General features: G+C 46.2%; 3 protein-coding genes, 1 long non-coding RNA gene and 1 other non-coding gene across 17 annotated transcripts; 3 read left to right on the top strand and 2 right to left on the bottom strand.

The window, feature by feature from the left end:
* Positions 1-15909: 15909 nt before the first annotated feature.
* On the top strand, positions 15910-39515 carry NAA60 (N-alpha-acetyltransferase 60, NatF catalytic subunit). Of its 10 annotated transcripts, XM_071211423.1 has the most exons (8): positions 16500-16636; positions 17642-17728; positions 27431-27546; positions 28662-28791; positions 33789-33885; positions 34280-34514; positions 35607-35881; positions 36681-39515. In XM_071211423.1, the coding sequence occupies exons 3-7, from the start codon at positions 27437-27439 to the stop codon at positions 35761-35763; spliced, it is 729 nt and encodes a 242-aa protein (XP_071067524.1). In that variant the 5' UTR covers positions 16500-16636; positions 17642-17728; positions 27431-27436; the 3' UTR covers positions 35764-35881; positions 36681-39515. The 10 variants fall into 10 exon arrangements, with proteins under 10 accessions (XP_071067523.1, XP_012373405.1, XP_004474401.1 ...); XM_071211422.1 differs by lacking the exons at positions 16500-16636; positions 17642-17728 and adding an exon at positions 15910-16182; XM_004474344.5 differs by lacking the exon at positions 17642-17728 and having other exon boundaries at positions 16442-16636.
* A 2391-nt stretch (positions 39516-41906) lies between these two features.
* On the bottom strand, positions 41907-43380 carry C23H16orf90 (chromosome 23 C16orf90 homolog). The gene is made up of 3 exons (XM_004474343.3): positions 43321-43380; positions 42598-42951; positions 41907-42142 (listed from the first exon to the last, which is right to left on the bottom strand). Exons 1-3 carry the CDS (start codon positions 43364-43366, stop codon positions 41985-41987), a joined length of 558 nt encoding a protein of 185 aa, XP_004474400.1. The 5' UTR covers positions 43367-43380; the 3' UTR covers positions 41907-41984.
* Positions 43381-50537: 7157 nt separating this feature from the next.
* On the bottom strand, positions 50538-52841 carry LOC131275633 (uncharacterized). Its single transcript, XR_009183098.1, has 2 exons — positions 52635-52841; positions 50538-51399 (listed from the first exon to the last, which is right to left on the bottom strand). It is a non-coding gene; the product is annotated as an uncharacterized lncRNA (long non-coding RNA).
* Positions 52842-53002: 161 nt separating this feature from the next.
* On the top strand, positions 53003-100495 carry CLUAP1 (clusterin associated protein 1). Of its 4 annotated transcripts, XM_071211418.1 has the most exons (14): positions 53003-53166; positions 55722-55833; positions 56772-56856; positions 57745-57924; positions 59602-59697; positions 62745-62828; positions 66524-66657; positions 68419-68560; positions 71079-71151; positions 81664-81771; positions 84679-84734; positions 85019-85075; positions 88803-88998; positions 90769-100495. In XM_071211418.1, exons 1-13 carry the CDS (start codon positions 53145-53147, stop codon positions 88950-88952), a joined length of 1299 nt encoding a protein of 432 aa, XP_071067519.1. In that variant the 5' UTR covers positions 53003-53144; the 3' UTR covers positions 88953-88998; positions 90769-100495. The 4 variants fall into 4 exon arrangements, with proteins under 4 accessions (XP_071067519.1, XP_004474397.1, XP_071067520.1 ...); XM_004474340.4 differs by lacking the exon at positions 90769-100495 and having other exon boundaries at positions 88803-89145; XM_071211419.1 differs by lacking the exon at positions 85019-85075 and having other exon boundaries at positions 53006-53166.
* Positions 54145-54276, top strand: LOC111759394 (small nucleolar RNA SNORA42/SNORA80 family). Its single transcript, XR_002793388.1, has one exon. It is a non-coding gene; the product is annotated as a small nucleolar RNA SNORA42/SNORA80 family (small nucleolar RNA).
* Positions 100496-103057: the final 2562 nt, after the last annotated feature.

Genomic DNA, 103057 nt, shown 5'->3' with positions numbered 1-103057 from the left:
CAAGGAGTGCGCCCTGTAAGGAGAGCCGCCCAGCGCAAAAGAAAGTGCAGCCTGCCCAGGAATGGCACTGCACACACGGAGAGCTGACACAGAAAGATGACGCAGCAAAAAAAGAAACACAGATTCCTGTGCCGCTGACAACAGAAGCGGACAAAGAAGACGCAGCAAATAAGACACAGAGAACAGACAACCGGGGTGGGGGGGGAGGGGAGATAAATAACTTTTTTAAAAAGTTTGTTTTAAAAAGAGTGAGAAAACAAAAGGATAGCTTAGTACATCTTCTTAGTCCAATGTTAAGCATGTGCCTAAACCTACCTAAATGGTTTGCTCAAAGGATGGTTGTGTGATTGTTAAAACAATATCATCATAGTTGACAAAGTAGAGGAAATTGATGGAATATCAGATAATGATAGTTTCAAGTGCAAGTATCAGAAAACTCAACAAAAACATGTTCAAAGGTAGGGTAGCTACAGGTTGGCTAATTCAGTGGCTTAGTGACACCGTCAAGAATCCATTGCTTCCATATTTCTCCTCTGTCATTCTTGGCATGTTGCTGAAGGTGACAGTGCATCCATATAATTCATGTAGACATGATGCTGTCAAGCTAAGAAGAGGAGTATTTACTTCTAAGTTTGTCTTTATTAGGGAGAAAAACCTTTCCCTAGGCCATCAATGAGACATCCCTCATTCATTATCAAGAGTAAAAACACTGCTATGACTGGTTTGGGCCCATCATGATCCACTCCCTGGCACTGGGGGAAGGACCCAGCCTCCTCTGACCATCTACCTACACAAAATAAGGGCTCTGTTGGAAAGGAAAGATAGGGAAGTAGACTAGATAGCAACTAGGTAGCTGAAAGAATTTGCCACAAGTGATATCTTTTGGCAGCTAGCTAACAACAAGGCCTTGTGGGAATGGATCAGAAAGAGGTATTTAGGAAACGGGGGTCCCATAAGGAAATAGTTGCTGAAAGGACAGAATATCCGGATAAGGACAAACTTCCCTACAGTCGAGGCAATTCAAAGCATATGTATTGAAGCAGAGCTCCCAGTCTGCTACGTGGAAACCTGTGTTCATCACAGAGTCACAGTCCTGCTCAAGTGGTCATCTTCCCTTCTTCCTTCTTCTTATAGTCCTCTTGCTGATATTTAATGATGTTCTTATTTCAGGGATATCTCATTTTTGGCTCAGAGTCTCCTGGTCTGGATTTTACAAGGCCCTTTCCTTTGAACCCTGTTCCCATTATTTCAAAGAAATACAGTTTCCAATGACTAGATATGCAGCTTGTGGTAAGAACACAATGGACAGCCAGGGAGGGTTATCCCTGAAATAGGAAACAAAATCTTCCCATGATCTTCTAGGAGCTAACTACCAAAACTAAACAAGTGTACCAGGAAAGAATAATTGAAAGCTTGAAATCTTGCTAAAAATAAATGAGATACAAAGCCCAAGATAGACCAAGATTGAAAGAATAAGAATTAATTATATGACTAACTCAATTTTTTTTAACTAGAGCTACTTGACTATATACCTGTTATATGTTCAAGTGACAGATTTTAATCATCAGAACTTAAAAATCCTTCTGCCACAACCTTTTGCCAAATTTCTCCATTTCAACCTTTAATAGGATGATAATGATAATAATCTGTATGTATTGAAATTCTTCCTTTGGCCAAATATATGCTTGCTCTCAATGATCACATCATCTTTCTAAAGAGTTAAAAATAACTTTTTTTATTATTACAAAGAAGTATATGTGCATTTTAGAAAGTTAGAGAATACAGATTTAAAATAAAAAGCACCATATTCCTGATCACTTAGAAATCATCACTATTAACTCAAGTGTGTATGTTTCCCTTGGTGATTTTTAACATGATTTCCAGACTGTACTGCTAACTAGGTTTGGTGTTTTACCCAGAAGGTACTGCTTTTTAGGCACTAAATTTTTTTTAACAGAATTTTAAGATTCTACCCCACATTTAATTATTTCAGGAATATCTTATTCTCTATTTGGTACTAATTTTTTAACAGAATTTAGAATTCCACCGCACATTTAATTATTTCAGGAATATCTTATTCTCTATTTGGTACTTTTTTTTAACAGAATTTTAAGATTGGCACTGCTTTTTAGGCCCATTGCTTATAAATAAGTATGTCTCTGGTCCTTATGGCCTTTAGTGAATCCTTCACAAGATGTCATTGCTAATTGGTAATTGTCAGGGCTTTCTCACGGTGTACCAAAGGGGTCTAGATACACAGGATTGTCTTTCTCCCCAACCTCAGCAGTTTTTCTCACAAATGTCCAGAATACCTGGGTTGAGTAGTATCCAATCTCTTATCAAAGGGAAAATGACTGCAACTCCTACCAGCCAACTTTACATTACCACTAACAAGAGGCTCTCTTGATTTTGAAGCTAGGGTCATCTTGAGCTGGACAGGAAACCCTCTGTCACAAAGAGGCTCTGGGCTCTAATTGTATCTCCAACATGTTAATCCCCTTACCAGAAAGTGACATGGCTCTAGGTCAACTCCAGAAGATTTCTTTTTCAGTGACTGAGGCCCCAGAGATGCTTCCAATGAAAGATTCTGGACCTACTGGTGCTGACTGATTCTGGTGAAAAGAGAGGGTAATGAGATCCACAGAGAGCCCAGGTTAGACATGATGAGAATGGAGAAGAAATTATGGGTTCAATCATAGCTCAGAGGACATCCCTTTCCCTCCCCCTCTTCCCCCCACACCCCCCTCCAGCCAAAGCATCCAGCAGATTGAGAGTTCTGAGATCAGGTGTTTAATTGTCTGACATGCACTGGCCTAAGAGTAACAGAGATGAGGTGGCCAGGAGCAAAGTGAAGGCCTCGCCTCCTTCTCCCCTGCAGTATACAGAAAGGCTGTACCTGGAGAAACAAGACTCTGAGTCAGCCTAAGTGGGAAGAAGAGTTCTGGGGAGTGAGTCAAAGCCTTCTGTTTCCTACTGTGCATGATGTTCTCGGAGGCAGAGGAAACCTACTTAGAAGAAATGCCATTTTTTACCTCTCAACCAGTAATTTTTAAAAATTAACACTATATGATGGAGGGGGTTTGGTGAAATAAGTGCTTTCACTTTGCTGGTAAGATAAATAAGTATATTCTTTTGCAATTTGTTCCTACTGTATTCGTCAGGAGATTTGAAACTCTTCATGTCATTTGACCCTGGAAATCCAATTCTAAAATTCCACCTGTATTTATTAAGCATCTAATTTCATTAGTTCTACAAGGTAACATTGGCTTAAACAAATAGAAATCTGTTTCTTTCTGACATGTAACGCAAGCTGGTATGACAGCTTTGCTCCAGCCAGTTGTTAGGAGCCCAGGTTCCCTCTGCTTTGTGCTCCATAACCTGTAGGATATTTCCCATCACCACTGTGGGCTGATATGACTCACCACAACATCTGTGTTGCAGCCAGCAGAAGTCCCCTTCCTTTTAAGACAGAACCTGGAGGTTGCACCTGTCACTTCTGTTCACATTCCATTAGCTAGAACCGAATGACGTTATCTCACAACCACACATGTAGCTCAAGGGAGATTAGGACAGCACAGTATTTTTTTCTGGGTGGTCCAAAGCATTAAAAAAAATGTAGAATTTATTACAATGAGGAAAAAAAGGAGAAAGTGGACACTGGGCATAACTGTCAGTCAGTGCCTCATTATCCTAAGGAAATATACTGAAAAATGAAGAGCTTTATATATGAAGATGTTCATTGTAGAATTGTTTATAATAGAGAATAATTGGAAATGACCTAATGTATACATATTTTTCCTCCCCCCCAGGATGAAACTTTATTGTATCCATTTAAGATGATATTTGAGAGTTTTTAGTAAGATGGGGAAAAGTTTACATTATAAGTTAAAAATGGAATACAGAACTGTATATAAAATACCATGAAACTATTAAAAATGTATCGAAAAGAGCAGGTAGGAAACATACTAATGTTGAGTGAGTGACTATCTTTGGGTGATTTGTTTTCCTCTTTTACTTTTCTGTATTTTTCTTATTTGTTACAGTGAGTGTGTTAATTACTTTCACAATTAGCAGAGTAAATAAGACAGGGCTCTGGGGTTAGATTGAAACTGCTCCTAACAGTTTAATAGCTATGACACCTTATATTAATTATTTAACCTCTCTAAGACTCAATTTCCTTATCTGCAAAATAGGAATCCCCTCATGTGGTTGTTGGGATGACTAAATGAGATACTATATATCAACTGCTTCTCAGCACAAAAGAAGTGCTCAGAAAGTGTTAGCTTTTCAAGTGAAGAAATTTTTAAGTAAAAGGATTATATATCAGTGTTTCAGCGATCAGATACATCTAGGTTGCTATGATGTGGTGTTTCCCAAAGACTTAAAAGAAATAAGACTGTCTTTTGAGAATTAAACTAGGAAAATGGGGGGAAATAAAATTTCTGTGGAAAGGCAAAGAAATCTTAAAGGTAGCATGTGTTATCAGTGGGACTAAGAAAGGCAGGGCCTGGAAAGGCTAGTGAAGGCACAACTCATGGAAGAGAACTAGTCTGCATGGAGCCAAGACAAACAAGAATCGGCAAGAGCTGGCGGTTCTTCTAGTGCTGCTCAGAAGCAAGGAATACTGGTCTCACAGGACAAGCATTTCTGACAAAGAAGTAGTGTGACTTGTGGGAGAATCTCCCTAAAGGTTCTCCACATTCCTTCCTCTGATATCTGCTGACCAAGAACTTTCTGTTAACAAGATGGCTTCCCAGGGGCTCTGGTGAGAGGAAGGAGGTGTGGCACAGTGGTAAGAGAATTGCAGCCACTGGAAGGATAAGCAGGCACAGGAGCACTTGGTTTGAAGCACCAGTCCCTTGTGGTCAGATTGGCAAGCCCAGTCTCAGGGAACACTGGTGGAGAACCAGACCCTCTCAGTGAGACCACACTACGTAGCCACACAGGCATCCTCTGCCCCTTCTGTCTTGGTTCTCGTTGCAGAAGCAATATCATCCTCGGTGACCCAAATGATACATTTGCCTCATTTTGCCCCACAGAGGAATTTCTGTGAAAAAAATATTTCCTGGTTGTGTTGGCTTTGATTCATGCAGCTATGAATAAACCCTCAGAAGAGCAAATCGGAATAACCCACTTCCCCTACAGAGGATTTCTGCTCTCCTGGGAATGCTCCAGAGTGCTCCGCAGATCTCCCGGGCAAAGCCGCTGACTGTCCCGTGGGGCTTGCTCGCGAGCTGTTTCTGGGACCCTGTGAAAAATGTTTTCTGGTTCTGCCTTCAAGAAGCTCAGTTGTCCTGGGTTAAGTCAGAAAATTTGTGATCTAAGGGAAGGCATCTTGGCTTCTAATGCTGAACCAATCTGTTTGATCCTTACCGTCACCTTTTGTTGGGGGGGGAGGGGGGCAGCGCGTAGGGCCACTGGGGGCAGGGAAGCTTCACTCCCCATGATAGAAAGGCCCTGAGGGGGGTGTGCTATTGTTTAAAAAAAAAAAAATGGGACAGCAATACCTATCTTTGGGGTCACTAAGAAAGCAATCGAGAACACATGGGAGGCACTCCAGCAGTGTACGGTGCCTAACAGATACTTAGCAAATATTAGTTCCAGAAATTCCTTTGCCCTTGTTGGTGACTCTGTTGCAACCCTTATCAGACTATCTGGTGATCACATGGCTCCCCAAAGGCAGTGACTGTGGTGGTCATTTGTACCCCCAGCTCCTGGCACAGGGCCTGGCTCTCTCTAAGTCAGGGAAGGAGGAAGGAAAGAGAATCTAACATCCAAGCTCAGCCACCCTCTCACTCGCACCCTTGTTAAGCTTGCTTCTTAAAGTATTTTGCGGCCTCTCCAGACCTCTCCTCTGGGCTCTGCCATCTCTTCCCCTTCCCAGCCCATGGCAGCCCCACCACCTTGCTCCCCTTGGCTTTTTGGGATCCCGGTTTATTGGCCCTATATAGGGTCCCAGATGCCCTTCGCTTGGCCCTGCAGCATGGAGGTAAGGGTCCAGACTTTGGTCTTGGGTGACAGTGGCCAGGATGGCTTCTGTGCTCATCTCAGAGGCCGAGAAGGGAGGTTGTGGAGACCTCCTGGGGCTAATTGGGAATCAGCAGAGTCCCCGAAACTGAGCGATCAAGTGGAGGTCAGGCAAGAAGACTCTGAGAGTGGATGGCTGTGAAGAGCAGCCTTTCTCTCACTGTTGGGTGGCTGAGGTTCTCCCAGCCCGTGGTGAGCCCCGGGCCGGGGTGGCCGGCCATGGTGGAGAATGGGCATATGGTGGGCCACGGGGAGGTCTGTGTGGTGGGCCATGAAGGGGGGAGTGTGTGATAGGCCATGGGGGGTGGTACCCTGTGAGGCGGGCCATGGCCTGTAGGACCTCATCTACAGCACATGGAAAGGGCACAATCTGTGCCTGGAAGACGTCTCTGTAAAGCTGGGATATTGGGGTCGGGGGATTGGTTCCAAAATCACCCAAAAGATGGTGGAAGCCACTGCTCCGAGTTCTGCCTGTCAACCCTAGATTGGAACCAAAAGGCCACCGACTTATACAAGGGCCTGGGAGCCCAAGATCTGACTGAAACTCCTGCTTTGAAGGAGAAGCAATGAGGGGGTGGCAGGAAGGTGGCACCATCCCTTGGGGATTTCTCTCTACTTGAGTTTCTCCTTTCCATCAGTTCAGCCGACCTTGGAGACCTTCTTCACAGTCGGGGGCCCTTCTGGAGAAAGGGCCCTGGGTCATGAATACTCCTGAAGTGCTGAGAGACCAGAATTGAGGGAGACGGTTTCCCACCTCCTTGAAGAGGATGAAAAATAAATGCTTGGGTGGCGGACTTGGCCCAGTGGTTAGGGCGTCCGTCTACCACATGGGAGGTCAGTGGTTCAAACCCCGGGCCTCCTTGACCCATGTGCAGCTGGCCCATGCGCAGCTCTGATGTGTGCAAGGAGTGCCATGCCACACAGGGGTGTCCCCCGCATAGGGGAGCCCCACACGCAAGGAGTGCGCCCTGTAAGGAGAGCCGCCCAGCGCGAAAGAAAGTGCAGCCTGCCCAGGAATGGCGCCGCCCACACAGAGAGCTGACACGACAAGATGATGCAACAAAAAGAAACAGATTCCCATGCCACTGACAACAACAGAAGTGGACAAAGTAGACGCAGCAAATAGACACAGAAAACAGACAACTGGAGGGGAGGGGAGAGAAATAAATTTAAAAATAATAAATAATAAAATAAATAAATAAATGCTAATGTTGCTTGTCGGGTAAATACTATCAGTAAGAGGATACCAGGAAACTGGTGCTCAGAGTAAGAGAAGCTTCCTTTCCGTTGTATGTAACTTTGGTTCTGCTTAAAAATTTTGCATGCTTAAAAAATTGGGGGCATGCTTTACTTCTAAAAAAGTCTTAAATGTCAGAACCCAAGTTAAACCAAAATATCACGTTTGATACATCTGTAAAGATCACTTCATAAGTGGTATGAAAGACCCCCTTGGCAAGTGCAGCTTGAGCTTCAGAAGTGTTGTGTTCTCACCCACTGCCCAGATGAGGATTTAGGTCATGTCCAGTCTCATACTCTCAAAGAGAAAGGATCTCCCCTCTGGACCATTGAGGATGAGGCCTCTGCAAGAAGGAAATCTTCTTCTGGAAGAAAATAAGGCTCACCTGATTGTGGAAAAGAAAAGAATTTATTCTCAATCTTGCAAGAGAGGGCACAACCAGAAAACCAAAAACTACTAAGCCTAGCACACAAGCCCTTCCTCTATTTCTCCATGGATTGGCTACTTCAGAGGGTACAGCCTATCCCAGAAGTCTGACTTTCCCGTGCAAGTCTTCTAGTTGAAGATTAACAGTCCCTCCCTCCCCACCCCCCCCCACCCCCCCCCCATCACATTCCAACCGTTTGGGCTTTTACCTGCTGCTTTTGCCACGTAAGGAGGGGAATCTAGTGCTGAATTGGTATTGACTTAGCTCTTTCCTGTGCATCTTTTTTTTTTTTTTCTGGCTATAGGACTGGCTTAAGCTGGTTTCTTTTGTTCCTTCTTAACCTGGGAGTGGGAGACTGAGGCAATAGGCTGCCAGGTGACATTAATTAATATTTTCTTCCTCTGTGCTTTATATTGTCTTTATGCGAAAGCTAAACTGATCCCTGTCTCTTACAACTTCACATAAGCCCCCTATTAAACACTTTGTTCACCGAAAAAAAAAAAGATCACTACATAAGGAAGAAATAGAAGTGTTCAACAAAAAAAGAAAAATATTCAAACTTACTAGGAAATGCAAATTAAAGCGAGATCGTTTAGGGTGCAGAGCAGTAAAGAATGCCCATACATACCCTCTGTTGGTGAGGGTGTGGGGAAAGGGAGTCTTCTCCCTCTTGGTGTGAGAATGAATTGGGAAGACCTTTCTGGCAGGCAACCGGGGGTTTTGTTTCCAAGTTTAAAACCTGTATAATTTCAGCCCACAGTCTAGGAATTTTCCCTAGGGAAGTGAGCAGCTCGTGCGCAGCTGTGCCCGTGGCTGTCAGTTGCCATATTGTTCAGTGTGAATGGTTGGGGGTTGGTGGGGAAATGTGGTCACCAGGCCCTGCTCTCCTCCTTCTCCAACCCCAGTCCATCTACCGACAGCTATCCCTGAGGCCATAGGCGGGTAGGATCCAGAGAGGATAGGCACTGGGGATCGGCCAGAGTTGGGGATAAGAGAAGACCATGACTTTGTGCCTCTATGGGCCAGAGAAGAGCCTGGAGACCAGGGAAGATGAAAATGCCTTAATGTTTGGGAAGATCTTGGTCTCGGACATTCAGGGGACCCCGGAGAGGAAGGGCAGAGCCCGCCGCTGCCTAAGGTAGCTTGCTGCTCTGCCTGGATCTCAGGAGCCTGATTCCCTCCAACCCTGGGGGGGTTGGGGTGGGGCGGGTTGGAATTTGCAGCTGAAGGAGTGGAAAATGCAGGGCTTTCCTTCCGGGCCTCCAGGGAAGCCTCCCTTGCCAGACAGCTTGGGGTGTGGCGGGACTCAGGGAGTAGAGCCCGCAGGCTCTCCTCCACTTGTAGGGCCTCTAAAGGAAAAAGCCACGAGTGGGCAAAAGAGAGATAATATACCCAAGGCAGAACCTGCAGGATAGGTGGCTCCTGATGAATTGGAACTCTGGAAGGAGACGGAGGATGGCTTTGCCCAAGTTTGTCGGTGGGAGCAGATTCAGTTACAGTACTGCCTTGGCGGTGGTGGTTGTCATTTGTTACCATAGCATCCTTAACCTGTCCTGACCAATGTCATGGCTAATGTGCTTATCCTTGTGGTAGAAAACATTATTAGGCAAGAAAGAAAATCCACAACCATAAAGCCAAAAGAAGTTATATAACACTATACACAAATGTTAACTTTTGTATGGTAAAGGACACTATAAAGGGAAATAAATGGGAAAACATATGCAACATGTACACAGAAAAAGGGTTAACAGTAGCTATGTTCTGTTGAAAATAAACTTAATGAAAGGGGGTGCAGAGAAGTTTATTGAGCTAAAGTTGCATTAATGCAGGAACAGCACCAAAAGAGGTTTCTGCTCAAAAGTTTGAGTTGGCCGATGAGTGGATAAACTATAGTATATTTACACAATGGAATATTATGCAGCTGTAAGAATAAATGACCTTATAAAGCATATAACAACATGGATGAACCTGGAGGACATTATGTTAAGTGAGGCAAACCAGACACAAAAGGAAATATACTGTATGATTGTGCTACATCAACTAAATATATTGTGTAACATTATATGATGCCATTTATATAAAATGTAAATATACATCAATTTATAACGATGAAATTAGATTAGTGGTTGTGTAGGGCTGGGGATAGTACACTAAGGATGTGCAGTATTTCTTTTTGGAGTAATGAAATTGTTCTAAAATTTTTTGTGGTGATGAATGCCACTTTGATAGAGTGTCTGGTATGTGAATATATCTCAATAAAACTACTTAATAAATAATTGCGCAAGAATAGCCAGAAACAGCAGCTATGTACAGAAGGGGAAACAGATTGAGAAGTGATGAATTTTCTTGTTTGTTCATTTGTTTATTATTATTATTAAATAATGAAGATGTTCTAATAATGATTGAAGTGATGAATGCACAACTATGGGATTATACCAAATACATACACTTTGGATGAATTATGCTTTATTCATATGTATAAATAAAATTGATTTGTTTTAAAATGAAGAAGATGGCAAAAAAAAAAAGTGGGAGCTGGTTATATGACTCTGAGCAAAGGGAAGGTGTGTGAGGGGAATGGGGAGGGATAAAGGGACACAATTTATGCTTTGTATGTGTATTGCATGCACGCCGTGCCCTCCATGTACTACTAGGCTACAGGACTGTTTGAGCAGGGTGTCCTTGAGGCCCAGTTGGTTAATAAGCAAGCAGGATGTTGGTGTAAGGTTGTGCTTATCTGGTGAAGATCAGCAGACTTTGCTGGTGTCAGCCAGTACGCTTTGTTACAGTTCTTCCTCCCAGGGTGGGGCAGGGAGTTTTATTGGCACCGCAAAATTGGTATGTCAGTCTGTTTCAGTTAACCTCCATTTCTTCTTTATAATTCCCTTTATGAAATGGAAACTCAAGCAAATCAGGATGGCTAATAAAATCATTTATCATTCCAATTTCACAGCTACATACACAGGCCATCAATAAATCAATAATAAAAAAGGTGGGGAGAACCCACTGAGAACAATGGGCAAAAGTATAGGAGGAAGTTGTGAGGGACATTTGTTTGCATCTCCAAAAGAATTTGTTTTCTCTAATTTAAAACTTCAGTACCAAAACTGAAGGAGAGGAGGGTCATGATCAAGCTAGTGGCCTGTTAAATCAAGTGAAAGAAATCTCTTAAAACATGGGGGAGTCAGGTATGGAAGAGGACAGAGAAAGAAATCAGAAAGGCAAAGAGTTGGAGGACCAGTGAGTACCGAGCTCCGCGTGCTGCTTAGACCATTCCCCAAACCATCTGCCATCAGGAAATGCACCGCAAGGACTTGCTTGGGCCTAGGTTATCTGAACCAATCAACTAGCCAAGGGAAGTGGGAGGACCTTAACCGGTTAGGCCAACTAGGGACCATTTTGGAGCAAGGGGTGGAGTCAATGACACCCACACAGTGGGAGAGGTTTTTAGGGAGACAAGTGCCTGGAATGTCCTGTGTAGTGACACAAGAGACCTCACTGAAGGAATTGCTGGGCGGTCAGTGGGATCCCATGTAAAATGCTTAACATGATGCCTGGCACATAGTAAGTCCTGGGAAAATAGCTGCCGTTATTATTTTTTCATTTGTGTTTCAAAGCAGGGCTGGTTAAAGTTTGAATGGCTATATATGCCCTTCTTGGTTTTCCCAGTTCCTCTTACGGTGGTGCTGTCCATAGAAGCCTGGGAACAGAGTCCTGGCCCTCTCCCGTCACCAAGGGCGTGGTCTCAGACTTCAGTGTGCGTGGCAATCACCTGGAGGTCTTATTGAATGCAGATTCTGATTCAGTCCATCTGGGGTGAGGCCTGCATTTCTGCATTTTGAACAAGCTCCCTCGTGGCTGCTGTGGCTGCTGCTGGACCACAGACCACGCTCTGAGGAGGAAGACCTGGGTGGGATTTCAACTCCACTGAGCAACTAGACGGGTTTATCCCGGCGACTGTGTCCCAGCCAGCAGGAAAGGGGAAAGGGGGCATATGGAGGGTAAATTCCCCTTTGTACCCTGTTGTAGTTTGCTAAGAGCTGCCAGAAGCAATATCCCAGAAATGGGTTGGCTTGCAATGGGGATTTATTAGGCTGCAGGCTTACAGTTCTGAGGCCGTGGAATGTCCAAGCCAAGGCCTCATCGGGTGATGCTTTCTCCCCAGACTGGCACATGGAGGATCTGTTGGTCTCTCCCTTCTCTTCGGGGTTTCGTTGCTTCAGCTTCAGGCTTCTTCTCTCCCGTTTTCTGCTGATTTCAGCCTCTTGCTCTCATGGCTTTCTCTTTCTGCTCCTGAGGTTTTTTCTGTCTCTCTCAGTATTTGTCCTGTTTATAAAGGACTCCAGTAAGAGGATTAAACCTACCTTGGGTCATGCCCCACTGCAGTAATCTAGTCAAAAGAAGTTCCCACCCACAGCAATGGGTTGGCCCTAAGGAAATGATTGCCTGGGATCCAAAAAGCCTCAGACTACCACATACTCCATCTTTTTAATTTGAAAATGTCAAGCCTACTGAATATTTGAAAGGATAGTGTAGTAAACACCTTTATATGCCTGTATTAGTCAGCCAAAGGGGTGCTGATGCAAAGTATCAGGAATCGGTTGGCTTTAATAAAGAGAATTTATTTGGGGTAGAAACTTACAGTTGCAAGGCCCTAAAGAGACCAACTCAAGGTACTATAAGAGGTACTTTCTCTCCGAAAGTCTGCTGCCACGTGTTGATGCAAGATGACGGTGACATCTGCAAGGGTTCAGCCTTCCTCTTCCCTCTTAAGGCTTCATGGGTCCAGCTTCTTCCGATCTCAGCTGTAAGCTGGCATAAGACTCGCCTCTCTTCCTAGGACTTGTTTCTTTCTGGGCTCAGCTGCTCTGATCTCTTCACAAGGTCAGTTGTAAACTATCAGGTGAATGGCTCAACTCTCCCTGGGGCTCCAGAGTCAAAACCAAGTTCTCTTCTCTGTTGTGTCTTTTTCTGTATATCTACTTCTGTATGAGAGTCTGTTTTATCAGTCCACCAAGGGAGTGGGAACTCAACCCTGCATGATGTGATTGAATCAAAGCCCTAATCTTAACATAATTGAATCAAAGACATCTCAGCTGAATCTAATACAGTCAAAGGGTAGCACTCCCAGAGGAACAGATCCGTTTACAAACATAATCAAATATCTGTTTTGAAATTCATAAGTAATATCAAACTGCTACAATGCCCTTCACCCACAGTCACCAATTATTAATAATTAAGCAATTTCCTTTGCAGGACCTCACCCAGAAGGTGCCAACATCACTCCCACTCTTGTCTGCTGGTAAAAGCTTTGGCATATAACGGCTGAGAAATATTACCTAGTGTAACAGCCATTTGCCCCACTGAAAGGAGAGGGGTTTCTAGTACTACAAGAAAGTGCGATACGGGAAGTGGATTTCGCTCAACAGATAGAGCATCCGCCTACCACATGGGAGGTCCAGATAGAGCATCCGCCTACCACATGGGAGGTCCAGGGTTCAAACCCAGGGCTTCCTGACCCATGTGATGAGCTGGCCCACGCGCAGTGCTGATGTGTGCAAGGAGTGCCATGCCACTCAGGGGTGTCCCCCGTGTAGGGAGCCCCATGTGCAAGGAGTGCACCCCATAAGGAGAGCCACCCAGCGCGAAAATATGCAGCCTGCCCAGGAATGGCGCCGCACATATGGAGAGCCGATGCAGCAAGATTACACAACAAAAAGAGACACAGATTCCTGGTGCCGCTGACAAGAATACAAGCGGACACAGAAGAACACACAGCAAATGGACAAAGAGAAGAGACAACTGGGGGGGTGGGGAAGGGGAGAGAAATAAAAAATAAATCTTAAAAAAAAGTATGATAAAGTAGTTATTTAAAAAGAAAAAAAAAAAAGAAGATATGTGGGAATGGATACTGGGAGACAATGAACCATCTCTAGCACACTGAAGAACTGTAAGGAGCTCTTCCTATCTTCAGGTTGGATCCTGGTAAGCCTGGAGCAAATCTCCCAAATTTAGGCCTAGAAGGTGTGTAGGATTTCATGGTATGCAATTTACACACCCATCTCACTTGACTTTCCTACCTTCTTTCCTCATCCACTCATTTCTTTCCCATAATTGTATGAGTCTTTCTAATCAATCTTAAATCTTTTTTGGAACAAATTTAATTATTAATTAAATAACGGCATACTGCATATAACTGTGCAGAGTGCTCAAAATGTTTCTGAACTGACTTAAACACAGTTTACCGTGTCATCTTTGATTACAACAGAATGTTTGCGTTACTTAAACTTGTATGTGGTAGTAATATGGCTTGTGCATGTATTCAAACTTAGGTAATTCTGTATCCAAGTTTGCCTAGTTTCTGGAAAGCCAAATGAGTGATATAGACTCTATAGGCGCTGTATATTCAGGAAGGGTGCAGACTGAATGTGTATTCGAGCTTATATCCAGACGGAATGTGGGCCATATGTTAACTCAGGCTTACCTGGTATTCAGACAAACCCCTAAGCCCTAAGAAACTACCAAAGAAAGTCCTTTCCGCACCCAAAGCACGCCTTGACCCCCACTCCTAAAACCTCTGTATAAAAAGGACCTGGAAATCTTGCTCGAGGTTTGGTTTTTTTTTTGGACAGAAGTCCATTGATCCTGGCCAGTTGTAATAAACCTTCCTTCTCAGAAGAGTCTTGCGTCCTGGCCCTCAATACCTCCATCACAGCCTTCTCTCTGCTGCTACAACAAAAGGGGACAGCCAGAGCGTGGCCTGACGCCTTTCCCTGGGAAATGGAACACATCCTGTGCTCCGGACCAGGTGTGTCCACCTGGCAGGTTAAAACACAGTCCCTCCTAGATACGGGGACCCCTGCTCATTCCCGCCCCTCTCAACCCAAGCCTGTGTAAACATTCACTAGACACGCTGTGACTCCGGTGGGCTCGTTTTACGACAGCAGCTCACACCCCGTGGGCATGTTTTACGACAGCCAGTTCACACCCAGGTGGCATGTTTTAGGAAGGCAGCTCTGGCGGGGAGGTGGCCAGGGAGGGATCGAGGTTCCTCCACTTCCGCAGCAATGTGCACACAAGAGGTTTGTGGCGCTGAGAACATCTCCCTTCCACTTGGGATTGAGACCCCCTGGCCACGGGGAACTGACGCCCCCTGCTGAAGGTGACCTCACTCTGGGCCCTCTGTGTGAGCGAAACGTCTTTCCACCAGAGCATGCTTTTGCTGGCAACTCTGACACCCGCCCTGGAGTGGGCTACCGTCTTTTTAGGGGTCTCTCTTGACACTGCTTAAGTGTACAGAGTTGTAAATAGTATGTCATTGATCTTTATTTTGTCCAAGCGATTTCCAGCCCTTTTTTTTTTTGAAAAAAAAGGAACTTACAGAAACTATTCCAAAAAGGAAATAGAAATACAGGCTGTTTTACATAAATCAGGATTCCATCAGCCACTATACTTCATATTATGTGGAACACTATAATCTAGTGAAGCAGAAAAAGTAGAGTATACAGAAACTGGGCCCATTCCTGCAATCTGAAAGCAGGACATACATCTGGACTCCGCCCCCCCAAAACACCCTAACCCCCTATAGCTCTGCTAACTGCCAATGCTCCGTTTCTGTAACTTGCTTGCTTGCTCAGCATTAGAAAGCAAAAATTAACCAGTAAAATTCCTTCTAAGCGTGTGAAAACTACCCCTCCCCTCTGTATAGACCCCTATAAAACCCAAATTCCCCTGAGTTCGGGGCCCCCTTATCTACTTATGGTGGAGGGTGCCAGGCCATAAATAAAGGTTCTCTAAATTTATACCTCCTAGGTGTTTGTCTGATTTATGAAGTGATCCCACTTCACTAGTCCTAGTTATTTTATATTAGCCTGTATACTACTCTTGCTGTATACATGATACCAATTAATTACCTTTAATTCTTCTAATCTTTAAAAAAAAATTTCCCTTGTAAAATGTTAAAAGGATACGCTTTTACTATTTCTAAGCTCGTGCTGTTTCATGTGGGTATAGAAGTGTTTTAATCTATGATAAGGCATATTAGTCTTGGATATGAATTAAATCTTTTTAGGGTTAATCATTTTAGCCTTCAGCTGTAAGTAGATCCTTTTCAGGCCTTTGGTTATGTGGATCACTGTAATTATTTGAAAGCAAAGAATAAATCCCTGCTTTAAAGTTAGCAGTGGATTTTGCTCGACATAGGTTCCCCAGTAACACGTGGGCTAGCCCCTGCGGCGTGGGCCTCCGGGCCGCTGGCTGACAAGTCTTCCCTGCGGGAACCAGGTGCGGAGCCAGCCCCGCCGCGGTGGACTGACGCCGGCGCTCGCGTAGGGCGGGGCTGCGCGCCGCCGATTGTTCCGCCGCAAGCGCACCCTGAGCATTTTCATTCAATCACGCCTACCACGTGTCGACACCCTGCCGTACGCTGGGGATGTGTAAATCCAAGTCCAAATTCCAAACGAAGGAAATGTGAACCGATAAGCCGAAAACTGTGAGTAATTCTCGTCTTGGGGAGCCTCACGGGGTCTGCGCCCAAAACGCTTGGCAGAGGCCAGAGAACCCCGACTCCAGGGGCCCGGGCTCGGCGGGCTCGGCCCACGCCCCCGGGCCCGCGGGGCCAGAAGGGGACTGACACCCAGAGCACCAGCGCACCCCCCAACTGCGGCCAGGCGGCGCGCTTGGCCCGCCCGCTTCCAAGATGGCCGCGGCGGCCTAGGGGAGGGCGGTGTCACGTGGGGGCCGCCGGCCAATGGGCGCCCGGCCTGCGCCGCCGGGCCGGCGCGGTCGGCGGAAGTGCCGGGGGCCGCCGCCTCCGTCCCGGTTGCGGCCCCTGCCGGTTACATAACCCGTTGCGGGCTCCGTGCGGCCCCACTTCGCGGCTGCCTGCGACCGGGGGATGCGCTGAGCCCCACGACGCCGTCAGCTGCCGCCGGCTCCCGCCCAAGGTGAGGCGGGGGGCCCGGGCCGGCGGGGGTGGGGGGACCGTGGCGGGAGGGGGGCATCAGGCGGGATGCGGGGCAGGGGGCCGGCTGGGACGGGCCGGAGCCTTTCTTCGCTTTGGGGTGTGTGTGTGTGTGGGGGGGTGCCGGGGGCGTCGAGTGTGCTCCCGGGGTCCCGGGGGGGCGGGTGTCGGGGGCCTCTGCGCCGCCCCACGCGCGTCGCGCCCGCACCCCCGGGACCCGGGTCCCGCCGGCCGGAGGTGGTGAGGAGGAGGGGGCTGCGGGGTTCCACCCCGTGGCCCGAGGGAAGCTGCCGGGCCCGGCCCGAGCCGAGTTTTTGAGTTCAGAGACTAAAGGGGCAGCCTGCGCGCCGCTCCCGGGGGCCCCTCGAGGCTGAGGGCCCGGCCTGACCCCGCGGTGAAGCGTCTCGCCCTGCAGGCCCGCACCTCCCTTCCGGCACTTGTTGCACCGACTCGGAAGTTCTGAAAGCCCAGAAAGCTCCCGCGTCCTGCACCCTCAGCCCTACCTCTGGGTGTGAGGACAAATCAGTTCCTCACCTTCCTGGTAATTTACAGCCTGGCCCTGCAGACCGCGCATTGACGCGGGCCTCCTGCTTCTCTCCTCCCCCGGGGCCCCTTTGCTCTTCAGATGTGCGCACTCCCCAGGGAGCAGAGGGCATCTGGAGCTTCTGTGGTTTGTCCCGCCGGAAAAAAAAAAAAAAAAGTTTGGGAAGGCTGCGGGCCTTCACGGGGCCAGCCATTATCAACATCACATAGCTATGCCTGTCGGTGCCGGGGCCCGGGGTCGGCGCAGATACAGCTACAGTAAAGGCGGCCCCTGGCCGCTTGGTCCATCAGTTTTCACGCTCCTTAGTCCTCGAGCAATACCAGCCATGAAGGAAAAGGTTAACAGCACAGCAGACCAGCTCCCTGTGCTGTCTGGAGTCATAGTTAATCCGAGCCCCAGGACTGGAGGGGGCATTGCCAATTTCAGGTATTTTCCTTTTAGTAGAACTCTGAAGTCGCAAACCGATGGAACAGGCAAACTGATGTAACTCCTGAGGTCATCTGTAGAAGAAATACTGTTTTTGATGTAGAGGTAAATGATAGAAGTTCTTTGGCTTGAGAGGACATCTTTGAATTCATTTGCTCCAAATCGCTTTTAAAGTGGATATGTATTTTTTTGTATATTACATATTTGTCATTTACATGTGTATTTCATATGTAGCTACATATGCCTGTGAAATTCCCTGAATTGCTTAAAGCTCAGAGAAGGTGGAATTAAAGATTAGAGGAAGGGGAAGGGGCATGACTCAGTGGTTGAGCACCTGCTTCCCATGTATGAGGTCCTGGGTTCAATTCCTGGTACCTCTTAAAATAAAGTGAACACAGGTCTTCACTTCCCCTTTTCTCAGACTTCACACCCACCTGAATTCATGAGCAAATTGGCCCTTTGAGAAGGGGCTTCTCATCAGGTTGTGGTTTGCTGGAACCTCATTTCCCGGAGCTTCCAGACCTGTTGGGTTTCTGTGAAGACAGTTAAAACCCGTAAGTAACAAAGTCACGCTTTGGACTGGTATCAATATGCCAGAATAAAAATACAGAGACAATTTTAATAAAGGTCGATGTGTATCCTATCTTTAGCCTCTCCCAGTTGTAACTTGAAGTGACTTTGTCACTGTGTTTATTTTAACCACACCCACTCCCAGCCAGTGTGGAGAGTATTTTTTGATGTGATTTGTAGAAGTTGCTTAGCAACAGCATGTAGTAGCTTCTGACTGGCATGGAAGAAAATTCCTGGAAATGAGATTGCAGCTAAGAGCTTTACACCTGAGACAGGATTTGGGTGGCCCAGGAAGGGTGCTGCGCCATGCCTCAGTGTCCCGCTGGCAGCACTTTGGCTTCCGGTGGCTGGAGGTGTGCTTAGGCCAGGTGGACACGCTGTTGTCACACTTGCGGCAGCCACAGGAGATGGGACCTTTCTGAGCTCTCTGAGTTGAGCTCAGCGCCTGTGTCTTTGCTGGCATAGCCCAGAGGTCCCCGTTGTGTCGCTGACAATTCCCCCATCTTGATAGAAAACTGGCAGCTTATCAGGCACTGTCTGTTCTTTAATGGTGGCGCCTTCATATCGACATCTTCCTTCCATCAGCTGCCATCGACATCTCTTTCTGGAGGGAACCTACAAAGCCTTCGTGGTTTTCACCTCGATTTCTCATTTGCAGAAAGCAGAGGTGGGGTGTGGAACTCTGAATCCAAGCTAGTTCTGCTTAGGTCTGTGTGTGTGAAATGCTTCCAAGTAAAATGCTGATTTGCAAAACGATGCTGGAGGTTTTGGGTCTCCTGGCTGATTGCAAATGCCGAATTTGATTCAGCAAATATTTCTAAATGCCCCTGATAAGTCCAGGGTCAGGCCACCTTCCCTAAATATTCTTTTTAACTTTACCCTCTGCTAGGAGCTGGCTGGCAGCCAGTGCAGGGTTGTCTGAGCTGGGTTTCATACACTACTGATTAAAGGAAGAAAGACCTATATGTCTGATTCTAAGTTGAGTTATTACCCTTTTTGACCAATTTTTAAGCCCCATATATTTTGACTAGCATGACATTTTGTGCATAGATGACAGAAACAAATGTTCCAAAGGAAGATTCAAAGTTGTAATGAAGCAAAGAGGAGGTGGTGGTGGAAAGAAACACGGAACAAATATTGAGAAAGCCTTTATTTCTTTTGCTTCCAGAGGGAGACAGAAGAAAGGTACTTTGTCATCTTTAACAGATCATGTTAAAAAAAATCTTCCTACACCATTTCTTGTTGTATAGTTATTACTGAAAATCAGATTGTATTCTTTTGGTTCCTGCATTCCTGAAATAGGATCTGTTTGGGCAGCAAGGGGTTAGTATTTGAGCCCATCTTGAAAAATAACTATTAGAGGAAAACCTTTTCATTTTTTAAGAGTGGGTGGGTGATTTTCACTTCTTACCTGGAAACTCTGAATCCAACAATATTCTATCATTCCTCTAGCATTCGTGGGTGTTACTGTTGGATACTTTTTTTCAAACTTGTTTCTTTTTGAAAATTGGTTTGTTCTGACTCCAATTGGAAACTACTCAGATATTATTCTTTTCATAGTCTTTATTACATTCACAATGTCTTGTTTGTCAGAAATGTGCTGCTTTTCTCTGTCTACCTTTGGACCCAGATGACTACTCTGTCCTCTGGCTTCCAGTTTTTAGGCTTTTTCTTGAAATATACAAGCAGCAAAGTGCGCTTGCTGCTTGATGAACTGCCATGGCCGTGATGCTAGCACACTGGAACAGCCTCAACCAGCAGACTCTCGTGCCCTTTTCCAGGCAGGCGCCCTCCTGTTTAAAAAAAGATTTTTTTCTTGTAGGAAACCCAAATAACTATTAGGAGGAGTTATATTGGGGATGGGGTGAGAAGTAGGGGAGTCTTAATTTTTGCCTTATATTTCCTGTGAATTTTTACTTCACAATGAGCATGCATTTTACAACTAGAAAAAAAAAGAGATTTAAAAAGAGCATTTCCCCCCCACCCCCCCAAGAAAAGTAAGCAATGGTTATCTTGAAGTGTCTAAAGACTTTTAAATATTGAATTTTATATAGCCACTGAAATTGCTTTTTAATAGTACACAGGAACCCGTTAAAAGATTGTGCTGCACTCTGTCCTTGTCCACAACCACCTCCTCTTTGCTTCATTACAACTTCAAATCTGTGTTTAGAACATTTATTTCCAGCATCAGTGCACAGAATGCTGTGCTCTTCCAAGGGTGTGGGGTTTAAAAGTCGGTGCTTAGAGTCTATTTAGGGGCAAAATGAGTAATAATTCTACTTATAATGTGAAGAAATACTGTAAAATTTCCAAGTTCTCACTAATTGAAAACAACCCACAAAATTATTTGAATATTAAAATGGATTTGTAATTTTCACATACCACCTACAAGACTTTATTATTTTCTTATAAAAATAGTGCTGGCTGATTGTAATAAAAGCGCAGATTAGATGGAAAAGAGTGATGAAGAATGCAAGCATCTGCCTCAGTTCCAGAGGCAAACGTTGACAGGACTTCAAAATACTTTGAAACAATTATTTAGTTATAAAATTAAACCTAGCAATCAAGTGGTCATTTCCACCAAGTTTGGCCCATGTTTCATATTTAACATTTACCTGATTCTGAAGGATCTTAAATGCAAATCCAGAAAAGCAGAGGTTAAAAAAACAAACAGCAAAGCCCAAGAAAGCCAGTGGGAAGAGGGAAGAAGGGCGGCCTGGGTGGCTGCCTGCGGCTCTAAGAGGAAACCCGAGTCCCTTTAAACTGAGTAGCTACAGTTTCCATTTCACCCACTCAGCCCTCAACAGAACTGAGGGTTCCTTGTAGCCTTGGTGAACCTCCCCGCTCTGAGGGGGTCCCTTGATGTTCAGCAAGAGTGCTGATTAAATCAAAACAGTTTCCATTCCTTATCTCTCCATCCCCCAAGGAGAGGCTGCTCTTTACTGGTGTTTTGTTGGTGTGACGTTGTTTGTTTTTGAACCAGGCTAGTTGACTCACTGGCTCAGTCTTAGTTAGGAATGTTCTGGGAGCCACCCGGGATCCCGGCTTTAACAGCCCCTTTGTCTGTCAGCGTGAAGGCCCGAGTGCTGCAAGCGAGGTCCTCCCCTCTGCCACCCCCATTTTATATTCCCGGGAAATGGGACTCCGGACGGGGTGGCCCAGTGGTCTGGGCTTGGCGGCGCGTCTTCTGGCCCCCAGCTCAGCGTGAGATCTTTTCTCCCAGGTCACATCCTTGGCTCTGTTTTTCCTCTTTGTCCAAGTCCCACCCCAAACCCAGTCTGTTCTCCAGTCCTGACGCCGCCAGAAGGGGCCACAGAGGGTGGGCAGTGCTGGGCGTCCCCCACCACCCAGCCGTTGTCCCTTGCCGAAACTCACAGCCCTGAGCCGCGCTGATGTGGATCCTTAGTCTGGGGGTGCCTCGCGGACTGCGACCAAGCCTGGCCCCAGCGCTGCGGGAGGAGCCCTGCACCTGGGTGGGGTGGGGGGGTGTCTGTGCACTGCAGCCTCCGTACACACCCCCCACACCTGACCACAGCAGACATGAGATGAGGTAAAGCAACAAAACAGGAAAATAAAGTTTAAACCAGAACACGGTGTAACTCATCTCGGGACCTTCCGCAGAGCTGCAGAGCATGGCTGCAGCATGTCCAGCCCCCTTCCCTGATCTGCGTGGTCCTTGGCCTTGCCTTTTCACCCTCAAGAATCTGAAAGGGGCTGGCGTTTCAAGCGCAAGCACACCCCAAGTTCCCCAGAGAAGGCTGTGGTTGTAGAGGGCTTTGTCTTACCAGCCTGATCCAGGCATTTTGCAAACAGCATTTGCTTCACGCCTCACACTCATCAAAGGATGTACACTTGATCCCCACTTTGTAACCCTCTCTGCCTGCCAGGATGTCACAAGCCCTCGGGCTCCAGAAATGAAACTGCTCGGGGGGTTCAGCAGGGGTCTCGACCTGTCCCACCAGATTGAGGGAGGGCCCAGCCCCACTGGTGGCTTTCTCACTAGCTCAGGGTGGCCTACTGTAGCCAGTCCCCAACCCCAAATGCCCCAGGCCTCATAAACTCTGCAGGGCTCCCTCCCCTCTCCTTGGACCTGCTCGGTCCATGCTCAGGTGGGGACAGTGGGGTCAGGTGTCATGGGGGCAGCACGAGGAGGGGCAAGCCTCCAGCCCCCACCTGCAGATGGTCTCCAGCTCTGCATGGCCAGCCCAAGACCCCTGGGCCCTGCAGGGAGGCCATGGGGGCCATGGCCCTCACCTCCTGCCACCCCCAGTAGAGACCAGCCACCTCCAACGCTGGCCACCAGCAACACCTTCATCTCTGAACTGACCCGCTTTGACACCTTCCTTCCTTGCATAGCACGCAGGCTCCAGCCTTCCCTTTGCCTTCCTAGCTGCCCTCAGTGGGGGCAGGGACAGGCGGGCCACTGTCCTACGCTGCTGCCCTGGCCCCTCACCTGAACGCCATGTGTGTGTTTTTAAGTCGAAGCATCTTAAGAACGGGCCTTTGGAAATATGGAAGTACTTTTAGTAGCAATGCAAGAATCCACAAGTAGCTTTGTTTTTTGGGGTCTGGAATATTTCCTGAAAGTTGAAAGGGAAGCAGATCCTGCCCCTTTTTAGTCAAGACCCTTGCCCCAGGGACCCTGGCAAAAAATGAAAAACCCTAGCACTCAGAAGACAATGACTTATTACGGAGCACTCCCTTTACCACCCAGCCTCAATGTACAAATTTTTAAAGATCTTTTAAAACCAGTTTTATTGAAATACACCTACAATAAAATGGGCCCATTGAAGTGTAGTGTTTAATGAGTTTTGACAAATGTTTGTATACCTGCTGCTACCACCACAATCAGGACCATACCAAGCATTTCTGTCATCCCAGAAAGCCCCCTGGTCTCTCTGCAGTCAGTCCCCTGCCCCAGGCCCCCGTGGAGACTCAAGGCAGGGCTTCCTAGCACTCTCTCCGCGTGTGGGCCTGCTCCAGGCCCCAGCTCTGCCCGCTGGCTCGGCGAGCCTTCTCCCGCCCTTGTGCCCACAGTTCTTGGTCAGCATTGGCAGGCCCCGGGTGTGGGCTCTGCCTCGTGGAGGCAGCTCATGACAGCCCCGTGGTCATGATCCAGAATATTCTGGGGCTCAGCTGACGAGACATCGGGGCGCTGGCAAGAGGGAGGCCGGCCATCAGTCACGTCTCCCTTGTGCTGGTGCTGACTCCAACCCGTACTCCAACCGCTGGGCGCGTTGAAACGAAGCCCCAGGCGCTCCACCTGGAGCCGTCTTCCTGCCGAGGGGCCCGTGTGTGCTTTCTGGCACAGGTCGGGTGTTCGAGATGAAAGTTGATTTGGAGGTTTATCCAGTGATTGGTGGTTTGCATTGATTTTGCCAGCCCAGGGGAGTCTGAGCTGACCGCTTTCCTTCCTCAAAAGCATGTCCCGTGACCCCTTTCAGAAAGAATCCATCCTAGCTACTTGCTGGCCAAAGAGTCAGCCACTCTAAGGAGTAAGGTGGTTGTTTTGTTTTATTTTGTTTTGTTTTGTGTTGTTGTGGGTTTTTTTTAGATTTTATTATTTATTTATTTCTCTCCCTTTCCCCCCCACCCCAGTTGTCTGTTCTCTGTCTATTTGCTTTGTCTTCTTTGTCCGCTTCTGTTGTTGTCAGCGGCACGGGAATCTGCGTTTCTTTCTGTTGCATCATCTTGTGTGTCAGCTCTCTGTGTGGGCGACACCATTCCTGGGCAGGCTACACTTTTTTTCACACTGGGCGTCTCCTTACGGGCGCACTCCTTGTGCGTGGGGCTCCGCTACGCGGGGGACACCCCTGCATGGCAGGGCACTCCTTGCGCACATCAGCACTGTGCATGGGCCAGCTGCACACGGGTCAAGGAGGCCCGGGGCTTGAACCGCAGACCTCCCATGTGGTAGACGGACGCCCTAACCACTGGGCCAAGTCCGCTGCCCTTGTTTTGTTTTTAACAGCTTAAATGAGATATAATTCTCATTCCATACAGTTGGCCCATCTAAAGTGTACAATTCATTGGTTTTTAGTATTTTCACAGAGTTGTGTGTGCATCCATTGCCACGATCAGTTTTACAACATTTTATCACCCCAAAAAAGAAACTCTATATCTTTAACCCTCTATCTTCAAATCTTCCCAAACCCCCTCAGCCTAGGTGGCCACTAACCTACGTTCTGTCTTTATGAGTTTGCCTGTTCTGGGTCTTTCTCATAAATGGAGTTGAATAATATTTGCCCTCTTGTGCTGGCTTCTTACAGCGAGCATTGTGCTTCCAGGGTTCCTCCGCATTGTAGCTAAGATCAGAGCTTCACTCCTTTTTATGACTGAATAGTAAACTGCTCTCTGGATGGACCACGCTTTGTTTACCCTTCTTCTGTTGATGGGCATCCTGCTTCAGGGGTGTGTGTTGGCAAGCTTATGGGCTCCCGTCTTTAAAAGTGGGGGTATAGGAGCAGGATTTTTGCAGACTGTCCCGTGTGGCCCCTGGGATGGGGCAGGTGAGGGTGAACTGGGGCCTGCCCACCAGGATTTTCCCTCCCGGTTAGTGCAGCAGGGCAGGGAGGGCCGTCTGCTTTGGCTTTGTCGCAGGAGCCATCTCTGAAAAGTCTGAATGGAGGAAGATGGCTTAGCCTTGGATGAGTGGATTGTTGGCTCTGTCCCAAAGGCCCAAGGCTTTGACAGGGCCTTCCTGGGTTCCCCAATCGTCTTGGCCCTGGGCGGCGGGGAGGGGGTGTCCGCAGGAGCTGGCCCCTGGTCCAACACTCAGCATTTGAGGCAGATTCCTCGGGCTCTGCGGTTCCCGGGCACACCTCCTAGAAACACAGTTTGCCTGGGTTCTCAAGCTCCGTGGCGGGTGTCCTGTCGCTGTTTTCCTCCTCAGGGGCTCTGAGAGGGCTGGTCCCCTCCCCGATAGACTCCCTGAACCAGGAGCTTAGCCCCAGCTGGCAGCACCATGGACTTTCCAGAGGCCACCGTGGTCACTGCAGGACGCGGTGCAAATGCCAAGGCAGTCAAATCCAGTCACCTGGAAAACGCACCAGCCGTATCTGAAACTGAATCTCTGTGGAGATTAGAAATCATTATTTTTTCATAATTTAATTAGGAACATTTTCAAGCGTCCACTAAAGTAGAACAGCATACCTCCACGTCTCCATCATCTAGATTCAACAATTATTAACATTTACCCCTTGTGTTCCAATTACATTACACTAAATTCCAGAACATTCTATCCTTTTGCCCTTCCATTTCCAGTGTGCATCTGTGAGGAATCCCACACCACTCTTCTCAAACCTGACAAGAGTCATGACAGCTTCAGGTGTAACTTGTGAGAAGATTGTCTTCTTTTGTGTGTGCCCTTTACCAGAGAACCCTTTTTCCAAGTGTCTGAGGTAAACAGCACATGGCTCCAGAGCCCTGGGAGCTGAGGGGGCCAGGGCAACGTCCACAGAGAAGAGGGGCCTGGACTAGCCAGGCACCCCCGAAGCTGACTAGGAACTGAGAGCGACGTAATTTAGGGGTTGGAGCAGAGCCCCCCAGAATGTCAGCGCTGGCCCTGGGAAGGCCAGAGTACGCCCCTGAGAAGTCATCGGCTGGGGGCCTACACAGCTCACGGTGGCGGCAGCTTCCCCTGCACCCAGCCCTGCCACGAGCACCAGTGTCAGAGCAACCCCTTTACCGAGGAGGCTCGTTGTCCCCTTTGTTGGGGACAGGAGGGTCACCCTGTGTGCCGATGGCTGTGCCGGACCCTTGAGAGTGGCATTTTTAGGGTGACCATGAGGACTGGCTCCTGAGAGCACAGTCCTGGGAGAGCGGCTGGGGCCTCACCCAGGACAGCAAGGGAGGGAGCCAAGTCCTCGCCGCGGAGGCTCCTTTTAGACAGGGGTGACTTGAAAAGCTCATGGCACATCTTTTGACTGACCGACCCATTTTCCCAAGAGCTGGCTAACCAGGTGAGAGGCACTTCCACAGCCCGTCGGGCCGTGAGCAGCTCAAGGGCACAGTTGTCAAAGCGTCCTGGGCCGTGGACCCATCCCGGGCACCACCCACGAGTGGAGGTGGCAGGGTCCAGCAGCCAGGGGAGGGGTGCCGAGCAGTGACTGGCCCCACTGTGTAGGAACTCAGTATTCTAACCCCTTAGGAAAAGTCTGAGGGCTTTTTTGTCATTTGCTTGGGTTTTGGGTTTGGAGTTTGCGTTTCTAACAAACCTGCCCAGCTGGTGGCAGCAGCCCATCCCAGAGGCTGCTCATGTCAGCTTCATGGTCTTCCAAAAACTAAGACATCAGCGGCTACCCTGGCCCTGACCGGGAGACAGACTTGTGTTCCAGATCAGCTTAGCTCTTGAGCTTCTGGAAGCCAGCTCTGGTTCCTGCTCCTCTCCCCTCCTGCATTCCTGGTCTTTTCTAGAAGAGAGCCTGTAGGGCAGGTGATATGTCAGCTGCTCCCTGACCAGAACAGTCTGGGTCCCCCAGTCTTCAGATAGCACCCCAGTTTTGTGCCTCAGGTGTAGGCAAGTGTATTTTTTTTCCTAGACCACTTAAAATTCCTTGTAGACGTCGTCACCCCAGAACATTTCAGCATCCCTCTCCTGAGAAGGACTTTCTCCTACCTGACCGCTACCCCCTGTCTCTGGGAATGCGAAGATCAGTTCCACTTCTACTGTCTAGTCCTTGTCTAAATTTCTCCAAAATGTTGTCTCTTTTTGTTTTCCATTAAGAGGGAACCAAATGTTACACTACGCTTCCCCACTGTGGCCCAGCTGTCGGGCCACTCTGGACGGATGGGGTCTGCCTGCCTACTGGCAGCCCCTGGGCCTGGTGTTGGGAAAGGGCTGGACTGCCTGGGGTGGCTGCAGTGGGGAGACGGCTTGAGCCAGGAGACCAGCTCGGGAGAAGCCAGGGCTGTCGGGGAGCTCCCAGGGCTGCTCAGGGGGAGGGAGATGAGAGGAGAGACCTGCAGAGGCCAGGCCTCCCTCCGCACAGGAGGTGGGGCGTGCGGGGGGCCCACGTCCTCCCTGAGCCCCAGTTTCCTCACCTGCAAAGTGGGGCAGCGGGACACCTGGTGCACGAGGTCCTGGGGAAGGACAGCAGTCTGCATGGCCATGGGGGAGGCCTCCACAGCTGGGGCTGGCCTGGCTCTTCCCGTGTCCCTGCCCCACGAGAGGGAGGAGGCGGTCGGCCCACGAGGGGGGTGCCGGCTGCCGCTCTGCAGTTGCCGCCCCTCCCACAGGTGTGAATGACAGAGGTGGTGCCGTCCAGCGCGCTCAGCGAGGTCAGCCTGCGCCTCCTCAGCCACGATGACATAGACACTGTGAAGCAGCTCTGCGGCGACTGGTTCCCCATCGAGTAAGCGGGAGCGGGGGGTCCTGGGAGAGGGGTGCGAATCGAGTGCTGAAGCCGGAAGAGGCCCCCCTGCCCTGGGGCCACACTGCCCTGTGTGAAGGCGAAGATGGCCCAGAGTTATGGGCTGGCCGGTGCCCCTCCCCGGGCCCCCACCCTGTCTGCAGCCAGGCTTCCCCTGCCCTGTGCACCTTATGTGCAGATCACCCCAAAACAGGCTTGGCTGAGCAACTTCAGCTGCAGAGATGTTCAGTGCAGTAGTATTTATAATTCTGAAAATTCAGAAGCACCCCAAGGATCTTAACAGAAAGGAATTGATTACGTACCTTAGGATATGTGCCTGCAGTGCAATATATTATTCAGCCAGGGGGAAAAATCTGTTGTAGATGCATATTTGTTAACAGAGAAAAAGTAATTTTTTTAAGAGATATTAAGTGAGAAAAGCAGACTACAAAACCTTACGTGTCATAATCCCATTTTTATTTAAACACACAAACAAAAATTTACCAGGCTACATACCACATAGCAAAGTGTTTGAGGTGGCTTGGGTGGGTGGTCTGAGAAAGAAAGCCCACTCCTTACACCCGAGTGCCCCCGCCTCTCTCTGGCTGTGGTTAAACTCCTTTCGGTGCTGGGTCCTTGGGGCTGCACGAAGGTTCTCTCTCCTTCCCTCCGAGGGCCTTCGCCTTTGGGCTCGGCCTCATACCTATCCAGAGAGGTCCTGTGAACTCAGGTCCTCTCAGCTGTGGACTCGGCTCCCCCCAGACCACTTCTCCCGGTCTTCAGGGTGAAAACAGTTTCACAAGATTAAGGGTCTATGCATCCATGGGCTGCCAACATTCCTCAACCCTGACCTCGCACAGCCGAGGGACATGCTGCAGGTCACTGCCCCCAGACCCTGTTCTCATCAAGACATGTCACTGGAGGTCCCCACCTCTCATAATGATGTCTTGTCAGATTGGTTTTCCTATCAGAAATTCCCAGCCCTGGCAGCCAGGTGGAGGCTGAGTAGTGGACGAGCTCCTGTTGCCTTGGAGTCCCCTGGGTTCTGATGCCCGGAGCACCGGCAGAAGTCACGTTGACCTCTGGCCAGGTTCCCCTGAGTTTTTTCTCTTCCTCAGGTACCCAGACTCATGGTATCGTGATATCACGTCCAACAGCAAATTCTTCTCCCTCGCTGCAACTTACAGAGGCGCCATCGTGGGAATGATAGTAGCTGAAATAAAAAGTAGGACCAAGATACATAAGGAGGTACGTGAGATGGGGGGCTCAGGAAGGCCTGCCGCGGGATCATGCTTCCCGCTCTGCCCACTCTTTGGCCCTTGGCTTAGATGCCTTGTGGGCGGAATCCAAACTTTTTAGCTGTTGATTTTGAAATAATCTCAGACTTATAGAACAGATGCAAAAGTATACAAACCCCTTACAGAGAACTCCAACACACCCCCAGCTTCCTGTCCAGACACCCAGATCCACCAATTTTAACTTTTTGCCACCTTTGCCATGTCATTCTGTGTATCTACTGTCTGTCTTGTGAACATTTGTGAGCAGGTTGCACACATCATACTCCATGAACACATATTTCCATGTACATTTCATACAAACAAGATACATATGTGATCACTTTAAATGGGTTATCAAGTTCAAGAAATTTAACATTGATATAAAGCTTACAGTCTATATTCTAATTTTTTCTTAATCCCCAGTAATGTCCTTTTCAGCCTTTTCTCTGCCATTCTTTGATCCCATCTAGTATCATGTGTTGAATTATTCATTATCTCTTTAGTTTCCCTCCTCCCTCCCTTCATAAATACAACCTAAATCTTCCCATCCCAACCCTTACTCAGTGGGATTAATCACATTTGCAGTGTTGTAGGACCCTCACCACTGTCCATTAAGAGAACTTTCCCTTCACCCCAAATAGAAACTCTCTGCTCATTTTGCACTAACTGCCCATTGCTGCTGCCACCCACCCCTGGTAACCTGTCCTCTGCTTTCTGTCTCCAAGTTTGCATATTCTCTGTTTTTTTGTGTGTGTTTGATCACTGTAGGCCTTAAACATCCTACATCTGTACAATTTTGTTTGCTTGGTATCAGCTTAACTTCAATAGCATATATAAGCTATGTTTCTATACCCTTCCATCCCCCCACCGTTATACAGTTCTTGTCACAAATTACATGTTTATCCTTTATGAGACCAAAATAATTGATTTACCCTTTCATTTTATGCATTTACCTTTTAGGTCCTTGTATTAGTTTTCTCATTGCTAAAGCAAATACCAAGCAGTGACTTGGCCTACATGTGGGTATCTATTGTCTCATGGTTTAAGGCCAGGCAAAGTCCAAAAGTGAGGCATCAGTAAGGCAGTGCTTTTTTCTGAAGACTGGCATCCTGGAGCTGGCTGCCGGTGATCCTTGGTTTTTGGCTCTTCCATCAAATGACAGTGCACGGGGCTGCATCTTCTCCTTTCTCTTCCAGGTCCCATTGACTCTTGCTTCCCACAGCTTTTTCTCTGTCTGAATTTCATTCTGTTTATAAAGAACTACAATAATAGGACTAAGACCCATCCTCATTGAGTTGGGTCACACCTTAACTGAAGGAACCTCATTAAATTCCTGCTTGCAATGGGTTCACACCCACAGGAATGGATTAAGTTTATGTTTTTCTGGGGCACATAGTCCCAAACTGCCAAAATCCTGTAGGACATAGAATAGTACTGGAATTTATATTTAGCCATGTCATTTATATTTGGCCATGTCACTATCTTATTGGTGATCTTTATCTCTTCATTTGGCTTCAGTCAGTTGTCTAGTGTCCTTTCAACCTGCAGAACTGCCTTTATCTTTTCTTATAGGGCTAACCAAGTAGTGATGAAGTCCCTTAACTTTGGTTTAACTGAAATTTATCTTAATCACTTTTTTGGAAGAAGTGTTTGTCAGATATGGATTTCTTAGTTGGCAATTTTTTGCCTTCAGCACTTTAAACATCTTCGCACTGCCCTTTTGCCTCCATCGTTTCCAAAGAGAAATCAGCATTTAATCTTACTGAGGCTCCCTTGTGTGTGACTCTTTGATTCTTTTGTGGTTTTCAGAATTCTCTTTCACTTTGACATTCATCAGTTCAATTGTAACATGGCACAGAGTGAGTGTATTTGGGTTTCTCCTGTTGGAGTTTGTTGAGCATCTTGAATGTGTATATTCATGTCTTCAGTTAAATTTGGGAAGTTGTCAGCCATTATTTTTTTGAATTTTATCTCTGCCCCTTTCTTCTCCTGTGACTCCCACAAGGGGTATATTGGTACACTTGATTGTGCCCCCCGGGTTCCTGAGGCTCTGTCCACTCTTCATTCTTTCTTCCTTCTCAGACTGGATGATTTCAGTTATCTTGTCTTCAGGTTCACTGATTCGATCTGCTGTTGAACCCCTCTGGGTAATTTTTAATTTCTGTTACTGTGGTCCTTACCTTTTCATAATTTCCATCTCTTTTGATATTCTGGGCTCATCTGTCATTTTCCTGTTTTCCTTTAGCTCTTTGGCATATTTAAAATCTTTGGAGGATGTGAATGTGGCTCAAGCAATTGGGCTCCCATCTGGCATCATGGCTTTGGGTTCAATTCCCAGGACCTCCTGGTGAAGGCAGGCTGGCCCTCGCCACAGAGAGCTGACAGCCCATGCCGCAGAGAGCTGGTGCAGCAAGATGTTGCAACAAAAGGAGACACAGAAGAGAGACAGACAGCAGACCAGGGAGCTGAGGTGGCTTAAGCAATTGACTGCCTCTCTCCCATGTTGGAGGTCCCAGGATCGATTCCTGATTCCTCTTAAAAGAGAAGACAGGTAGAGACAAAAGAATGTACAGCAAATGGACACAGAGAGCAGACAGCAAGCACAGACGGAGAGAATAAATAAGAATAAATCTTAAAAAAAGTCCTTGGTAGTCCCAGGTCTGGTCCTCGTCATTGGTAATTTCTATTTCTTTAATCTTCTTTGCCTGGGCCATCGCTTCCTGTTACTTTGTGTGTTTGGTAATCTTTTGAAACATGGATATTTTGATATTTAAATGTGTTATCACTGGAATTTAGACTCTTAAGGCATCTGTTCCTTAAGCTTGTATGTAGCAAATGTTATGACAGCTTTCTTTGAATGCCAGGAACTAACAAAAAAAAAGAAGAAGAAGAAAGAAAAGAAAACACCTTTCCTAGTCTCCAGTCTTTGCAAATTGACCTGCAGGAATGCTTGCCTTCAGAACTCATCCATACAAGGAGTCAGAGAAGAGCTCCAGGCCAAAGCATACTGGCTTCCCTCATCCTTTCTGCTGCGTGGTCTTGTCTTGGGCATGTGCCTGTGGCCCTGGAAAGTCCTGTTTTTATGGTTCCAACTATCCCCTCTTCCCCAGGGAGCAGTTTCTTCTTACCGGGGCACTGCACTGGGGGCACTGCATTGTGTCCTGCAGCTGTCCCTTGCCCCAGGCAGCCCCCTGACTGCCTCCTGGAGGCCTGTAGGAGGGGAGCCCTATGGGCCACCTTCTACAGGCAGGGCAGGTTCTGGGCCTTGAGCAAGTCCCCCACGCCACCCCCAGACTGGACCAGACATGCATGTTCCCCCTGAAACCGAGCCAGCCAGGGCACCACAGGGTCCTCCTGTTTTGTTGTTTTTTTAAGGCCAATAAAAATAATTTATTGGGAAATGGGGGTAAGGAACAGAGCTTTCTGAGAAACGGAAGAGAAGAACAGCAGTATGCACCAAGATTTGGTGTAGGCTCCTCTCGGCAGAGTGGCCTCTGGCTCGTGTGGTCACCTTTTAAGCTATTAATTATGCCTCCCCTTGCTAATGCTAAGGCGAGGGCCTCAACTCTTACTGGTTACCCCACCAATAGTGGGGCCAGTGGTGAGACCTTTGTTTGGGGTTATCCAGGGCCTCCCCTCAACCTGGAAAGATTCCACCAGGACCTCAAGGTCACGGCCCCAGAGGGGCATTGCAGCCACGTTGTGGCTCTTTTCCTCATTTCCCTGTCCTAATCCTCCTCCTCTTAAGTGACCTTTCCCTTGTTTCTGTGCTCGCCCTGTCGCTGCGCTCCTCCAGCTGTCTTCTACTGAGCTTTGAGAAAGACGTTTCTGCCAGTTCTTGGTGGTGGTTCAAAGCTTCCGTGAGGGGACAAAGCCCTGAACCTTCTTACTCGCCATCTTGATCAGGGCAGAGTGTCACCGCTGTCCTTTTGCTCTTTTCTCCTGACCCCTCCCTTCTGCGACTCGTTCCCCAAAGCCCCCTCTGTGCAGCCTGCCCCCGTATGTCCAACCCTCACGGGCATGGTGATAGACCCATCGCCTGTTGAACTTGTTGTGTTTCCCTCGAGGCCCTTTTGCTTCTGCTCCCAAGGCTCAGGAGGGGGAGCCTTTGCCCCGGGCACTCTCAGACCTTCAGAGGCTGGATGGGTTCAGCGCGGGCGAGGCTCTCACCTCCCGTCTGGACTCTCCTCAGGGACTTTGAACAAGGCTGCTCATCCCTGAGACTGCGGGAGCTCGGCCTCTGGCCGGCATCGTTGTGGCCGGTGGGACCTGAGTGGGGGGAGCAGGGACACCCACAGCTGTGTCTGGCTCACGGGAGCCACTCGGGGCATCAGGCAGAGATCAGAAAGGCTGAGTCGCCTGGTGTCCTTTCAGGGAAATCCCCATGCCACGCCAGACCTTTCTTGGCCTTTCTGGGTTGGAAGAACTACGTGCCCCACCATGGCCAGATTTGTCCTCTGAGACTAAGGACACTATGTGCTGTAGGGTGGGCAGGTGGAGGGCAGTGGAGAGCCTGCCCAGACCTCCTGCTTCCCTCCAAGACGACCTGGGGGACAGGGTACTACCCCTAACTACACCTTCTAGAAGTTTCCCTTCATCCACCTGTCTTGCCTCTTGGGTATCAGTTTGCACACATTGAATTACCCACTCAGTATAGTTGTTTTCTCTGTATTTGCCATGCTTTACTCTCTCCTGGCATCCAGATGTCCTTCCTATTTTATGCCCATCCCCAAGGGAAGCTGCTTTTTTTTGGCGCATTCCATGTTTTTCATGGAAGAGATGAAACCATCTTATTTCCATGGGAAGTGGAGGTGACCCTCCACTGTCCTCTGCTCTGTGCCCTGCCATCCCATCTCTTTGTGCCTCCAGGTTTGTGGCCAGGGGAGTTGGCAACGGTTGCCTGTAGGATAGAGTGAGACTGAGTGCATCTTGGGTTGGCCTGACTTTATTTTTTCTACTTTTCTTTAGGATGGAGACATCTTAGCCTCCAGCTTCTCTGTCGACACCCAGGTTGCATATATCCTAAGCCTGGGAGTAGTGAAAGAATTCCGAAAGCACGGCATCGGTAAGGGCGGCAGAGCTGTGGGGTCTGACACCCTCTAGCCCCGTGTCCAGGCATTTCCTTCCTCTGATGCTTCTAGCTCGTAAATAACCCTCCAGTCTGTCCTTTGACCCCTCGTCACACCGGCTGGAATCTTATCCCCTGCCCACAGGTTCCCTGATCCCCATCCCCTTTGCTCACATTGTCACGTCTTCCTGTGGGAGCCACATTCCCACACGCGACATGATCAGATTAGCGATGGCCCAAGATGTCCGGGCAGCTGTGTCCGTTCCCAAGGGTACTTTCAACTCAGAGTCAACACGTACAGTGGGCAGAGTGACCCCTGGGAAGTTTCTGGAAAGTGTCATCCTTCCCTCTGACTGCCCCGCGGTGGTTGGCTTTCACCCCTTCTCCCCAGGTTCCCTTTTACTTGAAAGCTTGAAGGATCACATATCAACAACCGCCCAGGACCACTGCAAAGCCATTTACCTGCATGTCCTTACCACCAACAACACAGCAATAAACTTCTATGAAAACAGAGACTTTAAGCAGCATCACTACCTCCCCTACTACTACTCCATCCGCGGGGTCCTCAAAGATGGCTTCACCTATGTCCTCTACCTCAATGGCGGCCACCCACCATGGACCATCCTATATCCTTTACTTCTGGGCCTTACGGGAGTCTGGCTTCCTAGCCAGTGACTAGTGAGAGCTGTGGTCTCCTAGGTGATGTTCTGGTGGCCAAGTTTGTGAAATGCCGTGGGTTGACACATTTTTCCCAGAGTAGATTGTGTTTTGAGTGAATCTAGTGCAAATGATATGGTTGCACATAGCAGAACAGCAAGCTCTCTGTGGCCCTCAACGTGCCCTGGGTTTCTGTTTTGCGTAAGGAATGGAGTTAACATTCTTGGCCCTGGAGCCATCCTCCATCCATCCATCATCCTCCATCCGTCCTTCATCCATCATCCACCAATCCATCCCTCCATCCTTCCATCCTCCATCCATCATCCATCATCCATACATCATCCTCCATTCATCATCCATCCTCCATCATGCATCCATCTTCCATCCATCATCCACCCTACCATCCATCCAGCCTCCATCTTCCATCCATCCAACAAGTATTTATGTTCTAGGTGCTGGGGCCACAGCAGTGAACAAAAAGCTCCAATGCCCTGCACTTGTGGAGCCATGCTAGTGGGGGAGGAAACAAACATGGGATGAGAAAATGTTTTTCAGGGGTTTCCTTCCTCACTTGCCCTGCTACCTCCTCTTTAACTATCTCTTGCCCATGACAGGTAGGAGGGAGGCCAGGAGACTTCCTAATAGAGTGTGGCCCCAAAAGTTCTGTGTGTGTGTGTGTCAAGTGGGTCTAGGACTTACTTTATAGGGAAATAAGTGGGAGAGAAAAAAGTGACCCCAGCCCTGCAGGCCCCCCAGCTCGTATGAGGAAGGTCCCATGGGCGTCCTTTTTAGAGCAAGGCAGCCCTCTGTCCCTGTGCCACTCATTGAGTCCTGACTGAGCATGTGGGGTCGGACCAGGGACACTTGCCCTCCCCCCCGCCCCTCACGCCCTTAGTCAGCCCTTGCACCTGAGGCCTCCCCCAAAAGGCCCTCTTCCAGGCAGGCTCCGCCCTCGGCAACTGCGGTGGAGGCTCCTCCGGCTGATGGCCTTCCCCGCAGGGCCTCGCGGGCACACGCGCTGGCTGCGAGGGGCATCGCTGTCTTCCTTGACAGAGCTCCACGGACTACATCCAGCACCTGGGCTCGGCACTAGCCAACCTGAGCCCCTGCTCCATCCCACAGAGGATCTACCGCCAGGCCCACAGCCTGCTCTGCAGCTTCTTGCCGTGGTCGAGCATCTCCGCCAAGGGCGGCATCGAGTACAGCCGGACCATGTGAGGCCGCCCCTCCTGCCTGCACCACAGCCCCACCCCTCAGCACCCCACCGAGCCACCTTTGGCCCATTGGACCTCTGCTGCCCAAGCCGCAGGCCCAGAGCACACCTGGTGCCTCACAGGTATCCTGGGGCAGGTGGGGGGAAAGGGCCGAAATGAGGGAGCTGCATTAAGGGCCTGGCTCTTGATTAATAAAATCAGAAGGTCCCAGGTGGGCACCTGCTGAACAGGGATATTAGGGCAAGCCAAGATCATCCTGACTTCTAGAAACTTCATGAAAGAAAGCAGATGAACAGAGTTCTTAAATCAGAACTTTTTTTCACTTTCTGACTTTTTTTTAATGAAATGCATTTACTTGGTTCAAAATAATAGGAAGAGTACAGAAAGATCAAGTTCCCCTTTGCCCTGTGCCCCAGTCACTCTGCGTCCCTTCCTGGAGGCATCGGTGGCCCCCCGGTCTTGGCTGTCCTTCCGGAAGTCTTGTGTAAACCAGCTGTGGTAGCCCCCTCGTCCCACAGAGGGGCATCTACACCTGCTCTGTAGTGGGCACCAAGTCGAGGAGGTTTCTGCTCAGATGTGGCCATGAGAGCCCAGGGCAGCTGCTTTCAGACCCCAGAGAGCATCGGGGCGGGAAGGGCCCGTGTGCTTCCAGAGCGCACCCCGTGCACATGTGCGGCCCAAGCAGCTTCTCACAGCAGGGCCCGCGGCCGACTATGCTGGGAACCCAACTTTGGGAGATCTGCACTGGCCCCTGCTGGGATTGAGGGGAGCCAGGGCCACTGGGAGTGACTCTGGGCCTGGAGGGGCTCATGCTGCAGGGATGCCCTCGGCTCCCCCAAGTCCAGGGCCGCCCCAGGGTTCCTGCGGTGGGCGGGGCAGAGCATGTCCGCAGGCCTCACCCCTCTGTGTTCTTTCCCACAGGCTCTTCCAAGCCCTTCTGCTCTGGGTGCCCAGCCCTGCCTTCCATGGACAGTCACTGGCCCTGCCGGCATCGCCCGCGGCCGGCTGGGGTGTGGCTGCATTCCCGGCGCTTAGGGTCTTCTACCCTGGGCGCAAGGGGGCAAGAAGGGGCTTCACTCTTGCTGCCCTCGCCTGGCCTCTTCCCATCTCTGCCCATCCCTCCCAGCTCCTTCCAAGGCTGGAATGACCTTTCCGCTGGGAGGCAGGAGCACAAATGTTGTGGACAGACTCAGGTGTTAGGACACCATGAGTCCAAAGGACAACAGCGCCAGCCCAGGAGAAGCCTGGGGTAGGGGTGGCGGCCCCTGCTCCACGGGGGGCTGGCAGGTGGAGGCCAGCGTGCCAGGAGCTCTTCACCCCACCCAGCACAGCACTTTGGGGCTGAGCTCCCCAGCACGAACAGTCGGATCTCGGGGGCGGTTCCTTGTTCCTCCGCTGGGAAGCGCATTCCTCCAGCGGCCTCTGCCTGCTGGCCCTCTGCTGTCCAGGAGGATCCAGCTGCTCATTGGACCACGGACTGCTCCGTTCAGCTGACGCGCTGCTGGGAGCTGAGCCGAGGACAAGCATCCTACAGTTTCCCAAGGCCCACCGAGCCCTCGCCAGCCTTCCGAGTCCTTTCCTGAGCCACAGCTCTGAGTCCTGCCTAGATGCAAGGAGGGACAGTGGACTGTGACATCACGGATGCTTGGCCTTTGGGGGGGTTTCCGATCAGTGATGGGAGAGGACGCGGCTATGTCGGGACGTGTGCTTGCAGCATGCCGCGTGCAGACACCATGTGCTTGTGGCATCTTCCACCCATGCCCCTCAATGCCCCTTGCTGCCTCTGCCTTCCAGAGTGCAGGGGACAGAGTCCCCTTCGGTGTGGCCCCAGTGTCCCAGTGGTCGTCAGTGTGCTGGCGATGCCTGGAGTGGGGCAAGCTGGCCTCGGTGACTCGGGTCCTTCCCACCTGGGGCCCTCGGTGCTCCTCCCGGCTTTGCAGTGGGAAAGGGGGTCCTCGGAATGACGGCGAGCCCCGAGGCTGTGACCGAGGTGCTTCCCCACAGGCCTGGGGCTGTGTTGCACTGACCAGTCTGAGCCTCTGCGGACACTGGCCTGGTGCTGAGGCCCAGCTCTCTCCCCCCTCCAATCTGAATATACGGTGATCATGTAACTGTTATTTCTGCCCCGTGGGGTAAGGGAAGAGTCTTCCAGAGGGTTCTGCCCTGGACCTTGGTAACCAAGCTCAGATGGCTTGCCCTGCCCCTCCCTGCCCTCTAATCACGGCTGCGTCCAGCCCAGTGTTGAGCGGATTGTAGTGTTCTCTCTCATTACAAACAAACCGGAAGGCTTGAGTGGGCACGTCCTGTCTGTCCAGGGCCCCCGCCCTGTGGCTCAGCCCCCTGACCCGCCTGGCCTGGACGCTCCTCATTGACCATGCAGTCCCCAGGACCGCGTCCAGCCTGCTGGGCCTGCAACTGAGTGTCCCCAGCGTCCCAGCCCCGTGGTTCTGTGTAAATTAACTTCGCCACAGGATGCGAAGCTGGGGAAGATGTTCCAAAGAGCTGGGAAGGCACAACTGGAGGAGTTATTAAAATCCAGAGTTCCTCAGAAGCTGCCCCTTGTTGTTCAGGCCATTTCCCTGGCTTTGAACTCATGGCTTTGAGCTGGGACCAGGCCAGGTAGAGCATGGTCCTGGTTCAGGAAAGCTCTGCAGGTGGCTCAGCCGCCTGGGTGGGCTGGGATCCTGGGCCCCTGCACCCCACCACGGGAGCCTGAGGGGGACCCCGGGTCAGCACACCCCACCTGGGGCCAGGAGGCAGGTGCCAGCTTGTCGTGGCCACCCTTGGTACTCTGAGGAGTTGGTGTGGGTGGGCCCAGCATTCTCACCCCCGTTGGATGTCCCTGCTCTGTCCTGGCACTCTGAGGCCTGGGGGGAGAGCGGGAGGCCTGGCTGTGGCCCCCGCAGTCCAGAGCTGCCCGGACCTGCCGAGAAGGCTCTGAGTGAGGGCAGGCCTGGAGGCCCGGCGCGCATGAGCCCGCCTCCTGGATTGGGGGCCCCAGGGGCACCCTGCCTGCTGGCGAGTCACACCCTGGCTTGCTTAGGCAAGCACAGTTTTTTCACCCTTGCTGACGACGGGTCACCTCAGGATTAAGTGGTGACTCCTTGGGGCCCTTGGTGGGGTAATGTGATCGGGTTTCAACTTGCCCGGGGTGGTTTCCCTTGAGCCTGACCTGTAGCGGCCAGGCCGCCTCCCCGATCCACAGGCATCACGGCGGTGCTTCCCTTGCTTCCTTGGAGAGGGCAGAGCCGGGCAAGCAGGAGCGGGGCCCCGGGCATGCTACGGGATTTCTTGGGAGCAGTTCCGGGGTGAAGTGCCGGCTCACAGGCTGCCCCGGCTTACTGCAGAGACCCACCTTGAGGCGCCAGGGTGGACGGTGGGCCCACGGGCCCTCAGAGCACGCACCGCGCGGCTCCCTGCCGGGGCCTGGTCACCCCCTGCGGTGGTTTGTGTCCACTTGGCTGGGCTGCTGTTTGGGGAGTGGTCTGGTAAGGGCTGAGGGGGACACGTTGGGGAGCACAGCAGGCTCTCTGGAGTTCTGCGTCGAGGCGGCAGCAGCGGCAGTTCCTGCTGAGTTGCCAGTCTACCCTGCGTGTTTCAGACTTGGCAGCATGAGCCAATTCCGTAAAAAAATCTGATTGTATTAGTCAAATGGGTGCAGATGCAAAATGCCAGAAGTCTGTTGACTTTTATAAAAGGTATTTATTTGGGGTAGGAGCTTACAGATACTAGGCCATAAAAGCATAAATTCTTCCACCACAGTCTACTTTTGCATATTGGAGCAAGATGGCTGCTGACGTCTGCGAGGGTTCAGGCTTCCTGGGTTCCTCCCTTCCAGGGTCTTGCTTCTCTCTGGGTTCAGGGTTCCTTTCTTCCCAGGGCTTGCTTCTTCCTGGGCTCAGGGTTCCTCTCTTCCTGGGGCTCCAGCTTAAGCCTTCAGCATCAAACTCCACCAAAAACCCTCAACTCTGTCCTTTGCCATGTCTTTTATCTGAGTCCCCACCCACCAAGGGGCAGGGCCTCAACACCCTACTGATGTGGCCCAATCAAAGCCCTAATCTATCACACCCACGTACAGATTGGGTTATAAACATAATTCAATATCTATTTTGGGAATTCATAACTTTATTAAACTGCTACAATTATATATACACACACATATCTTAATCTTAAAGATCTTTCTCTGGAGAGCCCTGACTACCCCCAAAGCTTAATGGCCTAAGTGGCCACCACTGAACTTGCTCATGATTGTGTAGTTTGGACAGGTCAGCAGGGACAGCTTGTCTGCGCCACGTGTTGTCCACTAGGGTGGGCTGGCGGGTTGGAGGGGCTGCCTCTGAGGTGGGGGCCGTGCCTGGCCATGGTTCCAGGCGGTGCGGGTTCCCTCCACATGGCCTCCCCTGAGCCTTGACTGGTTTCCCACAGCAGCCATCCCAGGAGAGTCAGGCTCCTTTCATGGTGACCGACAACCCCAGACCTTAAGGACCACTGGTAAGAGCAAGACCTGAGCCAGCCCCAATTCAAGGGGCTGTGTGGTCCATCGGAGGCCACCAAAGTGGTGCTGGACCCCTGCTGGGTGCCCCAAGATCTGGGCCCTGAGACCGTCTGCTCCTAGTGTCTGATCTTCATCCCGTAGTGCATGGTTGGGCCCCCACAGTCTCCCAGGCCCCTCAGAGCAGAACCCCCCTGAGGTCGCCTGTATGGCCCGGCCCCTGGCAGCAACCTCACCCCCAGTCCACAGCTGGTGGCTGGGCCAGGGGTCCCCTGTATGCTCCTCTGGCGGCCTCCCTAATATGTCCAGAACATGGTCCCTCGGGTCCGCCAGCCTCCACCTCCTAGGTGTGAGGGTCGGGGGGTGGGGGGCACAAGGCAGCTGCTCCCCTCCCACACCTGCCCCAGGCATGGCTGTTCTTTGGTGAGTGTGCCAACTCTTGCTCTCCTGGGGGCTGCTCTCTGGCTGCTACACCCTCAGGCCCACGTGCTGGTAACAGCCTGAAACCACCAAGGACGGAAGTCTCCGGGATCTGCTCTCCCCAGGGCCTGGGAACGGCCCCAGGTGGAACAGGGACGGGGAAGGGAGGGGTCTGCCTCTGGAACCCACCTGTGACCTGCAGGATGCCAGGTTAGGGGCAGCGCTCAGCCCTGGCCTGACCCGGACTGCCGGGGAGGGAAGTGGGCCAGGGGCCAGGTCTCTGTGGCCAGCCTGGACCCCCTTCAGGGTGCGGCCCAGGACAGAGCAGCAGCTGTGGCCCCAGGGGCATTTGGCAGTGTTTAGAGATGTTTGTGGTTGTCCCAATGGGGGGAGGCGGCCGGCGACGCTGCTGCACGTCCTGCAGTGCAGGGGATGGCCCCCATGACGAAGTGTGACCTGGTCAAGGGGCAGCCAGGCCTGGGTGCCTGGGGTCTCACCCAGCTGGGGAGGAGGAGGGCTGTGCGGGTCCTGCCTGGGGGCACACAGGGTCCCCACAGAGGGTCACTTTCAGCCAAGCCCTCACAGGGGGGAGGGGCGGAGTGCGGTCCAGGCCGACCCTTCTGCCTCGGATGGGAAAGTGCTGCCCTCCCAAGCGTCCTCCCCAAAGCGACCTGCCGCCCTTTGGCCTCTGCACACACCCCCGGCCCAGTCCACGCTGCCCTGCTGCCCTGCTGCCCTGCTGCCCTGCTGCCCTGTGCAGGGCTTAGAGCCAAGCTGGGAGCTCCTCCTCCAGGAAGCCTTCGGGAGTCTCACCCTCCCGGGTGCTTCCCCAGCCCTGGCCCGTGTCCTGGGTGGTCACTCCCCACATGGTCCCCACCCCCAGCTCAGGGCAGGAGTGCTGCTGAGCCCTCCCTGGGGTACGCACAGAACCTTGTTCTCAGCAGGGGCCGAGTTCCACCTCAGGTGGCCTGACAGGACAGAGGGACAGAAGCGCAGGCTTAGGTTTTTATTGGCGCTTAGACCTGCGGGCTCCAGGCCTCTCGGGAGCCCGATTCTCTGCTCGGCCGGGCTGCCTGGGCACCAGAGGCTGAGCGGGCTGCGAGGGCACTCCAGGCCTGGGTTTCTCCTGCCCCTCCCGCGGGGCCTGCCTCCCGCCCCCGCGTCTCCCAGGCCGGGCCCGCCGTGGCGCTGGGCGGCCTCCCGGGTGGCGGTGGGAGGCCAGTGCTGGGGCCGGGGCCACCCCCGCGTCCCCGTCCTGGGTGTCCACCCCCTCCTGTCCCGGAGCTGGGAGCACCAGCCTGGCCCTTAGGTCCCTATGGCTTCTCCAGCGCCCCATCACGGGTTCTCTTGCACAAGGGACACGTGGACTCTTCCAAGGACCCCCAGGACCTCTTGGGTCTGAGCCCCAAGCCCTCAGGGGCACTGGGTGGGGAGGGGGCCCTCTTGGGTGGGTCCATGCTAGAACTGGAATCTGAAGAAAGGAGAGTGGGGGAAGTCACTGGGCGGGTCCCCCCCCTGCCGAGGTCCCCAGAGCCAGACAGCCAGCCAGGCAGAAGGGGGAGGGGGTCTTCCCAGAAGCAAACCCGCAGGCCGGGGAGAAGGAGCAGATGCTGCGAGCTGGATGGACAGGGTCCACCCTGAATCTGTCCTTTCACGGGTGGTGCCCGGCAAGGGGACACAGCTGGGACCGGGAGCCCAGGGCTCCTAGAATCCACTTGGTTTTTATGTCCTGGGGACATCCGTGGACGCAGCAGGGGTCACAGGGCCGGCCACAGAGTCCTCGGCTCTTGGCCCGAGGGGATGTGACGTCACTGTGGGCTGCCCGTCCCCAAGAGGTTGGGGGGGAGAAGGGGTCCATCCTGCATCCCCGCCCCAGCCCTCCCCCATCCGCCTCCCTGTCCCCAGTCCTGCCACGACGGCACTCACCTGTGCTTCCCAGGCTGTCCCTGGGCAGCCGGGCTTCCAGAAGGGCTGGGCGGCGGCCGTGCGCTGGGCCCAGGGTCCCCTGGGGCGGAACCAGCGCCCAGGCCGTGCGCTCGGGCCGCGGCAGGCAGCCCCCGGCCATGAGCCGGCCCAGCCAGTGGCTCTCCGGCTGACCTGCGGGCGGCACGTGGGCCGGCAGGTAGAGCGCCAGCCCCCGGAGGTGACGCAGCCGGAAGTTCTTGGGCTTGCTCCCCGGGGTGCTGGGGCACTGCTGCTGCTGGGCCCCCAGCCCCCCCTCGTAGACGTTGGGGGGCGTGTCGGGGTGGCTGGCGCGACCGCGCGCCCAGCTCACTGCATCTGTGGAAGGAGAGCGGGAGGGTGGCGGGAGCAGGCGCGGCCACCAAGGCCTGCTGGCACTGTGGCCTCCACTCCGGCCTGAGCCTCCGCTGACCTGTCTGGGTGTCTGCCGCCTGCCCGCACACCCCCCTTGACCTGGGCACTCAGATCCCGTTCAGGACTCCAAGTCCTTTCTGCCTCTGCACAGGGGGGACATCCTGGCCCCAGGATAGAAAGTGCACAGGGGGCCCAGAAGGCCCTGACCAGCCCCAGCCAGGTGGCTGCACCCCTCTCCCAAGCACGCATGTCCCTCGGGCCCCCGGGGGCTTTGGCACCATGTGGGTACAGGAGGAATCTCTCCTCCTGCCACCCTGCCCCGCGGCCCAGCACCTTCTCTTATGCGCAGCTCAGAGAAGGCACAGACCAAGGCTTCCATGGAGGGCCAGAGTGGTGCGCGAGGAGGGGCCAGGACTTCTGGGCAGCAGGCCCTGCTCTCCCGGCCTCGGGGCTGGGTCTGCAGCTCTCCCGTGGCAACCAACACTTATGACGTCACAGGGGAGACTCCCAGCCTTCCCGGACCCCCAAGTGCAGGACAGGACGGTGCCCCCGGCATGGGCAGGGTGAGAGGAGGGCAACAGCGGGAGCCGGACCCCCAGGGGGAAATCCAGGGGCCTTTTGGCTCAGGACAGACCACCCAAGACTCAGCCCTGGCATGCCGACAGCCACTCCCTGGGGTGACTTCTTGGGACTTGAGTTTCCTTTTCTGTACGTGGGAAATGAGGGAGTAGCGGTGCAGCCCTGGTGAGACCGAGTCAGGGCTTTGAGCATACTCAGAAGGCGGTTCTGGGTGCCAGGGCAGGTCACCTACCTTCTCTAACTGCCCATTTCCCTGGAAGGAAAACACAGGGTAACGAGTGGATCGAATGATGGAGTGCACAGGAAGAACTTAGCTTGGAGCCCAGGGTGTAGTGAGCGCCCCATAATTATTAACCGTTGTTTGCTATGATGCTGCTGCTGATTCTGACTCCCCTAAGGAGCAGCTCAGGCCTGGTCACTCTGGTGGGGGTTGGAAGGGGGCCCTGGGGGAGGGCAGGTGGCCTGGAATCCATGGGCGTGCCCACGTCCAGCTCGGGCTGAGAGTGGCACCATCGGAAGGGTGATTGAGCATTGAAAGGCATGCCAGGAAAACACTCTAGGTCAAGGAACATTCTGAAGACAAGCCTTGCTGAAAGCAAAACCCAGCTGCCAAAACTACGGAGAAAACCAAGAAGGGCGTCTTCAGACACTGCTAGTGCTTGCGTAAGACGGGGCAGCTGCTGTGGGAAAGTCTGGCAGAGGCTTCTTAAAAAGGTAGTGAGTTACTCAAATGTGACCCAGCAATTCCACTCCAAGGTATAAATCCAAGAGAACTGGAAAAACTTGTAAACTGATGTCTGTGGTAGTGTTATGCAAAATAGCCAAAAATTGAAAACAACCCAGATGTCCATGGTTAGATAAATAGATAAACAAAGTAAGGTATACACATAGAATGGAATATTATTTAGCCAGAAAAAGGAATCAAATCCTGATCCATGCAACAACATGGATGAACCTTGAAAACTTTATGCTGTGTGAAACAAGCCGGACACAGAAGACCACACATTGTACAATTCCATTTATATGAAATGTCCAGAATATGCAAATCCAGAGAGACAAAAAGCAGACTAGAGGTTGTCAGGGGCTGGAGGGAGGGATGGGGAGGGACACCTAATAGTTACTGGGTTTCCTTTTAGGGTGATAAAAATGTTCTGGAATTAGTAGTGATGGTTGCACATTTTGAATAAACAGCAAACCACTGATTGAGATGCTTTAGAAGTATGAATTTTATGGTATATGAATTATTTCTCAAAAAAAATAAAAAGGGAAGGACATAAATGACAAAATGGGGGAATCTATAGTTGATATCATATTTAATGGTGAAAGAATGAATACTTTCCCCGTAAGAAAGTCAGGAACAAGACAAGAATGCCTGCTCTCACCATCTCTATGTAACATTGTACTAGAGATTCTAATTTAGTTCAATCAGGCAAGGGGAAAAAGGCATATTGGAAAGGAAGAAATAAAACTGTCTTTGTTCAAGGATGACATGATTACCTATGTAGAATATCCACTGGAATCTACAAAAAAGTAAATAGAATTAATTGATTTTAGCAAGGCTACAGAATTCAAAATCAATATGTAAAAATCTATTGTCCATGCGCAGTGCTGATGCGCTCAAGGAGTGGCGTGCCACGCAGGGGTGTCCCCCGCGTAGGGGAGCCCCATGCGCAAGGAGTGCGCCCCATAAGGAGAGCCACCCAGCGCGAAAGAAAGTGCAGCCTGCCCAGGAATGGTGCCGCACACACGGAGAGCTGACAGAACAAGATGATGCAACAAAAAGAGACACAGATTCCCGTGCCGCTGACAACAGAAGCTGACAAAGAAGAACACACAGCAAATAGACACAGAGAACACACAACCGGAGTGGGGGGGAAGGGGAGAGAAATAAATAAATAAATCTTTAAAAAAAAAACTATTGTATTTGTATTTCTATATAAGAACATAATGTATTTATTTCACCATCCATAAGAAATCAAATTGAAATTTTAAAAATATATAATTTATAACAGTGTCAAAATAAATCTGACAAAAGATGTACAAGGCCTATATATGGAAAACTAAAAAAAGAAAAAGTCACTGAGAGAAAGTAAAGGAGATCTAAATAAATGGAGAGATACACTTTTTTCATTGGATAGAAGACTCAACATAGTTAAGATGTTGATTCTCCTCAAAAAGATCTATAGACAGTAGATTCCAAGCAATTCATATCAAAATTCAAGTAGGCTATTTTTCTTTTTTTTTTGGTAAAAATTGACAAGTTGATTTTTAAATTCACATGGAAATTCAAAGGACCTAGCATAGACAAAAACAAAAACAAAACTCTTTGGAAAGGAATAACAAAGCTGGAGAATAATAAACCCACCTGGTTTAAAGACTTATTATAAAGCTCAAAAATCAAGACTGTATGTTGTCTTCGCCTCAAGATAGATCAATGAAACAGAATGGAGAGTCCAGAATTACACTTCTACACAAATGGAAAACTGATTTTTTTTACAAAGGTGCAAATGAAATCTAGTGGACAAAGGTGTTTTGATCAAATGGTGCTGATGATCAAAGTTCCATATGAAAAAATAAATAACTTTGGTCCATGTCTCAAATAATATACAAAAATTAACTCAAAATGGACCAAAAAATTAAAACAAACAGAAAAACAACAAAATGGACCAAAGACCTAAATGTAAAACCTAAACCTATAAAATTTCTAGAAGAAAATGCAGGAGAAAATCTTTTTGACCTTGGGTTAGAAAAATATTACATACCAAAAGCACAATTCATAAAAGAACAAATTGATAAATTGGACTTCAGTACATAAATATCTACTCTTCAAAAGGAGAGTGAAAAAGCAAGCCACCAAATCACAGAAAATATTTACAAAGCATATATCAGACAAAGAACTAGCATCCAGAATGCATAAAGAACTCTAAAAATAAGGGGGAAAAAAAACAAACAAAAAAAGAAAACAGGCAAAAGATTTGAACAGACATTTCACCAAAGAAGACATATACACGACAGACAAGAACATGAAAAGATATTCAGCATCATTAGCCTTTAGGGAAATGCAAATTAGAACCTGAAGCCCTACCAGAATGGCTAACATTAAAGACTGAATCATAACTAAGTGTTGACAAGGATGTAGAGGAACTGGAACTCAGTGCTGGTGGCTATGTAAAATGGTGCAACCACTTTGGAAAACAGTTTGACAGTTTCTTAAAAAGAAAACGTTCACCTATTATATGATTCAGACATTTTTTCCTAGGTATTTATTCAAGAGAAAATAAAGTGTATATCCATACAAAGACTTCTACATGAACATATATCACAGCTTTATTTGTAATAGCCAAAAACTGGGCATGTCCATCAACAGGTGATGATTAAACTGCGTGATGCTGCAGGGACAGTTACCGGACATTGTATGTCCTCCCATGGCCCACTGAATGGAACAGGGAGAGTGTGAGCTATGATGTGGACCATTGACCATGAGGTGCAGCGGTGCTCTGAGATGTATTCACCAAATCCAATGAATGTCTCATGATGATGGAGGAGATTGTTGCTATGGGGGGAGGAGTGGGGTAAAGGGGGTGGGGGGGTTTATATGGGGACCTAATTTTTTTAATGTAATATTAAAATTTTTTTTAAAAAAGATCATGCAATGATGGATATAGGACATGTTAACTTACACCAAACGTGTATAAAAGTCTATAAGCTAAAATGTAAACCATAATGTAAAATATAAGGAAGCTAAAAATTTAGAAATTTGTACAGTCTAAAATAAAAACCATAATGTAAACCAAAATGAAAAAAAAAACCAAAACTGTGGTATTTCCATACAATGGATATTCTACCAGCAATAAAAAGGAATGAATTATTTTTTAAATCTTTTTAAAAAATTATCTTTTTAAAAAAAGATACATAGATCACACAAAATGTTACATTAAAATATATGAAGTTCCCATATATACCCCATTCCCCATACCCTGCACTCTTCCCACATCAACTTCTTTAATTAGTGTGGTACATTCACTGCATTTGATGAATACATTTTGAAGCACTGCTACACAGCATGGATTATAGTTTATGTTGTATCTTACACTTTCTCCCAGTCCATTCAGTGGGTTATGGCAGGATATATAATGTCCTGCATCTGTCCCTGCTATACCATTCAGGACAATTCCAAGTCCCAAAAGGCCCCCATATTACACCTCTTTTTCCCTCTCCCTGCCTTCAGCAACTCCCGTGGCCACTGTCTCCACATCAATGATATAACGTCTTCCATTGTTAGAGTCACAATACTTCTATAGTAGAATACCAGTAAGTCCACTCTAATCCATATTTTATTCCTCCATCCTGAGGACCTGGGATGGTGATGCCCACTCCACCTCTAAATTGAAAGGGGGCTTAGATCCCACATGGCTGATGGATGGGATTCTCTTGCTTGCAGCTGTAGACTCTCTTGGATCCTTGGTGTGGTGGTTGACCATCCTCACCTCCTTGTTAGCTGATCTGGGTAAGTCCAACGAACTAGAGAGTAGGTATTGCAACTCTGCTGGAGCTCAGAGCCCAGCTGGCACATGGACAGTCCAGAGATTCAAGTCTCCTGGGCATACACCAACCCCAGCACCAACCACAGGTTCAGTAAAAGTGACAGAAGAGGAATGTGTAGAGAAGTCACATCTCAATCCAACTCCATCACACTTGGAACACAAATTCCAAAGTGGGGTCCACTGGCAAGGCACTGACCTCCAGAGTTATCTGTGATGACTATAGGACCTGGGTGTCTCTGTAGCCCTTAGAGAGCATCACTCCCTGGGATAGTTTCTACTTTGGCTGTCTCTGAGTTCCTGCTGATACATGCATAAGCACAACCCCTCTGATAACCTCCTGACTCATTTTGAAGTCTCTTAGCCATATAAACTCATTTGTCTTTACCATTTCCACCTTTTACTCAAGGTCTTTTTCTAGTCGCATCACCAGCTAGTGCTTGGTTGTAATCCCTTGGTGCCAAGGAGGCTCATCCCCAGGAGTCATGTCCCGTGCTGGGGGGAAGGTAATGTGTATTTATATGCTGTGTTTGGCTTAGAGAGTAGCCACATTTGAACAACATGGAGGCTCTCAGGAGGTAACTCTTAAGCACCCTGCAGCTCTAGGCCAAGTTGAAATTTCAAGCACACAGGCTCATATGCATAGTCATCAGCATCAAGGGCCCATGACTGGCCCATCCTTCTTTGCTGGTCTTTGCCCTTGCACTTGGGGGATTGTTGCTGTTCCATTGCGGAATGCAACAGAACTCCCCAGGTTGGGAACTCAGCACTCCCTCAGTTGTAGTGTGAAACTCTACCCACTATGTTAACACCCAATGAACATCTGAACATATCTATATACTCTATATGCATGACCTGGAGAAGGAATGAATTATTGATACATGTTACAATACAGACAAATCTCTAATTATGCTGAGTGAAAGAAGCCACCAATAAAATAGTCTCTACTGTGTGAGTCTATTTAAAGGACACTCTAGAAATATTCCAATCTACAGTGACGGAAAGCAGAATAATGGCTGCCTGTGGTGGAGGTGGAGGGCAGGAAAGTACGGGAGGGATATTCTTAAGGGGGTACAAGGAAACTTTGGAGGAGATGGATACATTCGCTCTCTTGATTAGGGTGATGGTTTCAGAGATGTGCACACATGTCAAAGTTTATCAAAGTAGGGAGCAGATGTGGCTCAAGCAGTTGAGTGCCTGCTTTCCACATGGGAGGTCCCGGGTTCAGTTCCTGGTGCCTCCTTGAAAACAACAACAACAACAAGCAAACAAACAAAAAAGCCAACTTGGGAACGAATGTGGCTCAGTGACTGAGTGCTGGCTTCCCATATACAAGGTCCTGGGTTCAATTTCCAGCCTTGGAACCTCAAAAAAAAAAAAAAAGCAAAGTGTACACTTTATATATGGGTGGTTTACTGTTTGTATGTCAATCATACCTCAATAAAGCTGTTAAAAAATTAAAAACCCAAGGGAGGAGGCTTGGCTTCCCTTCTTGGTGCCCCTTTAGCACTCTGCCAACCATACTGGATCTTGAATGTGGTCTGCCCCAAACTGCCCATCCCATCTCATTTAACCCTGGCAGTAACCCTACCAAATATTATCTCTGTTTTGTTTTGTTTTTTTAAGATTTATTTAATTTATTTATTCCCACCCCCACACCCATTATGTTTGTTTTAAGAGTGAAGAATTTAAGGCACTAAGAGATTAAGTAACCTGCCCAAGGTCACACAGCTGACTGCTTCCACCAGTGCTGGGTGCTTTAGCACAGGGTGCCCCAGCTGTAGAGGGAACTGCAAGTGCAAAGACAGGAACAAGATTGGTGATTTGGAAGGAAAGCCAGGGGAAGTGGATTTGGCTCAAGGGAAGTGGTTTTGGCTCAACGGCTAGAGCAGCCGCCTACCACATGGGAGGTCCAGGGTTCAAACCCAAGGGCCTCTTGACATGTGTGATGAGCTGGCCCATGCGCAGTGCTGATGTGCGCAAGGAGTGCCATGCCACGCAGGGGTATCCCCCACGTAGGAGAGCCTCACATGCAAGGAGTGTGCCCATAAGGAGAGCCACCCAGCATGAAAAAAGTGCAGCCTGCCCAGGAGTGGGGCCGCACACGTGGAGAGCTGACACAGCAAGATAATGCAACAAAAAGAGACACAGATTCCCAGTGCCGCTGACAAGAATACAAGCGAATACAGAAGAACACCCAGTGAATGGACACAAAGAGCAGACAACTGGGGCAGGGGGAAAGGGGAGAGAAATAAATAAAAAATAAATCTTTAAAAAAAAAAAAAAAAAGGAAAGCCAGGGTGGGTGGAGGAAAGGGAGCAAGGGGGAGAGTGACCAGAGGGTTAGATGCCTCAGAGAGCCAGAGACACCTGGCTGGAGGATCTGAGTCTCATTCTAACTGCAATGGGAAGCCACTGGAGGGTTCTGAGGTTGTCTGTTTTTTTTAAGGCTTTATTTATTCAGATAACTTTACATACATGCATATTCACACCTTTTAGAGTACAGTCTATTAGGGTAGAGTTCTATGAGTTTTTTTAAGGAGGTACCAGAGATTGAACCCAGGACCTTGAACATGAGAAGCAGGCACTGAACCACTGAGCTGCATCCGCTCTCCTATGAAACCACTACCACAATCAAGATATAGGAGAGTTCCATCACTTCCCAAACTCCTTTTTGCCCCTTTGTAGTTGATGTCTTTCTGGTAACTATTAAACTTTGTTTCTATAGTTTTGCCTTTTCCAGAATGTCATATAAATGGAACCATATGGTATGTAGCCTTTTGAATCTCTCTTCTTTCATTGGCATAATTGCATCGGAGATCGATCCTTGTGGTTGTGTGTATCAGCAGTTTGTTCCTTTTTTATTGCTGAGTAGTATTCCATCACATGGGGGTGCCACGATTTGTTTATTTATTCACAAGTAGAAGGGCATTTGGATTGTTTCCCTTTTGTCACTTTTGAATAAAGCTGCTATAAACATTTGCATACATGTGTGGGTACGTTTTCATTTCTTTGTGGAAATACCTAGGAATGGGATTACTGAGTGGTATGTAAGTGTACGTTTAAATTTCTAAGAAACAGCTCATCTGTTATCCAAAGTGGCTGTACTGCTTTAAATTCTCACCAATAATGCATGAAAGTTCAAGTTGCTCCACATCCTTTCCAGCACCTGGCATTGTTAGTGTGTTGTTGTTGTTTCAGCCATTCTAAAAACAGTAAATGTAGTGGATATGACTCAAGCAGCTGAATTCCTGCCTCCCAGATGGGAGGTCCTGGGCTTGGTCTTGTGCCTCCTGATAAAACAAAAACAAGCAAAACAAACACAAAAGCCAACTCAGGGAAGCCGATATGGATCAGTGGTTGAGCAGCTACCTGGAGTTCAATCCCCAGCCTGACACCTCAAAACAACAACAAAAAAACAATATAGTGATATCTCATGGTGGTTTAACATGCATTTCCCTATGACTATTAATGTGGAACATCTTTTTGTTTGCTTATTACTTGCCATCCAGCTATCTTCTTTTATTAGGTATCTGTTCAAATTTTTTGTCTATTTTTAAATTGGATTGTTTTATTGAGTTTTGCGAGTTTTTTAAATATATTCTGGATATAAGTCTTTCATATATTTTCCAAATATTTTCTCCTCGACTGTGGCTTATATTTTCATTTTCCTAAAGTGCTTTTTAAAGAGCAGAATAAATTATAAATTATAAATTATATATTTAAAGAGCAGAATAAATTATAAATTATAATTATAAATTATAAATTTTGGTGACATCCAATTTAACATTTTTAAAAATGTACCATGCTTTTGGTATAGCTAAGAAATCGCCTAACCCAAGGTCACAGAACTTTCCCTCTAAGTATTCTTCTAGAAATTGTATAGCTCTAGGTTCTACATTTAGGTTTGCAAACCATTTTAGTTATTTTTTTTTTAATAGTGTAAAGTATGGGTCATTTATTTGCATCTGCATTTCCAATTGCTCCAAAACCATTTGTTTAAGACTCTCCTTTCCCCATTAAGTGCATTGTCACCTCTGTCGGACTGAAAGATTTAGTGTGGGTCTCCTTCGGAACCCTCTATGTTCCACTTACGCAGGAACCTGTCACTTCGTACTTCGCCAATACCACCCCCAATGGGGGCCGGGGGGTGTCAAAGCTGCTCCCCTCCAGCTCATTTCACCTCCCCGCTTCCCTGGTTCGCCCGGACCTCGCCTTTCTTTGTCGCCTGACCGCCCCCCCCCCCCTCCCCATGGTAGCCCGGCACGACGGTCTGCCGCTGAGGCCTGGCTGGCCCGGCTGACCCCGGCCAAGGGCTGGGCGCTGTCCTCCTTTCCACCCTCCAAGCTCCAGCCGGGAGAGGGACGAACACGCCGCGTGCGGGCCTCCTTAAGCGCCCAAGGAGACAGGCCTCTGTTGTCATGACAACCACCACCTGTCTCGCACTTGGGCCCGGGACTGATTCCCGGCCTGTCGTGAAGTCCAAGCTGCACGAGCGCGGGACCCCGACTGTAAGCTGGGTGTGCACCTGGTCCTGTCGCGCTCGCTCCTGGGCGACCCCGGGTGCGGGCCGCGGGGCCCTCCCTTTTACGCCGGCAGGAAAGGAAGCGTGCTGTGCACGAGAACCCGGAAAGAAAGGACCCGGGCTCAGGAGCCTATAGTAATTCTTCATGAGGCAGGTGAGGAGGACGTGAGAAGCAGTGTGTAAAGCATCTAGCAGTGTCAGGCACACAGTAGGGGCTCAGAATATACGAGCCAGTGCAGGTGCCCACGAAAGGGAAGCTGGGACTCGCAACCCCCACCCCAGGGTCCTCTCTCTCTGGCTACCTTGGGCGCTCGCCAGCGCCCCCTGCCGGCCGGCTCTTCTGCGCACGCGCGCGCGAAGCCCGGCGGTGTCTCAGGCTGGTCCTGTTTGACCCCGCCCGCGCGCCGTCCAGGGCTGCGATGGTTGTCATAGAGACCAGCGAGCACCCGGCCCGTGATCTCTGACGGGACAGAGTGGCGGCTGCGACCTGGGACTGCCGGAGACCAGAGCGCCATGTCCTTCCGCGATCTTCGCAGTAAGGCAGACCTTTTGTGCCCTGCGGATCCTCGAGCGCCTCGGGGTTCCGGCCCGGCCTGCAGAGTCCCTTTTCTGAGGCCGGGTCCAGGCCCCGCGCCGCCGGGAGCCCTTTGGGCCTGGGAAGCCGCATCCCTTCGGCCCGGTCCCCCTCGGCTGGGGGTGGTATCCCCGGCTTTGGTCCCTCCGCTGCCGGCAAATCCCTCTCGGGCCTGCGCACCTCAGAGACCGTCTCTGGCCCACCGCGGTAACTCCGACCCAGCGCACTAGCTCTGTCCAGGAGAACTTTCTGCGATGATGGAAAGTTCTGTATTTGCTACTTGCCCAAATGTGGCTAGTATGGCTGAGAAGCTAAATTTAAAAATTTTTATATAGTCAAATGTCGCTACCTCTTGGAAAGTGCACAGGCCGAATTGAGCTGGGTTAAGTTAGGGTTCAAAGACACGGGCAACAAAACCGAGGAGGGAGCTGGATAACACTAATAACTGCAGTGAACATCTTTTGAGATTTTACTGTCAGGTACCCTTCTCCGTATGTGCATCATTTCATTTGATCCTCTCCTTAGAGATGAAGAAACAGGCATGTTAAGTGGCGGGGGGTAAGAGGGCACGCTAGGATTTGAATTCAGGTCACCTGACTCCAAATCCTGCATCCTTTCCGAAGGGGCTGGTGAAGAGACCATGTCTGGGTCAAGAGAAGAGGGAAAGAAGGAAGATGGGAACACACCTGCCTCTGCTAGGAGGGTAGAGTGCTGGAGGAACAGGGATACGAGTTTTAGTTACGACTGCGAGGGTGACACTTAGAACCAGGCACTTTACGTTCAACACATTCAACATCTTATTTTAGTCCTCACTTTAAAAGATGAGGTAGGTGGTGTAATTCCTGGATGAAATAATTGGAGGCACAAAGAAGTGAAGTAACTTGGATTGGGTCACACAGCTAGAACTGGGTGGAACCAAGCACTGAAAGATAGGACCATGCATGGGTTTGGGTTTATGGCAGGCCCGTCCCCCCGAGCCTCTCATAGTGTCCCGTGCCAGAGCAAACTGTAGCCCAGAACCATTGCATGTCCTTGTCCATAGGCCTTGGCACTGAAGTGGGTCGCACAGTGTAAGAGTAAGGAAAAAATAAGTAAATAAATTAAAAAACAGAACCGTGTGACTCAAAGCCTCTTGCTTTTGTATGCCATCATTTTCTGAATCTGAAGGCTGCTTCTCCAGCTCTGTATTCAAGTTTCCCCCAAACAGTTGAGTGCCTTCAGGCCTTTCTCTTTCCTCTGCTATACACCTTCCCTTCCACTGTCTGCTGAAATGCCACCGCAAGGTGCTCGCGGAGGTCTTATGTGGGGGTCGTGTGTGAATTTCTTGGGGCCATTTTGAATATCAGGAAGAGTGAGGACAGACATCACATAGGAAGCAGCTGAATACAGATCTTGGTGCATGGTAGACTTTCAAAAAGTGTTTTTGTGTTTATCTCAAAGCCCTGCTTTCTTGAAGCAGTGTGGCTTTTCCTGACATGATAGAGCTCATTGAGCCCAGTCTACCAACAAGTATTAGTATTACTATTTCTTCCGTTTTATAATAAATCTAAATATTTCTCTATGGTTCAACCATTCTCTTTGAGATTTCTCTAAATATAAGGAAACTAATCTTGAAAATTAGTGTTAATAAGGTACTATGACCTCATTATATAAAAAAAGATAAATATCAACACTTCACCCTACCAGTTCCCCCCCCCCCATAGAAGTAACCACTGTTAACACTTTAAAATAATTTTTCTTCAAGATATTTTATAAACCAGGTATTTCTTGACTTGGAAAAAGATGTCAGAGAGAAATGAGATATCAAGGGGAGATATCAAAGAAATAAATTCGTAGTTAATCCCTAAACCTATTTTAATGTATAGCTTCTGCTTTCTCTTCTCTTTTTTTTAAGAGATATTTATTTATTTATTTATTTATTTCTCTCCCTTCCCTCCCCCCCCAGTGTCTGCTCTCTGCGTCCATTCACTGTGTTCTTCTGTGTCCACTTGTATTCTTGTCAGTGGCAGTGGCAATCTGTGTCTCTTTTTGTTGTGTCATCTTACTGCATCAGCTCTCCGTGTGTGCAGCGCCACTCCTGGGCAGGCTGCACTTTTCTAACATAGGGCGACTCTCCTTACAGGGTGCACTCCTTGAGCGTGGGGTTCCCCTATGTGGGGGACACCCCTGCGTGGCACAGCACTCCTTGTGCACATCAGCACTGCACGTCGGCCAGCTCACCACACGGGTCAGGAGGCCCTGGGTTTGAACCCTGGACTTCCTATGTGGTAGGCGGATGCTCTATCAGTTGAGCCAAATCTGCTTCCCTACTTCCTCTTCTCTTGAACTTAAATATTTTACAGGTAATAGATTAGATATTTTAAATTTTGTCTCCTCCTTTTCCTCTTAGCGAGTTGATAGTCCCTAAAACTGCCAAATGGTGGGGAATAAAAAGGAAAAGCGAAGAAAAATTTGTTAGTTAATAAGTAGCTGCTGTTTGATGAGGAACTGACTGAGTTGTATTTTGCCTTGAACAGATTTTACAGAGATGATGAGAGCCTTAGGATACCCTCGACATATTTCTATGGAAAATTTCCGCACACCAAATTTTGGACTTGTATCTGAAGTACTTCTCTGGCTTGTAAAAAGGTTAGAACTGTACTTTATTAAGGTCTAAGAGTGAATATTGAATTTTGTTCATTGGCCACCAAGAAACAGGATGCTCTTGTGAAGCAAAAGGAAAAGCGAAATGTGCTTTGAGCTTGCAGGCCCCGTTGTAATCTATTAAAAATCAGCCGTGTTTAAAGAAGGCTGAGGGAGAATGGACTAAACCAGCAGTGGCAAATGGAGAGGACTTCTCGGCAGGAAGCAGAGGGCTCTAGGGGTCTCATCTCTTGCCTGAGAGGAGCAGGGGCCTCCCCCACACTAATGAATGAGGCCCCACACTAATGAGTATGCGGATTAGAAACAATTTGGGCTTTTGTTCTTGCAAAAAATCTAATATGCTTTCAGGGTCAGCAAACCTTTTCTGTAATGGGCCAGATAAAGTAAATATTTCAGTCACTGCAACTACATAAGGTCTCTGTCACATATTCTTTGCTTTGTAGTTGTGTTTTTTACACTTTAAAAAGTTAACACCACTCCTAGCTAGCAGACTATATAAAAACAGGCTGAGAGCCTCAGTTTGCTGACCTTTGGTGGGTCATCAATAAACTGGAAGTAAGTAACTTCAGTAACTTTGTTGCTTCTCAAAGTTCACTAAATTAGCCCTAGAGTAAATCTCTGGGTCAAAGGCTCCAGCCAGAGTAATAGTTCTGACTATTTTGATGAAACTTTGAGTTCCGAAATGGATGGAATTTTGTAAAGGGAGCTCCAGATTTGGCTTTTGAAATCAGCTAAACCTGTTCTTAGGCAAGGATTTACTCCCTTATATGTTTGCAAAGTATTTTGTGTTGCCATTGAGGTTTTCCTCAGCCTTAGTGCCTTGGCTGGGGTGGGAGAGCCTCAGGCTGCAGATGTGCTGCCCTTCCTTCTCTGCTCAATGGGCTTCCTCCTCAATGAACTTGTGTCTTCTCGCTCTTCGGTAGGTATGAGCCTCAGACTGACATCCCTTCTGATGTTGAGACTGAACAGGACCGCGTGTTCTTCATTAAGGCAATTGCCCAGTTCATGGTTAGTTCCTGGTTATTTTGTAGAGATGTAAAATAAAAGAAATCAGAAAAGGATGAGTCCTGTTTAGGGCTGCTTGCAAGTTGGGTTTACTTTCCAGACCCATTTCTTTACCAGGTTTCTGTGGAACCGTTTTACTAGCAAAGTTTTTTAAATTATTATTTCATTTGTTATTGTTTATTTATTAGTTTATGTATTGTTGATAGGTAATATATTTCATGGTTCAAAGTTTTCAAAGCTTGAAAAGATATAGAGTAACATATCTCTCTACCCTGTCTGCCACTGTGCCAGTTTCATTCCCAGCAACCACTATTGTTAAATTTTTGTTCAGCATTTCTGTATGCATATATGAGCACATAAGAGCATATATTCTTATTTTTCCTTCCTTTTACCCAAAGAGCATACTACTCATTGCTGTTGGTATCTTGCTTTGCTCACTTAACAATATCTTGGAGAACTTTCCTAATCAACACATAGAGAATTGCCTTATTCTCTCTTAGATCTGAGTAGCATTGCTTGTGTATAGGTACCATAATTTAATTTTTACTGGTGAGCATTTAAGCTCTTTGAAGCAATGCTGTAATGAATAAACTGTATACCATTTTGTCTGTGTATGAGTATATCTCTAGGGTACATTCTTAGGATTAGAATTGCATCAGGTGCATTTGTAATTTTGATGGTCATTACCAAATTGCTCTCCATCAAGGTTGTACAGATTCATACTCCACTTGGAGTGTATGAGTTAAGTTGAATGTTTGACTCTTATATGATCAGATTGTATCTTTGTTTTTGGCAAAGATATTTTTAAATTACCTGCTTGAGATTTGGTCTAGATATTATGTGGAAGACTTAAACTTTTTTGTGTGTGTGGGGGTTTGGATCTGAAAATAGGCAACCAAAGCACATATAAAACTCAATACTAAGAAGCTTTATCAAGCAGATGGATATGCAGTTAAAGAACTATTGAAGATCACATCTGTCCTTTATAATGCTATGAAGACCAAAGGGATGGAGGGCTCTAAAATAGGCGAGGAAGATATCAGCAAATTCAAGTTTGATCTTGGCTCAAAGGTAAGGAAAACAAAAGGCTTACAGTGAAAGTATGGACTGTTAATTTTGGAATGAAAGTGTTTCTTGCACTGGAATATATCCCATACGGTACCACTTCTTTCTTAGTCCTTGAGTGAGGGTAATGTGTCAGTTTTGTGTTCAGCATTTGGGTAAAAGCAGAAGTCACAATAAAGTAACTATAGTAAGTCTACTATTTGCAGGCACTGTCCCAAGTGCTAGGATACAGGCATGAACAAAAAGGAAATCATCCTAGCTGTAGCTCCACCACTGTAAATGCTTTTGTATGCAAGCTTGTGTAAGTGTCACGGCAGCCTACGAAGGAAAGTGTGAAGGCAGAGAATGAGGAGTCATTGGCAGGGAGGGCTAAACAAAGGGCACCAAGATTCTGCAAGAGGAAGTGTGTCCCTCAGGTTGCCCCTTCCTTTCGTCACTCCACTGCTGTCAGAGGACCTTACTGTGACCCAGGTCACTTCAGAAATGTCCATTTTTACCCTCCTATACCTCTTTTTTTAAAAGATTTATTTATTTACTCCCCCCTGCTGTTTTTGCACTCGCTGTCTGTGCTCTATGTCCATTCACTGTGTGTTCTTCCGTGTCTGCTCTTCTTCTCTTTAGGCAGCACCAGGAGTCAATCCTGGGACCTTCTGGAGTGAAAGAGAGGTGCTCAATGTCTTGTGCTACCTCAGCAACCTGGTCTGCTGCATCTCTTATTGTCTCTCCTATGTGTCTTTTTTTGTTACGTCATCTTGCTGCGCCAGCTCTCTGCATGAGTCAGTTCTGCGCAGGCCAGCACACCGTGCAGGTCAGCACTCTACGTGGGCCAGCACTCTGGGCGGGCCAGTACTCGGGCCAGCTTGCCACATGGGCCAGCTTGCCTTTACCAGGAGGCCCCAGGAATCGAACCTCAGACCCCCTATATTGTAGACAGGAACCCAATCGCTTGAGCCACATCCGCTGCCCTCTCCTATACTTCTTTTTTTTTAAAAAAAAAAAGATTTATTTATTTATTTATTTATCTCCCCTTCCCCCTTCCCCCCCACCCCGGTTGTCTGTTCTCTGTGTCTATTTTGCTGCGTCGTCTTTGTCCCCTTCTGTTGTTGTGAGTGGCACGGGAATCTGTGTTTCTTTTGGTTCCGTCATCTTGTTGTGTCACCTCTCCGTGTGGGCGGCGCCATTCCTTTCGTGCTGGGCGGCTCTCCTTATGAGGCACGCTTCTTGGTGTGGGGCTCCCCTACGCAGGGGACACCCTTGCGTGGCACGGCACTCCTTGTGCGCATCAGCACTGTGTGTGGGCCAGCTCCACATGGGTCAAGGAGGCCCGGGGTTTGAACCGTGGACCTCCCATGTGGAAGATGGACGCCCTAACCACTGGGCCAAGTCCGCTGCCTCTCCTATACTTCTTAATGTCAAATTAAATTTGACATTTGCTTTTAGGAGTCCTAGGTGTCCTGGGATTGGTCATATTTGTACTTAGGCCTCTGTTGTCCTAACTCTTGTCCTGGGAGGACTCTTCTGTGGGATGTGAATGTATAGCTTGTGAATAAGGTATTGTATAGTCAGGTATCCCAACCGAAGGTAGGAACTGATACTAACAGACTGGTTATTTTAGTATTTCTTATCTGATCGCCTATTAAAAAATCTGTCACTGAGGTTTCTTTTTTGGATGTTTTCTTCCAGATTGCAGATCTGAAAGCAGCTAGGCAGCTTGCTTCTGAAATCACCTCTAAAGGAGCATCTCTGTATGACTTGCTGGGCAAGGAGGTAGAGCTGAGGGTGAGCAGCATTCACATAAAATAATTACTCCCTTAGCTAAGCAAATTTTCTCTCAAAAGTTTTCTTTTTTTTTTTTAAATTTATTTCTCCCCCTCCCCTATTCCCCCCTTGTCTGCTCTCTGTGTCCATTTGCTGTGTGTTCTTCTGTGTCTGCTTATATTCTCATTAGGTGGCTCCGGGAAACAATCCTGGGATCTTCCGGAGTGGGAGAGAGGTGATTACTCTCTTGTGCTACCTCAGCTCCCCTGTTCTGCTGCATCTTCTTATTTTCTCTCCTCTGTGTCGCTTGTCACATCATCTTGCTGCACCAGATCTCTATGTCGGCCAGCACCCCTGTGTGGGGTGGCTTTTCCCGAGCAAGGCAGCTTTCCCATGCAGGCTGGCTCTCCTGTGCTGGGCTGCATTCCCGCATGGATCAGCACTCCGCGTGGGCCAGCTTATCCTCACCAGGAGGCCCTGGGCATTGAACCCTGGACCTCCTATATGGTAGACAGGAGCCCAGTTGGTTGGGCCACATCTGTTTCCCCAAAGTTTTCTTTTTCAATTCTGATTTTATTAAGCACTACCTCATTAAATGAGATACAATATGGGAAAGTGGTATACAGTGTTAGCTGCTACTACTGCTTCTAGTGAGCACTGGCCTTTTTTTCTTTTTCTTTTTTTCCTACTTTCTACTTCTAGTTCAGGAATGGCAAATATGTGGCATATTGCTGAAATTTTCCTTCTTTTGCCCAGGACAGACTTTATTGATCATGGTGATTTTTCTTGGTAGAGGTCAGTCTTGGCATTCTTCTCAACAATATGCATTTCTAAGCTAGTGGTTCCCAAACCTTGCTGCACATTGGAATCTCCTGGGGATCTTTAAAAAATGCTGATGCCTGGTTCCTATTCTGATTTAATTGGTACAGAATGCACCTGGGCATTGGGATTTTTAAAAGCTTCCCAGGGATTCTGATTAAAGCAAAGTCGGGAAAATTGCTCCAGGCAGTCAGTACCAATCAATTGAAATTGATATTACCATCGAAATTCATTTACCGTCCTTGTTCAGCCAATGCCAATCAAAGAGTCTGCTTTACCCACTACATTTAATTTTTTTAAATTGTTACTTTATTTATTCCCCCACCTTGTTGTTTGCACTTGCTGTCTGCTCTCAGCTCCCTGCTGTGGTGCAGGCTAGCTTGCCTTCACCAGGAAGTGCCAGGAATTGAACCCAGGGCCTCCCATATGGTAGAGAGGAGCCCAGTCATTTGAGCCACATCTGCTTCCCTACATTTAATTTTAAGAGTGATTCCTAAACTCTGCGGATTATTAGAATCATCTGGGGAGCTTTTAAAAATCCTGACATCCAGGTCGTACCCCATACCACTGAACCAGTAACTCTGGAAATGAAAGATAAGCATCAATTTAATGGTTTTTAAAAAAATGAAGGATTATTTACTTTTAGATAAGGACTTACAACATTTTCATCATACATACTCACATACGACATTTTCAAATTAAATGAAAAGACACATCCAGAGGTGCAGCAGTCCCTCTCAGGTATGAAGTCCATGACCGCACCTTGGCTCTCACCTACTAGCCTGTGTCTGGCTTGGCTGCTACTGGGTAAGCACTTCATTTCTGCCAGGTCACCATCCCTGCTATTGATTCATTGATCAAGTGGTCGCTGCCTGGTGAAGTTTGGTGGTCAGAACAAAGCTGCCACTGATGTCTGATTTGAATAGCTGGTGAGGCCACTCCAGGCTTCCTGTGTTTAGTGTGTTTACTGTGCAGCAGGGCACATGTATACTGCTCTTAGTTCCTAACTGACCAGAGAAAGAGTGACTTGCTTGCTGATGGGCCAGCGCCACTGTGGCAGCATCATGAGACTTCACCAGGATTCCATTGGAGACCCTTTTAGCACTGTCCAGTAGAGAATGAATGAAATCAGTGGTTCTCAAGGAAGCCATGGACCCTGAATACAGTACTTCTCAAGTTCTGCTTACAGTCATGGTCTGGGGAAGATCCCCTACCCGACACTGGTTTTTCATATGTTCACCCAACAGTCACTGAGGCCCAACGCCAGCCACAGGCCAGGCCTGAGCTGTGCACTCTTGAGGAATCCCTGCCCTCAGCTCGTTTACCACCTGTAAGGAAGGAAGCACAAGGCGGAGCTTGATAAAGTGCCCTGAGACCCTTAGAACCACACCCACATTAAAGTCATGTTTCAGAAGTTTCCCATATTGATATGTCAGGCACAGATGCCTCCTGAATTGGCTAATGGCTAATGCAAGGTTGGGGCCAAGGTGACCACTGTCCTCTGTTGAAGTTGTCAGTGATAGGCAACTGAGAGGGACTTATTCATAAGGAAGATGTGGAGGATAACAGGGGCTTCAGGCAGCTCAGTTTGGGCATCGCCTGAGCAGAATGCAGGTAAAGAGGCAAATTTTTTTTTTTTTTAAGATTTATTTATTTTCTCTCCCCCCCCGACCCTGCCCGCCCCAATTGTCTGTTCTCTGTGTCTATTTGCTGCATTGTCTTCTTTGTCCGCTTCTGTTGTTGTCAGTGGCACGTGCATCTGTGTTTCTTTTTGTTGCATCATCTTGCTGCGTCAGCTCTCCGTGTGGGTGGTGCCATTCTTAGGCAGGCTGCACTTTCTTTCGCGCTGGGCGGCTCTCCTTACGGGGCGTACTCCTTGCGTGTGGGGCTCCCCTATGGGGGGGGGCACCCCTGCGTGGCAGGGCACTCCTTGTGCGCATCAGCACTGCACATGGGCCAGTAAAGAGGCAAATTTGAGAGAAATGACAACAGGTGATAATTTTGGTTTTACGTATGGTATCAGGTACACATGGGACCTTTAGCTGAAAAGAAAGGCCTTGAGCTCTGCTAGAGGTCAGGTGGGTGATATGAAGCTGGAAGACATTTATGGGAGGTGATAGTGGATGAGTTTTTGCATCAGAGAGTCAAACTCTCGCAAACCAGTCCACAAACCATATCCAGGTCTGGAATATTGGTTTTCAGAACTCCTTTTCTGGAACTATTCATAAAGGATTTATTGTTTCCCATAGGAACTGAGAACGGAAGCAATTGCCAGACCTCTGGAAATAAATGAGACTGAAAAAGTGATGAGAATTGCAGTAAAAGATATTTTGGTAAGATTCACTTTTATTTAATGTTGTGTGACTGACACTCAGAAATACTGATTTATTGCCTGGACAAGACAGAACAAGTGAGACCTAGAAAGGAAAAAGGGGAATATATTAATGGGGAAATGAGAAATTTAGGACATTCTGGAATACTTAGATTACTTACAACTATTTTTTCCCCTCATTATAAATATAAACAATTTCTTAAATTATTAAAAATTTCTCAGTTGTAGTCATTTAATAAAAGCTATTCAATAATTTTAGTAACTAATACTCTACTTTATGGACTCTTCATAATTTATTTAATCAATTTCTCTCTGCTGGGCATTTGAGTGGCTTCCAGTTTTTCTTAATTCTAAATAGCAGTACAATAAATAGAATGACCATTTAAATAAATAAGCATATACCAAGTCCCAGATTTTTTTATCTTTTGTATTAAAGGGTAAAATGGACAAAACCTATTGCAAATAAACAATTCATAGAAAAAATAAAATAAAATAAATAGAATGATTACCATGCTTTACTACTCATCCACAATAAGTTATTATTTGCTCATCTTATCTAAAGCATTCAGTGGAAGGCAGATAGCAAGGGGGCTTGACTCATCCATTTGACTCAGTGGATTTGAATCCCACTTTGTGATCTTGGGCAAGTTGCTTAACCTCTCTATGCCTCACTTTCCTCATCTGTAAAATGGGGTCTTCTGAGTATTACTTAGGACCTTGCATATGAATCCTAGTCTCCGGCACATAGTCGCTGTTCAGTCATTATTAGTCATCCACCGTCGTCAGTGAACCCAGGGAGGGGAGCCTTACATAAACAAGAATTTGCTGTAAGCTGTTCAAAGTTCCTGTAACACCCTTGTCATGAAACAGTAATACTCCTTGGGTGGCCCAGCCCAAGTCAGAGCGTCAGTAGGGTTAAAATGACGTGGTAGCAAAAATGGGAGACTGGTTGCATGCGGGAAGATTGATGAAACCAGGAAATAGGTGAAGGATAATAGAAGCTTCTCACTGTTGGAGAAAGGAGTTACAAATAGGTTCAACAGATGCATAGATGGGTACAGGGATAACTGTTGATATACATGTGTGTATGTAGGTAAATATGTATCTCATATATACGTGCAGACATACACATGCACACCCACAAACACATATATTTCTTAGCTCTGAGCAAAGCAATAACAACAAACACACTTAGTGCCCAGATCCTGGCTTCTAAATGCCATTTTCCACTAAAAGGAATGAGGGTCCTTGGAGAAATGGCTATTTCTAAAACTGGGGCAGGGAAAGAACAAGATGAGCCTGGAACATCTTAGGCCAGAAAACAAGGAAGTTCTCAGAGAATAAAAGGGATATATCCAAAAGGATACAGAAGTCAGATCAAGTGGGCTTCCCCTGGCCAAATAAGGCACACTTTAAATACAAAATAAATAATGGACATATAGACCATTGAATAAAATAGGAAACCCTGAGTCCACACTGATAAAAATAAGTTGATGAATCACTGAAAGTTTGAGACCACCAATAACCTGGTCCCCTCACAGAGGTTCAAAATAGCTCCCCACAAAATGCTGAGGGGAAAAGAGTCACTTGGCCTGGAGATTGCCTGGCAGACATTGCCTAAATTAAGACATCAAAGTGAGCGTCAGCAGTAATGGGGCAAATCAGAATCATGCACCACCTGAGAAGATAGTCCTCTCTGTGGTGGACTGCCAAAGATGTGGTAGTCCTGCCAAAGATGCGTAATCTTTACCTAGTCATACAAACCCAAATTGAGGGGCATTGTATAAATTAGCTTTCCTGTTCTCTTCAAAAGTGCAAAGGTCATAAGAGGCCAAGAAAGGCCAAGGAGCTGTTCCAGACTGAAGGAGGCCAAAGAGACGTGACCCCTGAGTGCCACGGGGAGCCTGTCCACCATGAAGTAGTCCTTAGGACAGTGGCAGAATGCCATCAGTGAGGCCTAGAGGGTAGTCATGCGTCAGTTTCATGTCCTGATTCTGATGATTACATTCTGCTTATGTAGGAGAAAGTCCTGGTTTGTAGAAAATATACACTAATGTTTTCAGGGGTACAAGACATCACGTCAGCAACTTTCTCTGGTAGCTCAGGGCAGAATGCTGCATTCTGTACTCCAGCTTTTCTGTCAGGTTGTGACTATTTCTAAATTTAAAAATTAAGAAAATAATACTGTTACGTTTGCCAACGTTCTGGCTGAATCAAGTGAACGTGGCATGAACGTGCTCTTAGTGCTCTGTTGAAAATGGAACACCCAAAAGAGGACACAGTTCACTGACTGACTTCTTTTATTTTTTTATTGCAGAGTACCTAGGAGGTTTGATAATTCCAAAGAAAACTGAAATGAAGCATAACTCCTTAAAAGGGGTTTTCGAGGAACAGATACTTTTAAAAAACTGGTTTTATTTTTGAAGTCAGATAAATTCACTAGGTTTGAACCTGACTTTGATTCAGAAATTGTCGCCATTAGTTTGAGTTGCTTGTTCAGAAAGGAGACCTGCCTTACCCTCCCGTGAGAGGGAACTCGCATCCCTGCTGGGCTGTTAAAGCACCCACAGCTAATGGGCGATCAGTGAGGGATAGGACTATTGTAATGAAATCATCTTAGATGTGGTTAGTGTACTCAGACCCCCAAATATTAAACTAGAAATTCATCACCAGTAAAAGTGGTTGCTTTGAAGTGTTCATGGTCTCTGTGAGAAAAGCAGGGAGTGTCTGGGAATCTCAGAGCTTTTAGAGACCTGCACGTAAACCGTCAGGACACTTTTATAGGGCATCTACACACGTACAGATTATTGGGGGCAACCATCTTGACCATAAGGAACTCAAAGCAGGTTGGAAGTGATAACTTGGGGAGGCAGTGCCCTGCTCGGTCGGGGCACGTTCAGGCATGATTCCTGGGGCAGCAGCCAGGAACTCTGCACCACAGGCGCCTGACCTGCCAGCTTGCAGTATGGCCCCAGTGGACGGCCGTGTACTTACTCTGCCTGGTCTCCGTTCAAACGGACCTTCTCTTGCAAGAGGATAGGGCAGCCTGTGGCTGTCGCCAAGGACCCCTTGTCCCCCTCCCTTTCTTCCTCAGTCCCCCTTTCCCCCTTGCTGAAGGCCTCTGTCCTGCCGTTGCTTGGGCTCCCTTCCAGGGCTGGTCACGCGGCCCGTGCCCCGGCTTGAGCCGCTTTGTGCTGACATCACAAAGTGGTTTTTCTTTATTAGTAGTCTGTCATTGAGTTTCACTTGCCAGGGAGGGGGAACAGGAACCTTCTCTCTCAATCCCAGAAGACAGTGCATTAGAGCTGAGGCCAACTGAACTTTCTTTTGTCCCCCTCCTAAATAAAGCCAGATATTTCTAACTTGAGTGTCCCGAGCTACGTAAAAGGAAACTGAACATTTTAAGGCTCTAAAGAGTGGGCTGGATATCTAAATGAACAGGAAGGACGCTGTTCTCTCCTTCGCCATGTGCCTCCCTGGGCAGAGGCTACTCACAAGCGGAAGGATAGTCAAGTCCTCTCTGGGCCTCGGTGGTGTTCGCCTTGGAAATGTCGGTGAGATGAGGGATTGCTCGTGTGTGTTGGCTCTTGCTTTTGTGTAGCCTGCTGTTGGTGTCACCGAGGTGAGAAATGCATCTCTTCAGAACAAAATGGTGGTCCGTATTGGCTCATTGTCTCCGTTTCCTATTAAATGTAGGCACAGGTGCAGAAGACTAAAGATCTGCTCAATAACGTGGCCTCTGATGAAGCCAATTTAGAAGCCAAAATTGAAAAGAGAAAATTAGAACTTGAAAGAAATAGAAAGCGGTTGCAGACTCTGCAGAACGTAAGGTATGTGTGAACACCTGAAGAATGAGTAGAAACAATGTCTGTGAAAGTCAAAACAAAGACTGAGCAAATGCTGTCATACTAATCTTCCAAGTAGTGTGCAACGCATCGCATGAGGATGTCACTCCTTCCCGTTGTACATATTTTGCCTGTCCTGACAAGCAGACTGCTAAACTCAGTCCCTTTGTGGCTTTCAGTGTCTGGAAAACTGCTTAATTCTTGCAATTGCAGCTTTTTGGCCTCTGGGACTACAAGACAAGTAAATAAATCCAGATGGTGAGAGTCATGTTAGGCACAGGCTCCTGAGATCTGTGCCTTGCCATAAATTAGATGGAAACAGAAATATTCTCTCATTTTTTGGTTTGGATAGATATTAGATTTTTATAATTCCTCCCCCTGTAATTCAACTTTCTTCTGACTTTATCTCATTGAAACACTGTTTGCAGAGGATACTGCTTTGTCCTAGTGGCCCAGGACACCTCTTCAGTCAGTGGAGTCTCTTTAGCATGTTCCTAACGTTTTCTGGGAGCCCTTTTGTGGTTTATCTTGTCTTTGCTCGTTTTGTGCCCTCTGCTGCTCGCTCTGTTGTTTGTTTCCCTCTGATGCTCCTCGATTTCCCCCCCTTTTCCTTCTCCCTTTATTTTTCTCTATCTTTACCAACCCTTCTTCCAGCCACGGCATCTGGGCTGAGAGTTTTGCTTCCTGCAGAGCTCCTTGCTGGGCCACACCCTGGCTGCTGCCCTGAGGTTGGAGGAAGGGAAGGCCGCTCCTGGAGATGGTGGACAGTAACTGCAGGGGGCTAAAAGGCTCCCCTGCGGAGGCCAGGTCACGCTCCTCATCTTCTCACATTAGTGCCACCAGATGGACTGAGCTCTTAAAAATCACACCTTTAAAACCTGCATTTATTTTCGTTCAACCCAAATTCTTTTAATAGAAAAGTTTCTCTGTTTTGCTTTAGTCCAAAGAATTTAAGTTATTTTTTAGTTCATCTCTTTATATTTGTACAAGAGCAGAGTTCTCCCCTTCAGGATCAGTCAGAAGAAAAAGTAAAGAAGTTCAGCAAACCAATTGGAATGGGTTTTTATGGTGTGGTTTTGTTTTTACATTTTATCTAGAAGTTCAGCAAACCAATTGGAATGGGTTTTTATAGTTTAGTTTTGTTTTTAAATTTTATCCTGTTTGAAAACTTAGCTTTAATTTTTAGCAACCTCTGTTCTCCTTTTTAGGGGTCTGGTAAACTTGGGAACATCTAGCCAGTGGAACATACCCAAACAGAGATCATAATGCCCATCTTTATTGATTCAGAGAGATGTCTTAGGCTATAGGATTATTTTTTTAACTCTTCATTGAGTTGGAACAGATGACAAAACCTCATTTATGCTAATATTTAATGTTTGTTAAAAATATATTATTTTATAGATCTATGCATAGAAAGGTCTGGAAGAATATATGCCAAATGTTAATTGCTTATACTTGGTGGTGGGATTATGAGTAATTTTTACTCTGTTCATACTTTTATCATTATTCCAGGTTTTTACAAAGAGTACCTGTTACTTTATGATTTTAAAAAAAAAGGAGTATGTACATTTTGGGAGAAGGAAGGGAGAAAGGGAAATCAGTGTTCAACAGTTATAAGAGTGAGGGGCCTCTGCCAATGACAGTTTTCCAAAGAAAACCATGGAGGGATCTGGAACCCTGAATGCCCATTTCAAGCTACTGTGTATAGATCCATCTTCCACTTTTTATTTCGTCTGTTCTTCCTAGGCCAGCCTTTATGGATGAATATGAGAAGATTGAGGAAGAATTGCAAAAGCAGTATGACGTTTATCTCGAGAAATTTCGCAATCTGGCTTATCTGGAGCAGCAGCTTGAGGATCATCATAGGTTGGAGCAAGAGAGGTTTGAGGTTGGTGCTCACCCTGGTCCTCTTGGCAGGCTGTCCTTTTTGGTGTGCTTTGTATACTTGCTGACATGTCAGGTTGTAAATATTGTTGTGAAAAGAATATCAATGAGTGTTTCTTCTTAGTCAGCCTGAGGATTGCCCATGAAATTCTCATTCTGCTGATAGCTTAGCAGGACTCCCAGGATTGTCAGATCTTTGATGTTCCGTTAGCATCATGGTTTGGTTGGTTAGGAGCCCAGACTAGCTGGTCCTGAGTAGATCTCTCCAGACAGGCCTGGTCAGTTCACTTAAAGATTTTCAAGCCCTGGTGAGTTTGTTGTTTTTCTGTTTTGTTTTTTGTTTTTTTTTTTTAGAAAGAGGTCAAAGTACCTGTATTTTTAATAATTTCTTGACATGGTAAAAGAATTTTACATTACTATCCAAGAATGGCAGAGTGAGGAGGAGGGACAAGGGGAACAATCCAACAAAAAGGCAAACTGAGAAACACATGATAGGAGGAGGGAAGGGTTTTAGGTTGGAAGGGATCTGGAGGGTGGGTAGGGGCACTGCCCAACTAAAAACGCAATTGGTTTGTTCCTGAGTACTAATTATGGGAAGACAATGTTCTCACTCCTTCTCTATAGCATATTGAGAGTAAAAATGATGCATCCGGTAGAAATATGACTGGAGGTGAGGGAGGATGGAGACAAGGGAAGAGTGAAAGTCAGAAATAGACAGTCACTGGCAAGCCCTAGTGAGTTTGATCACCCAAACAGCTCACCAGAGCCTGCTTTATAAAGAAGAGTCATTTATAGATTTATTGTAGGAAATATGTATGACCCAAAAAACTGACTAGCTGTTTTACAGGTTCCTCTCATCTCAGTGTGAAGTGTCATTGAGGGAAGAGTCATTCCCTACACTAGTTAGAAGTGAGATGGTAAATGTGGAACTCAGAGCAAGGGAAATTGGACCAAGTAGCTATCACTTTTTGAATTACCCTTTTCCCTTAGGGATATTTCTTGTTCATCTGAGAAGAGCCATTTAGCATCTGTGTTTATGGTAGATAATCACTCTTCCTATAATTGCTCTATAATCGCTCTTTCTTACCTCATCCTTATTAGCTTTGATATAAAGGTTGTGCTAGCCTTCTTACAAACCTGGCATCTGAATTAGGTGACTCTGTCTTGTCATTCAGAAGCGCTAATGGGAGTAACTGACGCATTAGTATGGATATGTTTATCTTGACAAGCTACCTGTAGACACCTGTTGCAGTATAGCAGAGAGGCAGGCCACGAAGGAGTGGGGTACTGCACAGGTAGATTTTGAGGCAAGGAAGAGAGCCTGGAATTTAGGTTGTGAAGTACTTGGGGAAGAACAGGAGAGGGCCAGTAGAAATAAACATGGGTCGCCCCTGAATTCAGAGAAAGCACCTGGGGACATGCCTGGGGGTGGTGAGCCGGAGGCCCTGTACTATGAGGGTTCCCCTTCCCTGCACCCTTCCTTCATGTAGTTATCCTCCTTTTCTCCCAGACACATACCTACTCTGCTCAAAACACTCACTCCCTCAAGATAGCCGTGCATGAAACATGCTTTCTTTTTAATGTTCAGAACAACAAAATTTGAAATGCCAGTTTCCTCTCCCATTCTCTCTTTTGATAATAATTAAGGCCACATTTTGTAGCTTAACTCAGGGGTTCTTAACAAGGGGTCTGTGAGCTTGAATTGAAATTCAGAAGAACACATCTTATGGGGACATGTTGGTGTGGGTATGATCTATTTATTAAATAATACACAGTATGGTGTGGACTTAGCACACATAGGGGTCCATGGTTTTCACCTGACTGGCAAAAGGGTCCATGGAACAAAAAAGGTTAAGAGTCCCTGGCTTAACTGAAGTAGCTCCCATTTTTAACATCTTTTTTCCCATGCTGGGATTTGAAAGTACTGTTTCTTGCTTCCTCTTCTCATCCTCACCATTCTCACCATGTAGCATCCTTTGGGGCTGGAATTAGGATGGCAGTGCAGGGCAGTGAAACAAAAAAATACATGCTTCGTTCTTTAGTGAGTAAGGCGCCTGCCCCTGTCCTATGCTTAGGTGTACCTGTTCATGCTTTGACATCCCGCACAGGCACACATGGTGGGCACTTGGTTATGTGTTTTGTTTTTCTTCAGAGGCTGTGAGGTGTAGTGGCAGGCGTGTGGGCTCCTGGGCTGAGTGCGTCACTCGGGGAGCCTCCCTTTCCATGGGCTGCTGGAACAAGTACAGAGGAAGGGCCTGGGCAGCTACTTGGCAACATCAGTTCTCTACACTCTCTATCTTTTTTTCTTTTTTTTTAAGAGGTACTGGGGAGTGAACCTGGGACCTTGTACATAGGAAGCAGACACTCAACCTCTGGGCTACATGCGCTTCCCTGCTGTCCTTTAGATAAAACATTTCCTGGCTCTATATCACAACTTAGCAGGACTTAACGAATGATAAAGAATAATAAAACAGTCCAAAAAAGGGGTCATTTCTTCTGAATATTGTTTTCCTGTTTTCTAGGAAGCTGAAAATACTCTTCGTCTGATGCAGAACAAGCTAAAGGAAGAAGAAAAGCGACTGCTCAAAAGTGGAAGTAAGGCTTCATTTTTTTTTCTTTAGGAGGTACTGGGGATTGAACCCAGGACCTCATATATGGGAAGCAGGCACTCAACCACTGAGCTACATCCACTCCCCAAGGAGGGGTGGTGTTTTCATCTTTCTTTTCTTTTCTTTTCTTTTTTTTCTTTTCTTTTAAAAATTATTACATTCAAAAAATATGAGGTCCCCATTCACCCCCACTGCCCCCACCCCACCACTCCCCCCACAGCAACACTCTCCCTCATCATCATCACACATCCATTGCATTTGGTGAGTGCATCTCTGGGCATCGCTGCACCTCATGGTCAATTGTCCACATCATAGCCCATACTCTCCCATGTTCCATCCAGTGGGCCATGGGAGGATCTACAATGTCCGGTAATTGTCCCTGCAGCACTACCTAGGACAACACCAAGTCCCAAAAATGCCTCCACATCTCATCTCCTCCTCCCATTCCCCGCACCCAGCAGCCACCATGGCCACTTTTTCCACACCAATGCCACATTTTCTCGATTACTAACCACAATAGTTCATGAATAGAATATCATTAAGTCCACTCTAATCCTTACTGTATTCCTCCTTCCTGTGGACCTTGGCTTGGTTGTGTCCATTCCACATCTATGTCAAGAGGGGGCTTAGATTCCACATGGATACTGGATGCAATCCTCCTGCTTTCAGTTGTAGGCACTCTAGGCTCCATGGTGTGGTGGTTGACATTCTCCAACTCCATGTTAGCTGAGTGGGGTAAGTCCAATAAACCAGAGTGTAGGAGCTGAAGTCTGTTGAGGCTCAGGGCCTGGCTATCATATTGTCAGTCCAGAGATTCAGATCCCCTAGATATATTGTAAACTCCAGCACCAACTACAATTCCAGTAAAGTAGCAGGAAAGGCTTGTGAAAAGAGATCCCATCTGAGTCCAGCTCCATCACGCAGAAACACCAACTCCAGAGAAGGGCCAACTGACATGGCAATGAACTCCATCTGCCATGACCATAAAACCTGTGGGTCTCTTTAGCCCTCAAAAGAACCAATACATGGGGTTGTATCTACTTTATCTGTCTCTGAGACTCTGCTCAGGTGTGCATAAGGGCAATCCTTCTGACAACCTCCAGACTCTTTTTTAGAGACTCATAGCCATATAAATTCATTTTTCCTTTCCATTTCCCCCTTACTTTAGGTCAAACAGCATTTTTAACTCCTGTTATTATATGTAGACAGGGATATTCTGCTGGTCTGCGTTGAACCTTTAATTCAAGGTCATTTTCTAGCTACATCATCAGCTGGTACTTGGTAGTGATCCCTCAGCGCCAGGGAGGCTCATCCCCGGGTGTCATTTCATTTGTTTTTGTTTTTAGGAGTATCCTGGGGACCTCGTACATGGGAAGCAGGGCACTCAACCACTTGAGCTTCATCTGCTTCCCCACTTTTTAAATAGAGACATTTATTCTGGATTTGCATATTTAGCCTTGAAAAATATATGTGTATACATTTTTGTTTTTCTGGAAGGCAGTTTTCTCACGGCTTTTACTATATTAATTCATCCAAGAGACTGGTGTAAATTACATAGCATTTAAAGCACGTTTGGTTCTTGTATCAACTAAAATAGTGTTTTCTCCCTGCATAAATGATAGTTTGAATTATATAGCTCAATAAAAGAAATCCACTTTTAGTAGTTTCCTTATTTTAGGGCAGATTGATGGAAAGCAATATTACATACAGGACAAGTGGAGGAGTCCTCATGCCACATCAAATGTCGCCACAATTCACGTTGTAGAGAGGTGGGGGTTACCTATGTGGGAGACCTGGTGTCTGGGCAGGAGTGCTCACCGGTGGGCACTCTTCACCTGTCACCTTCACCCGATGCTTGCTCAGCCTTGGGAGGAGCAGTGACACGTGGTCTTCATGCTGAATGGATGCCTCTGCCCACTGGAGTTAATTCCCTTTTTGCTTATTGCCCTCTTTTCTCGTGATGAAATTTTATTCTCTCTCTCTTTCCTGGTTGTGGATAATATAATGGAGCATCAGACTTGCCCTCTGTGTCTTTTCCCTTTGTTTCGCTCTCCTTTTGTACTTGTTCTGACCATCTCTTCTGAATCTCAGGAAACAGGAGAGAGAATAGAGACTGCTGGGAAATACTCTAGGGGCAAGCTTAGGAAATTCAAAGGGCCCTCTACCCAAAGGAGCCCCTCCACTTTATAGTTCTAGGTCAGCCGGGAGAGCTGTGGCAGCTGTAAGGCTGCATGGAGTTTATCCCCTCCCTGAGGTGGGGCCCAGGTTAGAACCCTGGTTTTGTTTGTGTCTCACTCTGCCCCCAGGCCAGTGCTAAGACTTTTCTCAATGATCTCACTTTATTCTTCTGAACTTAGACTTTAATTTTATGATCTGTAGGTCTGGGATCTCTTGAAATCAAGACAAAGATTTTTATAAACTTGTGTGATTCTGTGCTTTTGGAAAAATAATTTTCAATGTAAGCCAATATAATAAAGGGTAGCTCTTCGTCAGCGTGGAGTGACAGAGAATTGGGGAAGCCCTTTATGAAGGTGCCCATTCCCGGTTCTGTTTGTCCTAATGTCCCTAAGATGTCCTGTCTTCCTTTGCCTGTGTGCAGAGTTTTGGGGACAGAGATGTGGGCCCATCTGTGAAGGACTCCTCTGATGAGAAGAATATGGTAGTACCTTGACATGAATTAAGGGCAGGAATGAGAAAAATCCAGATGGTAGAAGAGATCATCTTGTTCACTTCATTCTGTAGGCAGATAATTTAATTTAACAAAGTATATTAAATTTTTTTTATTAGTTGTAGATTTACAGAAAAATCATAGAGAAAGTACAGAGTTCCCATGCACCCCCTGCCACACACAGTTTTCCATGTTAACATTTTGCATTAGTGTGGTATCTTTTTATGATTGATGATTCAATATTATTACAGTTACATTATTAACTACAGGCCATAGTTTACATTAGGTAGTTCAGTCTTTGTGTTGTCCAGTCCTTTGCTTTTTTCCCCAACTAAGTATTGTTGCCTATTCTGAGTGCTAGGAATACATCACTGGACAAAAGATAGGGCTCCTTGTCTTAAAAGAGCTCATATTCTAAGTGAGAGGAGACAGAAAATGAACAATAATCAAAAATCATGCGTATAGTGTTGTGGAAGATGAAAAGTGCTATAGGGGAACGAAGAGCAGGTAAGGAGAATTGGGGGCTGGACAGGATTGCAGCTTAATTAGGAGTCGGTGCAGGACTTGTGGGAGAGGTGCTGTGTGAGCAGACTTGAAGCCCCTCAAGTAGGGAACAAAGGAGAGAGCTGATAAGGAAAGTCCCAGAGTGTTTAGGAGCCAGAGGTGGGGCAGGAGTCTTTCTAAGTGAAGAAAGTGGAAAGTTACAAAGAAACTTCCTCTAATTTAAGTGGGTAGCTCAGTGTGGTTATGATTTGCATTTTTCTCATGGCTAATGATGTTGAGAATCTTTTTGTGTGCTTATTGGCCATTTGAGTATCTTCCAGAGAACTGTCTACTCAGAGCCTGTGCCCAGTTTTAAAATGGGTTGCCTTGTTATTGAGTTTTAAGAATTCTTTATACATTCTGGATGCAAGTTCCCTATAAGAGAGATGATTGTAAATATTTTCTCCTATTTTGTGAGTTGTCTTTTCACTTTCTTGATGTGATCTTCACAGCAAAAAAGCCTTTAATTTTTAATAAGTCTAATTTGCCTATTTTTTCTTTTGTTGTTTATGCTTTTGGTTGCTAACCCAAAGTCATGAAAATTAACTTTTTTTCTTCTAGGAATTTTATACTTTCAGTTCTTACATATAGGTCTGTGATCCATTTTGAGTTCATTTCTGTTCATGAGATGAGGTAGTGGTCTACCTTCTTTTGCAGTGGATATTCAGTTGTCCCAGCACCATGTGTTGAAAAGACTATTGTTTCCCCCATTGAATTATAATGGCTCCTTGTTGTTGATAGCTCAGCAATTTCAGTGTGAGCAAGCATTAACTTTACCTGCTCATCCTCAGTTTGTATTGATCTGAGCTGTCAGATGAATCCTTGTGGAGCCTGAAAAATATGTATTAACTTTTTTTTTCCTCTTTTCTTTTTGTGTTCATCTTATTAAAAAATTTAGGATACCATTTGTTTACATTGTGTGGGAGAGGATTTAATGTCATATTTTTAAAATTTTACCACAAATATTTATTTGTATCATTCATCCAGTGAGTAAAGATCTTGAACTTCAAAAGATGTATCTGTGCGGACATCTGTTGGATTTCTGTTTTGTCTCGGGAATTTCAAGTTTGCTATAGACCTTACCCCTAGAATAGAAATGCCAGAAGTTTTATGTAAGATGCCTGCTTTTTTTTCTGTATTAGAGAAGTTTTGGGTTTACAGAACAATCATGCTTACAGGATTCCCTTACACCACCCCACTGCCAATATCGTGCCTTGGTGTGAATCATTTGTTACAGTTGATGATAGTACACTTTTATAATTGTACTATTAATTAAAGTTCATGGTTTAATTTAGGGTTTACTGTTTTTGTTTTTTTTTTAATATTCCAGACATTTTTAATGTTGCATTATTTTCTTAATCTTGCTGCAATATATGTTTTTTTAAATTCATTTTTAAAAAATATTACATTAAAAAAATATGAGGTCCCCATTCACCCCCCCACCGCCCCCCCCACCACTCCCCCCACAGCAACACTCCCCCGCATCATCATGACACATCCATTGCATTTGGTGAATACCTCTGGGCATCGCTGCACCTCATGGTCAATGGTCCACATCATAGGGGTTCACTGTTTGTGTAGTGCAGTTCCATGGATTTTTAAAAAATTTTTATTCTCTTACCATATACACAATCTAACATTTTCCCCTTTAATCATAATCAGATATATATTTCAGTTTTGTTAATTGCATTCATGATGTTGTGCTACCATCACCACCATCCATCCCAAAACATTTCCATTATTCCAAATACGAGTCCTGTACATTTTAAGCCTCATTTTCCCATTCCCTATTCCCACCCTGTCCCCTGGTAACCTGTATTCTAGATTCTGACTCTATGAGTTTGCTTATTGTAATTGTTTCAAATCCGTGAGATCATACAATATTTGCACTGTTGTGTCTGACTTATTTCACTTAACATGATGTCTTCCAGGTTCATACATGTTGTTGCATGTATTAGAACTTCACTTCTTTTTATGGCTGAATAATATTCCATTGTGTGTATATACTGAATTTTATTTATCCATTCATCGGTTGATGGACACTTGGGTTGCTTCCATCTTTTGTGAATAATGCCACTATGAACATTGGAGTGCTAATATCTGTTTGAACTCCTGCTTTCAAATCTTTTGGGTATATACTTAATGGTAGGATTGTCAGGTCATACAATAGTTCTAAACTTAGCTTTCTGAGGAACTGTCAAACTGTCTTCCAGAGCAGCTGCACCATTTTACATTGCCACCAGCAGTGAATGAGTGTTCCTCTTTCTCTGTATCCTCTCTAATACTTGTTATTTTCCATTTTTTAATAGCATCTATTCTAAGGGGATGAAATGGTATTTCATTGTGCTTTTGATTTGCATTTCTCTGATGGCTAATGATGTTGAGCATCTTTTCATGTGCTTTTTTGCCATTTGTATATCTTCTTTGGAGAAATGTCTGTTCAAATCTTTTGCCCATTTTAAAATTGTGTTTGTCTTTGTTGTTGAGGGATTTCTTTAAATATAATGGATGTTAATCCTTTATTGGATATGTGGTTTTCAAATTTTTTATCCCATTGTGTAGGTTGTCTTTTTACTTTAAGAATAAAGTTCTTTGAGGAAAAACAAATTTTTTTTTTATTTTGAAGAGGTCCCATTTATTTATTTTTTCTTTTGTTGCTTGTGCTTTGGGTGTAAAGCAGGGGTTCTTAACAAGGGGTCTGTGAGCTTAAATTGAAATGGAAAAAAATATTACTCTTGTGGGGATGTGTTGGTGTGGGTGTGATAAATTTATTAAATACACAGTCTAGTCTGGACTTAGTAAGGGATCTGTGCCTCTCACCTGATTGGCACAGGGGTCTGTGGAACAAAAAAGGGTAAGAACCCCTGGTGTAAAGTCTAAGAAACCATTGCCTGACACAAAGTCCTGAAGATGCTTCCCTACATTTTCTTCTAGGAGTTTGATAGTTCTAGCTCTTATATTTAGGTCTTTGATCCTTTTTGAGTTGATTTTTGTATATGGTGTGAGGTAGAGTTTGTCCTCCTCCTTTTTTTTTTTTTTTTTTAAACAAACAGAGATCTAGTTTTCCCAGCACCCTTTGTTGAGGAGACTATTCTTTCCCGGTTGAGTGGTCTTTGCTGCCTTGTCAAAACTCAGTTGGCCATAGCCAACACACGTTATTTTCAGTTTTTGTGTTTTTTTTTTTTTAATTTAATACTTATTGAACAAATGCAGAATAAATGAACATGAGGTGCTTTAACCTGAAGATACAATAAACAAGTTCAAATGTTCAGAGGGCTGTTACATAGAAAATGAAAGATTGGTGATTGAGTATTTCTCCAAAAGGCAGAACTTGAACTGAGGGATAAATAGCAACTGACAGGCTGCAAGGTTAGTTGTACCAAAGTATATCACTTATCTTAATAGCTTTTCTTCTAATATCATGCACTCCACACTTTTCCTTTCTTCTGAAAGGAGATATGTTAACATTTCTCATGAGCGTCTAAAATTGCATTTTCATGGCAAGCCCTCCATTGCCACCAAAGAATGCACTCACAGCATCAGAAAAAGTCTAAAGTTAACAAACTGTTCTTTAAAGGAAATGGTCTTTTGTTCCTCAGCTGTATTTTAGTATTCTACATTATTGATTCTCAGGAGTTGGGGAGAAAAAGAAAGTATATTCTCCAAAAAGAATGAGTCCAAATCCCCAGCAATTGTGATATTGCCTGGGGATAGTTGTCCTCAAACCCCAAATGAATCACATGACTATCAACCAGTAGTACTGATGGGAGTGTGTTGTGGAGGTAGGGGGAAGGGAAAATACAGGTGACAAATACTGCTCTACATTAAACAGAAGAGCTACATTTATAAGTCACTAGGAAAAATAACCTTACTACATAATATCGATAGGCTCCATCCAAATTGATGAATATTACAAAATGAGAATTGTTTCAACAACTATTCTGCCTAATGTTTAGGGACAAAATATATAAAATATACTTTATACTATATATGTATTTTATCATTTACTCAGTAAGAAATGCCCAGATTAATCCATTCAATAAATTAAAAGTAAAAGTTAAAAAAAAATCAGTTGACCATAAATGAGAGGGTTGATTTCTGAGCTCATTTCTATTCCATTGGTCTATATGTCTGTCCTTGTGCCAGTACCATGCCGTTTTGATTACTTTGGCTTTGTAATAATTTTTAAGATGGGGAAGTGTGATTCCTCCAACTTCCTTCTTCCTTTTCAAGATGGCTTTAGCTATTTGGAGCCCCTTACCCTTCCATATAAATTTGACGATTGGCTTTTCCACTTCTGCAAAGAAGGTTGTTGAAATTTTGATTGGGATTGAATTGAATCTATAAATTGCTTTGGGTCAGTTTGACATCTTAATGATATTTTGTCTTTCAATCCATGAACACAGAATAGCTTTCCATTTATTTAGGTCTTTAATTTCTTTCAGAAATGTTTTGTAGTTTCCTATATACAAGTCCTTTACATCCTTGATTAAATTTATTCCTACATATTTGATTCTTTTAGTTGCTATTGTAAATGGATTTTTTCTCCTTGATTTCTTCTTCCAGTTGTTCATTGCTTGTGTATAGAAACACTACTGATTTTTGGGTGTTGATCTTGTACCCTGCCACTCTGCTGAATTCACTTACTAGTTTTAAGAGCTTTTTTTTTTGTGGATTTTTCAGGATTTTCTGTGTATGAGATCACATCATCTGCAAATAGAGAAAGTTTTACTTCTTTCTTTCCAATTTGGATGCCTTTTATTTATTTTTTTTGCCTAATTGCTCTGGCAAGAACTTCCAGTACAGTGTTGAATAACAGTGGTGATAGTGGGCATCTTGTTTTGTTCCAATCTTAGAAGGAAAGCTTTAGTCTTTCACCATTAAGTAGGATGTTAGCTGTGGGCTTTTCCTATGTGCCCCTTATCATGTTGAGGAAGTTTCCTTCTATTCCTAATGCTCTAAGTGTATCTATCAAGAAAGATGCTATATTTTGTCAAATGCCTTTTCTACTTCGATTGAGGCAATCATGTGGGGTTTTTTTCCTTCATTCTGTTAATGTGGTGTATTATGTTGATTTTCTTAAGTTGAACCAACCTGGCATAGCAGGGATAAATCCCACTTAATCATGGTGTATAATTCTTTTAATATACTGTTGGATTGAGTTTGCTAGTATTTTGTTGAAGATTTTTGCATTTATATTCATTAGCAATATTGGTCTGTAATTTTTTTCTCTTGTGGTATCTTTATCTGGCTTAGGTATGAGGGTGATGTTGGCCTCATAGAATAAACTATGGAGTGTTTGCTCCTCTTCAATTTTTTGGAAGAGTTTCAGCAGAATTGGAGTTAAGTCTTCTTGAAATGTGGTAGAATTTCCTTGTGAAGCTCTCTTTTCCTGGGCTTTTTTGTTCGGAGGTTTTTAATTACTAATTCAATCTCTTTACTAGTAATTGGTTTGTTGAGCTCTTCTATTTCTTCTTGAGTCAATTTAGGTAGTTTGTATCTTTCTAAGAATCTGTTCATTTCATCTAGGTTGTCTACTATATTGGCATGCAGGTATTCATAGTATCTACTTATAGTCCTTTTTATTTCAGCTGGGTCAGTAGTAATGCCCCCTGGATAATTCTGCCTCAGGGTCTCCCAAGCTGTGGCAGGTGCTGGAGTCATCAAAGTTTCTATTGAGGCTGGGGGATTATTGCTTTCAAGTTCACTCACATGGTTGTTTGCAGGCCTCAGTTACTGACCACTTGGGTTTCTCCATGAGGCTCCTTGTCAAGGCAGCTTGGGAGGCGTGGTGCCATTCTCTTGGTGGACAGCCAGCAAGTGATATGCTAGAGCCAGCTCATAGAACATGTGCCAATGGCTGGCATCTTTTCCTAACTCTTCATTCAGTAATGTTATACTAGTTAGCCTGAAATCAGTCATGGTGGGAATATTTGCATTATGAAAACCAGCAAATGGGACAAACCACGGCTTTTTGTGCAGAGAGCCTGTTCTTAAACATTTATTAGCACACCACTGGCCATTGTTGATACCTTCAGTGGCTCCCAAGTTTGCCCTCCTGGCACTGCAGAGCACAACTCTTCTCTCCATGGCCAAAGAAAGCAGAAAACTTTCCCTCAGTGCCCAGCTAGATCCAGCTACTATTTCTTTTTTTTTTTTTTAAGATTTATTTATTTTTATTTAATTCCCCGCCCTCCCCCCCACCCCGGTTGTCTGTTCTCTGTGTCTGTTTGCTGTGTCTTGTTTCTTTGTCTGCTTCTGTTGTCGTCAGCGGCACGGGAAGTGTGGGTGGCGCCATTCCTGGGCAGGCTGCATGTTCTTTCGCACTGGGCAGCTCTCCTTACAGGGCGCACTCCTTGCACATGGGGCTCCCCTACACGGGGGACACCGCTGTGTGGCATGGCACTCCTTGCGCGCATCAGCACTGCGCATGGGCCAGCTCCACACAGGTCAAGGAGGCCCGGGGTTTGAACCGCGGACCTCCCATGTGGTAGACGGATGCCCTAACCACTGGGCCAAGTCCGTTTCCCCCAGCTACTATTTCATTGCCCTTTTATATTAGGAGCTAAGCAAAGCTTTTTTGTGGACTAACAGTTACTATTTTTCCAAATTGACTTCTGAGTCAGCTAATGAAAACAGCCACCACAAACTTCTCCAATTCCATCCTGCCAAACCCGGGTAACTCCTAAGCACATGGAAGTCAGATGCCAAGCTGTGAAAGCTTTTTGTCCATACTGTGAAAACTCTCCTTCTGTAGCTTTCCATTTGTAAATGGTCAAGTTGCTGGCCTAAGACTCTAAAATAGAGTCAGAAAGTAATATCAATAGCTGTTGCATTGAGAATGGCCTTTCACATATATTTATATGGAATTTCCAATGGACTCAGCCTCCTCATCTGATCAAGGAGCGGGAGTTCTGATGGCAGAGCCATGCACTAAGCAGAACATATTTATTTCCCCGTAATCAACCAAGCATTTGCAGCTACTTTGACAGCTGGCAATTCAATATTTTAGTTTCACATGCCGGAATGGTGTTTCTAATACATCTGAGTCACTTTTTTCTTGCTTCAGAAAATTGTTTTAAAAAGACAAACAGCGTATCATTGTCTTTTACTTTTTCACTGAGTATCTACAGGCAAATCCAGAGTGACTCCGCAAATCTAATGCCTCAAAAGAAAGGCCGAGAAGTGCAGATGTCTTTTGAGCAAGAGCCTTACCTACAAGAAGCTTTTCATAACTGTAATATTGGAGCCACTCTTTTGATTTTGCTTTCCTTGTGTTCTCACCAGGTAATGATGATTCTGACATCGATATCCAAGAGGACGACGAATCTGACAGTGAATTGGAAGAGAGACGACCGTCAAAGCCGCGCACGGCCATGGAGGTGCTCATGCAAGGTAACAGGCTTTCTCTGGCCACCCTTCTCACGCACGTTCTCAGGAGCACCACAGCAAGGGCTGCATCGGGCCACTTGCTGTCCAGGCCACAAGTGTCTTATGAGTGGCCCCTTGAAGTGGTCTTTGCTCCAGCGCTTAGCTGTCCTGTCATTTATCAGCATTTGTCCCTTAAACTGCTCAGTGGTGATCTTTGTTACCAATAACGTGGTACCAAGAATAGCGGTTTCATGTTTGTGACTTGGTGTTTCTCACACAGGCCTCAGAAACACACTTCCTATGCCACCAACCCATATTCTGCCCATTTGGGGTCCTAAACTGTTCTCAGTGCAGTTGAGCCCTTATGGCCAGAGTACCGCATCAAGAGACTTACCTGAGCCTCTCTGTCTTTAAAAGGTGTTCTTCTCATTGCAAAAAAGTCAATAACCCAGGGTGTTCTCATCTCCCACTCAGCCCATTCCCCACCCTTTTAATAGGGTCATGGCCAGTGGCCTGGGGTTGTGTCCTAATGAGTTGTCTTCCCACACTTGTGTGTACTCATATAATCCAACTTAGAGAGAGCATCACATTTTTTAAAAACCTAACTGGTATCAGGCTATATATATAATTTTTTATTTTGATTAAGCATTTTGGAACTCTTCCAATGTCAGTAAAATATAGATCTACTTCTTTCTTTTGGACAGCTGCATCGTGTTTCATAGTATGGCTGTGCCAATGACATACTTGGGCATTCTCCTATTGATGCACATTTAAGATAGCTCTGCTCTTTTCCTGCAAGATACCTCTTTCTTCATATATGCAAGTAGTTCTTTAGGTTGTATCATTAAAAGAGGAATTCTCGGGAAGCAGACTTGGCCCAGTGGTTAGGGCGTCTGTCTACCACATGGCAGGTCCGTGGTTCCCAGGCCTTCTTGACCCGTGTGGAGCTGGCCCATGCACAGTGCTGATGCACACAAGGAGTGCCGTGCCATGCAGGGGTGTCCCCCACGTAGGGGAGCCCCACACGCAAGGAGTGCGCCCCATAGGGAGAGCCGCCCAGCGTGAAAGAAAGTACAGCATGCCCAGGAATGGCATCGCACACACACAGAGCTGACACAACAAAAAGAAACACAGATTGCCGTGCCACTGACAACAATAGAAGCGGACAAAGAAGAACACGTAGCAAATAGACACAGAGAACAGACAACTGGGGTGGGGAGGGGGAAGGAAAGGAAGAGAAATAAATAAATCTTTAAAAAAAAAAAAGGAATTCTCAAAGGTTATATACCTTTTTACTTTAATAGCTAGTACTAAATTGCCCCATATTTATGTCTAAGCATATTTATTTGTCTACCACCTGTTAGTTGTTTTTTCTTGTTGTTATCGTTGTTGTTCACCTGTTAGTTTTTGAAGCTAATACCATTTTTTATACACATAATAAATTTAAGGGGCAAATCCTCTTTCCTTCATTATTTCATATTAACTTTTGTTATTAAATGCTTTCTCTTAAAAAAAAATTGCTTTCCCCTTATTCTAGGCTCAAACTATCTTCACTTATTAATTTGTTTTTCTCATAGCATAACTGTATGCTCTGCTTTCCTGTTTCTTCATTTTATTTTCTAACAACTTAGTTACATAAATAGAGGCTAGACATTATGAATCCCACTCTGCAGGTGCAAGGGTACCAAAGGGTCTGTGGTTGGCACAGTGTAACTCAGGAAAGTCACAGGTTCTCCTAAGTGCTCCTGCTGGCCACTCAGCCTGCAGAAGGAAAACTGCACATTCCAGTCCCCAAAACTATAAATAAGTACTTCAGCCAAACACAAGGTTTTGCCTTTTATCTAATAGAAATAAAATTGCAAAAATAGCACCCACTTGCCTATTTCCAAGCTTGGCCTGTCGGGCTCCTCTCTGAGCTGCCCTTGCTGCCTTTCTCCCGAGTTCTGGACCTGGGGACACTCTTGTACTTTCTGAGCCTTGAGGTGCCAGTCCAGCTCTCCATCTCCACTCCATGAAGGACCACTTCTGAGCTTTCATGGAAGCAACACCCAGACAATAAAGATGAACTAATTGTAATCCTTGAAGTTTTTAAAAAATTTCTTTGTAATGCTCAGACATAGATCTAAGTAGAAGTGATTTCACTTGGTCCATAAAGGGAAAATATCTTTGTCAACAGATAACATACTAGTTCAGCTAATTGAACTAATACGGGCCTCAGTTACTTTCCCTAAAACCTTTACGGGCCTCAAAAATTTAATATAGAATTACCATATGATCCAGTAATTCTCCATTTGGGAATACCTAAAGAGAATAAAAGCAGGGTCTCAAAGAGATACTTGTACACTGATGTTCACAGAAGCCTTATTCACAATAGCCAAAAGGTGGAAACAACCCAAGTCTCCATCAACGAATGAATGGCCTCAGTGTCTATCAACAAAAGAAATGTGGCACTTAAACATGGGAATATTATTCAGCCATAAGAAAGAATGCAATTATGAGACATGCTGCAACTTGGAAGAACCTTGAAAACATGATGCTCCTGAAATAAGCAAGGCACATGTGGACAAAAATTGTATGCTATTACCTAGATAACTAGAAATAGCAAATTCACAGAGATAGAAAGGAGATTAGGGGAGTAAGGGGCAGGAGAAGGGGGGAGTTTGTTTTCACAGGATGTAGGGTTTTTTTTAATGATGACTTTTGCTTCTATTTTTTTGCCATTTTCCTTATTTCCCCAGAGTGGAAGTACAGATAATCCATTGCTATTAGTTGACAGTTCTGATTAATTGGGCATTACTTAAGTAAATTTTTTAGCATGCTTCCATTTGTCTTTCCCAGCTTTCTAAGGAAACCAAATCCTGAAAACCGTTTCCTGCCTTGTTTTTGCAAGTCAAGTAGATTTTCATTATTTCTTTATGCTTCTGTTCTCAGGAAGACCCAACAAGCGCATCGTGGGCACAATGCAAGGTGGAGACTCTAATGATGACGTGAGTTCGCCCCACTCCTTGAACGCTCTGAGCTTTCCAGTCTTGTGCTGGCTTAGGCGGGATTAACGGAGGTGCTGCTAGCAGCCAGGGAACCTTCTGGTCAGCTTGATGCAAGGTGGCGATCTCAGGCAGCCTGTTACTTTACTTGTGGCAGAGTTTCGCCTCCCCAGGAACTTAGCTGTTTCCTTTGCTTGTAGATGGCTCATTTCTTTTCTTTTCGAATGAATGCGCTTGCCCTACTTTTTTGGCCTTCTCATTTCTCTTTCCATTCTCACTTTCCAAAGATGGAAGCAGCACCAGCTCACTTAGGTAAATGCAAGACTCTCAGCTCCAAGAAGCAGGTTGGTTTTTTAAAAAAGATGTGTTTATTTATTTATTTCCCCCCTCCTCATTGTTTGTGCTCACTGCTCTCTGTGCCTGTTTGTTGTGTGCTCTTTGTGTCTGCTTGTCTTCTTTTTTAGGAGGCTCTGGGAACTGAACCCAGGACTTCCCATGTGGGAGGGAGGTGCCCAGTCACTTGAGCCACATCCACTCCATTTCTTCTCTCTCTCATTGTGTCTCTTCTTTGCATCAGCTCACCGCATCAGTCTGTCATGTCAGATCGCTATCTTGCTTGTCTTCTTTAGGAGGCACTGGGAACTGTGAGAGGCAAGTGCCTAACTGTTTGAGCCACATCCACTCCCCCGGGTTTTCTTTTTTATCTTATCCACTTATTTATGTCTAAATGGAAGGATTTGGCAGTGCGCGTCAGGTGTTGGAGGAGCGGAGGTGGTTGGTGCATCTGTGTGTCCTGCAGGGCAAGAAGCCACTCAAAATGGACCTCACCCATGAGTGGTGAAATTAGCTAGAGCTGCAAAGGAGGAGGGGCCAGAACACTGAGCCAAGAGAGAAGCAAGGTTGTGGCTGGGGGCCCATGGGATGCCCGGACTGTAACCTAGGAATGAAGGGATGCTGCTGCGGAGCAGGGCACAGCTGCATTCTGGGCAGGGAGCACCGAAAGGAGGTGCCTTCAATACTGGGGCCACAGAAGCTGGGCAAGAGGCTGAAACTTCAGGCTGCCAGCACCTTGGGCATCACTGAGTGGGCGCCTAAAAGGAACTTCACCAAAATAGGAAGGCAGGAGCAGCGCTTGCCAGCATTGGGTAGTAGTGCTGCTTGGGCTGCCACTCCAGCCACCGTGCCTCACCACGGTCCCTGGCGGAGCTTCTCAGGCCAACAGGCGAGGCTGATCAGACAGGCACAAGCCACAGCTGGGCTCCGTCAGGAACGCGCGGTTGAATGCCCACTGTGTCCAGAGCCTGGTACCAGCAGCTACACAGAGCTAGAAGCATGGGCCTTAAGGTCTTGGACAAAAGATGTGTTTATTAAGTGCCAGTAGTGTCCACTGTTAGAGACGCTCCCGAGAGGGCACAGTCACTGCTGTTTTCTGAGCAAGATGCACAGAGAAGATAAGGCCTTGAGCTCATAGAGGACAGTCTTTAGAGAGTCAGATAAACCACCTTAAAAAGAAGGTTTTTTTAGGGAGCGGATGTGGCTCAAGTGATTGAGTGCCTGCTTTCTACATGGGAGATCCTGGGTTCGGTTCCTGGTGCCTCCTAAAAAAAGAAAAACAAAAACAACACATAAAACAAATGAAAAAATCAACTCAGGGGAGCCGATGTGACTCAGTGTTAAGTGCCAGCTTCCTACATACAAGGTCCTGCGTTCAATCCCTGGCCCTGGTACCTCAAAACAACAACAACAGCAGCAAAAATGTTTTTTAACAAGGTAAGGAATGGATAGGTAATAGCTTCTATCCCTCAGCTTACCTGTCTAAGGCAGAAATAGAAAAAGTCTGGCTTGGGAGCTGGTGATGCTTGGAAAGCACTGTGTATATGCGCTTTTCGTAGGATTTTCTTGATCGTTTGCATAGCTTTCTGCTTTTCAGAATAAATGCTTGAGTTTTAGTTTCTCTCTTTTCTGTCCTTGTTATTGTCACTGGTTTATTTTAAGGAAGCTCATTCCCACACATTCCCCCTAGGCCAGAAGGTGTGTCATTTATATCTTCACTCAGTCATTCAACACATGCTTACTGAGTGTCTTTTTTGTGCCAGGGATTGTTCTGGATTGTGGGGAAGAGAGCAGGAATAGAAGCAAAGCCCATGCCCTGGTGAAATTTATCTTCCAGTGGGAGGGGCCAGCAGCAACCAAGGAAATTTGTCAGGGGCCATAAGTGATCAGAAAAATAAAGCAGGCTAAGGCCAGACAGATAGGAACAAGGGAGCACAGTGCTATCCTTCGACGGGTCTGGGCGGTCTCTGGTCAGGTGACATGCCCCCCGAATGGAAGGAGGGAGCGAGCCACATTGGGAGCTGGGGGAGGGGCGCCCTAGGCCCGGGGAATGTGGCTCAGGTGTGGAGGAGCCAGGGTGGCTGGTGTCTGAGCAACCTGGGGAGGAGCAGGAGAGGTGGCAGGGCCAGGGGCACGGAGCCTCGTGGGGTGTGGCAGGACCCTGGCTCCTTTGGCTGCCACAAGGAGGCAGCAGGCGTGCCGGGAGAAACCAGGTGGGGGGCGATGGCAGTCGTCTGGATCAGAGCAGATGCAGCCTCAACTAGCATGGTAGAGGTGCAGGTGTCAGGAGGTAGTCAGGGTCTGGATGTGCCCCGGGCAAGAGCCATCCAGTTTTGTTAACGGATTGGATGTAGGTATTAGGCAGAGAGAAATGAGGGCTGCCTCGATTTTGGCCTCATCACTGGAGGCATGGAGCTCTCATTTCCTGAGATGGGCCAGACTGGGGGAAGGGGCTTGGGGGGCAGATCAAGAGTTGGCTTTTGGACACATGAACTGTGAGTTGCCCGTGAGATCACCACGTCCAGTACTGAGCAGCCAGTTGGAAACTCAGGTCTGGAGTCAGCGGACAGGTCTGAACTGGAGCTGGAGGCTGGGAGCACCCTGTTTAGACAGTGTTTCAGCCATGGGGGTGGATGTGATCGCAGAGCAGGGGAGAGGAGAAAGGGGCAAGGGGCCAGGTCCTCTCCCCACCCCAAGTGCAGAGTCAGGAAGATGGAGAGGGTCCTGCACGGGAGACGGAGCAGACGCTGGCTGTGAGGTGGAGGGAGAGCTAGAGAGGAGGGTGCCATGCAGGGCAGGAGGAGAAAGGAGTCCAAGGAAGGGGGAGTGCGGCCTGTCGGGGGCAGCGCCTAGATCGAGTGAGACGAGGGCTGAGTGAAAATTATTGGATTTGGAACTTGGGGATTTGCTAAGAGCAGTTTGGGAGCTTGGGGGAGGGTGAGGGCCAGATTAGAGCATGCTTAAGAGGAACAAGAAGGGAACAAGTGGGGACAGTAAGTTCCACCACTCAGGGGACATAGAAATGGGCAAAATAGCTGAAGGGGAAGGTGGCATTAAGAGAATTTCAGGACCTTTTTTTTGGCTTTGTTTTTTTTAAAGAAGAAAATTGTAGCATGTCCATGAGCTGGTGGGAATGATCTCGTGAGGGTGACCAGACACCCTGGTTTACCTGGAGCTGAAGAGGTTGTTGCTGGAACACAAAGTGGCAATTTTAAAACCAAGAAAGTCCCAGGCAAACCAGGGGCAAGTTTGGTCACCCTAGCTCTGGACGATGGAGAGTGTTTCTTTTACTTTGCTCCTTACGCTCATTTCCTGTGTTCCTTTCCCTCCTTGATCTAGCAGAAGACAAAAATAAGCCTCCCTTTCCCTCCATGAGTCCTGCCCTTCTTGCTCTCCCACAGTGGGCATCTGGGCCCGTAGGAGCAAAGCTGCACCCAGGAGCAGGGGGCTCCTGAGACGTCAGCAACAAACCCAGCCCCTGCAGGGCCAAACCTGGATTGCCATTGGTGTCCAGAGGTCCCTGCTCAGCTGACCTTTGTTCTGTGTGTTTTCCAGCAGCAGTCCCATTCTTAGGCCTCTCCCAGCCTAGCCAAGCTCTTGCTTTCCTATGGGCGTGTTGCTACTTAATGTGCTTGTACCCCCAGAGCTACTGGTAAAAAAGTGAGGTAAGATCTCTGCTAAGAAGATGTTAGTAAGAAGATAGGACCCAGCATTGCCTCTGCTTTCTTTTTTCTGTAGGAAGACTCCGAGGACAGTGAAATTGACATGGAAGATGATGAAGAAGATGATGACGATTTGGAAGATGAGAGCATCGCACTGTCACCAGCTAAGCCCAGTCGAAGGATCCGGAAACCTGAACCCCTGGACGAGAGTGACAATGACTTCTGATGCTCTTGCCAAAGGACCCAGGCAGATTAGAATCCTCAGATTGTAGGTAAACAAGAAATTAGAAGTTTAGGAAGGTAACCTATCTTGTTTACTAAGCCAGCTGCACTCCTTGTTACTGAAGCAATGCCTGTTTCTGCTGCGGCACCTATGTTTGTATTCCATGAGCTTAAACAAAACCAAGGTGAACCCCAAAGACTATTTGTTTGCTTTTTTACCTCCTAAGACTCAGGAAGTGCATACGTTCACAGTGATTCACAGCCACAGGACAAAAATTCAAGGAGAAGTAAGAGCCAAGCGCTCTCTTGAGTCTTGGCTTCTGTTATTACATCTTTCCTTTCAGAATCAGGAAGACAGACCTAGGGCTAGAATGCAGCACAAAGGCTGGTTTTAGGGTAAAGCAGATTTGGCTCAACTGATAAAGCATCCACCTACCACATGGGAGGTCCCGGGTTCAAACCTAGGGCCTCCTGACCCGTGTGGTGAGCTGGCCCGCATGCAGTGTTGATGTACGCAAGGAATGCCGTGCCACTCAGCGGTGTCCTCCGCATAGGGGAGCCCCATGCGCAAGGAGTACACCCCATAAGGAGAGCCACCCCGCATGAAAAAAGTTCAGCCTGCCCAGGAGTGGCACCACACACATGGAGAGCTGATGCAGCAAAAGAATGCAACAAAAAAGAGGTGCAGTTTCACGGTGCTGCTGACAAGAATACAAGCGTACACAGAAGAGCACATAGCCAATGGACACAGAGAGCAGACAACTGGGGGGAGGAGGGGAGAGAAATAAATAAAAAATCTAAAAAAACAAAGGCTGGTTTTAGGAATTTGAGAGGAATATCTGGCTTTTTCATTTGCATAGGCTAGAACATTTATTCTACATGAGCTTTTTTTTTTTAAAGATTTATTTATTTCTCCCCTTCTTGTTGTTTTGCTCTTGCTGTCTGCTCTCAGTGTCCATTCTCTGTGTGTTCGTCTGTGTCTGCTTGTCTTCCCTTTATTTTTTTTTATTTTTTAAAGATTTCTTTTTTTTTTTTTTTAAAGATTTATTTATTTATTTAATTTCCCCCCCTCTCCTGGTTGTCTGTTCTTGGTGTCTGTTTGCTGCGTCTTGTTTCTTTGTCTGCTTCTGTTGTCGTCAGCGGCACGGGAAGTGTGGGCGGCGCCATTCCTGGGCAGGCTGCACTTTCTTTTCACGCTGGGCGGCTCTCCTCACGGGCGCACTCCTTGCGCGTGGGGCTGCCCCACGCGGGGGACACCCTTGCGTGGCACGGCACTCCTTGCGCGCATCAGCACTGCACGTGGCCAGCTCCACACGGGTCAAGGAGGCCCGGGGTTTGAACCGCGGACCTCCCATATGGTAGACGGACGCCCTAACCACTGGGCCAAAGTCCGTTTCCCAAGATTTCTTTTTTATTTCTCTCCTTCCCCTGCCTCCCCGGTTGTCTGTTCTCTGTGTCCATTTGTTGTGTATTCTACTGTGTCCACCTGCATTCTTGTCAGTGGCACCAGGAATCTGTGTCTCTTTTTGTTGTGTCATCTTGCTGCGTCAGCTCTCTGTGTGTGCAGTGCCACTCCTGGGCAGGCTGTGCTTTTTTCACATGGGGCAGCTGTTCTTGTGGGGCACACTCATTGCATGTGGGGCCCCCCCACACGAGGGACATCCCTGCGTGGCACAGCACTCCTTGCACGCATCAGCACTGTGTGTGGGTCAGCTCACCACATGGGTCAGGAGGCCCTTGGTTTGAACCCCTGACCTCCCATATGGTAGGCGGATGCTCTATCAGTTGAGCCAAATCCGCTTCCCTTTTCTTCTCTTTAGGAGCACTGGGAACCAATCCAGAGTGGCAGAGAGGCGCTCAATCTCTTGCGCCACCTTCGCTCCCAGGTCTGCTGCATCTCTTATGTATGTCCCTCCTCTCTGTCTCTTTTTGTTTCGTCACTTTGCTGTGCCAGCTCTCCACGTGGGCCAGCACTCCTGCATGGGCCAGCATTCTGTGTGGGCCAGCTCTCTGCTTGGGCCTGCTCACCACACGGGCCCACTTGGCTTCACCAGGAGGCCCCAGGAATTCAACCCTGGATCCTATATGGTAGACGGGAGCCCAATCACTTGAGCCACATCTGCTTCCCTAAATAAGCTTTTAATTCTAACCTTTGCTTTATCATGTAATCTTTCTGCTGCATGCTCACAATACCAAATTTTAAATGAATTTTACTAAGATTTTGATCATCTGAAAGTTAGCTAAGTATGTAAAAACTAGTTTTCCTTGAAAACCACACAACAGAGGCAAGTTCCAGATTATAAATATTTCTTTTTCTCCCAGAAAGCTGATGTTCCTCAGGGAGTCAGACTCCCCCTTGAAGACATGTTCATGTTTCCACTGCATGTCTAATGGAAACTCTGCTAGGCTGGGTTGAGTTACCCTTCAGAGATTCTAAAGCCCTGCAATGACAACTTCCCACCAGCCAACATTTCTCTAAAGAAGCTCTTTCTTGTCTAAAGCATGGTAAAAGTTTAGTCTACCACAAAGGAAAAGGAAGCAGGTTTCTTGCATTTTGCCACCAGGGCATCTTGAGATCTTCAGGGATGAAGCAAATGCAGGAAAAACTGTTGAACACATTCGTGTTTCTGATTTATAAAATAAGCCATAATTGAATTGGACAGAGTAGCACTAGAAGAATTTCCCTGTTGTGAAATGAGAACGATGGATGGGTAGAGTTTGTGTGTGTGTGTGTGTTTATGTTTTTTGAGTGTGTGTGTGTGTGAAAAGCACAGAACAGTTTTTACTTATTTTACAAATTATAAGGTCAAGCAACTTCTATTTTAAAAAGGTACTTAATACCATATTTTTATAATACTTGAAATTCTAGTTTCTTATTTGCACCTACCATGTATAAATATATACTTTTCTCACATAGAAGAGTCCACAGGTCAATATGATACCTGTAAATTTTAGGAGAATATGTGACAATTTCTATCTTGCTGTTTTTCTAAATTTTACATATGACATAACCCTGTTTTAAACAAACTGAAAAGGAAATAGATGTGTTGGGGAGCCATGGTAACTGTATCAGATGCCATGGCATCTTCTTTGATGTTATAGCTTTGCTTTACCTGAGTCTGACCTGACTTTTGTTTTTTAAAAATACAAAAATGTAAAAAACAAAGCTAATGAACAGAAAAAGGAAAACAAAGAAAAGGAAAGAAAAACACACAGAAACGTACTTATGTTTTCCTATGTGATGCTTTCTTGTAGTGGTCTTTCACATGGAAACCCACGCTGATCTATAAATTATGCATTCACAGATATAGTCAGCCACTCCTGCAGCTCCGCAGGATGCATGATTATTGGTTAACTGACTGCACAGTCTCACAGTGGTACAGTACTTCCTTGCTTGAGCAGTTTCTGTCAATAATGGAGTTTCAAATACTTGATCATAGTTATTGATATATTTTGGTTATTATAATGGATCCAGAAGTCACATATGTGAAGTCCTTATGACCTAGTGCTCATTTATTTTTGGCCAACCAGTAAAACACAGACCTCAAGCCCCAGAGAAGAATGCATGATTAGTTAAATGAAAAACTAGCATTTAAATCATTGCTGTTGATTGACTATGGGATTATTTGCTACGGATATGCTGCCTGTTTCTTAAATCTTCCATTCACCAAACATTTACTGAACACCTTCTTTGTCTAGCCACTGCTAAATACTGAGGAAGTCTAAGATAATCGAGTTTTAGTATTGTCCATTATACTTTGACAATCGTAAGAGAAAAAGATGATTCAACATTATATTACAATGTGAAATGTGCAAAGTAAAGGCATTTGTAATGTTCTATGGAAACCCAGAGTAAGGAGCAGCCTTGCCTGGAGGAGTCAAGGAAAATGTCTGTGAAAGTCAGGTTTGAGCTGGCTCTTAAAGTCTGAGAAGGACTCTATCAGATGGAGAAGATCAGACATGGCATCATGGTGGGGCAGGAAGTCCCAGCCTAAATGTGCGAAAGCACAGAGCTAGCTGTTGGTGTCCATAGCCTGTTTGGAAATGACAAGGAGCACAGTATGGCCAAAGTTGTCATGTATATAGTGAGGGAGTAATAGAAGGGTCTTGTTTGGCATGCTGAGGAATAGTTTGATTCCAGGTAGCAGTTAGCAACCTCCAAAGATGAGGCCTTCTCAGAAAAATCGTTCTGGCGCTATAGAACAGAAACTAGAAAGGATAGAGAAGTTGCAGGAAGGCTGGTTAGGAAGCTGTTTGGATGTTGCAAGAAAGCTGTTTGGATGTTGGTAAGGCAATAAAGAATGCCAAAAGAGATTCTCCGAAGGAGAATTTATGGAATCTGAGGCCTGCTTATATGTGAGAGGTAAGTTGAAAAGAAGGAGAAATTGAAGGTGGAAGAGCATTCTAGTTTGGCCAGTTGTTACCTGAAAGAGATTGAGAGGAGGAAAAGCAGGTAGGGAAGAGAAGGTGGGGGGAAGTTTTGTAATATATTGAACTTGAGATGTCAGTCAGACATCCAGGTGGTAATTTCCAGTAATCATTTGGAAATATGCAAACAGGGAAGGCTTCCAACTATACCTGGTGAATAAAATGCATTAGTTAATCTCTGTCCCCTCCTGAAATTCCCCTGAGAGAGAAGAAATGTTAATGGGGTAAATCCACAATGATTAAGAGAATTGGAGATGAAGCTAAAGTAAGTGAGACAGCAACAATTTTTTGGAACATAAAAAACATGGAGAGAGCCCACATCTGATGTTGGTCAACCAAGATGGTGGCATAACTCTTTGAATAGCAAAAACTGGCAGAGCCATCTTCCTCAAATTCTGGAAAACCCTTAAAATGCCCTTCCCTCATGGTGTGGTGTGGAGCTGGCCTGGGCTCCCATTGTGGGCCCCTGGACCTGTTCCAGAGGGAGCAGAGTAACTCCTATGTGGATACTGTGGTACCTGTATGTTTGCCAGTCATTCACATGACAGCCTGAAAGACTGAACCAGGAATCTCATCTCTTGCTTGCCCTCCCAGTACTTGCCCTCTTGGCAGAAGCAGCTTGTAGACAGCTAAAACAGTGTAAGAAACAAGTCAAGGTGGCCTGGGGAAAAGGATTACTGGCTTTCACACATACAATAGGGCACCTGGGAGTGGGGAAGAGTCTTATTTCATAGGGACATCCAAATTCCTTTAAAGAGGGGAATTGCTCAGACCATAAGCAAATACAAGCCTAAGACAAATGCAGTCTTAAAAAAGACAGGGCCGGGAAGCAGACTTGGCCCAGTGGTTAGGGCATCCTTCTACCACATGGGAGGTCCGCGGTTCAAACCCTGGGCCTCCTTGACCCGTGTGGAGCTGGCCCATGTGCAGTGCTGATGCGCACAAGGAGTGCCCTGCCACGCAGGGGTGTCCCCACGTAGGGGAGCCCCACGCATAAGGAGTGCGCCCTGTAAGGAGAGCTGCCCAGAGTGAAAAGAAAGTGCAGCCTGCCCAGGAATGGTGCCGCACACACGGAGAGCTGACAACAAGATGATGCAACAAAAAGAAACACAGATTCCCGTGCCGCTGGCAACAACAGAAGCGGACAAAGAAGACGACACAGCAAAAAGACACAGAGAACAGACAACTGGGGTGGGGGTGGGGTGGGGGGGGGAGGGAAGAGAAATAAATAATCTTAAAAAAAAAAAAGACAGGACACTGTACTTCACTTTCTTGATAGGTGGGTTAAACTCTGAAGGAGAGCACCATCCAATGCACAGCCAATTTACAAAGACTGTGAAAGGTGTTTTTTTGTTTTTGATTTTTTTTTTTTTTTGCATTGGTTGGTTGGTTTTTATTAGGTTCTGGCACTCAAAGAAATAATGGTCATATCACTAGCTGGATGCAAATTTTAAGGAACAGATTGCTCAGGTACTAAATCCCAGAGTTAACATATTAAAATATTAAAATGTACAGTGTGCAATAAAAACTTTCAAGACAAACAGGAAATGATGGCCCATCTAAAATAATAAGATAAAAATGCAGAAACCATTAACAAAGAAGACCAGATTTTGGACATAGCAGATGATGACTTTTGAAAAAATCTTTTTCAGTGTGCTCAAGGAGATAACAGAAAACATGGAGAAAGAACTAAAGGATATCAGGAAAATGATGAACGAGCAATATGAGAATCCTGATAGAAAGAGAGACGTTTTTAAAAGGAACCAAATAGGATTACTGGAGTGGAAGGCTACAATTACTGAAATGAAAAATTTCGTAGAAGATTTCAGCAGCAGATTGGAGGTGGCAGAAGAAAGAATAAGTGAACTTGAAGACAAGGTAATTGAAATGATTCTGGCTAGGAAAAGAAAGAGAATGGAAAAATGTGAACTGAGCTTAAGAAATCTGTGGCATACCATCAAGTATACCAATATATGCATTATGGAAGTCCCATAAAGATAAGAAAGAAAGGGACAGAATAATATTCAAATAAATAATGGCAAACACTTCCCAAATTTAAAGAAAGATGTGGCTTAGAGCTGTGTACTCAAGAAAACATGTTCTTAGACATAATCAATTCCTGTGGATATGGAGCCATTATAAATAAGATATTTTCAAGATGTTAATTCAGTTAAGGTGTGGCCCAAATGAATCAGGTTGAGCTTTAATCTTGGATTACTGGAGTCCTTTATAAGGAGAGGAAAGTTAGACAAAGTCACAGGGAGGAGCCAGAAGCCAAGAGTCAGTGGAACCCAGAAGAGAAAAGAGAAGCCAGGGGAGGCCACCATATGCACTTCCATGTGACAGAAAAGCCAAGGACCAAGGATCACCAGCAGCCAGCCCCAGAACACCATAGTCTTCCAGAAGAAAGCATCACTTTGATGATGACTTGATTTTTGGACTTCTCCTAGCTTCAAAACCATGAGCTAATAAATTCCCCTAGTTAAAGACAACCTATTACATAGTATTTGCTTTAGTAACAAGGAAACTAAAACAATACACACACATTCAAGAATCCCAATAAACCTCAAATAGGATAAACTCAAAGAAAACCATGCCCAGACACATAGTAGTCAACTTGTCAAATGCCAAGGAGGAGGAGAGAGTTCTGAAAGCTGCAGGAGAAAAGTAACATGTTATGTAAAAGGGAACCCCAATAAGATTGTCAATTTCTCATCAGGATCCATGGAGGCAAGAAGTCAGTAGGACAAAATATTTCAAGTGCTGAAAGTAAACAATTGCCAACCAAGAATTTTATATACAGTGATATTGTCTTTCAGAAATGAAGTTTAAAAAAAAAAGAATAAGAAAATTTAAAAAGGAAAACAAAAAAAATGAAGGCGAGGTTATGACATTCCCAGATAAGCAAAAGCTGAAGAAGTTCATCACCACTAGACCTGCCCTGTAATCAGTGCTAAAGGGAGTTTTGCAGACTGAAAGGAAAGGACACTAGACAGTGGACTGAAACAGCTTAAAGAAACAAAGATGTCTGGAAAAGGTAGTCATATGGCTAATTATAAATGCCCGTACTATTTGTTTTGTTTTTTTGTTCGTTTGTTTTTTTTGGTATGTAACTCCACTTTTTATTTCTTACAGGTCCTAAAAAGCAAATGCATAAAAAAATAATGATAAATCTATGGTTTTGGACATACCATGTTAAAGATATAATTTATAACAAGTACAACAAATGTTGGGCAGATGGAGGAATATAGGAAGAGTGCATGTGTATGCTATTTAAGTTAGGTTGGTATCAAATCAAACATGATTGTTATAGATAAAGAATGTTATATTTAAGCCCTGTAGTAACCATAAATAAAAATATCTGAAAATATGTACAGGCAGATGAGAAGGTTCTCATCAAATATTACACTACAATAAATCAAATAAATATGAAAGTAGGCATGAATGGATGAGTTGAGGGGAAAAAAAGGTGTAAGACTTATGAAGACCAAATAGTAAAATGAGAGAAGAAAGTCCTGTATTATCACAACTAGGTTTGAAAGTGCAAGGATGGAAAGAAATATACTATGCAATTAGTAATCACAAGAGAGCTGGGGTAGCTATACTAAAGTCAAATAAAATAGACTTTCAAGTAAAAAAACTATTTTGAGGGAGAAAGAAGATAACTACATATCAATAAAGGGGTCTATTCAATAATAAGATGTAACAATTATAAATATATATGCACCCAACAGCAGATCACCAAAATATCTGAAGCAAATATTAACTGATTTGAAGGGAGAAATAGATTGTTCTACATTAACAGTAGGAGACTTCAGTACACCACTTTCATAACAAAAAGAACATCTAGACAAATGAGCAATAAGGAAATTGAAGATTTAAATGAAACTATAAACCAACTAGACCTAACAGCACATATAGAACACTTCACCCAACAGCAGCAGAATACACATTCTTCTCTAGTACATATGGGTGGTCATTCTCCTGGATTAGGGTCACAAAATTTAAAAATATTGAAATCAAACAGTGTATCTTCTCTGACCATGACAGAATGAAGCTAGAAATCAGTAACAGGGAGGACTGGAAAATTGACTAGTACATGGAAATTACACTCTTAAACAACTAATGAGTCAAAGAAAAAATCACAGGATAAATTTGGAAATAACTTGAGGCAAATGAAAATGAAAATACAACATATCAAAACTTGTGGCATGTCTCAAAGGCAATGATGAGAGAGCAGTTTATAGCTCTAAAGGCTTATATTAAAAAAGAAGTGAGATCTCAAATTAGAGACCTAACCTCACAACTGGAGTATCTAGAAAAAGAAGAGCAGACTAAACCCAAAGTGAGCAGAAGGAAGAAAATTAAGATTAGAATGGAGATAAATAAAATAGAGAATTAAAAAAAAATAGAATCAATAAAACCAAGAGGGGAAAAAATGAGAGCTGGTTCTTTGAAAAGATCAATAAAATTTAAAAAATCCTTAGCAAGACTGACAGAGAGAGGACATAAATAAGTAAAGTTGGAAATGAAGGGGACATCACTACTGACCCCTTAGAAATGAAAAGGATTATAGAAACACCTATAGGCCAACAAATTAGATAACCTAGAAAAGTGGGCAAATCCCTAAAAATATAAAAAACTACTTACACTGACTTAAGAAGAGGATCTCAACAGATTAGTAACAAGTAGAGAGATTGAATCAGTAAAACAGAAACCTCCCAACAAAGAAAAGCCCAGGACCAGATGGCTTTACTGGTGGATTTTATAAAAAATTCCAAGAAGAATTAACGCCAATCCTGCTCAAACTCTTCCAAAATATTGAAGAGAAGGAAACACTTTCTAACTCATTTTATGAAGTCAGCATCACCCTAATACCAAAGCCAGAGAGTTACCACAAGAAAAGAAAATTACAGATCAATATTCCTTATGAATGCACATATAAAAATCCTCAATAAAATTCTAGGATACTGAACCAAACAGCACGTTAGAAGAATTATACATCATGGTCAAGGGGGATTTATGCCAGGTATGCAGATGGTTCAACATAAGAAAATCAATTAATGTGATATACTACTTTAATAGAACAAGAGGGGAGGAGAACATTCTCTTCTCAAATTACACAGGAAAGGCATTTGACAACTCCAGCACCCCTTCTTGATAAAAACACTTCAAAAATTAGAAATAGAAGGAAACTTCCTTAAGTGATAAAGAATGTATATGCTAACACCATACTCGATGGCGAAAGACTGAAAACATTCACTCTGAGATCAGGATCAAGATTAGGATGCCCACTATCACCACTGTTATTCAATATTGTATTGGAAGTTCTAGCCATTAGGCAAGAAGAGGTAACCAAATTGGAAAGGAAAAATTAAAAAATGATGATCTATATATGACCAAATATATAGAAAATTCTGAAAAATCTACAGCAAAGCTACTACAGCTAATAAACAAAATTCAGCAATATGGTAGAGCACAAGATTAACATGGAACAATCATGACTGTTTCTATACACTAGTAATGAACAAGCCAAAAGGAAAAAAAAAAAGAGGAAATCAAGGGAAAATTTCATTTAAAAAGAAATTAGAGAAAAGAGCCAGGCGGGGAGGGCCGCGCGTTGGGGCGGGCGGGCGAGCCCCCGGCCAGCCACCAATAGATCGCGGTGGGAGGAAGCGCCAGGGCCAGCCGAGCCGGCTCCCAGGCCGGGCGCGGGCGAGCCAAGCGCCGCCTCCAAGTTCCGGGAGCGCCTGCGGCCAAGCCAGAGACTCTCAGCACTTCCCGCCGCGGGATGCGGGGCTCGAGGATGAAAAGCAAGAAAGGTGTTGTTGCAGCGTCTGGCAGTGAGACTGAGGATGACGACAGCATGGACATCCCCTTGGACCTCTCTTCTTCTGGTGGCTCAGGCAAGAAAGAAGAAGGGGCAACCTGCCCAAGGAATCTGTTCAGATTCTCCGGGACTGGCTGTATGAACACCGATACAATGCTTATCCCTCAAAAATGTTGTCTTGATTGCCGGGGTGATGGCAAGAGTTGAATTGCATTATTTTATGTGGGAGGAGGGGCACCCGGCTTGTCTCAGTGGCAAACAGTGCGGCAAGAGGTGACACCGCCTCTGCCCACTGGGCCTAGACAAGGTGACCACGCCTGACTAGGCCTTTGCTGCTAACGGCTGGCTGGCACCGCCCTCCCCCTTCCTATCTCCCGCCTAGCCCAGCTCTCACTTCCCCTCCCCCCTCCCTTAAACCTAATCTCTTAGTACGCTGTTTGCCCAGCAACAGCTTACAACCACCTATCAGCTTAGTAACAGTGTCAGCCTATCAAGAGTTAGCACATACTCTACTGGCCAATCACTAGCCCAATGCCAGAACATTGCCTTATATGGAAACAGCATTTGCCCTAGCCAATCAGAACCCGCCACACCACTCCCCAATCCTATAAATCTGCATCCCCTCCCGCAATAAACCAGACTTGTGCCATCAGCCTGTCTCCGCGACTCCTTCCTGGGTCATGCGCCCTCCACGCCTTTGGAGCCCCCGAGGGAAGCCTCAGCGGCCGTACGAGGCTTTCTTCCCCATGCCAGGGACCCCTCTCGTCCCACAACGGGACCCCACTCGTCTCTTAACAGGGACCCCGCTCGTCCCACAACGGGACCTCACTTGTCCTGCAACAGGGACCCCGCTCGTCCCATAACAGGGACCCCGTTTCGTCCCTCAATTTTATATATTTTTTTATTAATATTTGCACATGGGATTACTAAAATGAAGATTCCTGTTACTGATGTCTTCGATGGAATACAGTCATTCCAAGAACTATAAACACAAAGCTACTGTAGAAACAAAGGGCTTTCTTTTTTAAATGTTTCTTGGTAGATTATTCATAATGTAAGATGGTTCCCAAGATTATGTGATCTTTTTTTCCTCCCCTACCCTTTTTTTGTTGATGTTTTTTCAGACTGTGCAATACTTAGAAAACCTATAGCATCTTCTCATTCCCATGTGGAACAGGATGCCCCACATACTGTCTAATTAATGTTCAATTTTTTTTCAAACAAATATGAATCTAGTTGATTGATGCCTTTTTCATAACATAATAAAGTATTTTCTTTACAAAAAAAAATTAGAATCAAATATCTAGGAATAAATTTAACTAAGGATGTAGAGAACTTATAAACAGAAAACTACAAAACATTACTAAAAGAAATCATAGAATACATAAACAAATAGGATATTCCATGCTTATGGATTAAGACTAAATATTGTCACGATATAAGTTCTACCCAAAGCAATTTACAGGTTCAGCACAATCACAGTAAAAAGACTAACAGCTGCCTTTTCAGAAGTGGGAAAGCCAATCAAATTCATATGGCCCCGAATAACCAAAACCATCTTGAAAAAGAAGAATAAAGTTGGAGGACACACACTTCCTGATTTTAAAACTTACTACAAAGTTACAGTGGTAAGAACGGTATGGTATTGGCACAAGGACAGACTTACAGACCAATAAAATTGAGCATTCAGAAATAGACTCACATCTATTGCCAACTGACTTTTTTTTCCTAGATTAATTTAATTTATTTCTCCCTACCCCCTCATTTGCATTTCCAGTGTCTTTCTGTTATGTGCTGGTCTTCTTTTTAGGAGTCATCGAGAATCAATCTGGGACCTCTGAGGTGGAAGGGAGGGGTGTAATCATTTATGCCACCTCTGCTCCCTGCTTTGTTGTATCTCTCACTCTGTGTTCTCCTCATGTCTTTTGTTGCATCAGCTTGCCATGCCTCCCTGTTTTGTTGCTTCAGCTTGCTGTCTTGCTTGTCTTCATTAGGAAGACACCAGGACCTGAACCTGGCACCTCCCATGTGGTAGGTGGGAGCTCAATTGCTTGAACCACATCCACTTCCCCTAATTGACTTTTGATTGACTTTTGCTAGGTCTACTCACTTGAAAAAGGAAAGTCTCTTCAGGAAATTGTGCTGGGAAAATATATATCCATATGCAAAGAATGAAAGTTGACCCCTACCTCACAGCATATACAAAAATAACTAAAAATTGATGTAAGACCTAAATGTAAAATTCCTAGAAGAAAATGTAGGAACTCATCTTCAAGACCTTGTGTTAGGCAGTGGTTTCTTAGACTTCACACTGAAAGCCTTAGCAACAAAAGAAAAAATAGGTAAATGAGACCTCATCTAAATTAAAAACTTTTGTCACCAAAGAACTTCATCATTAGAGGAAAAGCACAGCCATAGAATGGGAGAAAATATTTGATAAGAGTTTAATATCCATAATATTTAGAGAATTTGTTCAACTCAACAACAAAAAGACAACCCAATTTAAAAATGGGCAGAAGATTTGAAATGACATTTCTCCAGAGAAGATATAAAAATGGCCAAAAAACATAGAAAGATGCTCAACATCACTAGGTACTAGGAAAATGCAAGTCAAACCACAATAAGATACCATTTCATACCCACTAGAATGGCTACCATAAAAGAACAAAAATAAGTGTTGGAGAAGATGTGGAGAAATGGGAACACTCGTTCTTTGTTAGTGGGAATGTTAAATGGTACAGCTGCTGTGAAAAAGTTTGGCAGTTCCTTAGAAAGTTAAGTGTAGAATTACCATATGACTGGCAGTCCCACTTTTAGATATATACCGAAAAGAATTGAAAGCAGGAGCTCAGATGTTTTCATTCATAGTGACATTATTAACAGTTGCCAAAAGATGGAAGCAACCCAGGTGTCCATTAACAAATAAATGGGTAAACAAAATGTGGTATATACATAGATGGAATACTATTCAGTTATGAAAAGGAATGAAGTTGTAATACATGTGACAACATGAATGAACTTTGAAGACATCATGTTGAGTGAAATAAGCTGACACAAAAGGATATTGTATGATCTCACTGATATGAAATAAGTGAATAAACAAATTCATAGAGTCAGAAACTAGAATATAGTTTACTAAGAGTTGGGATGGGGGTAAGGAATAGGGAGTTAATTAATGGGTGCAGAGTTTCTCTTTGAGGTGACAGAAAAGTTTTGGTAATGGTAACACAAGATTGTAAATGTGATTAGCAGCACTGAATTATGTATCTGAATGTAGTGAAAAGGGGAAATTTTAGGTGGTCTATATATGCTGCTAGAAGAAAAATTGAAAAAGAAACATAAATCAGCCATAGGGCTGTACAACACAATAGTCAGCCCTAATGTAAATTATGAACTATAGTTAAATAGTTCGATTAAGATAATATTGGGAAGCGGACTTGGCCCAGTGGTTAGGGCGTCTGTCTACCACATAGGAGGTCCACGGTTCAAACCCCAGGCCTCCTTGACCCGTGTAGAGCTGGCCCTCATGCAGTGCTGATGTGTGCAAGGAGTGCCCTGCCACGCAGGGGTGTCCCCCGCATAGGGGAGCCCCACGCTCAAGGAGTGCACCCCGTAAGGAGAGCCATCCAGTGTGAAAGAAAGTTCAGCCTGCCCAGGAATGGCGCCACACACATGGAGAACTGACACAACAAGATGACGCAACAAAAAGAAACACAGATTTCCGTGCTGCTGACAACAACAGAAGCGGACAAAGAACACGCAGCAAATAGATACAGAGAACAGACAACAAAAATAAATAAATCTTTTTAAAAAAAAAGAAAAAAAAAGATAATATTCACTCAACCATTGTA

This window comes from Dasypus novemcinctus, chromosome 23 (genome assembly GCF_030445035.2).
Source record: "Dasypus novemcinctus isolate mDasNov1 chromosome 23, mDasNov1.1.hap2, whole genome shotgun sequence".
Classification (NCBI taxonomy): Eukaryota; Metazoa; Chordata; class Mammalia; order Cingulata; family Dasypodidae; genus Dasypus; species Dasypus novemcinctus.
The sequence above is the reverse complement of the archived record's forward strand: the minus strand, read 5'-3'. Positions and strand labels throughout refer to the sequence as shown.

Bases quoted from the DNA above. Each gene is read 5' to 3' on its own strand.
- NAA60 (XM_012517951.4), top strand. From the start codon at position 27,437: ATGACAGAGGTGGTGCCGTCCAGCGCGCTCAGCGAGGTCAGCCTGCGC. The intron at 27,547-28,661 runs GTAAGCGGGAGC...TCTCTTCCTCAG, and splicing joins GGCGACTGGTTCCCCATCGA to GTACCCAGACTCATGGTATC. The intron at 28,792-33,788 runs GTACGTGAGATG...ACTTTTCTTTAG, and splicing joins GGACCAAGATACATAAGGAG to GATGGAGACATCTTAGCCTC.
- C23H16orf90 (XM_004474343.3), bottom strand. From the start codon at position 43,366: ATGGAAGCCTTGGTCTGTGCCTTCTCTGAGCTGCGCATAAGAGAAG. The intron at 42,952-43,320 runs GTGCTGGGCCGC...CTCCTTCCACAG, and splicing joins TGAGCTGCGCATAAGAGAAG to ATGCAGTGAGCTGGGCGCGC. The intron at 42,143-42,597 runs GTGAGTGCCGTC...TCCTTTCTTCAG, and splicing joins GGACAGCCTGGGAAGCACAG to ATTCCAGTTCTAGCATGGAC.
- CLUAP1 (XM_071211418.1), top strand. From the start codon at position 53,145: ATGTCCTTCCGCGATCTTCGCA. The intron at 84,735-85,018 runs GTGAGTTCGCCC...CACTTTCCAAAG, and splicing joins GTGGAGACTCTAATGATGAC to ATGGAAGCAGCACCAGCTCA. The intron at 85,076-88,802 runs GTTGGTTTTTTA...TTTTTTCTGTAG, and splicing joins CTCTCAGCTCCAAGAAGCAG to GAAGACTCCGAGGACAGTGA.